Genomic DNA, 144,179 nt, shown 5'->3' on the forward strand with positions numbered 1-144,179 from the left:
GTGGAGCACGCAGAAAATGTAGCCCCGTACTGGTTTTTACACCTGGAGCCTATTTCTGTAAGACATTTCAGGTGGACATTTTTGATCAAGAAGCCAGAGTGAAAAAATTGACAGCAGGTCTCTCTGGGAAAGAAAAAGCAGCAAGGCGTCGTGTGCCATTTAAATGCTGCTATAAGAAGGGCGTACTTTAGCAGCATCTCTCTTGACACTTCTATCTGTGTAATCTCTAGCTGCTTGGACACAGCGACACTGAAAATAATTGTACTGCAAATACCAAGTTACACAGGGAAAAAGGGTAGGTCAGCAAATGCCTTCTGTCCTGGCACATCTCTCAGTCAGAACTCCAGCTGAAAAATTTTGCTCTAATGATAGACTTTGCCACTTGGAGAGAATTTATATAGTTGGGAAGAAGCATTCGAAGCCCTAGTGCATTTTGTCTATTTTACGGACTGCAAAGGCACTCTAAAGGCCAGCACTAGCTTTTTGTTGGACTTTTTCTTTTTGAGTAGCTGCTGGACGTTTTGAAGCGGTTTGGGATCTGCTAGAGTGCAAGGTAATACATAGAGTTTGAGGAAAGTGATATACACATTTTATATCTCCAGGGAGGTGGATGCAGTTCAGTGTGTGCGAGTTACATGTTGAGCAGCTGATCACACAGAAAAGAAGAGGCTGCGCTGCAATTGCCTTTTCATTTGCAGCTTATAAACTGCACAGCCCACAATGAAACAATTCCACTTCCTTCTGTGCTACATACAGGATCACATTCTCTCAGTCTCTAAGAGCCAGGACCCCCAGCGGAGCTCTTCCTTGCGCTGCTCCTACACCAATGAGGCCGGAGCCGCAAACAGCTTGGCTTTTTCCCTGGCACCGTCTGCCAGCGCTCATCAAAATAACCACACGATGGCGCTGTCGACTAACAAAAGAAGGAAACGCACCGAGGCCAGCTCCAAAGGACAGAGCCGAGTTGGAAACGTCCCTGCTCTCAAATTAACTGTGCCAGGAAAAAAAGACTTTGCTGATCTTCCCCCTCCAAGTGTGCAAACACTTTTGCACCACACTCAAAGGGCAACACGAAATCCTCTGCCCTAACAAACATTTTCACTCTCGCAGAGTCCGTTAACAAACTCAAAGACATCCGCTCAACAAATGTGCCAGCGGAGAGAGAAAGTTCTTTGCTGCCTACAATTTCAACTTCACCCATCAAACAATGAACACACACCCTGCTATTGGCACTTTTCTTTTCAGCTCTACGCTCCTAAGCTTTCAGTCTCAGAGTCAAGATCCAAGCAGCATGGCAACAGGGACTACTCACACACTAAAGCTACAAGGACAAAAAGCTCAACAACTTGCTGTCTAGATTCCCACTGTCAGTTCAACAGCTCTAACCCACAGGGAAACCTCTTGGGAAAAACCTTTACATTCACTGAGACCACCCAAAGTGCCCATCCAAACTTAATTTCTTTGCCAAAGAGAAGAACAAGAAGCTCATTTCAAGAGAAATGGCATCCCCTCCTCCAAAATCCAAAACATCCAGTGACTGATCCCATACAATGGTGTCAGAACACTCTTACTAGAGGCGGACAGCCTTCCAAAGATGGATACTGACTCAATGACAGTACAAATTGAGGGAGTGCTTCCAAATATGCCGGCACAAGAAGCTGCTGTCGTCCTTGAGCTGCGTGACACAGCTTCTTATCTGCACCTCCAACTCTGGGGCTACGTGCTTTCCTTCCCATGAGAAAGCATTGCCATTCTCCTTCAGGAACTTACCAAGCCAAACTGTATGCCATGTCCTGTACTATGTCCAACAATGGCTCCTGCACAGAAGGGTCTACGACATAAATATCTTGCTGGACTACACCTCCTCATGGTACCTTTAACGCCTGCCCTATTACATTGACACTATATCTTTTACTTGCCAAGGAAAAGCACTCAGAGTCACTTGGCCTTGCCTTGCCTTTGATGCTGTGGCTAGTCTACTCTTGTTTTGCTTGCTTGCTTATGTGTGCCTTGCCTGGCAAGACCTAGAAAGACCTTCCTTGCTTTGCTTTGCCTTGCCTACCGCTCTTTGCAATGCAAACCAAGTGTAGGCGCAATTGTAGGCAAGTCAAGGGAGAAGCTGACAAGGCTGGAGCCATGAGGGGCAAGCAAATGGAGTGGTAGGTGAGAGAAGGCCCAGAACTTCTAGGCAAGGATGGGCATAGGAAGGCCAGGCAGAAACAGGAAGGCCTAGGCAAGGCTAGGTTTCCCTGGAGGAAAGTAGTAGGCAGGTCAAGTGTGGGTGTAGGCACTGGAGGGAGTGCAAGGCTAGGGAGGCAAGGCAGGGCAAGGCAAGGAAACTTTGGGGTCACCAAGGCAAGACAAATGAGAGGTACATTCAAAGACTGCTGGTACACAAAAGGGGCTAGGACAGACTTCTCTGGCTGGCCTTGATCTCACATGGGCCATCTCTAATCTGCACCTAAAACACTTGGATTACCTGCTTTCCTTGGTATACAAAAGAACTGTCATTCTGGTCCTGAAGCGCAAAGGTGAAATGTGAATTTTATGTCCAAAATTCAAGACATGTAAGGATAGGTGCCAGAAGCAAGCTGCCAGGACAGATGGGTGTGTTTGCTCGTGACCTCTTTTGGGCTTCCTCTCACATGCTCCTGAAACGCTGGAGGTACGTGAAAGCCTTGAGAGTCCTAGGAGAAGCAGGCAGGGCAAGGCAAGATGAAGAAATGCCGCAAAAAGAGGGGTATTGAATTCCAGGTGGGGGACGAGTGAGCAAGGGAATGCAAGGCAAGGGAGAGGAGAGGTTCAAAGGTAACGCCAAGAAAAGTGGTGGCTTTGCCAGGCAAGACAAAGGAGAGGCAAGCAAGGCAATGAGAGTCCTAGAAGGAGAAGGAAATGAAAGATTGGAGTTGGACAAAGGGGAAGGGAAACTGGACAAAGTGGCAAGGGGGATGGGTGGTGCAAGGCACTGGACTGGTAGGAAGGGCAAGGGAAAGACATGGATGGGTCAGGAAGGAAGAGGAAAACAATGGCCAGGAATGACAAAGAAATGCAAGGTTGGATAGGAAAGGAAAGGAAAGGCAATGTAGGGAAGGGGTAGGCCAGACAATGGGTGTCTTAAGAGAAAAAGTATGCATAGCAAGGCCAAGAGAAAAGCGGTAAAGAAGTTAGCGTGGGGGATAGGTGAGTGTAGCTGAGAAAGAAAGAAAGAAAGTGCCTCATTCCAGTTTGTATGTATGTATGTGTGTGTGAAGTTTGCAGGATGTAAAGCAGAGACTTGATGGTGGAGTGAAAGGATGCTCTTGAATACACGTGGCAAGGTCCAAGCAAACTATTTGTCTTGGCACATCTGTGTCCCATAAACTTCTTAGTTTAGATTCAGACTGTAAGCGGGACAGAGAACACCCCTAAAATTACAGCTGAGCAAGAAAGCAGGTCGCATCAGCATGTTTTAAAGGAAGCAGTTTTTTTGTGTGAGAAGAAAACTGACATATGAGACTCCAGCAGTATCGACGTTCTGCTTAGAAGCAAAGTGCAATGATTCCGTACAAACTCTGAAAATGAAGCGCAGCAATAAAAAGGCAATGGGACATGTCAGCGAAAGCTTTGTGGCCAAGCAGGGTGAGATGTTTGAAGCAGAACCACAGTTTGGTTTCACTAAGGATCCATCATGGTGGATTGCAAACATGTGCCAAGACAACACATATTCTGCAGCTGTTGCAGCTCTCCGCAGGAACACTAGCGCTTTCCCTTAGGCTCTAAAATGCAGAGAAATGGCCTGCGCAGCGCAGAAGCTATTTGTGCTGCTTGTACACCTCTTCCAACCCTTCAGTGGAAACTATTGCGCCTGCCTTTAGACTCTGAGATCCAGAGAACACAATGGTAGAGGCAGTGGTGGAGAATGGAAGGAGAGAGTGAAGTTTGATGAGTGAGTTTGATGTGACTTATGTGGAGCACGCAGAAAATGTAGCCCCGTACTGGTTTTTACACCTGGAGCCTATTTCTGTAAGACATTTCAGGTGGACATTTTTGATCAAGAAGCCAGAGTGAAAAAATTGACAGCAGGTCTCTCTGGGAAAGAAAAAGCAGCAAGGCGTCGTGTGCCATTTAAATGCTGCTATAAGAAGGGCGTACTTTAGCAGCATCTCTCTTGACACTTCTATCTGTGTAATCTCTAGCTGCTTGGACACAGCGACACTGAAAATAATTGTACTGCAAATACCAAGTTACACAGGGAAAAAGGGTAGGTCAGCAAATGCCTTCTGTCCTGGCACATCTCTCAGTCAGAACTCCAGCTGAAAAATTTTGCTGTAATGATGGACTTTGCCACTTGGAGAGAATTTATATAGTTGGGAAGAAGCATTCAAAGCCCTAGTGCATTTTGTCTATTTTACGGACTGCAAAGGCACTCTAAAGGCCAGCACTAGCTTTTTGTTGGACTTTTTCTTTTTGAGTAGCTGCTGGACGTTTTGAAGCGGTTTGGGATCTGCTAGAGTGCAAGGTAATACATAGAGTTTGAGGAAAGTGATATACACATTTTATATCTCCAGGGAGGTGGATGCAGTTCAGTGTGTGCGAGTTACATGTTGAGCAGCTGATCACACAGAAAAGAAGAGGCTGCGCTGCAATTGCCTTTTCATTTGCAGCTTATAAACTGCACAGCCCACAATGAAACAATTCCACTTCCTTCTGTGCTACATACAGGATCACATTCTCTCAGTCTCTAAGAGACAGGACCCCCAGCGGAGCTCTTCCCTGCGCTGCTCCTACACCAATGAGGCCGGAGCCGCAAACAGCTTGGCTTTTTCCCTGGCACCGTCTGCCAGCGCTCATCAAAATAACCACACGATGGCGCTGTCGACTAACAAAAGAAGGAAACGCACCGAGGCCAGCTCCAAAGGACAGAGCCGAGTTGGAAACGTCCCTGCTCTCAAATTAACTGTGCCAGGAAAAAAAGACTTTGCTGATCTTCCCCCTCCAAGTGTGCAAACACTTTTGCACCACACTCAAAGGGCAACACGAAATCCTCTGCCCTAACAAACATTTTCACTCTCGCAGAGTCCGTTAACAAACTCAAAGACATCCGCTCAACAAATGTGCCAGCGGAGAGAGAAAGTTCTTTGCTGCCTACAATTTCAACTTCACCCATCAAACAATGAACACACACCCTGCTATTGGCACTTTTCTTTTCAGCTCTACGCTCCTAAGCTTTCAGTCTCAGAGTCAAGATCCAAGCAGCATGGCAACAGGGACTACTCACACACTAAAGCTACAAGGACAAAAAGCTCAACAACTTGGTGTCTAGATTCCCACTGTCAGTTCAACAGCTCTAACCCACAGGGAAACCTCTTGGGAAAAACCTTTACATTCACTGAGACCACCCAAAGTGCCCATCCAAACTTAATTTCTTTGCCAAAGAGAAGAACAAGAAGCTCATTTCAAGAGAAATGGCATCCCCTCCTCCAAAATCCAAAACATCCAGTGACTGATCCCATACAATGGTGTCAGAACACTCTTACTAGAGGCGGACAGCCTTCCAAAGATGGATACTGACTCAATGACAGTACAAATTGAGGGAGTGCTTCCAAATATGCCGGCACAAGAAGCTGCTGTCGTCCTTGAGCTGCGTGACACAGCTTCTTATCTGCACCTCCAACTCTGGGGCTACGTGCTTTCCTTCCCATGAGAAAGCATTGCCATTCTCCTTCAGGAACTTACCAAGCCAAACTGTATGCCATGTCCTGTACTATGTCCAACAATGGCTCTTGCACAGAAGGGTCTACGACATAAATATCTTGCTGGACTATACCTCCTCATGGTACCTTTAACGCCTGCCCTATTACATTGACACTATATCTTTTACTTGCCAAGGAAAAGCACTCAGAGTCACTTGGCCTTGCCTTGCCTTTGATGCTGTGGCTAGTCTACTCTTGTTTTGCTTGCTTGCTTATGTGTGCCTTGCCTGGCAAGACCTAGAAAGACCTTCCTTGCTTTGCTTTGCCTTGCCTACCGCTCTTTGCAATGCAAACCAAGTGTAGGCGCAATTGTAGGCAAGTCAAGGGAGAAGCTGACAAGGCTGGAGCCATGAGGGGCAAGCAAATGGAGGCGTAGGTGAGAGAAGGCCCAGAACTTCTAGGCAAGGATGGGCATAGGAAGGCCAGGCAGAAACAGGAGGGGCTAGGCAAGGCTAGGTTTCCCTGGAGGAAAGCAGTAGGCAGGTCAAGTGTGGGCGTAGGCACTGGAGGGAGTGCAAGGCTAGGGAGGCAAGGCAGGGCAAGGCAAGGAAACTTTTGGGTCACCAAGGCAAGACAAATGAGAGGTACATTCAAAGACTGCTGGTACACAAAAGGGGCTAGGACAGACTTCTCTGGCTGGCCTTGATCTCACATGGGCCATCTCTAATCTGCACCTAAAACACTTGGATTACCTGCTTTTCTTGGTATACAAAAGAACTGTCATTCTGGTCCTGAAGCACAAAGGTGAAATGTGAATTTTATGTCCAAAATTCAAGACATGTAAGGATAGGTGCCAAAAGCAAGCTGCCAGGACAGATGGGTGTGCTTGCACGTGACCTCTTTTGGGCTTCCTCTCACATGCTCCTGAAACGCTGGAGGTACGTGAAAGCCTTGAGAGTCCTAGGAGAAGCAGGCAGGGCAAGGCAAGATGAAGAAATGCCGCAAAAAGAGGGGTATTGAATTCCAGGTGGGGGACGAGTGAGCAAGGGAATGCAAGGCAAGGGAGAGGAGAGGTTCAAAGGTAACGCCAAGAAAAGTGGTGGCTTTGCCAGGCAAGACAAAGGAGAGGCAAGCAAGGCAATGAGAGTCCTAGAAGGAGAAGGAAATGAAAGATTGGAGTTGGACAAAGGGGAAGGGAAACTGGACAAAGTGGCAAGGGGGATGGGTGGTGCAAGGCACTGGACTGGTAGGAAGGGCAAGGGAAAGACATGGATGGGTCAGGAAGGAAGAGGAAAACAATGGCCAGGAATGACAAAGAAATGCAAGGTTGGATAGGAAAGGAAAGGCAAGGCAATGTAGGGAAGGGGTAGGCCAGACAATGGGTGTCTTAAGAGGAAAAGTATGCATAGCAAGGCCAAGAGAAAAGCGGTAAAGAAGTTAGCGTGGGGGATAGGTGAGTGTAGCTGAGAAAGAAAGAAAGAAAGAAAGAAAGAAAGAAAGAAAGAAAGAAAGAAAGAAAGAAAGAAAGAAAGAAAGAAAGAAAGAAAGAAAGAAAGAAAGAAAGAAAGAAAGAAAGAAAGAAAGAAAGAAAGAAAGAAAGAAAGAAAGAAAGAAAGAAAGAAAGAAAGAAAGAAAGAAAGAAAGAAAGAAAGAAAGAAAGAAAGAAAGAAAGAAAGAAAGAAAGAAAGAAAGAAAGAAAGAAAGAAAGAAAGAAAGAATGAGCCTCATTCCAGTATATATGTATGTATGTGTGTGTGATGTTTGCAGGATGTAGAGCAGAGACTTGATGGTGGAGTGAAAGGATGCTCTTGAATACACGTGGCAAGGTCCAAGCAAACTATTTGTCTTGGCACATCTGTGTCCCATAAACTTCTTAGTTTAGATTCAGACTGTAAGCGGGACAGAGAACACCCCTAAAATTACAGCTGAGCAAGAAAGCAGGTCGCATCAGCATGTTTTAAAGGAAGCAGTTTTTTTGTGTGAGAAGAAAATGGACATATGAGACTCCAGCAGTATCGACGTTCAGCTTAGAAGCAAAGTGCAATGATTCCGTACAAACTCTGAAAATGAAACGCGGCAATAAAAAGGCAATGGGACATGTCAGCGAAAGCTTTGTGGCCAAGCAGGGTGAGATGTTTGAAGCAGAACCACAGTTTGGTTTCACTAAGGATCCATCATGGTGGATTGCAAACATGTGCCAAGACAACACATATTCTGCAGCTGTTGCAGCTCTCCGCAGGAACACTAGCGCTTTCCCTTAGGCTCTAAAATGCAGAGAAATGGCCTGCGCAGCGCAGAAGCTATTTGTGCTGCTTGTACACCTCTTCCAACCCCTCAGTGGAAACTATTGCGCCTGCCTTTAGACTCTGAGATCCAGAGAACACAATGGTAGAGGCAGTGGTGGAGAATGGAAGGAGAGAGTGAAGTTTGATGAGTGAGTTTGATGTGACTTATGTGGAGCACGCAGAAAATGTAGCCCCGTACTGGTTTTTACACCTGGAGCCTATTTCTGTAAGACATTTCAGGTGGACATTTTTGATCAAGAAGCCAGAGTGAAAAAATTGACAGCAGGTCTCTCTGGGAAAGAAAAAGCAGCAAGGCGTCGTGTGCCATTTAAATGCTGCTATAAGAAGGGCGTACTTTAGCAGCATCTCTCTTGACACTTCTATCTGTGTAATCTCTAGCTGCTTGGACACAGCGACACTGAAAATAATTGTACTGCAAATACCAAGTTACACAGGGAAAAAGGGTAGGTCAGCAAATGCCTTCTGTCCTGGCACATCTCTCAGTCAGAACTCCAGCTGAAAAATTTTGCTGTAATGATGGACTTTGCCACTTGGAGAGAATTTATATAGTTGGGAAGAAACATTCAAAGCCCTAGTGCATTTCGTCTATTTTACGGACTGCAAAGGCACTCTAAATGCCAGCACTAGCTTTTTGTTGGACTTTTTCTTTTTGAGTAGCTGCTGGACGTTTTGAAGCCATTTGGGATCTGCTAGAGTGCAAGGTAATACATAGAGTTTGAGGAAAGTGATATACACATTTTATATCTCCAGGGAGGTGGATGCAGTTCAGTGTGTGCGAGTTACATGTTGAGCAGCTGATCACACAGAAAAGAAGAGGCTGCGCTGCAATTGCCTTTTCATTTGCAGCTTATAAACTGCACAGCCCACAATGAAACAATTCCACTTCCTTCTGTGCTACATACAGGATCACATTCTCTCAGTCTCTAAGAGCCAGGACCCCCAGCGGAGCTCTTCCCTGCACTGCTCCTACACCAATGAGGCCGGAGCCGCAAACAGCTTGGCTTTTTCCCTGGCACCGTCTGCCAGCGCTCATCAAAATAACCACACGATGGCGCTGTCGACTAAGAAAAGAAGGAAACGCACCGAGGCCAGCTCCAAAGGACAGAGCCGAGTTGGAAACGTCCCTGCTCTCAAATTAACTGTGCCAGGAAAAAAAGACTTTGCTGATCTTCCCCTTCCAAGTGTGCAAACACTTTTGCACCACACTCAAAGGGCAACACGAAATCCTCTGCCCTAACAAACATTTTCACTCTCGCAGAGTCCGGTAACAAACTCAAAGACATCCGCTCAACAAATGTGCCAGCGGAGAGAGAAAGTTCTTTGCTGCCTACAATTTCAACTTCACCCATCAAACAATGAACACACACCCTGCTATTGACACTTTTCAGCTCTACGCTCCTAAGCTTTCAGTCTCAGAGTCAAGATCCAAGCAGCATGGCAACAGGGACTACTCACACACTAAAGCTACAAGGACAAAAAGCTCAACAACTTGCTGTCTAGATTCCCACTGTCAGTTCAACAGCTCTAACCCACAGGGAAACCTCTTGGGAAAAACCTTTACATTCACTGAGACCACCCAAAGTGCCCATCCAAACTTAATTTCTTTGCCAAAGAGAAGAACAAGAAGCTCATTTCAAGAGAAATGGCATCCCCTCCTCCAAAATCCAAAACATCCAGTGACTGATCCCATACAATGGTGTCAGAACACTCTTACTAGAGGCAGACAGCCTTCCAAAGATGGATACTGACTCAATGACTGTACAAATTGAGGGAGTGCTTCCAAATATGCCGGCACAAGAAGCTGCTGTCGTCCTTGAGCTGCGCGACACAGCTTCTTATCTGCACCTCCAACTCCGGGGCTACGTGCTTTCCTTCCCATGAGAAAGCATTGCCATTCTCCTTCAGGAACTTACCAAGCCAAACTGTATGCCATGTCCTGTACTATGTCCAACAATGGCTCCTGCACAGAAGGGTCTATGACATAAATATCTTGCTGGACTATACCTCCTCATGGTACCTTTAACGCCTGCCCTATTACATTGTCACTATATCTTTTACTTGCCAAGGAAAGGCACTCAGAGTCACTTGGCCTTGCCTTGCCTTTGATGCTGTGGCTAGTCTACTCTTGTTTTGCTTGCTTGCTTATGTGTGCCTTGCCTGGCAAGACCTAGAAAGACCTTCCTTGCTTTGCTTTGCCTTGCCTACCGCTCTTTGCAATGCAAACCAAGTGTAGGCGCAATTGTAGGCAAGTCAAGGGAGAAGCTGACAAGGCTGGAGCCATGAGGGGCAAGCAAATGGAGTGGTAGGTGAGAGAAGGCCCAGAACTTCTAGGCAAGGATGGGCATAGGAAGGCCAGGCAGAAACAGGAAGGCCTAGGCAAGGCTAGGTTTCCCCGGAGGAAAGCAGTAGGCAGGTCAAGTGTGGGCGTAGGCACTGGAGGGAGTGCAAGGCTAGGGAGGCAAGGCAGGGCAAGGCAAGGAAACTTTGGGGTCACCAAGGCAAGACAAATGAGAGGTACATTCAAAGACTGCTGGTACACAAAAGGGGCTAGGACAGACTTCTCTGGCTGGCCTTGATCTCACATGGGCCATCTCTAATCTGCACCTAAAACACTTGGATTACCTGCTTTCCTTGGTATACAAAAGAACTGTCATTCTGGTCCTGAAGCGCAAAGGTGAAATGTGAATTTTATGTCCAAAATTCAAGACATGTAAGGATAGGTGCCAGAAGCAAGCTGCCAGGACAGATGGGTGTGCTTGCACGTGACCTCTTTTGGGCTTCCTCTCACATGCTCCTGAAACGCTGGAGGTACGTGAAAGCCTTGAGAGTCCTAGGAGAAGCAGGCAGGGCAAGGCAAGATGAAAAAATTCCGCAAAAAGAGGGGTATTGAATTCCAGGTGGGGGATGAGTAAGCAAGGGAATGCAAGGCAAGGGAGAGGAGAGGTTCAAAGGTAACGCCAAGTGTTGTAGTTAAGGCCTTGCGCTGCGGAAGAACTCGGGATGTAACGAGAAAGTTAGAAACCCACCCCTCTCCATTAGGATAGCAGGGCCCCCCTGCAATTAGCCAATAGCACCTAACTGTAAGGTAAGCAGATGGGAGTAACACAGTGAACCCAGGCTATAAAATGTCAAGTTTCCCTGCAATAAACCGCCATATTCTTCATCCATCACATTGATGTCGTGAGATGTGGACCGCGCGGCTGGGATAGCCGCCTGTGCTGTAGGTGATCGGGGTGCTCTTCTTGCTCGAAACCCAACATCTGGTGCCGAAAACCCGGGAGGAAGAAATCCAAAAAGCAAGAATATCCTGAATCGGCTGGCAGCGGCCAAGATAGCTGGACTGTTCTTGGCGTGAGGATCCTGGGCCCAGAGGAAAATGGATTCACGTATAAAGGTCGTATCTGAATTATATAAGCAGTGGGAAGTAGATTGTAAATCTAAGGATTTTTTGCTTGCTGTCACACAGCTTTTACAGATGGGTGTTATAGAGCAGCCAGTGGATATTCTTTACCCTGAGGTGTGGGAGAAATGTACCAGAGCCCTGGCTAATGAAACTGTAGATTCTGGTAATATGAAATATTTTAAGTCATGGGGTAAAGTTCTTAAGGCTTTGAAAAAAGTTAGACAAAAGCAAGAAGCCTGGACGACAGCAAAAAGCTGTCTGTTGGTTAGCCCAAAACTACAAATGAGTGCTACAACACCAACTTTAGAGCCTCCAAAAGAGAGCAACTCGGCTGAGCACAAGGGGACACAGGAGGGCGACATGCCTCCAAAAACCCCAAATCCTGAGCTGCCCTCCGAGGCACAACAGAAAGCAAGAGATTTTTGGAAAAATTTAACAGAAGAAGCTAAAAATGTAGCAAAGATAGTGAGAGGGAAAACATCCCCTGAGAGGCTTAAAGATGGCGCAGAGAAAAAAGTTATAGAGCGGGAAAAGTATGCCTCTAACAAAGAAAAAAAGCTGGCCTTGGAGGATGAGCATGGCTGGGGGGATGGGAAAGATAAGAAATGTGTGAAGGACAGCGGGGGATGGGTGAAGAATGAATGGAATGCAAATGGAGGGGAAGAAGCCAGGAGCAGAGAGCAGAGCGAAGTCCGGAGTGGGGGGCAGGATGGAAGGCGGAGTGGAGGGAGGAACGAAAGGCGTGGAGAGCCAAGGGGGAGGGAACAGCCCACCCACAGGGGCGGTAGGAGGGGCCGGAGCCTAAGAAAAAGGCACGGCAAAGAGGAAGCAGCCAGCCAGTCGAGTTCCGGCTCTGATCGGGATACGAGTGACAAAGAGTCAGAACCCGACTCCTCTGAAGAGGAAACAATAAAGATAAACAAGAACACTCCCCCCCCACATTAAAAAAGAACTGAGAGAGGACACCCCTCTCACAGACTGGGGACAAATAAGAGCAGAATGTGCCACCTGGGTTGCCCCAGATGCATTAGTATTCCCAGTCAGGGTGTCTGAGGGGGGGCAAAGGGTTTATTCACCAATAAATCCTAAAGAAGTTAAAACGCTTGTTAAAGCAGTTTCAGAAAAAGGGCTTAATTCAGCCATGGTCACCTCCCTTATTGATGGTCTTTTTGGAGGTGATGACCTGCTCCCTTTTGATATAAAGCACACTTGCAGAATGTTTTTTGATGGAGCAGGAATGATTGTTTTTAAACAAGAATGGGAAGACAATTGTGCCAGATACCTAGCCCAAGTGAATGGGGCAGATCATCCACTACACGGTTCCAGCCTGCCACGGTTAATGGGCACAGACCCAGCCATGGCTACCCCTCAGGCACAAGCCCAGGGTATGCGGGCCCATGAAGTTATGATAACCACTCGTGCGGCCAGAGAAGCTATTCGCACGGCCTCTAGAGTTATTGCCAAGCCATCACCGTGGGCTACCATAAAGCAAAAAGAGAGTGAGAGCTTTACACAATTTGTAGACCGCCTTCAGGCAGCTGTTGACTCCTCTTCCCTGCCCCCAGAGGCAAAAGGCCCAGTCATGGCAGACTGCTTGCGTCAGCAATGCAATTCAACAACCAAGGAAATCCTTCGATCACTACCGGCAGGGGCAAATATTGCAGAGATGATTAAACATGTGGCAAGAGAGGAACAGGCAGTTCCGATTCAAACTGCAATCTGTACAGCAGTTGCTAATGTGATGGCATGTTTCAAGTGTGGTCAGGCAGGTCATGTTGCTGTAAATTGCAGAAAAGGGGGAGCCTTGGCAGGGCCCACCTTACAGCAGAACCAGTCTAAAGGACCATGCTGGGCTTGTGGAAGAAGGGGGCACCTCGCTAGAGAATGCAGAACCAAGGTTCAGGGAAACGGGAGGGGGAGAGGACAGCAGGGCCGCATCCAGTTCTCTCCCACTTGGGATGCAAGGCGGCCCAGCTATGCCAGTCCAGCAAGAACCGAGCTGCTCCCGAATCCATTACCCCCCCGAGAGGCAACCACTTTCATAACTCAGCCTGTTGCTCAGCCAGCCCAGCCGTATCCGCCTCAGGGACAGCAGGGATCACACCTGGGGGACAGGACCCCAGGGTGGCCCTGGCAGTAAGGTGTGACAACCCGCCGGTCGTATGGGGGATCTGCACTCTTTATGACACCTCAGGTGATCAAAGTATCCCCTCCGGGTCCATCAGTGTTCCTTTTCTAATTGATACTGGGGCGGATGTCACAGTCATACCAGAAACAAATTGGCCTCCTCTCTGGAAATTAGAGGAAGCCCCCATGGTGGGCGGGGTTGGAGGGCTGTCACGAGCTCGGAGAAGCGCACAGCTAATAGCCATTACACTCCAAACAGAAAAAGGGCCAGAGAAAACTATTGCCCTCTTCCCGTATGTCATGACAGGAATCCCAGCATTGCTGGGGAGGGACGCCCTAGCCTTGCTAAAAGCCAGGGTGACAAATTTACCCTAAGGGCCGCTGCTGTGCACCCACTGCCACCAATCAAGCTTTCTTGGAAATCATCAGACCCGGTGTGGGTCGAGCAGTGGCCCTTGTCCAAGCCTCGATTGGATGCCCTCCTTGAGTTAGTTAACCGTGAATTACAACAAGGTCACATAGAGCCATCTACTAGCCCGTGGAATACTCCTGTTTTCGTAATCCCTAAGCGATCCAGAGAAGGGTTTCGCCTCCTCCATGATTTACGTGAAGTGAATAAGAAAATCCAACCCATGGGACCTGTTCAAACATTGTTACCTATGAACTCTATGGTGCCAGAGGGCCAACCCTGTGCTGTTCTTGATATCAAAGACTGTTTCTTTTCTATACCCTTACATGAAGAAGACAGGGAGCGGTTTGCTTTTTCAGTAGTGTTCCCAAACAGCCAACGCCCCAACCTACGCTTCCAGTGGAAAGTGCTGCCTCAGGGGATGGTCAACTCACCTACAATCTGCCAAATTACAGTCGATCGAGCGCTAGCACCGATCCGTCATAGCAACTCGACTGCGACCATCAGCCAGTACATGGACGACATCCTGATTGCCGCACCCTCGGGAGGTCAGGTAGACCAGTTAGTGTCAACAATCACAGAGACTCTAAAAGCAAATGGCTTTGAAATCGCGAGTGCTAAAATAAAAAAGGGGCCATGTGTAACCTTTTTGGGGGTGGGGATCACAGACTCTTACATATCCCCTCCCCAGATAAAGATCCGTCGGGACATCAAAACGCTCCATGACGTGCAGCAGCTGGTGGGATCCCTGCAATGGCTCCGCAACATCGTCCTAATCCCACCCGAGAAGATGACCCCCCTGTATGATCTCCTGAGAGGGAAAAATCCATGGGAACACAAAGCCCTGACAGCAGAAGCAAGGGACTCTCTTGACTTTATCGAACAGCAGGTATCTTTAAGTTCCCTCGCCAGGTGGAAACCCCAGGTACCACTCGATCTGTATGTGCACTTCACAAAGGGAGGGGGGGTAGGAGCACTGGCTCAAGGCCCCCCAGAAAAAGCTCACCCAATACAGTGGATAGTCCTGGGAAGACAGACACGTGCATTTTCCCCAGGAGCTGAATATATCAGCAGCCTCATTATGAAAGGCAGAAAGCTCGCCCTGAAATATCTTGGCATTGAACCAGCCAAAATATTTCTGTCTTTTCGCAAGCAACTCTCTACACAGTCAACAGTGATGTCAGAATACCTGGCGACAGCCCTGGTCGGATTCGGCGGAGAGATTCAGTATTCTGCAAAGCCCCCTTGGACTCAGATGCTAGCTGTTGTCAACATGGACCTACCACAAAAGGTCATGGATCGGCCTCAGCCAGGACCGACAGTCTTCACAGATGCATCCTCGACAACCTCCACTGCGGCTGCAGTGTGGCAATCAGAGGACGAGTGGCACTGTGTCAAAGCGACTGATCGTACACTCTCAGTCCAGCAACTGGAAGTAGCAGCTGTGGTACTGGCATGTGGACTGTTCCAAACAGAGCATCTTAACATTGTAACTGACTCAATGTTTGTAGCCAAGCTTTGCCTGGCTATGTCAGGACCCGGCATATCAACATCTACAGCAGCTCTGATGCTAGAAGAAGCGCTCTCCTCCCGAAAAGGTACCATATCAGTCATCCATGTTAACAGCCACAATCTGATCAAAGGGTTCTTCCAAGTTGGCAACGATAAAGCAGATGCCGCCGCGAAAGGATTGTGGACTCTACAAGAAGCTCGTCAGCTACACGAAACCCTGCACATCGGAGCCAAAGCACTAGCAAAGAGATGTGAAATCTCAGTTGCTGATGCAAAACATGTAGTAGCTTCCTGCCCCCACTGCCAAAAAGCACCGCTGTGGTCCTGTGGAATCAACCCCAGAGGCCTAAAAGCCTCAGAGATATGGCAAACAGACTTTACACTGTGCCAGCTGTTGAAACCCCGAGCATGGCTTGCAGTAACAGTAGACACGTACAGCGGAATGATTGTAGCCACGCAACACCTGAAAACCAACTCCAAAGCAACTATCCAACACTGGCTAACAGCTATGGCTTGGCTTGGCATTCCCAAGCAAATCAAAACGGACAATGGTACAAATTTTATCTCAAAGCCGAGCCAGGAATTTGCCTCCAAATGGGGTATCACGCTAGTGCAAGGCATCCCGTACAATAGCACAGGACAAGCCATCGTTGAGCGAGCAAACCAAACCTTGAAAGCCAAGCTAGAAGTGCTAGCAAAATCAGAAAGCTTTACCAATTCCATTCCCCAGGCAGACCAGGCACGCTTGCTAGCAACTGCATTGTTAGCACTGAACCAATTCCCTAGGGGAGATGAAATAAACAGTCCCTCCCAAAAACACTGGGCCGCTCGAGCTCTAGAAGAGGGCCCACAGGTCATAATCAGAAATGAGTTAGGGGAGTGGGAGCAAGGTTGGAGATTAGTACTCTCAGGGAGAGGGTACGCTGCAGTGAAAAGAGATGGTAAAGTAAAGTGGTGTCCACTTAAGTCAATAAAACCAGATCTTAAAAATGAAACTGACAAGAACTCTGAAGTTTTGTTTGCAGGACCTGATCATTGGGCGCCCGTGTGATGTATATGCTCCACTGCCAGAAGGAGGCGATGAACTACCAGACAACCCGAAGGCGCCCAAAACTCCTGAGCCTGTGAAACCCAAGCGACAACAACTTTTGTGTGTAATCTTGCTTTTAGCACTTGTTAACAGCGAGCAGGTCGGCGCAGAATATAACCCCCATCAACCATTCAGGTGGATCTTACGCCGTGCCTCAAATGAAGTGATCAAAGAGTTAGTCACAGCAGGTACCCCAAGGTTCTCTGTGCTCATCCGAGACATTTTCCCTGGTATAGTGACTCATAACATCCACCCTCGCTTCGAGCTGTACCAGTCATACTGGTGCCCAGCCACCAACCCAGGCAAAGACTACTGCCACCAACCAGGGTATTGGTTCTGTGGCTACTGGGGCTGCGAGACAATAGTCCTGAGTAACAGATGGGCACCACCTAAAGCAGATGAGTTTCTGCAAGTAACCTGGGGTCCGGCAGGCTGTATGCGTCCTAGTTTCAACTCTATAGGGCAAGTGTTCTATGGCTTTCATGATGACCCATCTAAAGTTTGTCATCAAATGATCATGCAGGTTCTGCAGCCAGCAGATGTGGGTTGGACCACCGGGAGAATGTGGTCAGTATTCTTGCACAAGCCTGGTAAAAATCCCGGTGAAGTAGTACAAATTATCCGGCTCCCAGTTATAATGCCTGAAGCAGTTGGCCCCAACCTTGTAGTACAGGCTGAGAACCCACGATCTAGTAGTCTGTACCCGCTGCATAAGCAAGAAGCTTCTCCCCAAAGATCTGAAGCCGCTGCTTTCGATTCGCTCTATCGAATGTTAGATGCCACTTTCCTACCCCTGAATCAATCCAACCCTAATGCCACAGAATCCTGCTGGCTGTGTTATGACACACAGCCCCCTTACTATGAGGCTGTGGCCCTTAATAACCGGCCACTGTGGGTCAATGCAGAAGCCCCAGTCCAGTGCCGCAGTGAGTCACCTTCTCGCAGAATCACCATCAGCCACATGACAGGGCAAGGGTTTTGTGTGGGCGAAGCCACTGTTGTGGATAAAAAAGTCTGTGCGACCACCGTGCGAGTGGACCGGTCCAAGAGATGGGCAATTGCCCCTCTGTCTGGCACGTGGGTTTGCAACCGCAGTGGGCTAAGCCCTTGCATTTACACCCAAAGCTTTAATTCCTCTGTTGACTTTTGTGTGTTAGCCATTATCATCCCCAGAGTCCTATACCACTCCAAAGAAGAAGTGAACCAGTACCTTGAGCGAGCAGGCCGCCTTCAGAAAAGAGAGCTGTTGACAGGACTGTCAATAGCAATGCTGCTCGGCTTGGGAGCAACTGGAGCAGCCACGGGTGTCTCCGCTCTGGTAACTCAGAGTCAGAGTCTCTCTCAGCTACAGATGACTGTAGATGAAGATCTACAGAGAATTGAGAAATCCATATCCTTTCTAGAAAAATCAGTCTCTTCACTCTCTGAAGTTGTTTTACAGAACAGGCGAGGTCTCGACCTTCTATTCATGCAGCAAGGACGCCTCTGCATCGCCCTGAACGAAGAATGCTGCTCCTACGCAGACCACACCGGAATAGTGAGAGACACGATGGCAGAACTACGAGACAGGCTGTCTCAACGAAAAGCAGAGAGAGAAGCTCAGCAAAACTGGTTCCAGTCCTGGTTTGACCAATCCCCGTGGCTGACCACCCTGGTGTCTACCCTGATTGGACCAGTTGTGATGATTTTACTTGTGTTAATCTTCGGGCCATGTATTTTGAATAGGCTCGTGTCCTTTGTTAAAAGCCGATTAGAAAAAGTTAACATCTTGTTTATAGAAAGGCAACAGATGCTTTAAAGCATATTTAGTTATTGCATGTGTTTTATATTTACCAATGGAAGTTGTAGTATCTATTTTGTAAGCTTTTAGTTTTTAGCTAAGTATAATGTATCCTATATTTTACTCAATTTTATATTACTCATTTTTTAAAAAAACTTTTATAATATAGATAAGTTAGATGAAGTGTTAAAAATACGTATATAACAAATAACATTAGAATTTTTGAGACTAATATACCTTATGTTTTAGCAAATTAGTTATTCATAGAGAGAGGGGATATGTTGTAGTTAAGGCCTTGCGCTGCGGAAGAACTCGGGATGTAACGAGAAAGTTAGAAACCCACCCCTCTCTATTAGGATAGCAAGGCCCCCCTGCAATTAGCCAATAGCACCTAACTGTAAGGTAAGCAGATGGAAGTAACACAGTGAACCCAGGCTATAAAATGTCAAGTTTCCCTGCAATAAACCGCCATATTCTTCATCCATCACATTGATGTCGTGAGATGTGGACCGCGCGGCTGGGATAGCCGCCTGTGCTGTAGCTGATCGGGGTGCTCTTCTTGCTCGAAACCCAACAGCCAAGAAAAGTGGTGGCTTTGCCAGGCAAGACAAAGGAGAGGCAAGCAAGGCAATGAGAGTCCTAGAAGGAGAAGGAAATGAAAGATTGGAGCTGGACAAAGGGGAAGGGAAACTGGACAAAGTGGCAAGGGGGATGGGTGGTGCAAGGCACTGGACTGGTAGGAAGGGCAAGGGAAAGACATGGATGGGTCAGGAAGGAAGAGGAAAACAATGGCCAGGAATGACAAAGAAATGCAAGGTTGGATAGGAAAGGAAAGGCAAGGCAATGTAGGGAAGGGGTAGGCCAGACAATGGGTGTCTTAAGAGGAAAAGTATGCATAGCAAGGCCAAGAGAAAAGCGGTAAAGAAGTTAGCGTGGGGAATAGGTGAGTGTAGCTGAGAAAGAAAGAAAGAAAGAAAGTGCCTCATTCCAGTATGTATGTATGTATGTGTGTGTGAAGTTTGCAGGATGTAAAGCAGAAGAAAGCAGAGACTTGATGGCGGAGTGAAAGGATGCTTTTGAATACACGTGGCAAGGTCCAAGCAAACTATTTGTCTTGGCACATCTGTGTCCCATAAACTTCTTAGTTTAGATTCAGACTGTAAGCGGGACAGAGAACACCCCTAAAATTACAGCTGAGCAAGAAAGCAGGTCGCATCAGCATGTTTTAAAGGAAGCAGTTTTTTTGTGTGAGAAGAAAATGGACATATGAGACTCCAGCAGTATCGACGTTCAGCTTAGAAGCAAAGTGCAATGATTCCGTACAAACTCTGAAAATGAAACGCGGCAATAAAAAGGCAATGGGACATGTCAGCGAAAGCTTTGTGGCCAAGCAGGGTGAGATGTTTGAAGCAGAACCACAGTTTGGTTTCACTAAGGATCCATCATGGTGGATTGCAAACATGTGCCAAGACAACACATATTCTGCAGCTGTTGCAGCTCTCCACAGGAACACTAGCGCTTTCCCTTAGGCTCTAAAATGCAGAGAAATGGCCTGCGCAGCGCAGAAGCTATTTGTGCTGCTTGTACACCTCTTCCAACCCCTCAGTGGAAACTATTGCGCCTGCCTTTAGACTCTGAGATCCAGAGAACACAATGGTAGAGGCAGTGGTGGAGAATGGAAGGAGAGAGTGATGTTTGATGAGTGAGTTTGATGTGACTTATGTGGAGCACGCAGAAAATGTAGCCCCGTACTGGTTTTTACACCTGGAGCCTATTTCTGTAAGACATTTCAGGTGGACATTTTTGATCAAGAAGCCAGAGTGAAAAAATTGACAGCAGGTGTCTGTGGGAAAGAAAAAGCAGCAAGGCGTCGTGTGCCATTTAAATGCTGCTATAAGAAGGGCGTACTTTAGCAGCATCTCTCTTGACACTTCTATCTGTGTAATCTCTAGCTGCTTGGACACAGCGACACTGAAAATAATTGTACTGCAAATACCAAGTTACACAGGGAAAAAGGGTAGGTCAGCAAATGCCTTCTGTCCTGGCACATCTCTCAGTCAGAACTCCAGCTGAAAAATTTTGCTGTAATGATGGACTTTGCCACTTGGAGAGAATTTATATAGTTGGGAAGAAGCATTCAAAGCCCTAGTGCATTTCGTCTATTTTACGGACTGCAAAGGCACTCTAAAGACCAGCACTAGCTTTTTGTTGGACTTTTTCTTTTTGAGTAGCTGCTGGACGTTTTGAAGCGGTTTGGGATCTGCTAGAGTGCAAGGTAATACATAGAGTTTGAGGAAAGTGATATACACATTTTATATCTCCAGGGAGGTGGATGCAGTTCAGTGTGTGCGAGTTACATGTTGAGCAGCGGATCACACAGAAAAGAAGAGGCTGCGCTGCAATTGCCTTTTCATTTGCAGCTTATAAACTGCACAGCCCACAATGAAACAATTCCACTTCCTTCTGTGCTACATACAGGATCACATTCTCTCAGTCTCTAAGAGCCAGGACCCCCAGCGGAGCTTTTCCCTGCGCTGCTCCTACACCAATGAGGCCGGAGCCGCAAACAGCTTGGCTTTTTCCCTGGCACCGTCTGCCAGCGCTCATCAAAATAACCACACGATGGCGCTGTCGACTAACAAAAGAAGGAAACGCACCGAGGCCAGCTCCAAAAGACAGAGCCGAGTTGGAAACGTCCCTGCTCTCAAATTAACTGTGCCAGGAAAAAAAGACTTTGCTGATCTTCCCCCTCCAAGTGTGCAAACACTTTTGCACCACACTCAAAGGGCAACACGAAATCCTCTGCCCTAACAAACATTTTCACTCTCGCAGAGTCCGGTAACAAACTCAAAGACATCCGCTCAACAAATGTGCCAGCTGAGAGAGAAAGTTCTTTGCTGCCTACAATTTCAACTTCACCCATCAAACAATGAACACACACCCTGCTATTGGCACTTTTCTTTTCAGCTCTACGCTCCTAAGCTTTCAGTCTCAGAGTCAAGATCCAAGCAGCATGGCAACAGGGACTACTCACACACTAAAGCTACAAGGACAAAAAGCTCAACAACTTGCTGTCTAGATTCCCACTGTCAGTTCAACAGCTCTAACCCACAGGGAAACCTCTTGGGAAAAACCTTTAAATTCATTGAGACCACCCAAAGTGCCCATCCAAACTTAATTTCTTTGCCAAAGAGAAGAACAAGAAGCTCATTTCAAGAGAAAGGGCATCCCCTCCTCCAAAATCCAAAACATCCAGTGACTGATCCCATACAATGGTGTCAGAACACTCTTACTAGAGGCAGACAGCCTTCCAAAGATGGATACTGACTCAATGACTGTACAAATTGAGGGAGTGCTTCCAAATATGCCGGCACAAGAAGCTGCTGTCGTCCTTGAGCTGCGTGACACAGCTTCTTATCTGCACCTCCAACTCTGGGGCTACGTGCTTTCCTTCCCATGAGAAAGCATTGCCATTCTCCTTCAGGAACTTACCAAGCCAAACTGTATGCCATGTCCTGTACTATGTCCAACAATGGCTCCTGCACAGAAGGGTCTACGACATAAATATCTTGCTGGACTATACCTCCTCATGGTACCTTTAACGCCTGCCCTATTACATTGTCACTATATCTTTTACTTGCCAAGGAAAGGCACTCAGAGTCACTTGGCCTTGCCTTGCCTTTGATGCTGTGGCTAGTCTACTCTTGTTTTGCTTGCTTGCTTATGTGTGCCTTGCCTGGCAAGACCTAGAAAGACCTTCCTTGCTTTGCTTTGCCTTGCCTACCGCTCTTTGCAATGCAAACCAAGTGTAGGCGCAATTGTAGGCAAGTCAAGGGAGAAGCTGACAAGGCTGGAGCCATGAGGGGCAAGCAAATGGAGTGGTAGGTGAGAGAAGGCCCAGAACTTCTAGGCAAGGATGGGCACAGGAAGGCCAGACAGAAAGAGGAAGGCCTAGGCAAGGCTAGGTTTCCCTGGATGAAAGCAGTAGGCAGGTCAAGTGTGGGCGTAGGCACTGGAGGGAGTGCAAGGCTAGGGAGGCAAGGCAGGGCAAGGCAAGGAAACTTTGGGGTCACCAAGGCAAGACAAATGAGAGGTACATTCAAAGACTGCTGGTACACAAAAGGGGCTAGGACAGACTTCTCTGGCTGGCCTTGATCTCACATGGGCCATCTCTAATCTGCACCTAAAACACTTGGATTACCTGCTTTCCTTGGTATACAAAAGAACTGTCATTCTGGTCCTGAAGCGCAAAGGTGAAATGTGAATTTTATGTCCAAAATTCAAGACATGTAAGGATAGGTGCCAGAAGCAAGCTGCCAGGACAGATGGGTGTGCTTGCACGTGACCTCTTTTGGGCTTCCTCTCACATGCTCCTGAAACGCTGGAGGTACGTGAAAGCCTTGAGAGTCCTAGGAGAAGCAGGCAGGGCAAGGCAAGATGAAGAAATTCCGCAAAAAGAGGGGTATTGAATTCCAGGTGGGGGACGAGTGAGCAAGGGAATGCAAGGCAAGGGAGAGGAGAGGTTCAAAGGTAACGCCAAGAAAAGTGGTGGCTTTGCCAGGCAAGACAAAGGAGAGGCAAGCAAGGCAATGAGAGTCCTAGAAGGAGAAGGAAATGAAAGATTGGAGCTGGACAAAGGGGAAGGGAAACTGGACAAAGTGGCAAGGGGGATGGGTGGTGCAAGGCACTGGACTGGTAGGAAGGGCAAGGGAAAGACATGGATGGGTCAGGAAGGAAGAGGAAAACAATGGCCAGGAATGACAAAGAAATGCAAGGTTGGATAGGAAAGGAAAGGCAAGGCAATGTAGGGAAGGGGTAAGCCAGACAATGGGTGTCTTAAGAGGAAAAGTATGCATAGCAAGGCCAAGAGAAAAGCGGTAAAGAAGTTAGCGTGGGGGATAGGTGAGTGTAGCTGAGAAAGAAAGAATGAAAGAAAGAAAGTGCCTCATTCCAGTATGTATGTATGTATGTGTGTGTGAAGTTTGCAGGATGTAAAGCAGAGACTTGATGGTGGAGTGAAAGGATGCTTTTGAATACACGTGGCAAGGTCCAAGCAAACTATTTGTCTTGGCACATCTGTGTCCCATAAACTTCTTAGTTTAGATTCAGACTGTAAGCGGGACAGAGAACACCCCTAAAATTACAGCTGAGCAAGAAAGCAGGTCGCATCAGCATGTTTTAAAGGAAGCAGTTTTTTTGTGTGAGAAGAAAATGGACATATGAGACTCCAGCAGTATCGACGTTCAGCTTAGAAGCAAAGTGCAATGATTCCGTACAAACTCTGAAAATGAAACGCAGCAATAAAAAGGCAATGGGACATGTCAGCGAAAGCTTTGTGGCCAAGCAGGGTGAGATGTTTGAAGCAGAACCACAGTTTGGTTTCACTAAGGATCCATCATGGTGGATTGCAAACATGTGCCAAGACAACACATATTCTGCAGCTGTTGCAGCTCTCCGCAGGAACACTAGCGCTTTCCCTTAGACTCTAAAATGCAGAGAAATGGCCTGCGCAGCGCAGAAGCTATTTGTGCTGCTTGTACACCTCTTCCAACCCCTCAGTGGAAACTATTGCGCCTGCCTTTAGACTCTGAGATCCAGAGAACACAATGGTAGAGGCAGTGGTGGAGAATGGAAGGAGAGAGTGAAGTTTGATGAGTGAGTTTGATGTGACTTATGTGGAGCACGCAGAAAATGTAGCCCCGTACTGGTTTTTACACCTGGAGCCTATTTCTGTAAGACATTTCAGGTGGACATTTTTGATCAAGAAGCCAGAGTGAAAAAATTGACAGCAGGTCTCTCTGGGAAAGAAAAAGCAGCAAGGCGTCGTGTGCCATTTAAATGCTGCTATAAGAAGGGCGTACTTTAGCAGCATCTCTCTTGACACTTCTATCTGTGTAATCTCTAGCTGCTTGGACACAGCGACACTGAAAATAATTGTACTGCAAATACCAAGTTACACAGGGAAAAAGGGTAGGTCAGCAAATGCCTTCTGTCCTGGCACATCTCTCAGTCAGAACTCCAGCTGAAAAATTTTGCTGTAATGATGGACTTTGCCACTTGGAGAGAATTTATATAGTTGGGAAGAAGCATTCAAAGCCCTAGTGCATTTTGTCTATTTTACGGACTGCAAAGGCACACTAAAGGCCAGCACTAGCTTTTTGTTGGACTTTTTCTTTTTGAGTAGCTGCTGGGCGTTTTGAAGCGGTTTGGGATCTGCTAGAGTGCAAGGTAATACATAGAGTTTGAGGAAAGTGATATACACATTTTATATCTCCAGGGAGGTGGATGCAGTTCAGTGTGTGCGAGTTACATGTTGAGCAGCTGATCACACAGAAAAGAAGAGGCTGTGCTGCAATTGCCTTTTCATTTGCAGCTTATAAACTGCACAGCCCACAATGAAACAATTCCACTTCCTTCTGTGCTACATACAGGATCACATTCTCTCAGTCTCTAAGAGCCTGGACCCCCAGCGGAGCTCTTCCCTGCGCTGTTCCTACACCAATGAGGCTGGAGCCGCAAACAGCTTGGCTTTTTCCCTGGCACCGTCTGCCAGCGCTCATCAAAAAAACCACACGATGGCGCTGTCGACTAACAAAAGAAGGAAACGCACCGAGGCCAGCTCCAAAGGACAGAGCCCAGTTGGAAACGTCCCTGCTCTCAAATTAACTGTGCCAGGAAAAAAAGACTTTGCTGATCTTCCCCCTCCAAGTGTGCAAACACTTTTGCACCACACTCAAAGGGCAACACGAAATCCTCTGCCCTAACAAACATTTTCACTCTCGCAGAGTCCGGTAACAAACTCAAAGACATCCACTCAACAAATGTGCCAGCAGAGAGAGAAAGTTCTTTGCTGCCTACAATTTCAGCTTCACCCATCAAACAATGAACACACACCCTGCTATTGGCACTTTTCTTTTCAGCTCTGCGCTCTTAAGCTTTCAGTCTCAGAGTCAAGATCCAAGCAGCACGGCAACAGGGACTACTCACACACTAAAGCTACAAGGACAAAAAGTTCAACCACTTGGTGTCTAGATTCCCACTGTCAGTTCAACAGCTCTAACCCACAGGGAAACCTCTTGGGAAAAACCTTTAAATTCACTGAGACCACCCAAAGTGCCCATCCAAACTTAATTTCTTTGCCAAAGAGAAGAACAAGAAGCTCATTTCAAGAGAAATGGCATCCCCTCCTCCAAAATCCAAAACATCCAGTGACTGATCCCATACAATGGTGTCAGAACACTCTTACTAGAGGCAGACAGCCTTCCAAAGATGGATACTGACTCAATGACTGTACAAATTGAGGGAGTGCTTCCAAATATGCTGGCACAAGAAGCTGCTGTCGTCCTTGAGCTGCGCGACACAGCTTCTTATCTGCACCTCCAACTCTGGGGCTACGTGCTTTCCTTCCCATGAGAAAGCATTGCCATTCTCCTTCAGGAACTTACCAAGCCAAACTGTATGCCATGTCCTGTACTATGTCCAACAATGGCTCCTGCACAGAAGGGTCTACGACATAAATATCTTGCTGGACTATACCTCCTCATGGTACCTTTAACGCCCGCCCTATTACATTGTCACTATATCTTTTACTTGCCAAGGAAAGGCACTCAGAGTCACTTGGCCTTGCCTTGCCTTTGATGCTGTGGCTAGTCTACTCTTGTTTTGCTTGCTTGCTTATGTGTGCCTTGCCTGGCAAGACCTAGAAAGACCTTCCTTGCTTTGCTTTGCCTTGCCTACCGCTCTTTGCAATGCAAACCAAGTGTAGGCGCAATTGTAGGCAAGTCAAGGGAGAAGCTGACAAGGCTGGAGCCATGAGGGGCAAGCAAATGGAGTGGTAGGTGAGAGAAGGCCCAGAACTTCTAGGCAAGGATGGGCATAGGAAGGCCAGGCAGAAACAGGAAGGGCTAGGCAAGGCTAGGTTTCCCTGGAGGAAAGCAGTAGGCAGGTCAAGTGTGGGCGTAGGCACTGGAGGGAGTGCAAGGCTAGGGAGGCAAGGCAGGGCAAGGCAAGGAAACTTTTGGGTCACCAAGGCAAGACAAATGAGAGGTACATTCAAAGACTGCTGGTACACAAAAGGGGCTAGGACAGACTTCTCTGGCTGGCCTTGATCTCACATGGGCCATCTCTAATCTGCACCTAAAACACTTGGATTACCTGCTTTCCTTGGTATACAAAAGAACTGTCATTCTGGTCCTGAAGCGCAAAGGTGAAATGTGAATTTTATGTCCAAAATTCAAGACATGTAAGGATAGGTGCCAGAAGCAAGCTGCCAGGACAGATGGGTGTGCTTGCACGTGACCTTTTTTGGGCTTCCTCTCACATGCTCCTGAAACGCTGGAGGTACGTGAAAGCCTTGAGAGTCCTAGGAGAAGCAGGCAGGGCAAGGCAAGATGAAGAAATGCCGCAAAAAGAGGGGTATTGAATTCCAGGTGGGGGACGAGTGAGCAAGGTAATGCAAGGCAAGGGAGAGGAGAGGTTCAAAGGTAACGCCAAGAAAAGTGGTGGCTTTGCCAGGCAAGACAAAGGAGAGGCAAGCAAGGCAATGAGAGTCTTAGAAGGAGAAGGAAATGAAAGATTGGAGCTGGACAAAGGGGAAGGGAAACCGGACAAAGTGGCAAGGGGGATGGGTGGTGCAAGGCACTGGACTGGTAGGAAGGGCAAGGGAAAGACATGGATGGGTCAGGAAGGAAGAGGAAAACAATGGCCAGGAATGACAAAGAAATGCAAGGTTGGATAGGAAAGGAAAGGCAAGGCAATGTAGGGAAGGGGTAGGCCAGACAATGGGTGTCTTAAGAGGAAAAGTATGCATAGCAAGGCCAAGAGAAAAGCGGTAAAGAAGTTAGCGTGGGGGATAGGTGAGTGTAGCTGAGAAAGAAAGAAAGAAAGAAAGAAAGTGCCTCATTCCAGTATGTATGTATGTATGTGTGTGTGAAGTTTGCAGGATGTAAAGCAGAGACTTGATGGTGGAGTGAAAGGATGCTTTTGAATACACGTGGCAAGGTCCAAGCAAAGTATTTGTCTTGGCACATCTGTGTCCCATAAACTTCTTAGTTTAGATTCAGACTGTAAGCGGGACAGAGAACACCCCTAAAATTACAGCTGAGCAAGAAAGCAGGTCGCATCAGCATGTTTTAAAGGAAGCAGTTTTTTTGTGTGAGAAGAAAATGGACATATGAGACTCCAGCAGTATCGACGTTCAGCTTAGAAGCAAAGTGCAATGATTCCGTACAAACTCTGAAAATGAAACGCAGCAATAAAGAGGCAATGGGACATGTCAGCGAAAGCTTTGTGGCCAAGCAGGGTGAGATGTTTGAAGCAGAACCACAGTTTGGTTTCACTAAGGATCCATCATGGTGGATTGCAAACATGTGCCAAGACAACACATATTCTGCAGCTGTTGCAGCTCTCCGCAGGAACACTAGCACTTTCCCTTAGACTCTAAAATGCAGAGAAATGGCCTGTGCAGCGCAGAAGCTATTTGTGCTGCTTGTACACCTCTTCCAACCCCTCAGTGGAAACTATTGCGCCTGCCTTTAGACTCTGAGATCCAGAGAACACAATGGTAGAGGCAGTGGAGAATGGAAGAAGAGAGTGAAGTTTGATGAGTGAGTTTGATGTGACTTATGTGGAGCACGCAGAAAATGTAGCCCCGTACTGGTTTTTACACCTGGAGCTTATTTCTGTAAGACACTTCAGGTGGACATTTTTGATCAAGAATCCAGAGTGAAATAATTGACAGCAGGTCTCTCTGGGAAAGAAAAAGCAGCAAGGCGTCGTGTGCCATTTAAATGCTGCTATAAGAAGGGCGTACTTTAGCAGCATCTCTCTTGACACTTCTATCTGTGTAATCTCTAGCTGCTTGGACACAGCGACACTGAAAATAATTGTACTGCAAATACCAAGTGACACAGGGAAAAAGGGTAGGTCAGCAAATGCCTTCTGTCCTGGCACATCTCTCAGTCAGAACTCCAGCTGAAAAATTTTGCTGTAATGATGGACTTTGCCACTTGGAGAGAATTTATATAGTTGGGAAGAAGCATTCAAAGCCCTAGTGCATTTCGTCTATTTTACGGACTGCAAAGGCACTCTAAAGGCCAGCACTAGCTTTTTGTTGGACTTTTTCTTTTTGAGTAGCTGCTGGACGTTTTGAAGCGGTTTGGGATCTGCTAGAGTGCAAGGTAATACATAGAGTTTGAGGAAAGTGATATACACATTTTATATCTCCAGGGAGGTGGATGCAGTTCAGTGTGTGCGAGTTACATGTTGAGCAGCTGATCACACAGAAAAGAAGAGGCTGCGCTGCAATTGCCTTTTCATTTGCAGCTTATAAACTGCACAGCCCACAATGAAACAATTCCACTTCCTTCTGTGCTACATACAGGATCACATTCTCTCCGTCTCTAAGAGCCAGGACCCCCAGCGGAGCTCTTCCCTGCGCTGTTCCTACACCAATGAGGCTGGAGCCGCAAACAGCTTGGCTTTTTCCCTGGCACCGTCTGCCAGCGCTCATCAAAAAAACCACACGATGGCGCTGTCGACTAACAAAAGAAGGAAACGCACCGAGGCCAGCTCCAAAGGACAGAGCCGAGTTGGAAACGTCCCTGCTCTCAAATTAACTGTGCCAGGAAAAAAAGACTTTGCTGATCTTCCCCCTCCAAGTGTGCAAACACTTTTGCACCACACTCAAAGGGCAACACGAAATCCTCTGCCCTAACAAACATTTTCACTCTCGCAGAGTCCGGTAACAAACTCAAAGACATCCACTCAACAAATGTGCCAGCGGAGAGAGAAAGTTCTTTGCTGCCTACAATTTCAGCTTCACCCATCAAACAATGAACACACACCCTGCTATTAGCACTTTTCCTTTCAGCTCTGCGCTCTTAAGCTTTCAGTCTCAGAGTCAAGATCCAAGCAGCATGGCAACAGGGACTACTCACACACTAAAGCTACAAGGACAAAAAGTTCAACCACTTGGTGTCTAGATTCCCACTGTCAGTTCAACAGCTCTAACCCACAGGGAAACCTCTTGGGAAAAACCTTTAAATTCACTGAGACCACCCAAAGTGCCCATCCAAACTTAATTTCTTTGCCAAAGAGAAGAACAAGAAGCTCATTTCAAGAGAAATGGCATCCCCTCCTCCAAAATCCAAAACATCCAGTGACTGATCCCATACAATGGTGTCAGAACACTCTTACTAGAGGCAGACAGCCTTCCAAAGATGGATACTGACTCAATGACTGTACAAATTGAGGGAGTGCTTCCAAATATGCCGGCACAAGAAGCTGCTGTCGTCCTTGAGCTGCGCAACACAGCTTCTTATCTGCACCTCCAACTCTGGGGCTACGTGCTTTCCTTCCCATGAGAAAGCATTGCCATTCTCCTTCAGGAACTTACCAAGCCAAACTGTATGCCATGTCCTGTACTATGTCCAACAATGGCTCCTGCACAGAAGGGTCTACGACATAAATATCTTGCTGGACTATACCTCCTCATGGTACCTTTAACGCCCGCCCTATTACATTGTCACTATATCTTTTACTTGCCAAGGAAAGGCACTCAGAGTCACTTGGCCCTGCCTTGCCTTTGATGCTGTGGCTAGTCTACTCTTGTTTTGCTTGCTTGCTTATGTGTGCCTTGCCTGGCAAGACCTTGAAAGACCTTCCTTGCTTTGCTTTGCCTTGCCTACCGCTCTTTGCAATGCAAACCAAGTGTAGGCGCAATTGTAGGCAAGTCAAGGGAGAAGCTGACAAGGCTGGAGCCATGAGGGGCAAGCAAATGGAGTGGTAGGTGAGAGAAGGCCCAGAACTTCTAGGCAAGGATGGGCATAGGAAGGCCAGGCAGAAACAGCAGGGGCTAGGCAAGGCTAGGTTTCCCTGGAGGAAAGCAGTAGGCAGGTCAAGTGTGGGCGTAGGCACTGGAGGGAGTGCAAGGCTAGGGAGGCAAGGCAGGGCAAGGCAAGGAAACTTTTGGGTCACCAAGGCAAGACAAATGAGAGGTACATTCAAAGACTGCTGGTACACAAAAGGGGCTAGGACAGACTTCTCTGGCTGGCCTTGATCTCACATGGGCCATCTCTAATCTGCACCTAATACACTTGGATTACCTGCTTTCCTTGGTATACAAAAGAACTGTCATTCTGGTCCTGAAGCGCAAAGGTGAAATGTGAATTTTATGTCCAAAATTCAAGACATGTAAGGATAGGTGCCAGAAGCAAGCTGCCAGGACAGATGGGTGTGCTTGCACGTGACCTCTTTTGGGCTTCCTCTCACATGCTCCTGAAACGCTGGAGGTACGTGAAAGCCTTGAGAGTCCTAGGAGAAGCAGGCAGGGCAAGGCAAGATGAAGAAATTCCGCAAAAAGAGGGGTATTGAATTCCAGGTGGGGGACGAGTGAGCAAGGTAATGCAAGGCAAGGGAGAGGAGAGGTTCAAAGGTAACGCCAAGAAAAGTGGTGGCTTTGCCAGGCAAGACAAAGGAGAGGCAAGCAAGGCAATGAGAGTCCTAGAAGGAGAAGGAAATGAAAGATTGGAGCTGGACAAAGGTGAAGGGAAACCGGACAAAGTGGCAAGGGGGATGGGTGGTGCAAGGCACTGGACTGGTAGGAAGGGCAAGGGAAAGACATGGATGGGTCAGGAAGGAAGAGGAAAACAATGGCCAGGAATGACAAAGAAATGCAAGGTTGGATAGGAAAGGAAAGGCAAGGCAATGTAGGGAAGGGGTAGGCCAGACAATGGGTGTCTTAAGAGGAAAAGTATGCATAGCAAGGCCAAGAGAAAAGCGGTAAAGAAGTTAGCGTGGGGGATAGGTGAGTGTAGCTGAGAAAGAAAGAAAGAAAGAAAGAAAGTGCCTCATTCCAGTATGTATGTATGTATGTGTGTGTGAAGTTTGCAGGATGTAAAGCAGAGACTTGATGGTGGAGTGAAAGGATGCTTTTGAATACACGTGGCAAGGTCCAAGCAAAGTATTTGTCTTGGCACATCTGTGTCCCATAAACTTCTTAGTTTAGATTCAGACTGTAAGCGGGACAGAGAACACCCCTAAAATTACAGCTGAGCAAGAAAGCAGGTCGCATCAGCATGTTTTAAAGGAAGCAGTTTTTTTGTGTGAGAAGAAAATGGACATATGAGACTCCAGCAGTATCGACGTTCAGCTTAGAAGCAAAGTGCAATGATTCCGTACAAACTCTGAAAATGAAACGCAGCAATAAAAAGGCAATGGGACATGTCAGCGAAAGCTTTGTGGCCAAGCAGGGTGAGATGTTTGAAGCAGAACCACAGTTTGGTTTCACTAAGGATCCATCATGGTGGATTGCAAACATGTGCCAAGACAACACATATTCTGCAGCTGTTGCAGCTCTCCGCAGGAACACTAGCGCTTTCCCTTAGACTCTAAAATGCAGAGAAATGGCCTGCGCAGCGCAGAAGCTATTTGTGCTGCTTGTACACCTCTTCCAACCCCTCAGTGGAAACTATTGTGCCTGCCTTTAGACTCTGAGATCCAGAGAACACAATGGTAGAGGCAGTGGAGAATGGAAGGAGAGAGTGAAGTTTGATGAGTGAGTTTGATGTGACTTATGTGGAGCACGCAGAAAATGTAGCCCCGTACTGGTTTTTACACCTGGAGCCTATTTCTGTAAGACATTTCAGATGGACATTTTTGATCAAGAAGCCAGAGTGAAAAAATTGACAGCAGGTCTCTCTGGGAAAGAAAAAGCAGCAAGGAGTCGTGTGCCATTTAAATGCTGCTATAAGAAGGGCGTACTTTAGCAGCATCTCTCTTGACACTTCTATCTGTGTAATCTCTAGCTGCTTGGACACAGCGACACTGAAAATAATTGTACTGCAAATACCAAGTTACACAGGGAAAAAGGGTAGGTCAGCAAATGCCTTCTGTCCTGGCACATCTCTCAGTCAGAACTCCAGCTGAAAAATTTTGCTGTAATGATGGACTTTGCCACTTGGAGAGAATTTATATAGTTGGGAAGAAGCATTCAAAGCCCTAGTGCATTTCGTCTATTTTACGGACTGCAAAGGCACACTAAAGGCCAGCACTAGCTTTTTGTTGGACTTTTTCTTTTTGAGTAGCTGCTGGGCGTTTTGAAGCGGTTTGGGATCTGCTAGAGTGCAAGGTAATACATAGAGTTTGAGGAAAGTGATATACACATTTTATATCTCCAGGGAGGTGGATGCAGTTCAGTGTGTGCGAGTTACATGTTGAGCAGCTGATCACACAGAAAAGAAGAGGCTGTGCTGCAATTGCCTTTTCATTTGCAGCTTATAAACTGCACAGCCCACAATGAAACAATTCCACTTCCTTCTGTGCTACATACAGGATCACATTCTCTCCGTCTCTAAGAGCCTGGACCCCCAGCGGAGCTCTTCCCTGCGCTGTTCCTACACCAATGAGGCCGGAGCCGCAAACAGCTTGGCTTTTTCCCTGGCACCGTCTGCCAGCGCTCATCAAAAAAACCACACGATGGCGCTGTCGACTAACAAAAGAAGGAAACGCACCGAGGCCAGCTCCAAAGGACAGAGCCGAGTTGGAAACGTCCCTGCTCTCAAATTAACTGTGCCAGGAAAAAAAGACTTTGCTGATCTTCCCCCTCCAAGTGTGCAAACACTTTTGCACCACACTCAAAGGGCAACACAAAATCCTCTGCCCTAACAAACATTTTCACTCTCGCAGAGTCCGGTAACAAACTCAAAGACATCCACTCAACAAATGTGCCAGCAGAGAGAGAAAGTTCTTTGCTGCCTACAATTTCAGCTTCACCCATCAAACAATGAACACACACCCTGCTATTGGCACTTTTCTTTTCAGCTCTGCGCTCTTAAGCTTTCAGTCTCAGAGTCAAGATCCAAGCAGCACGGCAACAGGGACTACTCACACACTAAAGCTACAAGGACAAAAAGTTCAACCACTTGGTGTCTAGATTCCCACTGTCAGTTCAACAGCTCTAACCCACAGGGAAACCTCTTGGGAAAAACCTTTAAATTCACTGAGACCACCCAAAGTGCCCATCCAAACTTAATTTCTTTGCCAAAGAGAAGAACAAGAAGCTCATTTCAAGAGAAATGGCATCCCCTCCTCCAAAATCCAAAACATCCAGTGACTGATCCCATACAATGGTGTCAGAACACTCTTACTAGAGGCAGACAGCCTTCCAAAGATGGATACTGACTCAATGACTGTACAAATTGAGGGAGTGCTTCCAAATATGCTGGCACAAGAAGCTGCTGTCGTCCTTGAGCTGCGCGACACAGCTTCTTATCTGCACCTCCAACTCTGGGGCTACGTGCTTTCCTTCCCATGAGAAAGCATTGCCATTCTCCTTCAGGAACTTACCAAGCCAAACTGTATGCCATGTCCTGTACTATGTCCAACAATGGCTCCTGCACAGAAGGGTCTACGACATAAATATCTTGCTGGACTATACCTCCTCATGGTACCTTTAACGCCTGCCCTATTACATTGTCACTATATCTTTTACTTGCCAAGGAAAGGCACTCAGAGTCACTTGGCCTTGCCTTGCCTTTGATGCTGTGGCTAGTCTACTCTTGTTTTGCTTGCTTGCTTATGTGTGCCTTGCCTGGCAAGACCTTGAAAGACCTTCCTTGCTTTGCTTTGCCTTGCCTACCGCTCTTTGCAATGCAAACCAAGTGTAGGCGCAATTGTAGGCAAGTCAAGGGAGAAGCTGACAAGGCTGGAGCCATGAGGGGCAAGCAAATGGAGTGGTAGGTGAGAGAAGGCCCAGAACTTCTAGGCAAGGATGGGCATAGGAAGGCCAGGCAGAAACAGGAAGGGCTAGGCAAGGCTAGGTTTCCCTGGAGGAAAGCAGTAGGCAGGTCAAGTGTGGGTGTAGGCACTGGAGGGAGTGCAAGGCTAGGGAGGCAAGGCAGGGCAAGGCAAGGAAACTTTTGGGTCACCAAGGCAAGACAAATGAGAGGTACATTCAAAGACTGCTGGTACACAAAAGGGGCTAGGACAGACTTCTCTGGCTGGCCTTGATCTCACATGGGCCATCTCTAATCTGCACCTAAAACACTTGGATTACCTGCTTTCCTTGGTATACAAAAGAACTGTCATTCTGGTCCTGAAGCGCAAAGGTGAAATGTGAATTTTATGTCCAAAATTCAAGACATGTAAGGATAGGTGCCAGAAGCAAGCTGCCAGGACAGATGGGTGTGCTTGCACGTGACCTTTTTTGGGCTTCCTCTCACATGCTCCTGAAACGCTGGAGGTACGTGAAAGCCTTGAGAGTCCTAGGAGAAGCAGGCAGGGCAAGGCAAGATGAAGAAATGCCGCAAAAAGAGGGGTATTGAATTCCAGGTGGGGGACGAGTGAGCAAGGGAATGCAAGGCAAGGGAGAGGAGAGGTTCAAAGGTAACGCCAAGAAAAGTGGTGGCTTTGCCAGGCAAGACAAAGGAGAGGCAAGCAAGGCAATGAGAGTCCTAGAAGGAGAAGGAAATGAAAGATTGGAGCTGGACAAAGGGGAAGGGAAACTGGACAAAGTGGCAAGGGGGATGGGTGGTGCAAGGCACTGGACTGGTAGGAAGGGCAAGGGAAAGACATGGATGGGTCAGGAAGGAAGAGGAAAACAATGGCCAGGAATGACAAAGAAATGCAAGGTTGGATAGGAAAGGAAAGGCAAGGCAATGTAGGGAAGGGGTAGGCCAGACAATGGGTGTCTTAAGAGGAAAAGTATGCATAGCAAGGCCAAGAGAAAAGCGGTAAAGAAGTTAGCGTGGGGGATAGGTGAGTGTAGCTGAGAAAGAAAGAAAGAAAGAAAGAAAGTGCCTCATTCCAGTATGTATGTATGTATGTGTGTGTGAAGTTTGCAGGATGTAAAGCAGAGACTTGATGGTGGAGTGAAAGGATGCTTTTGAATACACGTGGCAAGGTCCAAGCAAAGTATTTGTCTTGGCACATCTGTGTCCCATAAACTTCTTAGTTTAGATTCAGACTGTAAGCGGGACAGAGAACACCCCTAAAATTACAGCTGAGCAAGAAAGCAGGTCGCATCAGCATGTTTTAAAGGAAGCAGTTTTTTTGTGTGAGAAGAAAATGGACATATGAGACTCCAGCAGTATCGACGTTCAGCTTAGAAGCAAAGTGCAATGATTCCGTACAAACTCTGAAAATGAAACGCAGCAATAAAGAGGCAATGGGACATGTCAGCGAAAGCTTTGTGGCCAAGCAGGGTGAGATGTTTGAAGCAGAACCACAGTTTGGTTTCACTAAGGATCCATCATGGTGGATTGCAAACATGTGCCAAGACAACACATATTCTGCAGCTGTTGCAGCTCTCCGCAGGAACACTAGCACTTTCCCTTAGACTCTAAAATGCAGAGAAATGGCCTGTGCAGCGCAGAAGCTATTTGTGCTGCTTGTACACCTCTTCCAACCCCTCAGTGGAAACTATTGCGCCTGCCTTTAGACTCTGAGATCCAGAGAACACAATGGTAGAGGCAGTGGAGAATGGAAGAAGAGAGTGAAGTTTGATGAGTGAGTTTGATGTGACTTATGTGGAGCACGCAGAAAATGTAGCCCCGTACTGGTTTTTACACCTGGAGCTTATTTCTGTAAGACACTTCAGGTGGACATTTTTGATCAAGAATCCAGAGTGAAATAATTGACAGCAGGTCTCTCTGGGAAAGAAAAAGCAGCAAGGCGTCGTGTGCCATTTAAATGCTGCTATAAGAAGGGCGTACTTTAGCAGCATCTCTCTTGACACTTCTATCTGTGTAATCTCTAGCTGCTTGGACACAGCGACACTGAAAATAATTGTACTGCAAATACCAAGTTACACAGGGAAAAAGGGTAGGTCAGCAAATGCCTTCTGTCCTGGCACATCTCTCAGTCAGAACTCCAGCTGAAAAATTTTGCTGTAATGATGGACTTTGCCACTTGGAGAGAATTTATATAGTTGGGAAGAAGCATTCAAAGCCCTAGTGCATTTCGTCTATTTTACGGACTGCAAAGGCACTCTAAAGGCCAGCACTAGCTTTTTGTTGGACTTTTTCTTTTTGAGTAGCTGCTGGACGTTTTGAAGCGGTTTGGGATCTGCTAGAGTGCAAGGTAATACATAGAGTTTGAGGAAAGTGATATACACATTTTATATCTCCAGGGAGGTGGATGCAGTTCAGTGTGTGCGAGTTACATGTTGAGCAGCTGATCACACAGAAAAGAAGAGGCTGCGCTGCAATTGCCTTTTCATTTGCAGCTTATAAACTGCACAGCCCACAATGAAACAATTCCACTTCCTTCTGTGCTACATACAGGATCACATTCTCCCCGTCTCTAAGAGCCAGGACCCCCAGCGGAGCTCTTCCCTGCGCTGTTCCTACACCAATGAGGCTGGAGCCGCAAACAGCTTGGCTTTTTCCCTGGCACCGTCTGCCAGCGCTCATCAAAAAAACCACACGATGGCGCTGTCGAATAACAAAAGAAGGAAACGCACCGAGGCCAGCTCCAAAGGACAGAGCCCAGTTGGAAACGTCCCTGCTCTCAAATTAACTGTGCCAGGAAAAAAAGACTTTGCTGATCTTCCCCCTCCAAGTGTGCAAACACTTTTGCACCACACTCAAAGGGCAACACGAAATCCTCTGCCCTAACAAACATTTTCACTCTCGCAGAGTCCGGTAACAAACTCAAAGACATCCACTCAACAAATGTGCCAGCGGAGAGAGAAAGTTCTTTGCTGCCTACAATTTCAGCTTCACCCATCAAACAATGAACACACACCCTGCTATTAGCACTTTTCCTTTCAGCTCTGCGCTCTTAAGCTTTCAGTCTCAGAGTCAAGATCCAAGCAGCATGGCAACAGGGACTACTCACACACTAAAGCTACAAGGACAAAAAGTTCAACCACTTGGTGTCTAGATTCCCACTGTCAGTTCAACAGCTCTAACCCACAGGGAAACCTCTTGGGAAAAACCTTTAAATTCGCTGAGACCACCCAAAGTGCCCATCCAAACTTAATTTCTTTGCCAAAGAGAAGAACAAGAAGCTCATTTCAAGAGAAATGGCATCCCCTCCTCCAAAATCCAAAACATCCAGTGACTGATCCCATACAATGGTGTCAGAACACTCTTACTAGAGGCAGACAGCCTTCCAAAGATGGATACTGACTCAATGACTGTACAAATTGAGGGAGTGCTTCCAAATATGCCGGCACAAGAAGCTGCTGTCGTCCTTGAGCTGCGCGACACAGCTTCTTATCTGCACCTCCAACTCTGGGGCTACGTGCTTTCCTTCCCATGAGAAAGCATTGCCATTCTCCTTCAGGAACTTACCAAGCCAAACTGTATGCCATGTCCTGTACTATGTCCAACAATGGCTCCTGCACAGAAGGGTCTACGACATAAATATCTTGCTGGACTATACCTCCTCATGGTACCTTTAACGCCCGCCCTATTACATTGTCACTATATCTTTTACTTGCCAAGGAAAGGCACTCAGAGTCACTTGGCCTTGCCTTGCCTTTGATGCTGTGGCTAGTCTACTCTTGTTTTGCTTGCTTGCTTATGTGTGCCTTGCCTGGCAAGACCTTGAAAGACCTTCCTTGCTTTGCTTTGCCTTGCCTACCGCTCTTTGCAATGCAAACCAAGTGTAGGCGCAATTGTAGGCAAGTCAAGGGAGAAGCTGACAAGGCTGGAGCCATGAGGGGCAAGCAAATGGAGTGGTAGGTGAGAGAAGGCCCAGAACTTCTAGGCAAGGATGGGCATAGGAAGGCCAGGCAGAAACAGCAGGGGCTAGGCAAGGCTAGGTTTCCCTGGAGGAAAGCAGTAGGCAGGTCAAGTGTGGGCGTAGGCACTGGAGGGAGTGCAAGGCTAGGGAGGCAAGGCAGGGCAAGGCAAGGAAACTTTTGGGTCACCAAGGCAAGACAAATGAGAGGTACATTCAAAGACTGCTGGTACACAAAAGGGGCTAGGACAGACTTCTCTGTCTGGCCTTGATCTCACATGGGCCATCTCTAATCTGCACCTAATACACTTGGATTACCTGCTTTCCTTGGTATACAAAAGAACTGTCATTCTGGTCCTGAAGCGCAAAGGTGAAATGTGAATTTTATGTCCAAAATTCAAGACATGTAAGGATAGGTGCCAGAAGCAAGCTGCCAGGACAGATGGGTGTGCTTGCACGTGACCTCTTTTGGGCTTCCTCTCACATGCTCCTGAAACGCTGGAGGTACGTGAAAGCCTTGAGAGTCCTAGGAGAAGCAGGCAGGGCAAGGCAAGATGAAGAAATGCCGCAAAAAGAGGGGTATTGAATTCCAGGTGGGGGACGAGTGAGCAAGGGAATGCAAGGCAAGGGAGAGGAGAGGTTCAAAGGTAACGCCAAGAAAAGTGGTGGCTTTGCCAGGCAAGACAAAGGAGAGGCAAGCAAGGCAATGAGAGTCCTAGAAGGAGAAGGAAATGAAAGATTGGAGCTGGACAAAGGGGAAGGGAAACTGGACAAAGTGGCAAGGGGGATGGGTGGTGCAAGGCACTGGACTGGTAGGAAGGGCAAGGGAAAGACATGGATGGGTCAGGAAGGAAGAGGAAAACAATGGCCAGGAATGACAAAGAAATGCAAGGTTGGATAGGAAAGGAAAGGCAAGGCAATGTAGGGAAGGGGTAGGCCAGACAATGGGTGTCTTAAGAGGAAAAGTATGCATAGCAAGGCCAAGAGAAAAGCGGTAAAGAAGTTAGCGTGGGGGATAGGTGAGTGTAGCTGAGAAAGAAAGAAAGAAAGAAAGAAAGTGCCTCATTCCAGTATGTATGTATGTATGTGTGTGTGAAGTTTGCAGGATGTAAAGCAGAGACTTGATGGTGGAGTGAAAGGATGCTTTTGAATACACGTGGCAAGGTCCAAGCAAAGTATTTGTCTTGGCACATCTGTGTCCCATAAACTTCTTAGTTTAGATTCAGACTGTAAGCGGGACAGAGAACACCCCTAAAATTACAGCTGAGCAAGAAAGCAGGTCGCATCAGCATGTTTTAAAGGAAGCAGTTTTTTTGTGTGAGAAGAAAATGGACATATGAGACTCCAGCAGTATCGACGTTCAGCTTAGAAGCAAAGTGCAATGATTCCGTACAAACTCTGAAAATGAAACGCAGCAATAAAGAGGCAATGGGACATGTCAGCGAAAGCTTTGTGGCCAAGCAGGGTGAGATGTTTGAAGCAGAACCACAGTTTGGTTTCACTAAGGATCCATCATGGTGGATTGCAAACATGTGCCAAGACAACACATATTCTGCAGCTGTTGCAGCTCTCCGCAGGAACACTAGCACTTTCCCTTAGACTCTAAAATGCAGAGAAATGGCCTGTGCAGCGCAGAAGCTATTTGTGCTGCTTGTACACCTCTTCCAACCCCTCAGTGGAAACTATTGCGCCTGCCTTTAGACTCTGAGATCCAGAGAACACAATGGTAGAGGCAGTGGAGAATGGAAGAAGAGAGTGAAGTTTGATGAGTGAGTTTGATGTGACTTATGTGGAGCACGCAGAAAATGTAGCCCCGTACTGGTTTTTACACCTGGAGCTTATTTCTGTAAGACACTTCAGGTGGACATTTTTGATCAAGAATCCAGAGTGAAATAATTGACAGCAGGTCTCTCTGGGAAAGAAAAAGCAGCAAGGCGTCGTGTGCCATTTAAATGCTGCTATAAGAAGGGCGTACTTTAGCAGCATCTCTCTTGACACTTCTATCTGTGTAATCTCTAGCTGCTTGGACACAGCGACACTGAAAATAATTGTACTGCAAATACCAAGTTACACAGGGAAAAAGGGTAGGTCAGCAAATGCCTTCTGTCCTGGCACATCTCTCAGTCAGAACTCCAGCTGAAAAATTTTGCTGTAATGATGGACTTTGCCACTTGGAGAGAATTTATATAGTTGGGAAGAAGCATTCAAAGCCCTAGTGCATTTCGTCTATTTTACGGACTGCAAAGGCACTCTAAAGGCCAGCACTAGCTTTTTGTTGGACTTTTTCTTTTTGAGTAGCTGCTGGACGTTTTGAAGCGGTTTGGGATCTGCTAGAGTGCAAGGTAATACATAGAGTTTGAGGAAAGTGATATACACATTTTATATCTCCAGGGAGGTGGATGCAGTTCAGTGTGTGCGAGTTACATGTTGAGCAGCTGATCACACAGAAAAGAAGAGGCTGCGCTGCAATTGCCTTTTCATTTGCAGCTTATAAACTGCACAGCCCACAATGAAACAATTCCACTTCCTTCTGTGCTACATACAGGATCACATTCTCCCCGTCTCTAAGAGCCAGGACCCCCAGCGGAGCTCTTCCCTGCGCTGTTCCTACACCAATGAGGCTGGAGCCGCAAACAGCTTGGCTTTTTCCCTGGCACCGTCTGCCAGCGCTCATCAAAAAAACCACACGATGGCGCTGTCGAATAACAAAAGAAGGAAACGCACCGAGGCCAGCTCCAAAGGACAGAGCCCAGTTGGAAACGTCCCTGCTCTCAAATTAACTGTGCCAGGAAAAAAAGACTTTGCTGATCTTCCCCCTCCAAGTGTGCAAACACTTTTGCACCACACTCAAAGGGCAACACGAAATCCTCTGCCCTAACAAACATTTTCACTCTCGCAGAGTCCGGTAACAAACTCAAAGACATCCACTCAACAAATGTGCCAGCGGAGAGAGAAAGTTCTTTGCTGCCTACAATTTCAGCTTCACCCATCAAACAATGAACACACACCCTGCTATTAGCACTTTTCCTTTCAGCTCTGCGCTCTTAAGCTTTCAGTCTCAGAGTCAAGATCCAAGCAGCATGGCAACAGGGACTACTCACACACTAAAGCTACAAGGACAAAAAGTTCAACCACTTGGTGTCTAGATTCCCACTGTCAGTTCAACAGCTCTAACCCACAGGGAAACCTCTTGGGAAAAACCTTTAAATTCGCTGAGACCACCCAAAGTGCCCATCCAAACTTAATTTCTTTGCCAAAGAGAAGAACAAGAAGCTCATTTCAAGAGAAATGGCATCCCCTCCTCCAAAATCCAAAACATCCAGTGACTGATCCCATACAATGGTGTCAGAACACTCTTACTAGAGGCAGACAGCCTTCCAAAGATGGATACTGACTCAATGACTGTACAAATTGAGGGAGTGCTTCCAAATATGCCGGCACAAGAAGCTGCTGTCGTCCTTGAGCTGCGCGACACAGCTTCTTATCTGCACCTCCAACTCTGGGGCTACGTGCTTTCCTTCCCATGAGAAAGCATTGCCATTCTCCTTCAGGAACTTACCAAGCCAAACTGTATGCCATGTCCTGTACTATGTCCAACAATGGCTCCTGCACAGAAGGGTCTACGACATAAATATCTTGCTGGACTATACCTCCTCATGGTACCTTTAACGCCCGCCCTATTACATTGTCACTATATCTTTTACTTGCCAAGGAAAGGCACTCAGAGTCACTTGGCCTTGCCTTGCCTTTGATGCTGTGGCTAGTCTACTCTTGTTTTGCTTGCTTGCTTATGTGTGCCTTGCCTGGCAAGACCTTGAAAGACCTTCCTTGCTTTGCTTTGCCTTGCCTACCGCTCTTTGCAATGCAAACCAAGTGTAGGCGCAATTGTAGGCAAGTCAAGGGAGAAGCTGACAAGGCTGGAGCCATGAGGGGCAAGCAAATGGAGTGGTAGGTGAGAGAAGGCCCAGAACTTCTAGGCAAGGATGGGCATAGGAAGGCCAGGCAGAAACAGCAGGGGCTAGGCAAGGCTAGGTTTCCCTGGAGGAAAGCAGTAGGCAGGTCAAGTGTGGGCGTAGGCACTGGAGGGAGTGCAAGGCTAGGGAGGCAAGGCAGGGCAAGGCAAGGAAACTTTTGGGTCACCAAGGCAAGACAAATGAGAGGTACATTCAAAGACTGCTGGTACACAAAAGGGGCTAGGACAGACTTCTCTGTCTGGCCTTGATCTCACATGGGCCATCTCTAATCTGCACCTAATACACTTGGATTACCTGCTTTCCTTGGTATACAAAAGAACTGTCATTCTGGTCCTGAAGCGCAAAGGTGAAATGTGAATTTTATGTCCAAAATTCAAGACATGTAAGGATAGGTGCCAGAAGCAAGCTGCCAGGACAGATGGGTGTGCTTGCACGTGACCTCTTTTGGGCTTCCTCTCACATGCTCCTGAAACGCTGGAGGTACGTGAAAGCCTTGAGAGTCCTAGGAGAAGCAGGCAGGGCAAGGCAAGATGAAGAAATGCCGCAAAAAGAGGGGTATTGAATTCCAGGTGGGGGACGAGTGAGCAAGGGAATGCAAGGCAAGGGAGAGGAGAGGTTCAAAGGTAACGCCAAGAAAAGTGGTGGCTTTGCCAGGCAAGACAAAGGAGAGGCAAGCAAGGCAATGAGAGTCCTAGAAGGAGAAGGAAATGAAAGATTGGAGCTGGACAAAGGGGAAGGGAAACTGGACAAAGTGGCAAGGGGGATGGGTGGTGCAAGGCACTGGACTGGTAGGAAGGGCAAGGGAAAGACATGGATGGGTCAGGAAGGAAGAGGAAAACAATGGCCAGGAATGACAAAGAAATGCAAGGTTGGATAGGAAAGGAAAGGCAAGGCAATGTAGGGAAGGGGTAGGCCAGACAATGGGTGTCTTAAGAGGAAAAGTATGCATAGCAAGGCCAAGAGAAAAGCGGTAAAGAAGTTAGCGTGGGGGATAGGTGAGTGTAGCTGAGAAAGAAAGAAAGAAAGAAAGAAAGTGCCTCATTCCAGTATGTATGTATGTATGTGTGTGTGAAGTTTGCAGGATGTAAAGCAGAGACTTGATGGTGGAGTGAAAGGATGCTTTTGAATACACGTGGCAAGGTCCAAGCAAAGTATTTGTCTTGGCACATCTGTGTCCCATAAACTTCTTAGTTTAGATTCAGACTGTAAGCGGGACAGAGAACACCCCTAAAATTACAGCTGAGCAAGAAAGCAGGTCGCATCAGCATGTTTTAAAGGAAGCAGTTTTTTTGTGTGAGAAGAAAATGGACATATGAGACTCCAGCAGTATCGACGTTCAGCTTAGAAGCAAAGTGCAATGATTCCGTACAAACTCTGAAAATGAAACGCAGCAATAAAAAGGCAATGGGACATGTCAGCGAAAGCTTTGTGGCCAAGCAGGGTGAGATGTTTGAAGCAGAACCACAGTTTGGTTTCACTAAGGATCCATCATGGTGGATTGCAAACATGTGCCAAGACAACACATATTCTGCAGCTGTTGCAGCTCTCCGCAGGAACACTAGCGCTTTCCCTTAGACTCTAAAATGCAGAGAAATGGCCTGCGCAGCGCAGAAGCTATTTGTGCTGCTTGTACACCTCTTCCAACCCCTCAGTGGAAACTATTGTGCTTTAATTTTAGGTTTGTCGGTGCAATTGAGGCAGGAACCGGCCCCCCAGGGCCGCTAAACCATAGAGCGGGGCGCCCCCCGGAAGTGCCGATCCGTCCTACAGATTGCATCCAAGTCACGGCACCAAATTGTTATAAATTCACTCGAGAGAGTGTTAAAGTTTAATAAAGGGAAGTTTTATTAATTATAGCAAGCAAGCAATAAGCAAAAGACAGCACTGGACAGCCGGGAAGCGATCCTGCTTTTCCGCGGCCGTGCTTTCGTTTTTTGTGTGTCTCCTTTTAATCAGTCCAGCTCTCCAGGCTCTCCTGTGAGGTGTCCTTCCTCGGGTCTTTCTACGCATGCGCCTTCATCGGTCTAGGGGTCCGATTGTTCGGTCTTTACCTTATCTTCTTTTAACCTTTCTTCACTGTTCTCTGTAAAGGCTTAGCTCAGTAATTTTTTGGAATGTAAGGAATCTTAGCAAGGACATGATAAACGTCAGTAGCTAAACAAGCATCAGTTACTATGCATACGTAAGTAACTATCGTAAGTAAGTAAGGGGTAAATAAAAATCTTGATTTTACAGAACATAACATTACAGGATATCCTATCTGCATGTTTAGTCGAACAAAAGGGTCTCTGTTTATCACAATCCCCCCTTTTTCTATTCCCTACTTTTTTTCGCTAAATCTTTGCAATTCTTTTTTTACTTAGTTCTAAATAATCTTTGGTTTTTGCCTCATTTAAGGTTTCATAAGGTGAGCTACTTCTAACTTGCTTTTTACAATGTTAATAACTTTATTAAGAGTGCAAGGGCTAAAAGTAAGACTTAAAATTAGTAAAATTAGTGGTCCTGCTGTAGTAGATAGTAAAGTTGTTTGCTAGGGAGAATAATTAAACTAGGATTCGTACCAACTCTGTTGCATTTGTTCTTTCTTTCTCTTTTTCAGTTCTTTTTGTGATTTGGCCATGGTTTCTCTTACTATCTCGCTTTTATTTCCATATACACAACACTCTTCTTTAAGTGTAGTACACAGGCCCCCTTGTTGTAAAAATAATAAGTTTAATCCTCTTCTATTTTGCAAGACTACTTCAACTAGTGAGTCTAGGGAGTCTGTGAGGTCTTTTATGGATTTATCAATTCTTCTTAAATTTTCATCTACTGAAATTTTAAGCTCTTTAAGCCCCTGGTGTTGATTAACTAAGGATGCTACACCTGTTCCTAATCCAGCTCCTCTTATGCTTAGTAATACGGATATTGTTAATACTGTGAGGGGTTCTCGTTTCACCAAATGGTGTTCTGAGTTTTGGTATTGTGTATACATATATTCTTCAGAATGATAAATAATTCGGGGAACTATTATAACTTGTATATAAAATTCATAGGTTTCATTAAAGGCTGTTACAGAGACACATGGGGTTACTCCTAAAGTGTTACAAACCCATTTAGTATTAGGTGCTGGAATCAGCTACTGAGCTGGCTTGCAAGGGTCATTAATCTGTATTTTTGTCTGACATAAGTGTTTCTTATCTGGGGGCACATTTCCCACACATTTCCCTTTTCCAGTGACTCTAGATAATGTTATTCCTGGAGTGTTTTTCCTTCCCAATTTCCATAAACAGGCAGCAGGATTAGTGCCATTTACTCTTTTTGGTTCTGCTATGGAGCCTATGGCCTCATAAAAGGGTGGGTTAATGTTATAGCATAACCAACATTCTCTAGTTAAATTTGGGTGTGTATCATTTAATACTTTAAAGGTAGCTTGCAATATTTTCCAAAGAACTTAATTTCCATATTCTTGGGGTGTTTCTACTGTAGTTGTTACTTGTGTGCTATTTTCTAATTTTTCTGAATAGTTACTCTGATCTCTTACTTTGGGATCTATTACTCCCCACACCACTGGATTTGGTCCAACAGATCCCGAATCATGTGGAACCATTTCTTTCTTTATAAGAATGTGCACTCCCCGATCTTTTCCGGGTTTCCATACTCTGAGACTCCAGGTTCGTCTCAGTAACCACCCAGGGATTTGGGACTGTGTAATATTGATGTAATGAAATTTACAAGTCCCAGTATATGTTACTTCCCCTGAGGGGCCTATCCAGGGCTTTATACATCTATGTGGACCTTGTTCAACCTTTAGATACTTATCTGGGTTTTGTACTTTCCACCCCATGGAAATTGTTTCACAGTTCTAATATCTACAGTAAAATTCCCCAGGATAATTACAATATCCTCTGCTTGGATTAGAAGCTGGGTACATATATAGTACTCGCCCGAGCGGGATATTGCTAGTACTCTTCCATTTAATAAGAGAATCTAGTGTAACTTGAAAGCTAGGGTCTCCAGAAGTGATCTGTGATTGGATAATAGCTTGGTCTTCCCATCGAATTATAGACCAATTAAAGGGTTCGTGAGTCTTACCTATACAAATGTCAAATGTGCTAATTAAGATTGTAAATGTTATTAACTTCTTTAATGAGCATTAGCTTCCCCTGCTATAATAGAGGCTTTTCTTTTGTATAGTGTTAGTTTTGATTTTCCAAAAATTATTTCGCTGGGTTGTATCATTTCCATTCTTGTGGCATTTCCAGGTCTATGACCTTTTGGCCCCATATATATTGGAGTGTTTCCTTCCACAGTTTATTACTCCTCTGCCTCTCCCATCGTCGACCTGGTTGCTACGGGACACGGGGTGTACCATCTTCTCGGCAGCAAGAGTATTCTTCGGGAGGGAAATTACTCCTTCTCTTATTAATTATTTTTATGTATTTTTCTCAACTTTTATGCTTTACTAAAGGGGTATTACACCTCAATTCCTGGAGACACTGTCTGCACAACCCAGCTACTATATTTACTATAAAAGGTGCAGGTTCGTTTGGATGGTAATAATACAAGGGGTTAACTCCTCTGGCATAAATAGTCCACCACTCCTCTGATTTTGTCTCAAAAATTTTTTTTTTTTTGCTCTTATTTTAGTTATTAAGGGCGAATCCGTGAGTTTTCTCTGGGCAGTGTAGCAGGATCTACACACCTTTCTTAGTGGGTAGCCTCTATGACAGTGGGTCTACTAATGTTCTTTACATATTATACATTTAAAACAAACAAAAAGATAACAATTCTGACATAAAGTACAGCTTATTTTAACACTTCTATTATATATTTCTTTACTACTAGATGGGGGTATTTTATATTCTATATAAAAATCTTTATGAAATTTACTATTTATAAGTTTTTAAGCCGGTTAATAGTCCTTGGATGTTACTTTGTTCGGGATACCTTAAGTCTCAGGTTCCCAGCCGGGCTAACCACTTCTCAGTTATTAGTCTTTTGTGGGTTCACAGGTCTCTTTATATGACTGGCATGTGTCCACTCCTTTTCAGCTGTTCGAACTACAGAGTCAGTTGTTAATAACACTTGGTACGGCTTTTTTCACTTCGGTGTTAGGGATTTTCTTTCTAGTTTCTTATCAGCGCTTACTCTCCAGGTTGTACTTGAGAGTGTAGGGCAGTTGAAGATAACTCCATTCTCGGTCACTATTAAAAACTCAGAAATCTCAGTTAGAATAAAACAGTATTTCTTGTCACTTGAGGGACGAAGAGGGTTGAAACCAGAAATAGATAGATTGTTAAATAAGGGACTATTAGAACCATGTGTCACTTTTTAACACACTCATACTGCTAGTAAAGAAGCCAGATGGGACTTATCGTTTGGTACAAGATTTAAGAGAAATTAATAAGAATTTAATAAACGTACAGTGGCACGGTTCCCTGTAATAGCAAATTCGTATACATCATTAAGCAAATTGGGACCTGACAGTCTATAGTACAGTGTTATAGATTTAAAGGATACATTTTGGGCCTTGGTCTCATCTCTTGATGAGACTAGTCGAAATTATTTTACATTTGAATGGGAAGATCCAGACACAGAGAGGAGACAACAATTGAGATGGACACTATTGCCCCAGGGATTTACAAAACCTCTCAACTTGCCTGGACAAGCACTAGAACAGATTCTACAGGATTATCAGACAGACCCAGGAGTGACTCTGATACAATACGTGGATGGTTTGCTTTTAGCTGGAAAGAGGAGGAAGATGTAAGGAGAGAGAGTATTAAATCGTTAAATTTCCTGGGTTTAAAAGGATTGCAAGTATCTAAGGCAAAGCTCCAATTTGTGGAAAAGAAGTAAAATATTTAGGCCATTACTTTAGAAAAGGGGAGAAAAAATAGACTCTGAAAAAAATACAAGGAATTTTGTCACTACTAATTCCTAAAAATAAAAGACAGATACGTCAAATCTTGGGATTAACAGGGTATCGTAGACAGTGGATTGAAAACTATAGTAGTAAAGTATAATTTTTATATCAAAAATTGACACAGGAGGGAGTAATAAAATGGAGTTTAGAAGATACAGAAAAATTCCGGGAACTACAAGAAAGTTTAATTCATGCTCCTGTCTTGAGTCTCTCAGATTTAAAGAGACCCTTTTACTTGTTTGTAAATGTAGAAAATAGGGTCGCCTCTGGAGTCCTAACTCAGGAGTGGGCAGGGAGGAAGAAGCTAATAGGGTATTTATCAAAGATCTTAGACCTTGTGAGTAAAAGCTGGCTAGCCTGTTTACAAGTAGTAGCAGGATGTACCTTACTGGTAGAAGAAGCTAGCAAAATCACCTTTAATAGCAATTTGAAGATAATGTCCCCTCATAACATTCGGGGTGTGCTACAACAAAAAGCGGAAAAATGGATTTCAGATGCTAGACTTTTAAAACATGAAGGAATTCCAACTGAAGCCCTAAACTTAATATTAAAAACCACAACTGTACAAAACCCGGCTGCCTTTTGTATGGAGAACCTGAAAGTAAATCTTTGACACATGACTGTATAACTACAATTGAGGAACAAACCAAAATTAGACCTGATCTGGAAGAAGAGGTATTAGAAAGCGGAGAAAAGCTGTTTGTGGATGGGTCCTCCAGAGTGATAGAAGGAAAGAGGAAAACAGGCTATGCTATAATAAGAGGACCTGATATTCAAGTTTTAGAATCAGGTCCATTAGACAAATCTTGGTCAGCCCAAGCCTGTGAATTGTATGCAGCATTAAGGGCATTGAAATCACTAGAAGGAAAGGAGGGGACAATATATACAGATTCCAGATATAGTTATGGGGTGGTGCATATGTTTGGTAAACTGTGGGAAGAAAGAGGTTTAATAAACTCTCAAGGGAAAGATTTGGTTCATCAAAAACTTATAATTGCAGTATTAAAGGCCCTGAGAAGGCCCAAGAGGTTAGCAGTGTTTTATTTGAAAGGACACCAGAAGGGAATAGACTTGAGGAGTAGAGGAAATAATGCTGCTGATTAGGAGGCAAAACAGGCGGCATTACAAACAATGGTCTTAAAAGAAAAAAAAAGGGAGGGACAGGAAGAAACTTTAGAACATAAGAATAGTGACTTAAGAAGTAGACTTACTGAGGAAGAAAAGCCAAAACTCTCAGAGACAGGAGCAATAGAAAACTCAGAGGGGAGATAGCCTCTCTCAGATGGCCGGGAAGTACTACCAAAAGCCATAGCTCAAAGAATATTAGAAAAATACATCAAAGAACACATTGGGGAGCACAAGGGTTAATAGATTATTTTGCAGCAAAGTATATGAGCACAGGTATTCGAAACTTAGCTAAGCAAATTACTAGAAGCTGCCTCCTATGTTTAAAAACAAATAGGAAAAATCTCTGAAAATTACCTTATGGAGGGAGACCCTTAGCAAAAGACCCTTTGCAAATATTCAAATTGACTTCACAGAACTACCAAAGGTAGGAAGATTTAAATACTTCTTGGTCCTAGTGGATCTTAGTAGATCAAAATCCTAGTGGATTTTCTACTCAGGTCTTTGCATAAGCATTTCCTCTGGGTTAAAGGGGATCCTTTGTTCCCAGGAATTTAATTTTTGTTTAACCCACTCTTCGGTTGATCCAAATATAGGCCAAAATACATTCTTTGAAATTTCTTTTCCTCTCTATATTACTACACAATAATTACTACACAAAATCATTTTTGCCCTATCTTTATTTTCTGTCCCCGGGAAATGTTTCCAATTATCTAGTATAAAACTCAACGGACTATCTTTAGGTATCGGTGGGAGTTTAACAGGTACAGGAGGCTTGCTCTTCCCCTGTCCCATTCTTCCAGAGTGCCTTCAATCACACAATTCCTTTCGCCTCCCCTCGTTCGTACCGCTCTCGCTCGGGGAATCCAGCTGCCGGTTCCCTTCTCAGACACACACTCACCACACTCCGGGATCCCGACCCCGCCCAGACGGATCCCCGTTATACTCACGCGTCCCACGTCCCGTGTCTTCGTCCGGACTCTGTGCACAGAATTTAAGGGGTCGACCGGTCTCCCTTATGCTTATTGCTTTAATTTTAGGTTTGTCGGTGCAATTGAGGCAGGAACCGGCCCCCCAGGGCCGCTAAACCATAGAGCGGGGCGCCCCCCGGAAGTGCCGATCCGTCCTACAGATTGCATCCAAGTCACGGCACCAAATTGTTATAAATTCACTCGAGAGAGTGTTAAAGTTTAATAAAGGGAAGTTTTATTAATTATAGCAAGCAAGCAATAAGCAAAAGACAGCGCTGGACAGCCGGGAAGCGATCCCGCTTTTCCGCGGCCGTGCTTTCATTTTTCGTGTGTCTCCTTTTAATCAGTCCAGCTCTCCGGGCTCTCCTGTGAGGTGTCCTTCCTCGGGTCTTTCTACGCATGCGCCTTCATCGGTCTAGGGGTCCGATCGTGCGGTCTTTACCTAATCTTCTTTTAACCTTTCTTCACTGTTCTCTGTAAAGGCTTAGCTCAGTAATTTTTTGGAATGCACGGAATCTTAGCAAGGACATGATAAACGTCAGTAGCTATACAAGCATCAGTTACTATGCATACGTAAGTAACTATCGTAAGTAAGTAAGGGGTAAATAAAAATCTTGATTTTACAGAACATAACATTACAGGATATCCTATTTGCATGTTTAGTCGAACAAAAGGGTCTCTGTTTATCACACTTTCCCTTAGACTCTAAAATGCAGAGAAATGGCCTGCGCAGCGCAGAAGCTATTTGTGCTGCTTGTACACCTCTTCCAACCCCTCAGTGGAAACTATTGCGCCTGCCTTTAGACTCTGAGATCCAGAGAACACAATGGTAGAGGCAGTGGAGAATGGAAGGAGAGAGTGAAGTTTGATGAGTGAGTTTGATGTGACTTATGTGGAGCACGCAGAAAATGTAGCCCCGTACTGGATTTTACACCTGGAGCCTATTTCTGTAAGACATTTCAAGTGGACATTTTTGATCAAGAAGCCAGAGTGAAAAAATTGACAGCAAGTGTCTGTGGGAAAGAAAAAGCAGCAAGGCGTCGTGTGCCATTTAAATGCTGCTATAAGAAGGGCGTACTTTAGCAGCATCTCTCTTGACACTTCTATCTGTGTAATCTCTAGCTGCTTGGACACAGCGACACTGAAAATAATTGTACTGCAAATACCAAGTTACACAGGGAAAAAGGGTAGGTCAGCAAATGCCTTCTGTCCTGGCACATCTCTCAGTCAGAACTCCAGCTGAAAAATTTTGCTGTAATGATGGACTTTGCCACTTGGAGAGAATTTATATAGTTGGGAAGACGCATTCAAAGCCCTAGTGCATTTCGTCTATTTTACGGACTGCAAAGGCACTCTAAAGGCCAGCACTAGCTTTTTGTTGGACTTTTTCTTTTTGAGTAGCTGCTGGACGTTTTGAAGTGGTTTGGGATCTGCTAGAGTGCAAGGTAATACATAGAGTTTGAGGAAAGTGATATACACATTTTATATCTCCAGGGAGGTGGATGCAGTTCAGTGTGTGCGAGTTACATGTTGAGCAGCTGATCACACAGAAAAGAAGAGGCTGCGCTGCAATTGCCTTTTCATTTGCAGCTTATAAACTGCACAGCCCACAATAAAACAATTCCACTTCCTTCTGTGCTACATACAGGATCACATTCTCTCAGTCTCTAAGAGCCAGGACCCCCAGCGGAGCTCTTCCCTGCGCTGCTCCTACACCAATGAGGCCGGAGCCGCAAACAGCTTGGCTTTTACCCTGGCACCGTCTGCCAGCGCTCATCAAAATAACCACACGATGGCGCTGTCGACTAACAAAGGAAGGAAACGCACCGAGGCCAGCTCCAAAGGACAGAGCCGAGTTGGAAACGTCCCTGCTCTCAAATTAACTGTGCCAGGAAAAAAAGGACTTTGCTGATCTTCCCCCTCCAAGTGTGCAAACACTTTTGCACCACACTCAAAGGGCAACACGAAATCCTCTGCCCTAACAAACATTTTCACTCTCGCAGAGTCCGGTAACAAACTCAAAGACATCCGCTCAACAAATGTGCCAACGGAGAGAGAAAGTTCTTTGCTGCCTACAATTTCAGCTTCACCCATCAAACAATGAACACACACCCTGCTATTGGCACTTTTCTTTTCAGCTCTACGCTCCTAAGCTTTCAGTCTCAGAGTCAAGATCCAAGCAGCACTGCAACAGGGACTACTCACACACTAAAGCTACAAGGACAAAAAGCTCAACAACTTGGTGTCTAGATTCCCACTGTCAGTTCAACAGCTCTAACCCACAGGGAAACCTCTTGGGAAAAACCTTTAAATTCGCTGAGACCACCCAAAGGGCCCATCCAAACTTAATTTCTTTGCCAAAGAGAAGAACAAGAAGCTCATTTCAAGAGAAATGGCATCCCCTCCTCCAAAATCCAAAACATCCAGTGACTGATCCCATACAATGGTGTCAGAACACTCTTACTAGAGGCAGACAGCCTTCCAAAGATGGATACTGACTCAATGACTGTACAAATTGAGGGAGTGCTTCCAAATATGCCGGCACAAGAAGCTGCTGTCGTCCTTGAGCTGCGCGACACAGCTTCTTATCTGCACCTCCAACTCTGGGGCTACGTGCTTTCCTTCCCATGAGAAAGCATTGCCATTCTCCTTCAGGAACTTACCAAGCCAAACTGTATGCCATGTCCTGTACTATGTCCAACAATGGCTCCTGCACAGAAGGGTCTACGACATAAATATCTCTCTGGACTATACCTCCTCATGGTACCTTTAACGCCTGCCCTATTACATTGTCACTATATCTTTTACTTGCCAAGGAAAGGCACTCAGAGTCACTTGGCCTTGCCTTGCCTTTGATGCTGTGGCTAGTCTACTCTTGTTTTGCTTGCTTGCTTATGTGTGCCTTGCCTGGCAAGACCTAGAAAGACCTTCCTTGCTTTGCTTTGCCTTGCCTACCGCTCTTTGCAATGCAAACCAAGTGTAGGCGCAATTGTAGGCAAGTCAAGGGAGAAGCTGACAAGGCTGGAGCCATGAGGGGCAAGCAAATGGAGTGGTAGGTGAGAGAAGGCCCAGAACTTCTAGGCAAGGATGGGCATAGGAAGGCCAGGCAGAAACAGCAGGGGCTAGGCAAGGCTAGGTTTCCCTGGAGGAAAGCAGTCAAGTGTGGGCAGGTCAAGTGTGGGCGTAGGCACTGGAGGGAGTGCAAGGCTAGGGAGGCAAGGCAGGGCAAGGCAAGGAAACTTTTGGGTCACCAAGGCAAGACAAATGAGAGGTACATTCAAAGACTGCTGGTACACAAAAGGGGCTAGGACAGACTTCTCTGGCTGGCCTTGATCTCACATGGGCCATCTCTAATCTGCACCTAAAACACTTGGATTACCTGCTTTCCTTGGTATACAAAAGAACTGTCATTCTGGTCCTGAAGCGCAAAGGTGAAATGTGAATTTTATGTCCAAAATTCAAGACATGTAAGGATAGGTGCCAGAAGCAAGCTGCCAGGACAGATGGGTGTGCTTGCACGTGACCTCTTTTGGGCTTCCTCTCACATGCTCCTGAAACGCTGGAGGTACGTGAAAGCCTTGAGAGTCCTAGGAGAAGCAGGCAGGGCAAGGCAAGATGAAGAAATTCCGCAAAAAGAGGGGTATTGAATTCCAGGTGGGGGACGAGTGAGCAAGGGAATGCAAGGCAAGGGAGAGGAGAGGTTCAAAGGTAACGCCAAGAAAAGTGGTGGCTTTGCCAGGCAAGACAAAGGAGAGGCAAGCAAGGCATTGAGAGTCCTAGAAGGAGAAGGAAATGAAAGATTGGAGCTGGACAAAGGGGAAGGGAAACTGGACAAAGTGGCAAGGGGGATGGGTGGTGCAAGGCACTGGACTGGTAGGAAGGGCAAGGGAAAGACATGGATGGGTCAGGGAGGAAGAGGAAAACAATGGCCAGGAATGAAAAAGAAATGCAAGGTTGGATAGGAAAGGAAAGGCAAGGCAATGTAGGGAAGGGGTAGGCCAGACAATGGGTGTCTTAAGAGGAAAAGTATGCATAGCAAGGCCAAGAGAAAAGCGGTAAAGAAGTTAGCGTGGGGGATAGGTGAGTGTAGCTGAGAAAGAAAGAAAGAAAGAAAGTGCCTCATTCCAGTATGTATGTATGTATGTGTGTGTGAAGTTTGCAGGATGTAAAGCAGAGACTTGATGGTGGAGTGAAAGGATGCTTTTGAATACACGTGGCAAGGTCCAAGCAAACTATTTGTCTTGGCACATCTGTGTCCCATAAACTTCTTAGTTTAGATTCAGACTGTAAGCGGGACAGAGAACACCCCTAAAATTACAGCTGAGCAAGAAAGCAGGTCGCATCAGCATGTTTTAAAGGAAGCAGTTTTTTTGTGTGAGAAGAAAATGGACATATGAGACTCCAGCAGTATCGACGTTCAGCTTAGAAGCAAAGTGCAATGATTCCGTACAAACTCTGAAAATGAAACGCAGCAATAAAAAGGCAATGGGACATGTCAGCGAAAGCTTTGTGGCCAAGCAGGGTGAGATGTTTGAAGCAGAACCACAGTTTGGTTTCACTAAGGATCCATCATGGTGGATTGCAAACATGTGCCAAGACAACACATATTCTGCAGCTGTTGCAGCTCTCCGCAGGAACACTAGCGCTTTCCCTTAGACTCTAAAATGCAGAGAAATGGCCTGCGCAGCGCAGAAGCTATTTGTGCTGCTTGTACACCTCTTCCAACCCCTCAGTGGAAACTATTGCGCCTGCCTTTAGACTCTGAGATCCAGAGAACACAATGGTAGAGGCAGTGGAGAATGGAAGGAGAGAGTGAAGTTTGATGAGTGAGTTTGATGTGACTTATGTGGAGCACGCAGAAAATGTAGCCCCGTACTGGTTTTTACACCTGGAGTCTATTTCTGTAAGACATTTCAGGTGGACATTTTTGATCAAGAAGCCAGAGTGAAAAAATTGACAGCAGGTGTCTCTGGGAAAGAAAAAGCAGCAAGGCGTCGTGTGCCATTTAAATGCTGCTATAAGAAGGGCGTACTTTAGCAGCATCTCTCTTGACACTTCTATCTGTGTAATCTCTAGCTGCTTGGACACAGCGACACTGAAAATAATTGTACTGCAAATACCAAGTTACACAGGGAAAAAGGGTAGGTCAGCAAATGCCTTCTGTCCTGGCACATCTCTCAGTCAGAACTCCAGCTGAAAAATTTTGCTGTAATGATGGACTTTGCCACTTGGAGAGAATTTATATAGTTGGGAAGAAGCATTCAAAGCCCTAGTGCATTTTGTCTATTTTACGGACTGCAAAGGCACTCTAAAGGCCAGCACTAGCTTTTTGTTGGACTTTTTCTTTTTGAGTAGCTGCTGGACGTTTTGAAGCGGTTTGGGATCTGCTAGAGTGCAAGGTAATACATAGAGTTTGAGGAAAGTGATATACACATTTTATATCTCCAGGGAGGTGGATGCAGTTCAGTGTGTGCGAGTTACATGTTGAGCAGCTGATCACACAGAAAAGAAGAGGCTGCGCTGCAATTGCCTTTTCATTTGCAGCTTATAAACTGCACAGCCCACAATGAAACAATTCCACTTCCTTCTGTGCTACATACAGGATCACATTCTCTGAGTCTCTAAGAGCCAGGACCCCCAGCGGAGCTCTTCCCTGCGCTGCTCCTACACCAATGAGGCCGGAGCCGCAAACAGCTTGGCTTTTTCCCTGGCACCGTCTGCCAGCGCTCATCAAAATAACCACACGATGGCGCTGTCGACTAACAAAAGAAGGAAACGCACCGAGGCTAGCTCCAAAGGACAGAGCCGTGGTGGAAACGTCCCTGCTCTCAAATTAACTGTGCCAGGAAAAAAAGACTTTGCTGATCTTCCCCCTCCAAGTGTGCAAACACTTTTGCACCACACTCAAAGGGCAACACGAAATCCTCTGCCCTAATAAACATTTTCACTCTCGCAGAGTCCGGTAACAAACTCAAAGACATCCGCTCAACAAATGTGCCAGCGGAGAGAGAAAGTTCTTTGCTGCCTACAATTTCAGCTTCACCCATCAAACAATGAACACACACCCTGCTATTGGCACTTTTCTTTTCAGCTCTACGCTCCTAAGCTTTCAGTCTCAGAGTCAAGATCCAAGCAGCACTGCAACAGGGACTACTCACACACTAAAGCTACAAGGACAAAAAGCTCAACAACTTGGTGTCTAGATTCCCACTGTCAGTTCAACAGCTCTAACCCACAGGGAAACCTCTTGGGAAAAACCTTTAAATTCGCTGAGACCACCCAAAGGGCCCATCCAAACTTAATTTCTTTGCCAAAGATAAGAACAAGAAGCTCATTTCAAGAGAAATGGCATCCCCTCCTCCAAAATCCAAAACATCCAGTGACTGATCCCATACAATGGTGTCAGAACACTCTTACTAGAGGCAGACAGCCTTCCAAAGATGGATACTGACTCAATGACTGTACAAATTGAGGGAGTGCTTCCAAATATGCCGGCACAAGAAGCTGCTGTCGTCCTTGAGCTGCGCGACACAGCTTCTTATCTGCACCTCCAACTCTGGGGCTACGTGCTTTCCTTCCCATGAGAAAGCATTGCCATTCTCTTTCAGGAACTTACCAAGCCAAACTGTATGCCATGTCCTGTACTATGTCCAACAATGGCTCCTGCACAGAAGGGTCTACGACATAAATATCTTGCTGGACTATACCTCCTCATGGTACCTTTAACGCCTGCCCTATTACATTGTCACTATATCTTTTACTTGCCAAGGAAAGGCACTCAGAGTCACTTGGCCTTGCCTTGCCTTTGATGCTGTGGCTAGTCTACTCTTGTTTTGCTTGCTTGCTTATGTGTGCCTTGCCTGGCAAGACCTAGAAAGACCTTCCTTGCTTTGCTTTGCCTTGCCTACCGCTCTTTGCAATGCAAACCAAGTGTAGGCGCAATTGTAGGCAAGTCAAGGGAGAAGCTGACAAGGCTGGAGCCATGAGGGGCAAGCAAATGGAGTGGTAGGTGAGAGAAGGCCCAGAACTTCTAGGCAAGGATGGGCATAGGAAGGCCAGGCAGAAACAGCAGGGGCTAGGCAAGGCTAGGTTTCCCTGGAGGAAAGCAGTAGGCAGGTCAAGTGTGGGCGTAGGCACTGGAGGGAGTGCAAGGCTAGGGAGGCAAGGCAGGGCAAGGCAAGGAAACTTTTGGTCACCAAGGCAAGACAAATGAGAGGTACATTCAAAGACTGCTGGTACACAAAAGGGGCTAGGACAGACTTCTCTGGCTGGCCTTGATCTCACATGGGCCATCTCTAATCTGCACCTAAAACACTTGGATTACCTGCTTTCCTTGGTATACAAAAGAACTGTCATTCTGGTCCTGAAGCGCAAAGGTGAAATGTGAATTTTATGTCCAAAATTCAAGACATGTAAGGATAGGTGCCAGAAGCAAGCTGCCAGGACAGATGGGTGTGCTTGCACGTGACCTCTTTTGGGCTTCCTCTCACATGCTCCTGAAATGCTGGAGGTACGTGAAAGCCTTGAGAGTCCTAGGAGAAGCAGGCAGGGCAAGGCAAGATGAAGAAATTCCGCAAAAAGAGGGGTATTGAATTCCAGGTGGGGGACGAGTGAGCAAGGGAATGCAAGGCAAGGGAGAGGAGAGGAGAGGTTCAAAGGTAACGCCAAGAAAAGTGGTGGCTTTGCCAGGCAAGACAAAGGAGAGGCAAGCAAGGCATTGAGAGTCCTAGAAGGAGAAGGAAATGAAAGATTGGAGCTGGACAAAAGGGAAGGGAAACTGGACAAAGTGGCAAGGGGGATGGGTGGTGCAAGGCACTGGACTGGTAGGAAGGGCAAGGGAAAGACATGGATGGGTCAGGGAGGAAGAGGAAAACAATGGCCAGGAATGACAAAGAAATGCAAGGTTGGATAGGAAAGGAAAGGCAAGGCAATGTAGGGAAGGGGTAGGCCAGACAATGGGTGTCTTAAGAGGAAAAGTATGCATAGCAAGGCCAAGAGAAAAGCGGTAAAGAAGTTAGCGTGGGGGATAGGTGAGTGTAGCTGAGAAAGAAAGAAAGAAAGAAAGTGCCTCATTCCAGTTTGTATGTATGTATGTGTGTGTGAAGTTTGCAGGATGTAAAGCAGAGACTTGATGGTGGAGTGAAAGGATGCTTTTGAATACACGTGGCAAGGTCCAAGCAAACTATTTGTCTTGGCACATCTGTGTCCCATAAACTTCTTAGTTTAGATTCAGACTGTAAGCGGGACAGAGAACACCCCTAAAATTACAGCTGAGCAAGAAAGCAGGTCGCATCAGCATGTTTTAAAGGAAGCAGTTTTTTTGTGTGAGAAGAAAATGGACATATGAGACTCCAGCAGTATCGACGTTCAGCTTAGAAGCAAAGTGCAATGATTCCGTACAAACTCTGAAAATGAAACGCAGCAATAAAAAGGCAATGGGACATGTCAGCGAAAGCTTTGTGGCCAAGCAGGGTGAGATGTTTGAAGCAGAACCACAGTTTGGTTTCACTAAGGATCCATCGTGGTGGATTGCAAACATGTGCCAAGACAACACATATTCTGCAGCTGTTGCAGCTCTCCGCAGGAACACTAGCGCTTTCCCTTAGACTCTAAAATGCAGAGAAATGGCCTGCGCAGCGCAGAAGCTATTTGTGCTGCTTGTACACCTCTTCCAACCCCTCAGTGGAAACTATTGCGCCTGCCTTTAGACTCTGAGATCCAGAGAACACAATGGTAGAGGCAGTGGAGAATGGAAGGAGAGAGTGAAGTTTGATGAGTGAGTTTGATGTGACTTATGTGGAGCACGCAGAAAATGTAGCCCCGTACTGGTTTTTACACCTGGAGCCTATTTCTGTAAGACATTTCAGGTGGACATTTTTGATCAAGAATCCAGAGTGAAAAAATTGACAGCAGGTCTCTCTGGGAAAGAAAAAGCAGCAAGGCGTCGTGTGCCATTTAAATGCTGCTATAAGAAGGGCGTACTTTAGCAGCATCTCTCTTGACACTTCTATCTGTGTAATCTCTAGCTGCTTGGACACAGCGACACTGAAAATAATTGTACTGCAAATACCAAGTTACACAGGGAAAAAGGGTAGGTCAGCAAATGCCTTCTGTCCTGGCACATCTCTCAGTCAGAACTCCAGCTGAAAAATTTTGCTGTAATGATGGACTTTGCCACTTGGAGAGAATTTATATAGTTGGGAAGAAGCATTCAAAGCCCTAGTGCGTTTCGTCTATTTTACGGACTGCAAAGGCACTCTAAAGGCCAGCACTAGCTTTTTGTTGGACTTTTTCTTTTTGAGTAGCTGCTGGACGTTTTGAAGCGGTTTGGGATCTGCTAGAGTGCAAGGTAATACATAGAGTTTGAGGAAAGTGATATACACATTTTATATCTCCAGGGAGGTGGATGCAGTTCAGTGTGTGCGAGTTACATGTTGAGCAGCTGATCACACAGAAAAGAAGAGGCTGCGCTGCAATTGCCTTTTCATTTGCAGCTTATAAACTGCACAGCCCACAATGAAACAATTCCACTTCCTTCTGTGCTACATACAGGATCACATTCTCTCAGTCTCTAAGAGCCAGGACCCCCAGCGGAGCTCTTCCCTGCGCTGCTCCTACACCAATGAGGCCGGAGCCGCAAACAGCTTGGCTTTTTCCCTGGCACCGTCTGCCAGCGCTCATCAAAATAACCACACGATGGCGCTGTCCACTAACAAAAGAAGGAAACGCACCGAGGCCAGCTCCAAAGGACAGAGCCGAGGTGGAAACGTCCCTGCTCTCAAATTAACTGTGCCAGGAAAAAAAGACTTTGCTGATCTTCCCCCTCCAAGTGTGCAAACACTTTTGCACCACACTCAAAGGGCAACACGAAATCCTCTGCCCTAATAAACATTTTCACTCTCACAGAGTCCGGTAACAAACTCAAAGACATCCGCTCAACAAATGTGCCAGCGGAGAGAGAAAGTTCTTTGCTGCCTACAATTTCAGCTTCACCCATCAAACAATGAACACACACCCTGCTATTGGCACTTTTCTTTTCAGCTCTACGCTCCTAAGCTTTCAGTCTCAGAGTCAAGATCCAAGCAGCACTGCAACAGGGACTACTCACACACTAAAGCTACAAGGACAAAAAGCTCAACAATTTGGTGTCTAGATTCCCACTGTCAGTTCAACAGCTCTAACCCACAGGGAAACCTCTTGGGAAAAACCTTTAAATTCGCTGAGACCACCCAAAGGGCCCATCCAAACTTAATTTCTTTGCCAAAGAGAAGAACAAGAAGCTCATTTCAAGAGAAATGGCATCCCCTCCTCCAAAATCCAAAACATCCAGTGACTGATCCCATACAATGGTGTCAGAACACTCTTACTAGAGGCAGACAGCCTTCTAAAGATGGATACTGACTCAATGACTGTACAAATTGAGGGAGTGCTTCCAAATATGCCGGCACAAGAAGCTGCTGTCGTCCTTGAGCTGCGCGACACAGCTTCTTATCTGCACCTCCAACTCTGGGGCTACGTGCTTTCCTTCCCATGAGAAAGCATTGCCATTCTCCTTCAGGAACTTACCAAGCCAAGCTGTATGCCATGTCCTGTACTATGTCCAACAATGGCTCCTGCACAGAAGGGTCTACGACATAAATATCTTGCTGGACTATACCTCCTCATGGTACCTTTAACGCCTGCCCTATTACATTGTCACTATATCTTTTACTTGCCAAGGAAAGGCACTCAGAGTCACTTGGCCTTGCCTTGCCTTTGATGCTGTGGCTAGTCTACTCTTGTTTTGCTTGCTTGCTTATGTGTGCCTTGCCTGGCAAGACCTAGAAAGACCTTCCTTGCTTTGCTTTGCCTTGCCTACCGCTCTTTGCAATGCAAACCAAGTGTAGGCGCAATTGTAGGCAAGTCAAGGGAGAAGCTGACAAGGCTGGAGCCATGAGGGGCAAGCAAATGGAGTGGTAGGTGAGAGAAGGCCCAGAACTTCTAGGCAAGGATGGGCATAGGAAGGCCAGGCAGAAACAGCAGGGGCTAGGCAAGGCTAGGTTTCCCTGGAGGAAAGCAGTAGGCAGGTCAAGTGTGGGCGTAGGCACTGGAGGGAGTGCAAGGCTAGGGAGGCAAGGCAGGGCAAGGCAAGGAAACTTTTGGGTCACCAAGGCAAGACAAATGAGAGGTACATTCAAAGACTGCTGGTACACAAAAGGGGCTAGGACAGACTTCTCTGGCTGGCCTTGATCTCACATGGGCCATCTCTAATCTGCACCTAAACCACTTGGATTACCTGCTTTCCTTGGTATACAAAAGAACTGTCATTCTGGTCCTGAAGCGCAAAGGTGAAATGTGAATTTTATGTCCAAAATTCAAGACATGTAAGGATAGGTGCCAGAAGCAAGCTGCCAGGACAGATGGGTGTGCTTGCACGTGACCTCTTTTGGGCTTCCTCTCACATGCTCCTGAAATGCTGGAGGTACGTGAAAGCCTTGAGAGTCCTAGGAGAAGCAGGCAGGGCAAGGCAAGATGAAGAAATTCCGCAAAAAGAGGGGTATTGAATTCCAGGTGGGGGACGAGTGAGCAAGGGAATGCAAGGCAAGGGAGAGGAGAGGTTCAAAGGTAATGCCAAGAAAAGTGGTGGCTTTGCCAGGCAAGACAAAAAAGAGGTAAGCAAGGCAATGAGAGTCCTAGAAGGAGAAGGAAATGAAAGATTGGAGCTGGACAAAGGGGAAGGGAAACTGGACAAAGTGGCAAGGGGGATGGGTGGTGCAAGGCACTGGACTGGTAGGAAGGGCAAGGGAAAGACATGGATGGGTCAGGGAGGAAGAGGAAAACAATGGCCAGGAATGACAAAGAAATGCAAGGTTGGATAGGAAAGGAAAGGCAAGGCAATGTAGGGAAGGGGTAGGCCAGACAATGGGTGTCTTAAGAGGAAAAGTATGCATAGCAAGGCCAAGAGAAAAGCGGTAAAGAAGTTAGCGTGGGGCATAGGTGAGTGTAGCTGAGAAAGAAAGAAAGAAAGAAAGTGCCTCATTCCAGTATGTATGTATGTATGTGTGTGTGAAGTTTGCAGGATGTAAAGCAGAGACTTGATGGTGGAGTGAAAGGATGCTTTTGAATACACGTGGCAAGGTCCAAGCAAACTATTTGTCTTGGCACATCTGTGTCCCATAAACTTCTTAGTTTAGATTCAGACTGTAAGCGGGACAGAGAACACCCCTAAAATTACAGCTGAGCAAGAAAGCAGGTCGCATCAGCATGTTTTAAAGGAAGCAGTTTTTTTGTGTGAGAAGAAAATGGACATATGAGACTCCAGCAGTATCGACGTTCAGCTTAGAAGCAAAGTGCAATGATTCCGTACAAACTCTGAAAATGAAACGCAGCAATAAAAAGGCAATGGGACATGTCAGCGAAAGCTTTGTGGCCAAGCAGGGTGAGATGTTTGAAGCAGAACCACAGTTTGGTTTCACTAAGGATCCATCATGGTGGATTGCAAACATGTGCCAAGACAACACATATTCTGCAGCTGTTGCAGCTCTCCGCAGGAACACTAGCGCTTTCCCTTAGACTCTAAAATGCAGAGAAATGGCCTGCGCAGCGCAGAAGCTATTTGTGCTGCTTGTACACCTCTTCCAACCCCTCAGTGGAAACTATTGCGCCTGCCTTTAGACTCTGAGATCCAGAGAACACAATGGTAGAGGCAGTGGAGAATGGAAGGAGAGAGTGAAGTTTGATGAGTGAGTTTGATGTGACTTATGTGGAGCACGCAGAAAATGTAGCCCCGTACTGGTTTTTACACCTGGAGCCTATTTCTGTAAGACATTTCAGGTGGACATTTTTGATCAAGAAGCCAGAGTGAAAAAATTGACAGCAGGTCTCTCTGGGAAAGAAAAAGCAGCAAGGCGTCGTGTGCCATTTAAATGCTGCTATAAGAAGGGCGTACTTTAGCAGCATCTCTCTTGACACTTCTATCTGTGTAATCTCTAGCTGCTTGGACACAGCGACACTGAAAATAATTGTACTGCAAATACCAAGTTACACAGGGAAAAAGGGTAGGTCAGCAAATGCCTTCTGTCCTGGCACATCTCTCAGTCAGAACTCCAGCTGAAAAATTTTGCTGTAATGATGGACTTTGCCACTTGGAGAGAATTTATATAGTTGGGAAGAAGCATTCAAAGCCCTAGTGCATTTCGTCTATTTTACGGACTGCAAGGGCACTATAAAGGCCAGCACTAGCTTTTTGTTGGACTTTTTCTTTTTGAGTAGCTGCTGGACGTTTTGAAGCGGTTTGGGATCTGCTAGAGTGCAAGGTAATACATAGAGTTTGAGGAAAGTGATATACACATTTTATATCTCCAGGGAGGTGGATGCAGTTCAGTGTGTGCGAGTTACATGTTGAGCAGCTGATCACACAGAAAAGAAGAGGCTGCGCTGCAATTGCCTTTTCATTTGCAGCTTATAAACTGCACAGCCCACAATGAAACAATTCCACTTCCTTCTGTGCTACATACAGGATCACATTCTCTCAGTCTCTAAGAGCCAGGACCCCCAGCGGAGCTCTTCCCTGCGCTGCTCCTACACCAATGAGGCCGGAGCCGCAAACAGCTTGGCTTTTTCCCTGGCACCGTCTGCCAGCGCTCATCAAAATAACCACACGATGGCGCTGTCCACTAACAAAAGAAGGAAACGCACCGAGGCCAGCTCCAAAGGACAGAGCCGAGGTGGAAACGTCCCTGCTCTCAAATTAACTGTGCCAGGAAAAAAAGACTTTGCTGATCTTCCCCCTCCAAGTGTGCAAACACTTTTGCACCACACTCAAAGGGCAACACGAAATCCTCTGCCCTAATAAACATTTTCACTCTCACAGAGTCCGGTAACAAACTCAAAGACATCCGCTCAACAAATGTGCCAGCGGAGAGAGAAAGTTCTTTGCTGCCTACAATTTCAGCTTCACCCATCAAACAATGAACACACACCCTGCTATTGGCACTTTTCTTTTCAGCTCTACGCTCCTAAGCTTTCAGTCTCAGAGTCAAGATCCAAGCAGCACTGCAACAGGGACTACTCACACACTAAAGCTACAAGGACAAAAAGCTCAACAATTTGGTGTCTAGATTCCCACTGTCAGTTCAACAGCTCTAACCCACAGGGAAACCTCTTGGGAAAAACCTTTAAATTCGCTGAGACCACCCAAAGGGCCCATCCAAACTTAATTTCTTTGCCAAAGAGAAGAACAAGAAGCTCATTTCAAGAGAAATGGCATCCCCTCCTCCAAAATCCAAAACATCCAGTGACTGATCCCATACAATGGTGTCAGAACACTCTTACTAGAGGCAGACAGCCTTCTAAAGATGGATACTGACTCAATGACTGTACAAATTGAGGGAGTGCTTCCAAATATGCCGGCACAAGAAGCTGCTGTCGTCCTTGAGCTGCGCGACACAGCTTCTTATCTGCACCTCCAACTCTGGGGCTACGTGCTTTCCTTCCCATGAGAAAGCATTGCCATTCTCCTTCAGGAACTTACCAAGCCAAGCTGTATGCCATGTCCTGTACTATGTCCAACAATGGCTCCTGCACAGAAGGGTCTACGACATAAATATCTTGCTGGACTATACCTCCTCATGGTACCTTTAACGCCTGCCCTATTACATTGTCACTATATCTTTTACTTGCCAAGGAAAGGCACTCAGAGTCACTTGGCCTTGCCTTGCCTTTGATGCTGTGGCTAGTCTACTCTTGTTTTGCTTGCTTGCTTATGTGTGCCTTGCCTGGCAAGACCTAGAAAGACCTTCCTTGCTTTGCTTTGCCTTGCCTACCGCTCTTTGCAATGCAAACCAAGTGTAGGCGCAATTGTAGGCAAGTCAAGGGAGAAGCTGACAAGGCTGGAGCCATGAGGGGCAAGCAAATGGAGGCGTAGGTGAGAGAAGGCCCAGAACTTCTAGGCAAGGATGGGCATAGGAAGGCCAGGCAGAAACAGCAGGGGCCAGGCAAGGCTAGGTTTCCCTGGAGGAAAGCAGTCAAGTGTGGGCAGGTCAAGTGTGGGCGTAGGCACTGGAGGGAGTGCAAGGCTAGGGAGGCAAGGCAGGGCAAGGCAAGGAAACTTTTGGGTCACCAAGGCAAGACAAATGAGAGGTACATTCAAAGACTGCTGGTACACAAAAGGGGCTAGGACAGACTTCTCTGGCTGGCCTTGATCTCACATGGGCCATCTCTAATCTGCACCTAAAACACTTGGATTACCTGCTTTCCTTGGTATACAAAAGAACTGTCATTCTGGTCCTGAAGCGCAAAGGTGAAATGTGAATTTTATGTCCAAAATTCAAGACATGTAAGGATAGGTGCCAGAAGCAAGCTGCCAGGACAGATGGGTGTGCTTGCACGTGACCTCTTTTGGGCTTCCTCTCACATGCTCCTGAAACGCTGGAGGTACGTGAAAGCCTTGAGAGTCCTAGGAGAAGCAGGCAGGGCAAGGCAAGATGAAGAAATTCCGCAAAAAGAGGGGTATTGAATTCCAGGTGGGGGACGAGTGAGCAAGGGAATGCAAGGCAAGGGAGAGGAGAGGTTCAAAGGTAATGCCAAGAAAAGTGGTGGCTTTGCCAGGCAAGACAAAAAAGAGGTAAGCAAGGCAATGAGAGTCCTAGAAGGAGAAGGAAATGAAAGATTGGAGCTGGACAAAGGGGAAGGGAAACTGGACAAAGTGGCAAGGGGGATGGGTGGTGCAAGGCACTGGACTGGTAGGAAGGGCAAGGGAAAGACATGGATGGGTCAGGGAGGAAGAGGAAAACAATGGCCAGGAATGACAAAGAAATGCAAGGTTGGATAGGAAAGGAAAGGCAAGGCAATGTAGGGAAGGGGTAGGCCAGACAATGGGTGTCTTAAGAGGAAAAGTATGCATAGCAAGGCCAAGAGAAAAGCGGTAAAGAAGTTAGCGTGGGGCATAGGTGAGTGTAGCTGAGAAAGAAAGAAAGAAAGAAAGTGCCTCATTCCAGTATGTATGTATGTATGTGTGTGTGAAGTTTGCAGGATGTAAAGCAGAGACTTGATGGTGGAGTGAAAGGATGCTTTTGAATACACGTGGCAAGGTCCAAGCAAACTATTTGTCTTGGCACATCTGTGTCCCATAAACTTCTTAGTTTAGATTCAGACTGTAAGCGGGACAGAGAACACCCCTAAAATTACAGCTGAGCAAGAAAGCAGGTCGCATCAGCATGTTTTAAAGGAAGCAGTTTTTTTGTGTGAGAAGAAAATGGACATATGAGACTCCAGCAGTATCGACGTTCAGCTTAGAAGCAAAGTGCAATGATTCCGTACAAACTCTGAAAATGAAACGCAGCAATAAAAAGGCAATGGGACATGTCAGCGAAAGCTTTGTGGCCAAGCAGGGTGAGATGTTTGAAGCAGAACCACAGTTTGGTTTCACTAAGGATCCATCATGGTGGATTGCAAACATGTGCCAAGACAACACATATTCTGCAGCTGTTGCAGCTCTCCGCAGGAACACTAGCGCTTTCCCTTAGACTCTAAAATGCAGAGAAATGGCCTGCGCAGCGCAGAAGCTATTTGTGCTGCTTGTACACCTCTTCCAACCCCTCAGTGGAAACTATTGCGCCTGCCTTTAGACTCTGAGATCCAGAGAACACAATGGTAGAGGCAGTGGAGAATGGAAGGAGAGAGTGAAGTTTGATGAGTGAGTTTGATGTGACTTATGTGGAGCACGCAGAAAATGTAGCCCCGTACTGGTTTTTACACCTGGAGCCTATTTCTGTAAGACATTTCAGGTGGACATTTTTGATCAAGAAGCCAGAGTGAAAAAATTGACAGCAGGTCTCTCTGGGAAAGAAAAAGCAGCAAGGCGTCGTGTGCCATTTAAATGCTGCTATAAGAAGGGCGTACTTTAGCAGCATCTCTCTTGACACTTCTATCTGTGTAATCTCTAGCTGCTTGGACACAGCGACACTGAAAATAATTGTACTGCAAATACCAAGTTACACAGGGAAAAAGGGTAGGTCAGCAAATGCCTTCTGTCCTGGCACATCTCTCAGTCAGAACTCCAGCTGAAAAATTTTGCTGTAATGATGGACTTTGCCACTTGGAGAGAATTTATATAGTTGGGAAGAAGCATTCAAAGCCCTAGTGCATTTCGTCTATTTTACGGACTGCAAGGGCACTATAAAGGCCAGCACTAGCTTTTTGTTGGACTTTTTCTTTTTGAGTAGCTGCTGGACGTTTTGAAGCGGTTTGGGATCTGCTAGAGTGCAAGGTAATACATAGAGTTTGAGGAAAGTGATATACACATTTTATATCTCCAGGGAGGTGGATGCAGTTCAGTGTGTGCGAGTTACATGTTGAGCAGCTGATCACACAGAAAAGAAGAGGCTGCGCTGCAATTGCCTTTTCATTTGCAGCTTATAAACTGCACAGCCCACAATGAAACAATTCCACTTCCTTCTGTGCTACATACAGGATCACATTCTCTGAGTCTCTAAGAGCCAGGACCCCCAGCGGAGCTCTTCCCTGCGCTGCTCCTACACCAATGAGGCCGGAGCCGCAAACAGCTTGGCTTTTTCCCTGGCACCGTCTGCCAGCGCTCATCAAAATAACCACACGATGGCGCTGTCGACTAACAAAAGAAGGAAATGCACCGAGGCCAGCTCCAAAGGACAGAGCCGAGTTGGAAACGTCCCTGCTCTCAAATTAACTGTGCCAGGAAAAAAAGACTATGCTGATCTTCCCCCTCCAAGTGTGCAAACACTTTTGCACCACACTCAAAGGGCAACACGAAATCCTCTGCCCTAATAAACATTTTCACTCTCGCAGAGTCCGGTAACAAACTCAAAGACATCCGCTCAACAAATGTGCCAGCGGAGAGAGAAAGTTCTTTGCTGCCTACAATTTCAGCTTCACCCATCAAACAATGAACACACACCCTGCTATTGGCACTTTTCTTTTCAGCTCTACGCTCCTAAGCTTTCAGTCTCAGAGTCAAGATCCAAGCAGCACTGCAACAGGGACTACTCACACACTAAAGCTACAAGGACAAAAAGCTCAACAACTTGGTGTCTAGATTCCCACTGTCAGTTCAACAGCTCTAACCCACAGGGAAACCTCTTGGGAAAAACCTTTAAATTCGCTGAGACCACCCAAAGGGCCCATCCAAACTTAATGTCTTTGCCAAAGAGAAGAACAAGAAGCTCATTTCAAGAGAAATGGCATCCCCTCCTCCAAAATCCAAAACATCCAGTGACTGATCCCATACAATGGTGTCAGAACACTCTTACTAGAGGCAGACAGCCTTCCAAAGATGGATACTGACTCAATGACTGTACAAATTGAGGGAGTGCTTCCAAATATGCCGGCACAAGAAGCTGCTGTCGTCCTTGAGCTGCGCGACACAGCTTCTTATCTGCACCTCCAACTCTGGGGCTACGTGCTTTCCTTCCCATGAGAAAGAATTGCCATTCTTCTTCAGGAACTTACCAAGCCAAACTGTATGCCATGTCCTGTACTATGTCCAACAATGGCACCTGCACAGAAGGGTCTACGACATAAATATCTTGCTGGACTATACCTCCTCATGGTACCTTTAACGCCTGCCCTATTACATTGTCACTATATCTTTTACTTGCCAAGGAAAGGCACTCAGAGTCACTTGGCCTTGCCTTGCCTTTGATGCTGTGGCTAGTCTACTCTTGTTTTGCTTGCTTGCTTATGTGTGCCTTGCCTGGCAAGACCTAGAAAGACCTTCCTTGCTTTGCTTTGCCTTGCCTACCGCTCTTTGCAATGCAAACCAAGTGTAGGCGCAATTGTAGGCAAGTCAAGGGAGAAGCTGACAAGGCTGGAGCCATGAGGGGCAAGCAAATGGAGGCGTAGGTGAGAGAAGGCCCAGAACTTCTAGGCAAGGATGGGCATAGGAAGGCCAGGCAGAAACAGCAGGGGCCAGGCAAGGCTAGGTTTCCCTGGAGGAAAGCAGTCAAGTGTGGGCAGGTCAAGTGTGGGCGTAGGCACTGGAGGGAGTGCAAGGCTAGGGAGGCAAGGCAGGGCAAGGCAAGGAAACTTTTGGGTCACCAAGGCAAGACAAATGAGAGGTACATTCAAAGACTGCTGGTACACAAAAGGGGCTAGGACAGACTTCTCTGGCTGGCCTTGATCTCACATGGGCCATCTCTAATCTGCACCTAAAACACTTGGATTACCTGCTTTCCTTGGTATACAAAAGAACTGTCATTCTGGTCCTGAAGCGCAAAGGTGAAATGTGAATTTTATGTCCAAAATTCAAGACATGTAAGGATAGGTGCCAGAAGCAAGCTGCCAGGACAGATGGGTGTGCTTGCACGTGACCTCTTTTGGGCTTCCTCTCACATGCTCCTGAAACGCTGGAGGTACGTGAAAGCCTTGAGAGTCCTAGGAGAAGCAGGCAGGGCAAGGCAAGATGAAGAAATTCCGCAAAAAGAGGGGTATTGAATTCCAGGTGGGGGACGAGTGAGCAAGGGAATGCAAGGCAAGGGAGAGGAGAGGTTCAAAGGTAATGCCAAGAAAAGTGGTGGCTTTGCCAGGCAAGACAAAAAAGAGGTAAGCAAGGCAATGAGAGTCCTAGAAGGAGAAGGAAATGAAAGATTGGAGCTGGACAAAGGGGAAGGGAAACTGGACAAAGTGGCAAGGGGGATGGGTGGTGCAAGGCACTGGACTGGTAGGAAGGGCAAGGGAAAGACATGGATGGGTCAGGGAGGAAGAGGAAAACAATGGCCAGGAATGACAAAGAAATGCAAGGTTGGATAGGAAAGGAAAGGCAAGGCAATGTAGGGAAGGGGTAGGCCAGACAATGGGTGTCTTAAGAGGAAAAGTATGCATAGCAAGGCCAAGAGAAAAGCGGTAAAGAAGTTAGCGTGGGGCATAGGTGAGTGTAGCTGAGAAAGAAAGAAAGAAAGAAAGTGCCTCATTCCAGTATGTATGTATGTATGTGTGTGTGAAGTTTGCAGGATGTAAAGCAGAGACTTGATGGTGGAGTGAAAGGATGCTTTTGAATACACGTGGCAAGGTCCAAGCAAACTATTTGTCTTGGCACATCTGTGTCCCATAAACTTCTTAGTTTAGATTCAGACTGTAAGCGGGACAGAGAACACCCCTAAAATTACAGCTGAGCAAGAAAGCAGGTCGCATCAGCATGTTTTAAAGGAAGCAGTTTTTTTGTGTGAGAAGAAAATGGACATATGAGACTCCAGCAGTATCGACGTTCAGCTTAGAAGCAAAGTGCAATGATTCCGTACAAACTCTGAAAATGAAACGCAGCAATAAAAAGGCAATGGGACATGTCAGCGAAAGCTTTGTGGCCAAGCAGGGTGAGATGTTTGAAGCAGAACCACAGTTTGGTTTCACTAAGGATCCATCATGGTGGATTGCAAACATGTGCCAAGACAACACATATTCTGCAGCTGTTGCAGCTCTCCGCAGGAACACTAGCGCTTTCCCTTAGACTCTAAAATGCAGAGAAATGGCCTGCGCAGCGCAGAAGCTATTTGTGCTGCTTGTACACCTCTTCCAACCCCTCAGTGGAAACTATTGCGCCTGCCTTTAGACTCTGAGATCCAGAGAACACAATGGTAGAGGCAGTGGAGAATGGAAGGAGAGAGTGAAGTTTGATGAGTGAGTTTGATGTGACTTATGTGGAGCACGCAGAAAATGTAGCCCCGTACTGGTTTTTACACCTGGAGCCTATTTCTGTAAGACATTTCAGGTGGACATTTTTGATCAAGAAGCCAGAGTGAAAAAATTGACAGCAGGTCTCTCTGGGAAAGAAAAAGCAGCAAGGCGTCGTGTGCCATTTAAATGCTGCTATAAGAAGGGCGTACTTTAGCAGCATCTCTCTTGACACTTCTATCTGTGTAATCTCTAGCTGCTTGGACACAGCGACACTGAAAATAATTGTACTGCAAATACCAAGTTACACAGGGAAAAAGGGTAGGTCAGCAAATGCCTTCTGTCCTGGCACATCTCTCAGTCAGAACTCCAGCTGAAAAATTTTGCTGTAATGATGGACTTTGCCACTTGGAGAGAATTTATATAGTTGGGAAGAAGCATTCAAAGCCCTAGTGCATTTCGTCTATTTTACGGACTGCAAGGGCACTATAAAGGCCAGCACTAGCTTTTTGTTGGACTTTTTCTTTTTGAGTAGCTGCTGGACGTTTTGAAGCGGTTTGGGATCTGCTAGAGTGCAAGGTAATACATAGAGTTTGAGGAAAGTGATATACACATTTTATATCTCCAGGGAGGTGGATGCAGTTCAGTGTGTGCGAGTTACATGTTGAGCAGCTGATCACACAGAAAAGAAGAGGCTGCGCTGCAATTGCCTTTTCATTTGCAGCTTATAAACTGCACAGCCCACAATGAAACAATTCCACTTCCTTCTGTGCTACATACAGGATCACATTCTCTGAGTCTCTAAGAGCCAGGACCCCCAGCGGAGCTCTTCCCTGCGCTGCTCCTACACCAATGAGGCCGGAGCCGCAAACAGCTTGGCTTTTTCCCTGGCACCGTCTGCCAGCGCTCATCAAAATAACCACACGATGGCGCTGTCGACTAACAAAAGAAGGAAATGCACCGAGGCCAGCTCCAAAGGACAGAGCCGAGTTGGAAACGTCCCTGCTCTCAAATTAACTGTGCCAGGAAAAAAAGACTATGCTGATCTTCCCCCTCCAAGTGTGCAAACACTTTTGCACCACACTCAAAGGGCAACACGAAATCCTCTGCCCTAATAAACATTTTCACTCTCGCAGAGTCCGGTAACAAACTCAAAGACATCCGCTCAACAAATGTGCCAGCGGAGAGAGAAAGTTCTTTGCTGCCTACAATTTCAGCTTCACCCATCAAACAATGAACACACACCCTGCTATTGGCACTTTTCTTTTCAGCTCTACGCTCCTAAGCTTTCAGTCTCAGAGTCAAGATCCAAGCAGCACTGCAACAGGGACTACTCACACACTAAAGCTACAAGGACAAAAAGCTCAACAACTTGGTGTCTAGATTCCCACTGTCATTTCAACAGCTCTAACCCACAGGGAAACCTCTTGGGAAAAACCTTTAAATTCGCTGAGACCACCCAAAGGGCCCATCCAAACTTAATGTCTTTGCCAAAGAGAAGAACAAGAAGCTCATTTCAAGAGAAATGGCATCCCCTCCTCCAAAATCCAAAACATCCAGTGACTGGTCCCATACAATGGTGTCAGAACACTCTTACTAGAGGCAGACAGCCTTCCAAAGATGGATACTGACTCAATGACTGTACAAATTGAGGGAGTGCTTCCAAATATACCAGCACAAGAAGCTGCTGTCGTCCTTGAGCTGCGCGACACAGCTTCTTATCTGCACCTCCAACTCTGGGGCTACGTGCTTTCCTTCCCATGAGAAAGCATTGCCATTCTCCTTCAGGAACTTACCAAGCCAAGCTGTATGCCATGTCCTGTACTATGTCCAACAATGGCTCCTGCACAGAAGGGTCTACGACATAAATATCTTGCTGGACTATACCTCCTCATGGTACCTTTAACGCCTGCCCTATTACATTGTCACTATATCTTTTACTTGCCAAGGAAAGGCACTCAGAGTCACTTGGCCTTGCCTTGCCTTTGATGCTGTGGCTAGTCTACTCTTGTTTTGCTTGCTTGCTTATGTGTGCCTTGCCTGGCAAGACCTAGAAAGACCTTCCTTGCTTTGCTTTGCCTTGCCTACCGCTCTTTGCAATGCAAACCAAGTGTAGGCGCAATTGTAGGCAAGTCAAGGGAGAAGCTGACAAGGCTGGAGCCATGAGGGGCAAGCAAATGGAGGCGTAGGTGAGAGAAGGCCCAGAACTTCTAGGCAAGGATGGGCATAGGAAGGCCAGGCAGAAACAGCAGGGGCCAGGCAAGGCTAGGTTTCCCTGGAGGAAAGCAGTCAAGTGTGGGCAGGTCAAGTGTGGGCGTAGGCACTGGAGGGAGTGCAAGGCTAGGGAGGCAAGGCAGGGCAAGGCAAGGAAACTTTGGGGTCACCAAGGCAAGACAAATGAGAGGTACATTCAAAGACTGCTGGTACACAAAAGGGGCTAGGACAGACTTCTCTGGCTGGCCTTGATCTCACATGGGCCATCTCTAATCTGCACCTAAAACACTTGGATTACCTGCTTTCCTTGGTATACAAAAGAACTGTCATTCTGGTCCTGAAGCGCAAAGGTGAAATGTGAATTTTATGTCCAAAATTCAAGACATGTAAGGATAGGTGCCAGAAGCAAGCTGCCAGGACAGATGGGTGTGCTTGCACGTGACCTCTTTTGGGCTTCCTCTCACATGCTCCTGAAACGCTGGAGGTACGTGAAAGCCTTGAGAGTCCTAGGAGAAGCAGGCAGGGCAAGGCAAGATGAAGAAATTCCGCAAAAAGAGGGGTATTGAATTCCAGGTGGGGGACGAGTGAGCAAGGGAATGCAAGGCAAGGGAGAGGAGAGGTTCAAAGGTAATGCCAAGAAAAGTGGTGGCTTTGCCAGGCAAGACAAAAAAGAGGTAAGCAAGGCAATGAGAGTCCTAGAAGGAGAAGGAAATGAAAGATTGGAGCTGGACAAAGGGGAAGGGAAACTGGACAAAGTGGCAAGGGGGATGGGTGGTGCAAGGCACTGGACTGGTAGGAAGGGCAAGGGAAAGACATGGATGGGTCAGGGAGGAAGAGGAAAACAATGGCCAGGAATGACAAAGAAATGCAAGGTTGGATAGGAAAGGAAAGGCAAGGCAATGTAGGGAAGGGGTAGGCCAGACAATGGGTGTCTTAAGAGGAAAAGTATGCATAGCAAGGCCAAGAGAAAAGCGGTAAAGAAGTTAGCGTGGGGGATAGGTGAGTGTAGCTGAGAAAGAAAGAAAGAAAGAAAGAAAGTGCCTCATTCCAGTATGTATGTATGTATGTATGTGTGTGTGAAGTTTGCAGGATGTAAAGCAGAGACTTGATGGTGGAGTGAAAGGATGCTTTTGAATACACGTGGCAAGGTCCAAGCAAACTATTTGTCTTGGCACATCTGTGTCCCATAAACTTCTTAGTTTAGATTCAGACTGTAAGCGGGACAGAGAACACCCCTAAAATTACAGCTGAGCAAGAAAGCAGGTCGCATCAGCATGTTTTAAAGGAAGCAGTTTTTTTGTGTGAGAAGAAAATGGACATATGAGACTCCAGCAGTATCGACGTTCAGCTTAGAAGCAAAGTGCAATGATTCCGTACAAACTCTGAAAATGAAACGCAGCAATAAAAAGGCAATGGGACATGTCAGCGAAAGCTTTGTGGCCAAGCAGGGTGAGGTGTTTGAAGCAGAACCACAGTTTGGTTTCATTAAGGATCCATCATGGTGGATTGCAAACATGTGCCAAGACAACACATATTCTGCAGCTGTTGCAGCTCTCCGCAGGAACACTAGCGCTTTCCCTTAGACTCTAAAATGCAGAGAAATGGCCTGCGCAGCGCAGAAGCTATTTGTGCTGCTTGTACACCTCTTCCAACCCCTCAGTGGAAACTATTGCGCCTGCCTTTAGACTCTGAGATCCAGAGAACACAAGGGTAGAGGCAGTGGAGAATGGAAGGAGAGAGTGAAGTTTGATGAGTGAGTTTGATGTGACTTATGTGGAGCACGCAGAAAATGTAGCCCCGTACTGGTTTTTACACCTGGAGCCTATTTCTGTAAGACATTTCAGGTGGACATTTTTGATCAAGAAGCCAGAGTGAAAAAATTGACAGCAAGTGTCTGTGGGAAAGAAAAAACAGCAAGGCGTCGTGTGCCATTTAAATGCTGCTATAAGAAGGGCGTACTTTAGCAGCATCTCTCTTGACACTTCTATCTGTGTAATCTCTAGCTGCTTGGACACAGCGACACTGAAAATAATTGTACTGCAAATACCAAGTTACACAGGGAAAAAGGGTAGGTCAGCAAATGCCTTCTGTCCTGGCACATCTCTCAGTCAGAACTCCAGCTGAAAAATTTTGCTGTAATGATGGACTTTGCCACTTGGAGAGAATTTATATAGTTGGGAAGAAGCATTCAAAGCCCTAGTGCATTTCGTCTATTTTATGGACTGCAAAGGCACTCTAAAGGCCAGCACTAGCTTTTTGTTGGACTTTTTCTTTTTGAGTAGCTGCTGGACGTTTTGAAGCGGTTTGGGATCTGCTAGAGTGCAAGGTAATACATAGAGTTTGAGGAAAGTGATATACACATTTTATATCTCCAGGGAGGTGGATGCAGTTCAGTGTGTGCGAGTTACATGTTGAGCAGCTGATCACACAGAAAAGAAGAGGCTGCGCTGCAATTGCCTTTTCATTTGCAGCTTATAAACTGCACAGCCCACAATAAAACAATTCCACTTCCTTCTGTGCTACATACAGGATCACATTCTCTGAGTCTCTAAGAGCCAGGACCCCCAGCGGAGCTCTTCCCTGCGCTGCTCCTACACCAATGAGGCCGGAGCCGCAAACAGCTTGGCTTTTTCCCTGGCACCGTCTGCCAGCGCTCATCAAAATAACCACACGATGGCGCTGTCGACTAACAAAAGAAGGAAACGCACCGAGGCCAGCTCCAAAGGACAGAGCCGAGTTGGAAACGTCCCTGCTCTCAAATTAACTGTGCCAGGAAAAAAAGACTTTGCTGATCTTCCCCCTCCAAGTGTGCAAACACTTTTGCACCACACTCAAAGGGCAACACGAAATCCTCTGCCCTAACAAACATTTTCACTCTCGCAGAGTCCGGTAACAAACTCAAAGACATCCGCTCAACAAATGTGCCAGCGGAGAGAGAAAGTTCTTTGCTGCCTACAATTTCAGCTTCACCCATCAAACAATGAACACACACCCTGCTATTGGCACTTTTCTTTTCAGCTCTACGCTCCTAAGCTTTCAGTCTCAGAGTCAAGATCCAAGCAGCACTGCAACAGGGACTACTCACACACTAAAGCTACAAGGACAAAAAGCTCAACAACTTGGTGTCTAGATTCCCACTGTCATTTCAACAGCTCTAACCCACAGGGAAACCTCTTGGGAAAAACCTTTAAATTCGCTGAGACCACCCAAAGGGCCCATCCAAACTTAATGTCTTTGCCAAAGAGAAGAACAAGAAGCTCATTTCAAGAGAAATGGCATCCCCTCCTCCAAAATCCAAAACATCCAGTGACTGGTCCCATACAATGGTGTCAGAACACTCTTACTAGAGGCAGACAGCCTTCCAAAGATGGATACTGACTCAATGACTGTACAAATTGAGGGAGTGCTTCCAAATATACCAGCACAAGAAGCTGCTGTCGTCCTTGAGCTGCGCGACACAGCTTCTTATCTGCACCTCCAACTCTGGGGCTACGTGCTTTCCTTCCCATGAGAAAGCATTGCCATTCTCCTTCAGGAACTTACCAAGCCAAGCTGTATGCCATGTCCTGTACTATGTCCAACAATGGCTCCTGCACAGAAGGGTCTACGACATAAATATCTTGCTGGACTATACCTCCTCATGGTACCTTTAACGCCTGCCCTATTACATTGTCACTATATCTTTTACTTGCCAAGGAAAGGCACTCAGAGTCACTTGGCCTTGCCTTGCCTTTGATGCTGTGGCTAGTCTACTCTTGTTTTGCTTGCTTGCTTATGTGTGCCTTGCCTGGCAAGACCTAGAAAGACCTTCCTTGCTTTGCTTTGCCTTGCCTACCGCTCTTTGCAATGCAAACCAAGTGTAGGCGCAATTGTAGGCAAGTCAAGGGAGAAGCTGACAAGGCTGGAGCCATGAGGGGCAAGCAAATGGAGGCGTAGGTGAGAGAAGGCCCAGAACTTCTAGGCAAGGATGGGCATAGGAAGGCCAGGCAGAAACAGGAGGGGCTAGGCAAGGCTAGGTTTCCCTGGAGGAAAGCAGTAGGCAGGTCAAGTGTAAGCATAGGCACTGGAGGGAGTGCAAGGCTAGGGAGGCAAGGCAGGGCAAGGCAAGGAAACTTTTGGGTCACCAAGGCAAGACAAATGAGAGGTACATTCAAAGACTGCTGGTACACAAAAGGGGCTAGGACAGACTTCTCTGGCTGGCCTTGATCTCACATGGGCCATCTCTAATCTGCACCTAAAACACTTGGATTACCTGCTTTCCTTGGTATACAAAAGAACTGTCATTCTGGTCCTGAAGCGCAAAGGTGAAATGTGAATTTTATGTCCAAAATTCAAGACATGTAAGGATAGGTGCCAGAAGCAAGCTGCCAGGACAGATGGGTGTGCTTGCACGTGACCTCTTTTGGGCTTCCTCTCACATGCTCCTGAAACGCTGGAGGTACGTGAAAGCCTTGAGAGTCCTAGGAGAAGCAGGCAGGGCAAGGCAAGATGAAGAAATTCCGCAAAAAGAGGGGTATTGAATTCCAGGTGGGGGACGAGTGAGCAAGGGAATGCAAGGCAAGGGAGAGGAGAGGTTCAAAGGTAACGCCAAGAAAAGTGGTGGCTTTGCCAGGCAAGACAAAGGAGAGGCAAGCAAGGCAATGAGAGTCCTAGAAGGAGAAGGAAATGAAAGATTGGAGCTGGACAAAGGGGAAGGGAAACTGGACAAAGTGGCAAGGGGGATGGGTGGTGCAAGGCACTGGACTGGTAGGAAGGGCAAGGGAAAGACATGGATGGGTCAGGGAGGAAGAGGAAAACAATGGCCAGGAATGACAAAGAAATGCAAGGTTGGATAGGAAAGGAAAGGCAAGGCAATGTAGGGAAGGGGTAGGCCAGACAATGGGTGTCTTAAGAGGAAAAGTATGCATAGCAAGGCCAAGAGAAAAGGGGTAAAGAAGTTAGCGTGGGGGATTGGTGAGTGTAGCTGAGAAAGAAAGAAAGAAAGTGCCTCATTCCAGTATGTATGTATGTATGTATGTGTGTGTGAAGTTTGCAGGATGTAAAGCAGAGACTTGATGGTGGAGTGAAAGGATGCTTTTGAATACACGTGGCAAGGTCCAAGCAAACTATTTGTCTTGGCACATCTGTGTCCCATAAACTTCTTAGTTTAGATTCAGACTGTAAGCGGGACAGAGAACACCCCTAAAATTACAGCTGAGCAAGAAAGCAGGTCGCATCAGCATGTTTTAAAGGAAGCAGTTTTTTTGTGTGAGAAGAAAATGGACATATGAGACTCCAGCAGTATCGACGTTCAGCTTAGAAGCAAAGTGCAATGATTCCGTACAAACTCTGAAAATGAAACGCAGCAATAAAAAGGCAATGGGACATGTCAGCGAAAGCTTTGTGGCCAAGCAGGGTGAGAGGTTTGAAGCAGAACCACAGTTTGGTTTCACTAAGGATCCATCATGGTGGATTGCAAACATGTGCCAAGACAACACATATTCTGCAGCTGTTGCAGCTCTCCGCAGGAACACTAGCGCTTTCCCTTAGACTCTAAAATGCAGAGAAATGGCCTGCGCAGCGCAGAAGCTATTTGTGCTGCTTGTACACCTCTTCCAACCCCTCAGTGGAAACTATTGCGCCTGCCTTTAGACTCTGAGATCCAGAGAACACAATGGTAGAGGCAGTGGAGAATGGAAGGAGAGAGTGAAGTTTGATGAGTGAGTTTGATGTGACTTATGTGGAGCACGCAGAAAATGTAGCCCCGTACTGGTTTTTACACCTGGAGTCTATTTCTGTAAGACATTTCAGGTGGACATTTTTGATCAAGAAGCCAGAGTGAAAAAATTGACAGCAAGTGTCTGTGGGAAAGAAAAAACAGCAAGGCGTCGTGTGCCATTTAAATGCTGCTATAAGAAGGGCGTACTTTAGCAGCATCTCTCTTGACACTTCTATCTGTGTAATCTCTAGCTGCTTGGACACAGCGACACTGAAAATAATTGTACTGCAAATACCAAGTTACACAGGGAAAAAGGGTAGGTCAGCAAATGCCTTCTGTCCTGGCACATCTCTCAGTCAGAACTCCAGCTGAAAAATTTTGCTGTAATGATGGACTTTGCCACTTGGAGAGAATTTATATAGTTGGGAAGAAGCATTCAAAGCCCTAGTGCATTTCGTCTATTTTATGGACTGCAAAGGCACTCTAAAGGCCAGCACTAGCTTTTTGTTGGACTTTTTCTTTTTGAGTAGCTGCTGGACGTTTTGAAGTGGTTTGGGATCTGCTAGAGTGCAAGGTAATACATAGAGTTTGAGGAAAGTGATATACACATTTTATATCTCCAGGGAGGTGGATGCAGTTCAGTGTGTGCGAGTTACATGTTGAGCAGCTGATCACACAGAAAAGAAGAGGCTGCGCTGCAATTGCCTTTTCATTTGCAGCTTATAAACTGCACAGCCCACAATAAAACAATTCCACTTCCTTCTGTGCTACATACAGGATCACATTCTCTGAGTCTCTAAGAGCCAGGACCCCCAGCGGAGCTCTTCCCTGCGCTGCTCCTACACCAATGAGGCCGGAGCCGCAAACAGCTTGGCTTTTTCCCTGGCACCGTCTGCCAGCGCTCATCAAAATAACCACACGATGGCGCTGTCGACTAACAAAAGAAGGAAACGCACCGAGGCCAGCTCCAAAGGACAGAGCCGAGTTGGAAACGTCCCTGCTCTCAAATTAACTGTGCCAGGAAAAAAAGACTTTGCTGATCTTCCCCCTCCAAGTGTGCAAACTCTTTTGCACCACACTCAAAGGGCAACACGAAATCCTCTGCCCTAACAAACATTTTCACTCTCGCAGAGTCCGGTAACAAACTCAAAGACATCCGCTCAACAAATGTGCCAGCGGAGAGAGAAAGTTCTTTGCTGCCTACAATTTCAGCTTCATCCATCAAACAATGAACACACACCCTGCTATTGGCACTTTTCTTTTCAGCTCTACGCTCCTAAGCTTTCAGTCTCAGAGTCAAGATCCAAGCAGCATGGCAACAGGGACTACTCACACACTAAAGCTACAAGGACAAAAAGCTCAACAACTTGGTGTCTAGATTCCCACTGTCATTTCAACAGCTCTAACCCACAGGGAAACCTCTTGGGAAAAACCTTTACATTCACTGAGACCACCCAAAGTGCCCATCCAAACTTAATTTCTTTGCCAAAGAGAAGAACAAGAAGCTCATTTCAAGAGAAATGGCATCCCCTCCTCCAAAATCCAAAACATCCAGTGACTGGTCCCATACAATGGTGTCAGAACACTCTTACTAGAGTCAGACAGCCTTCCAAAGATGGATACTGACTCAATGACTGTACAAATTGAGGGAGTGCTTCCAAATATACCAGCACAAGAAGCTGCTGTCGTCCTTGAGCTGCGCGACACAGCTTCTTATCTGCACCTCCAACTCTGGGGCTACGTGCTTTCCTTCCCATGAGAAAGCATTGCCATTCTCCTTCAGGAACTTACCAAGCCTAGCTGTATGCCATGTCCTGTACTATGTCCAACAATGGCTCCTGCACAGAAGGGTCTACGACATAAATATCTTGCTGGACTATACCTCCTCATGGTACCTTTAACGCCTGCCCTATTACATTGTCACTATATCTTTTACTTGCCAAGGAAAGGCACTCAGAGTCACTTGGCCTTGCCTTGCCTTTGATGCTGTGGCTAGTCTACTCTTGTTTTGCTTGCTTGCTTATGTGTGCCTTGCCTGGCAAGACCTAGAAAGACCTTCCTTGCTTTGCTTTGCCTTGCCTACCGCTCTTTGCAATGCAAACCAAGTGTAGGCGCAATTGTAGGCAAGTCAAGGGAGAAGCTGACAAGGCTGGAGCCATGAGGGGCAAGCAAATGGAGGCGTAGGTGAGAGAAGGCCCAGAACTTCTAGGCAAGGATGGGCATAGGAAGGCCAGGCAGAAACAGGAGGGGCTAGGCAAGGCTAGGTTTCCCTGGAGGAAAGCAGTAGGCAGGTCAAGTGTAAGCATAGGCACTGGAGGGAGTGCAAGGCTAGGGAGGCAAGGCAGGGCAAGGCAAGGAAACTTTTGGGTCACCAAGGCAAGACAAATGAGAGGTACATTCAAAGACTGCTGGTACACAAAAGGGGCTAGGACAGACTTCTCTGGCTGGCCTTGATCTCACATGGGCCATCTCTAATCTGCACCTAAAACACTTGGATTACCTGCTTTCCTTGGTATACAAAAGAACTGTCATTCTGGTCCTGAAGCGCAAAGGTGAAATGTGAATTTTATGTCCAAAATTCAAGACATGTAAGGATAGGTGCCAGAAGCAAGCTGCCAGGACAGATGGGTGTGCTTGCACGTGACCTCTTTTGGGCTTCTTCTCACATGCTCCTGAAATGCTGGAGGTACGTGAAAGCCTTGAGAGTCCTAGGAGAAGCAGGCAGGGCAAGGCAAGATGAAGAAATTCTGCAAAAAGAGGGGTATTGAATTCCAGGTGGGGGACGAGTGAGCAAGGGAATGCAAGGCAAGGGAGAGGAGAGGTTCAAAGGTAACGCCAAGAAAAGTGGTGGCTTTGCCAGGCAAGACAAAGGAGAGGCAAGCAAGGCAATGAGAGTCCTAGAAGGAGAAGGAAATGAAAGATTGGAGCTGGACAAAGTGGCAAGGGGGTTGGGTGGTGCAAGGCACTGGACTGGTAGGAAGGGCAAGGGAAAGACATGGATGGGTCAGGAAGGAAGAGGAAAACAATGGCCAGGAATGACAAAGAAATGCAAGGTTGGATAGGAAAGGAAAGGAAAGGCAATGTAGGGAAGGGGTAGGCCAGACAATGGGTGTCTTAAGAGGAAAAGTATGCATAGCAAGGCCAAGAGAAAAGCGGTAAAGAAGTTAGCGTGGGGGATAGGTGAGTGTAGCTGAGAAAGAAAGAAAGAAAGAAAGAAAGTGCCTCATTCCAGTATGTATGTATGTATGTATGTGTGTGTGAAGTTTGCAGGTTGTAAAGCAGAGACTTGATGGTGGAGTGAAAGGATGCTTTTGAATACACGTGGCAAGGTCCAAGCAAACTATTTGTCTTGGCACATCTGTGTCCCATAAACTTCTTAGTTTAGATTCAGACTGTAAGCGGGACAGAGAACACCCCTAAAATTACAGCTGAGCAAGAAAGCAGGTCGCATCAGCATGTTTTAAAGGAAGCAGTTTTTTTGTGTGAGAAGAAAATGGACATATGAGACTCCAGCAGTATCGACGTTCAGCTTAGAAGCAAAGTGCAATGATTCCGTACAAACTCTGAAAATGAAACGCAGCAATAAAAAGGCAATGGGACATGTCAGCGAAAGCTTTGTGGCCAAGCAGGGTGAGAGGTTTGAAGCAGAACCACAGTTTGGTTTCACTAAGGATCCATCATGGTGGATTGCAAACATGTGCCAAGACAACACATATTCTGCAGCTGTTGCAGCTCTCCGCAGGAACACTAGCGCTTTCCCTTAGACTCTAAAATGCAGAGAAATGGCCTGCGCAGCGCAGAAGCTATTTGTGCTGCTTGTACACCTCTTCCAACCCCTCAGTGGAAACTATTGCGCCTGCCTTTAGACTCTGAGATCCAGAGAACACAATGGTAGAGGCAGTGGAGAATGGAAGGAGAGAGTGAAGTTTGATGAGTGAGTTTGATGTGACTTATGTGGAGCACGCAGAAAATGTAGCCCCGTACTGGTTTTTACACCTGGAGCCTATTTCTGTAAGACATTTCAGGTGGACATTTTTGATCAAGAAGCCAGAGTGAAAAAATTGACAGCAAGTGTCTGTGGGAAAGAAAAAGCAGCAAGGCGTCGTGTGCCATTTAAATGCTGCTATAAGAAGGGCGTACTTTAGCAGCATCTCTCTTGACACTTCTATCTGTGTAATCTCTAGCTGCTTGGACACAGCGACACTGAAAATAATTGTACTGCAAATACCAAGTTACACAGGGAAAAAGGGTAGGTCAGCAAATGCCTTCTGTCCTGGCACATCTCTCAGTCAGAACTCCAGCTGAAAAATTTTGCTGTAATGATGGACTTTGCCACCTGGAGAGAATTTATATAGTTGGGAAGAAGCATTCAAAGCCCTAGTGCATTTCGTCTATTTTACGGACTGCAAGGGCACTATAAAGGCCAGCACTAGCTTTTTGTTGGACTTTTTCTTTTTGAGTAGCTGCTGGACGTTTTGAAGCGGTTTGGGATCTGCTAGAGTGCAAGGTAATACATAGAGCTTGAGGAAAGTGATATACACATTTTATATCTCCAGGGAGGTGGATGCAGTTCAGTGTGTGCGAGTTACATGTTGAGCAGCTGATCACACAGAAAAGAAGAGGCTGCGCTGCAATTGCCTTTTCATTTGCAGCTTATAAACTGCACAGCCCACAATGAAACAATTCCACTTCCTTCTGTGCTACATACAGGATCACATTCTCTCAGTCTCTAAGAGCCAGGACCCCCAGCGGAGCTCTTCCCTGCGCTGCTCCTACACCAATGAGGCCGGAGCCGCAAACAGCTTGGCTTTTTCCCTGGCACCGTCTGCCAGCGCTCATCAAAATAACCACACGATGGCGCTGTCGACTAACAAAAGAAGGAAACGCACCGAGGCCAGCTCCAAAGGACAGAGCCGAGTTGGAAACGTCCCTGCTCTCAAATTAACTGTGCCAGGAAAAAAAGACTTTGCTGATCTTCCCCCTCCAAGTGTGCAAACACTTTTGCACCACACTCAAAGGGCAACACGAAATCCTCTGCCCTAACAAACATTTTCACTCTCGCAGAGTCCGGTAACAAACTCAAAGACATCCGCTCAACAAATGTGCCAGCGGAGAGAGAAAGTTCTTTGCTGCCTACAATTTCAGCTTCACCCATCAAACAATGAACACACACCCTGCTATTGGCACTTTTCTTTTCAGCTCTACGCTCCTAAGCTTTCAGTCTCAGAGTCAAGATCCAAGCAGCATGGCAACAGGGACTACTCACACACTAAAGCTACAAGGACAAAAAGCTCAACAACTTGGTGTCTAGATTCCCACTGTCAGTTCAACAGCTCTAACCCACAGGGAAACCTCTTGGGAAAAACCTTTAAATTCGCTGAGACCACCCAAAGGGCCCATCCAAACTTAATTTCTTTGCCAAAGAGAAGAACAAGAAGCTCATTTCAAGAGAAAGAGCATCCCCTCCTCCAAAATCCAAAACATCCAGTGACTGATCCCATACAATGGTGTCAGAACACTCTTACTAGAGGCAGACAGCCTTCCAAAGATGGATACTGACTCAATGACTGTACAAATTGAGGGAGTGCTTCCAAATATGCCGGCACAAGAAGCTGCTGTCGTCCTTGAGCTGCGCGACACAGCTTCTTATCTGCACCTCCAACTCTGGGGCTACGTGCTTTCCTTCCCATGAGAAAGCATTGCCATTCTCCTTCAGGAACTTACCAAGCCAAACTGTATGCCATGTCCTGTACTATGTCCAACAATGGCTCCTGCACAGAAGGGTCTACGACATAAATATCTCTCTGGACTATACCTCCTCATGGTACCTTTAACGCCTGCCCTATTACATTGTCGCTGTATCTTTTACTTGCCAAGGAAAGGCACTCAGAGTCACTTGGCCTTGCCTTGCCTTTGATGCTGTGGCTAGTCTACTCTTGTTTTGCTTGCTTGCTTATGTGTGCCTTGCCTGGCAAGACCTAGAAAGACCTTCCTTGCTTTGCTTTGCCTTGCCTACCGCTCTTTGCAATGCAAACCAAGTGTAGGAGCAATTGTAGGCAAGTCAAGGGAGAAGCTGACAAGGCTGGAGCCATGAGGGGCAAGCAAATGGAGTGGTAGGTGAGAGAAGGCCCAGAACTTCTAGGCAAGGATGGGCATAGGAAGGCCAGGCAGAAACAGGAAGGCCTAGGCAAGGCTAGGTTTCCCTGGAGGAAAGCAGTCAAGTGTGGGCAGGTCAAGTGTGGGCGTAGGCACTGGAGGGAGTGCAAGGCTAGGGAGGCAAGGCAGGGCAAGGCAAGGAAACTTTTGGGTCACCAAGGCAAGACAAATGAGAGGTACATTCAAAGACTGCTGGTACACAAAAGGGGCTAGGACAGACTTCTCTGTCTGGCCTTGATCTCACATGGGCCATCTCTAATCTGCACCTAAAACACTTGGATTACCTGCTTTCCTTGGTATACAAAAGAACTGTCATTCTGGTCCTGAAGCGCAAAGGTGAAATGTGAATTTTATGTCCAAAATTCAAGACATGTAAGGATAGGTGCCAGAAGCAAGCTGCCAGGACAGATGGGTGTGCTTGCACGTGACCTCTTTTGGGCTTCCTCTCACATGCTCCTGAAACGCTGGAGGTACGTGAAAGCCTTGAGAGTCCTAGGAGAAGCAGGCAGGGCAAGGCAAGATGAAGAAATTCCGCAAAAAGAGGGGTATTGAATTCCAGGTGGGGGACGAGTGAGCAAGGGAATGCAAGGCAAGGGAGAGGAGAGGTTCAAAGGTAACGCCAAGAAAAGTGGTGGCTTTGCCAGGCAAGACAAAGGAGAGGCAAGCAAGGCAATGAGAGTCCTAGAAGGAGAAGGAAATGAAAGATTGGAGCTGGACAAAGGGGAAGGGAAACTGGACAAAGTGGCAAGGGGGATGGGTGGTGCAAGGCACTGGACTGGTAGGAAGGGCAAGGGAAAGACATGGATGGGTCAGGAAGGAAGAGGAAAACAATGGCCAGGAATGACAAAGAAATGCAAGGTTGGATAGGAAAGGAAAGGCAAGGCAATGTAGGGAAGGGGTAGGCCAGACAATGGGTGTCTTAAGAGGAAAAGTATGCATAGCAAGACCAAGAGAAAAGCGGTAAAGAAGTTAGCGTGGGGGATAGGTGAGTGTAGCTGAGAAAGAAAGAAAGAAAGAAAGTGCCTCATTCCAGTTTGTATGTATGTATGTGTGTGTGAAGTTTGCAGGATGTAAAGCAGAGTCTTGATGGTGGAGTGAAAGGATGCTTTTGAATACACGTGGCAAGGTCCAAGCAAACTATTTGTCTTGGCACATCTGTGTCCCATAAACTTCTTAGTTTAGATTCAGACTGTAAGCGGGACAGAGAACACCCCTAAAATTACAGCTGAGCAAGAAAGCAGGTCGCATCAGCATGTTTTAAAGGAAGCAGTTTTTTTGTGTGAGAAGAAAATGGACATATGAGACTCCAGCAGTATCGACGTTCAGCTTAGAAGCAAAGTGCAATGATTCCGTACAAACTCTGAAAATGAAACGCAGCAATAAAAAGGCAATGGGACATGTCAGCGAAAGCTTTGTGGCCAAGCAGGGTGAGATGTTTGAAGCAGAACCACAGTTTGGTTTCACTAAGGATCCATCATGGTGGATTGCAAACATGTGCCAAGACAACACATATTCTGCAGCTGTTGCAGCTCTCCGCAGGAACACTAGCGCTTTCCCTTAGACTCTAAAATGCAGAGAAATGGCCTGCGCAGCGCAGAAGCTATTTGTGCTGCTTGTACACCTCTTCCAACCCCTCAGTGGAAACTATTGCGCCTGCCTTTAGACTCTGAGATCCAGAGAACACAATGGTAGAGGCAGTGGAGAATGGAAGGAGAGAGTGAAGTTTGATGAGTGAGTTTGATGTGACTTATGTGGAGCACGCAGAAAATGTAGCCCCGTACTGGTTTTTACACCTGGAGTCTATTTCTGTAAGACATTTCAGGTGGACATTTTTGATCAAGAAGCCAGAGTGAAAAAATTGACAGCGGGTCTCTCTGGGAAAGAAAAAGCAGCAAGGCGTCGTGTGCCATTTAAATGCTGCTATAAGAAGGGCGTACTTTAGCAGCATCTCTCTTGACACTTCTATCTGTGTAATCTCTAGCTGCTTGGACACAGCGACACTGAAAATAATTGTACTGCAAATACCAAGTTACACAGGGAAAAAGGGTAGGTCAGCAAATGCCTTCTGTCCTGGCACATCTCTCAGTCAGAACTCCAGCTGAAAAATTTTGCTGTAATGATGGACTTTGCCACCTGGAGAGAATTTATATAGTTGGGAAGAAGCATTCAAAGCCCTAGTGCATTTCGTCTATTTTACGGACTGCAAGGGCACTATAAAGGCCAGCACTAGCTTTTTGTTGGACTTTTTCTTTTTGAGTAGCTGCTGGACGTTTTGAAGCGGTTTGGGATCTGCTAGAGTGCAAGGTAATACATAGAGCTTGAGGAAAGTGATATACACATTTTATATCTCCAGGGAGGTGGATGCAGTTCAGTGTGTGCGAGTTACATGTTGAGCAGCTGATCACACAGAAAAGAAGAGGCTGCGCTGCAATTGCCTTTTCATTTGCAGCTTATAAACTGCACAGCCCACAATGAAACAATTCCACTTCCTTCTGTGCTACATACAGGATCACATTCTCTCAGTCTCTAAGAGCCAGGACCCCCAGCGGAGCTCTTCCCTGCGCTGCTCCTACACCAATGAGGCCGGAGCCGCAAACAGCTTGGCTTTTTCCCTGGCACCGTCTGCCAGCGCTCATCAAAATAACCACACGATGGCGCTGTCGACTAACAAAAGAAGGAAACGCACCGAGGCCAGCTCCAAAGGACAGAGCCCAGTTGGAAACGTCCCTGCTCTCAAATTATCTGTGCCAGGAAAAAAAGACTTTGCTGATCTTCCCCCTCCAAGTGTGCAAACACTTTTGCACCACACTCAAAGGGCAACACGAAATCTTCTGCCCTAACAAACATTTTCACTCTCGCAGAGTCCGGTAACAAACTCAAAGACATCCGCTCAACAAATGTGCCAGCAGAGAGAGAAAGTTCTTTGCTGCCTACAATTTCAACTTCACCCATCAAACAATGAACACACACCCTGCTATTGGCACTTTTCTTTTCAGCTCTACGCTCCTAAGCTTTCAGTCTCAGAGTCAAGATCCAAGCAGCATGGCAACAGGGACTACTCACACACTAAAGCTACAAGGACAAAAAGCTCAACAACTTGGTGTCTAGATTCCCACTGTCAGTTCAACAGCTCTAACCCACAGGGAAACCTCTTGGGAAAAACCTTTAAATTCACTGAGACCACCCAAAGTGCCCATCCAAACTTAATTTCTTTGCCAAAGAGAAGAACAAGAAGCTCATTTCAAGAGAAAGGGCATCCCCTCCTCCAAAATCCAAAACATCCAGTGACTGATCCCATACAATGGTGTCAGAACACTCTTACTAGAGGCAGACAGCCTTCCAAAGATGGATACTGACTCAATGACTGTACAAATTGAGGGAGTGCTTCCAAATATGCCGGCACAAGAAGCTGCTGTCGTCCTTGAGCTGCGCGACACAGCTTCTTATCTGCACCTCCAACTCTGGGGCTACGTGCTTTCCTTCCCATGAGAAAGCATTGCCATTCTCCTTCAGGAACTTACCAAGCCAAACTGTATGCCATGTCCTGTACTATGTCCAACAATGGCTCCTGCACAGAAGGGTCTACGACATAAATATCTCTCTGGACTATACCTCCTCATGGTACCTTTAACGCCTGCCCTATTACATTGTCGCTGTATCTTTTACTTGCCAAGGAAAGGCACTCAGAGTCACTTGGCCTTGCCTTGCCTTTGATGCTGTGGCTAGTCTACTCTTGTTTTGCTTGCTTGCTTATGTGTGCCTTGCCTGGCAAGACCTAGAAAGACCTTCCTTGCTTTGCTTTGCCTTGCCTACCGCTCTTTGCAATGCAAACCAAGTGTAGGCGCAATTGTAGGCAAGTCAAGGGAGAAGTTGACAAGGCTGGAGCCATGAGGGGCAAGCAAATGGAGTGGTAGGTGAGAGAAGGCCCAGAACTTCTAGGCAAGGATGGGCATAGGAAGGCCAGGCAGAAACAGGAAGGCCTAGGCAAGGCTAGGTTTCCCTGGAGGAAAGCAGTCAAGTGTGGGCAGGTCAAGTGTGGACGTAGGCACTGGAGGGAGTGCAAGGCTAGGGAGGCAAGGCAGGGCAAGGCAAGGAAACTTTTGGGTCACCAAGGCAAGACAAATGAGAGGTACATTCAAAGACTGCTGGTACACAAAAGGGGCTAGGACAGACTTCTCTGGCTGGCCTTGATCTCACATGGGCCATCTCTAATCTGCACCTAAAACACTTGGATTACCTGCTTTCCTTGGTATACAAAAGAACTGTCATTCTGGTCCTGAAGCGCAAAGGTGAAATGTGAATTTTATGTCCAAAATTCAAGACATGTAAGGATAGGTGCCAGAAGCAAGCTGCCAGGACAGATGGGTGTGCTTGCACGTGACCTCTTTTGGGCTTCCTCTCACATGCTCCTGAAACGCTGGAGGTACGTGAAAGCCTTGAGAGTCCTAGGAGAAGCAGGCAGGGCAAGGCAAGATGAAGAAATTCCGCAAAAAGAGGGGTATTGAATTCCAGGTGGGGGACGAGTGAGCAAGGGAATGCAAGGCAAGGGAGAGGAGAGGTTCAAAGGTAACGCCAAGAAAAGTGGTGGCTTTGCCAGGCAAGACAAAGGAGAGGCAAGCAAGGCAATGAGAGTCCTAGAAGGAGAAGGAAATGAAAGATTGGAGCTGGACAAAGGGGAAGGGAAACTGGACAAAGTGGCAAGGGGGATGGGTGGTGCAAGGCACTGGACTGGTAGGAAGGGCAAGGGAAAGACATGGATGGGTCAGGAAGGAAGAGGAAAACAATGGCCAGGAATGACAAAGAAATGCAAGGTTGGATAGGAAAGGAAAGGCAAGGCAATGTAGGGAAGGGGTAGGCCAGACAATGGGTGTCTTAAGAGGAAAAGTATGCATAGCAAGACCAAGAGAAAAGCGGTAAAGAAGTTAGCGTGGGGCATAGGTGAGTGTAGCTGAGAAAGAAAGAAAGAAAGAAAGTGCCTCATTCCAGTTTGTATGTATGTATGTGTGTGTGAAGTTTGCAGGATGTAAAGCAGAGACTTGATGGTGGAGTGAAAGGATGCTTTTGAATACACGTGGCAAGGTCCAAGCAAACTATTTGTCTTGGCACATCTGTGTCCCATAAACTTCTTAGTTTAGATTCAGACTGTAAGCGGGACAGAGAACACCCCTAAAATTACAGCTGAGCAAGAAAGCAGGTCGCATCAGCATGTTTTAAAGGAAGCAGTTTTTTTGTGTGAGAAGAAAATGGACATATGAGACTCCAGCAGTATCGACGTTCAGCTTAGAAGCAAAGTGCAATGATTCCGTACAAACTCTGAAAATGAAACGCAGCAATAAAAAGGCAATGGGACATGTCAGCGAAAGCTTTGTGGCCAAGCAGGGTGAGATGTTTGAAGCAGAACCACAGTTTGGTTTCACTAAGGATCCATCATGGTGGATTGCAAACATGTGCCAAGACAACACATATTCTGCAGCTGTTGCAGCTCTCCGCAGGAACACTAGCGCTTTCCCTTAGGCTCTAAAATGCAGAGAAATGGCCTGCGCAGCGCAGAAGCTATTTGTGCTGCTTGTACACCTCTTCCAACCCCTCAGTGGAAACTATTGCGCCTGCCTTTAGACTCTGAGATCCAGAGAACACAATGGTAGAGGCAGTGGAGAATGGAAGGAGAGAGTGAAGTTTGATGAGTGAGTTTGATGTGACTTATGTGGAGCACGCAGAAAATGTAGCCCCGTACTGGTTTTTACACCTGGAGCCTATTTCTGTAAGACATTTCAGGTGGACATTTTTGATCAAGAAGCCAGAGTGAAAAAATTGACAGCGGGTCTCTCTGGGAAAGAAAAAGCAGCAAGGCGTCGTGTGCCATTTAAATGCTGCTATAAGAAGGGCGTACTTTAGCAGCATCTCTCTTGACACTTCTATCTGTGTAATCTCTAGCTGCTTGGACACAGCGACACTGAAAATAATTGTACTGCAAATACCAAGTTACACAGGGAAAAAGGGTAGGTCAGCAAATGCCTTCTGTCCTGGCACATCTCTCAGTCAGAACTCCAGCTGAAAAATTTTGCTGTAATGATGGACTTTGCCACCTGGAGAGAATTTATATAGTTGGGAAGAAGCATTCAAAGCCCTAGTGCATTTCGTCTATTTTACGGACTGCAAGGGCACTCTAAAGGCCAGCACTAGCTTTTTGTTGGACTTTTTCTTTTTGAGTAGCTGCTGGACGTTTTGAAGCGGTTTGGGATCTGCTAGAGTGCAAGGTAATACATAGAGCTTGAGGAAAGTGATATACACATTTTATATCTCCAGGGAGGTGGATGCAGTTCAGTGTGTGCGAGTTACATGTTGAGCAGCTGATCACACAGAAAAGAAGAGGCTGCGCTGCAATTGCCTTTTCATTTGCAGCTTATAAACTGCACAGCCCACAATGAAACAATTCCACTTCCTTCTGTGCTACATACAGGATCACATTCTCTCAGTCTCTAAGAGCCAGGACCCCCAGCGGAGCTCTTCCCTGCGCTGCTCCTACACCAATGAGGCCGGAGCCGCAAACAGCTTGGCTTTTTCCCTGGCACCGTCTGCCAGCGCTCATCAAAATAACCACACGATGGCGCTGTCGACTAACAAAAGAAGGAAACGCACCGAGGCCAGCTCCAAAGGACAGAGCCCAGTTGGAAACGTCCCTGCTCTCAAATTAACTGTGCCAGGAAAAAAAGACTTTGCTGATCTTCCCCCTCCAAGTGTGCAAACACTTTTGCACCACACTCAAAGGGCAACACGAAATCCTCTGCCCTAACAAACATTTTCACTCTCGCAGAGTCCGGTAACAAACTCAAAGACATCCGCTCAACAAATGTGCCAGCGGAGAGAGAAAGTTCTTTGCTGCCTACAATTTCAACTTCACCCATCAAACAATGAACACACACCCTGCTATTGGCACTTTTCTTTTCAGCTCTACGCTCCTAAGCTTTCAGTCTCAGAGTCAAGATCCAAGCAGCATGGCAACAGGGACTACTCACACACTAAAGCTACAAGGACAAAAAGCTCAACAACTTGGTGTCTAGATTCCCACTGTCAGTTCAACAGCTCTAACCCACAGGGAAACCTCTTGGGAAAAACCTTTAAATTCACTGAGACCACCCAAAGTGCCCATCCAAACTTAATTTCTTTGCCAAAGAGAAGAACAAGAAGCTCATTTCAAGAGAAAGGGCATCCCCTCCTCCAAAATCCAAAACATCCAGTGACTGATCCCATACAATGGTGTCAGAACACTCTTACTAGAGGCAGACAGCCTTCCAAAGATGGATACTGACTCAATGACTGTACAAATTGAGGGAGTGCTTCCAAATATGCCGGCACAAGAAGCTGCTGTCGTCCTTGAGCTGCGCGACACAGCTTCTTATCTGCACCTCCAACTCTGGGGCTACGTGCTTTCCTTCCCATGAGAAAGCATTGCCATTCTCCTTCAGGAACTTACCAAGCCAAACTGTATGCCATGTCCTGTACTATGTCCAACAATGGCTCCTGCACAGAAGGGTCTACGACATAAATATCTCTCTGGACTATACCTCCTCATGGTACCTTTAACGCCTGCCCTATTACATTGTCGCTGTATCTTTTACTTGCCAAGGAAAGGCACTCAGAGTCACTTGGCCTTGCCTTGCCTTTGATGCTGTGGCTAGTCTACTCTTGTTTTGCTTGCTTGCTTATGTGTGCCTTGCCTGGCAAGACCTAGAAAGACCTTCCTTGCTTTGCTTTGCCTTGCCTACCGCTCTTTGCAATGCAAACCAAGTGTAGGCGCAATTGTAGGCAAGTCAAGGGAGAAGTTGACAAGGCTGGAGCCATGAGGGGCAAGCAAATGGAGTGGTAGGTGAGAGAAGGCCCAGAACTTCTAGGCAAGGATGGGCATAGGAAGGCCAGGCAGAAACAGGAAGGCCTAGGCAAGGCTAGGTTTCCCTGGAGGAAAGCAGTCAAGTGTGGGCAGGTCAAGTGTGGACGTAGGCACTGGAGGGAGTGCAAGGCTAGGGAGGCAAGGCAGGGCAAGGCAAGGAAACTTTGGGGTCACCAAGGCAAGACAAATGAGAGGTACATTCAAAGACTGCTGGTACACAAAAGGGGCTAGGACAGACTTCTCTGGCTGGCCTTGATCTCACATGGGCCATCTCTAATCTGCACCTAAAACACTTGGATTACCTGCTTTCCTTGGTATACAAAAGAACTGTCATTCTGGTCCTGAAGCGCAAAGGTGAAATGTGAATTTTATGTCCAAAATTCAAGACATGTAAGGATAGGTGCCAGAAGCAAGCTGCCAGGACAGATGGGTGTGCTTGCACGTGACCTCTTTTGGGCTTCCTCTCACATGCTCCTGAAACGCTGGAGGTACGTGAAAGCCTTGAGAGTCCTAGGAGAAGCAGGCAGGGCAAGGCAAGATGAAGAAATTCCGCAAAAAGAGGGGTATTGAATTCCAGGTGGGGGACGAGTGAGCAAGGGAATGCAAGGCAAGGGAGAGGAGAGGTTCAAAGGTAACGCCAAGAAAAGTGGTGGCTTTGCCAGGCAAGACAAAGGAGAGGCAAGCAAGGCAATGAGAGTCCTAGAAGGAGAAGGAAATGAAAGATTGGAGCTGGACAAAGGGGAAGGGAAACTGGACAAAGTGGCAAGGGGGATGGGTGGTGCAAGGCACTGGACTGGTAGGAAGGGCAAGGGAAAGACATGGATGGGTCAGGAAGGAAGAGGAAAACAATGGCCAGGAATGACAAAGAAATGCAAGGTTGGATAGGAAAGGAAAGGCAAGGCAATGTAGGGAAGGGGTAGGCCAGACAATGGGTGTCTTAAGAGGAAAAGTATGCATAGCAAGACCAAGAGAAAAGCGGTAAAGAAGTTAGCGTGGGGCATAGGTGAGTGTAGCTGAGAAAGAAAGAAAGAAAGAAAGTGCCTCATTCCAGTTTGTATGTATGTATGTGTGTGTGAAGTTTGCAGGATGTAAAGCAGAGACTTGATGGTGGAGTGAAAGGATGCTTTTGAATACACGTGGCAAGGTCCAAGCAAACTATTTGTCTTGGCACATCTGTGTCCCATAAACTTCTTAGTTTAGATTCAGACTGTAAGCGGGACAGAGAACACCCCTAAAATTACAGCTGAGCAAGAAAGCAGGTCGCATCAGCATGTTTTAAAGGAAGCAGTTTTTTTGTGTGAGAAGAAAATGGACATATGAGACTCCAGCAGTATCGACGTTCAGCTTAGAAGCAAAGTGCAATGATTCCGTACAAACTCTGAAAATGAAACGCAGCAATAAAAAGGCAATGGGACATGTCAGCGAAAGCTTTGTGGCCAAGCAGGGTGAGATGTTTGAAGCAGAACCACAGTTTGGTTTCACTAAGGATCCATCATGGTGGATTGCAAACATGTGCCAAGACAACACATATTCTGCAGCTGTTGCAGCTCTCCGCAGGAACACTAGCGCTTTCCCTTAGGCTCTAAAATGCAGAGAAATGGCCTGCGCAGCGCAGAAGCTATTTGTGCTGCTTGTACACCTCTTCCAACCCCTCAGTGGAAACTATTGCGCCTGCCTTTAGACTCTGAGATCCAGAGAACACAATGGTAGAGGCAGTGGAGAATGGAAGGAGAGAGTGAAGTTTGATGAGTGAGTTTGATGTGACTTATGTGGAGCACGCAGAAAATGTAGCCCCGTACTGGTTTTTACACCTGGAGCCTATTTCTGTAAGACATTTCAGGTGGACATTTTTGATCAAGAAGCCAGAGTGAAAAAATTGACAGCGGGTCTCTCTGGGAAAGAAAAAGCAGCAAGGCGTCGTGTGCCATTTAAATGCTGCTATAAGAAGGGCGTACTTTAGCAGCATCTCTCTTGACACTTCTATCTGTGTAATCTCTAGCTGCTTGGACACAGCGACACTGAAAATAATTGTACTGCAAATACCAAGTTACACAGGGAAAAAGGGTAGGTCAGCAAATGCCTTCTGTCCTGGCACATCTCTCAGTCAGAACTCCAGCTGAAAAATTTTGCTGTAATGATGGACTTTGCCACCTGGAGAGAATTTATATAGTTGGGAAGAAGCATTCAAAGCCCTAGTGCATTTCGTCTATTTTACGGACTGCAAGGGCACTCTAAAGGCCAGCACTAGCTTTTTGTTGGACTTTTTCTTTTTGAGTAGCTGCTGGACGTTTTGAAGCGGTTTGGGATCTGCTAGAGTGCAAGGTAATACATAGAGCTTGAGGAAAGTGATATACACATTTTATATCTCCAGGGAGGTGGATGCAGTTCAGTGTGTGCGAGTTACATGTTGAGCAGCTGATCACACAGAAAAGAAGAGGCTGCGCTGCAATTGCCTTTTCATTTGCAGCTTATAAACTGCACAGCCCACAATGAAACAATTCCACTTCCTTCTGTGCTACATACAGGATCACATTCTCTCAGTCTCTAAGAGCCAGGACCCCCAGCGGAGCTCTTCCCTGCGCTGCTCCTACACCAATGAGGCCGGAGCCGCAAACAGCTTGGCTTTTTCCCTGGCACCGTCTGCCAGCGCTCATCAAAATAACCACACGATGGCGCTGTCGACTAACAAAAGAAGGAAACGCACCGAGGCCAGCTCCAAAGGACAGAGCCCAGTTGGAAACGTCCCTGCTCTCAAATTAACTGTGCCAGGAAAAAAAGACTTTGCTGATCTTCCCCCTCCAACTGTGCAAACACTTTTGCACCACACTCAAAGGGCAACACGAAATCCTCTGCCCTAACAAACATTTTCACTCTCGCAGAGTCCGGTAACAAACTCAAAGACATCCGCTCAACAAATGTGCCAGCGGAGAGAGAAAGTTCTTTGCTGCCTACAATTTCAACTTCACCCATCAAACAATGAACACACACCCTGCTATTGGCACTTTTCTTTTCAGCTCTACGCTCCTAAGCTTTCAGTCTCAGAGTCAAGATCCAAGCAGCATGGCAACAGGGACTACTCACACACTAAAGCTACAAGGACAAAAAGCTCAACAACTTGGTGTCTAGATTCCCACTGTCAGTTCAACAGCTCTAACCCACAGGGAAACCTCTTGGGAAAAACCTTTAAATTCACTGAGACCACCCAAAGTGCCCATCCAAACTTAATTTCTTTGCCAAAGAGAAGAACAAGAAGCTCATTTCAAGAGAAAGGGCATCCCCTCCTCCAAAATCCAAAACATCCAGTGACTGATCCCATACAATGGTGTCAGAACACTCTTACTAGAGGCAGACAGCCTTCCAAAGATGGATACTGACTCAATGACTGTACAAATTGAGGGAGTGCTTCCAAATATGCCGGCACAAGAAGCTGCTGTCGTCCTTGAGCTGCGCGACACAGCTTCTTATCTGCACCTCCAACTCTGGGGCTACGTGCTTTCCTTCCCATGAGAAAGCATTGCCATTCTCCTTCAGGAACTTACCAAGCCAAACTGTATGCCATGTCCTGTACTATGTCCAACAATGGCTCCTGCACAGAAGGGTCTACGACATAAATATCTCTCTGGACTATACCTCCTCATGGTACCTTTAACGCCTGCCCTATTACATTGTCGCTGTATCTTTTACTTGCCAAGGAAAGGCACTCAGAGTCACTTGGCCTTGCCTTGCCTTTGATGCTGTGGCTAGTCTACTCTTGTTTTGCTTGCTTGCTTATGTGTGCCTTGCCTGGCAAGACCTAGAAAGACCTTCCTTGCTTTGCTTTGCCTTGCCTACCGCTCTTTGCAATGCAAACCAAGTGTAGGCGCAATTGTAGGCAAGTCAAGGGAGAAGTTGACAAGGCTGGAGCCATGAGGGGCAAGCAAATGGAGTGGTAGGTGAGAGAAGGCCCAGAACTTCTAGGCAAGGATGGGCATAGGAAGGCCAGGCAGAAACAGGAAGGCCTAGGCAAGGCTAGGTTTCCCTGGAGGAAAGCAGTCAAGTGTGGGCAGGTCAAGTGTGGGCGTAGGCACTGGAGGGAGTGCAAGGCTAGGGAGGCAAGGCAGGGCAAGGCAAGGAAACTTTGGGGTCACCAAGGCAAGACAAATGAGAGGTACATTCAAAGACTGCTGGTACACAAAAGGGGCTAGGACAGACTTCTCTGGCTGGCCTTGATCTCACATGGGCCATCTCTAATCTGCACCTAAAACACTTGGATTACCTGCTTTCCTTGGTATACAAAAGAACTGTCATTCTGGTCCTGAAGCGCAAAGGTGAAATGTGAATTTTATGTCCAAAATGCAAGACATGTAAGGATAGGTGCCAGAAGCAAGCTGCCAGGACAGATGGGTGTGCTTGCACGTGACCTCTTTTGGGCTTCCTCTCACATGCTCCTGAAACGCTGGAGGTACGTGAAAGCCTTGAGAGTCCTAGGAGAAGCAGGCAGGGCAAGGCAAGATGAAGAAATTCCGCAAAAAGAGGGGTATTGAATTCCAGGTGGGGGACGAGTGAGCAAGGGAATGCAAGGCAAGGGAGAGGAGAGGTTCAAAGGTAACGCCAAGAAAAGTGGTGGCTTTGCCAGGCAAGACAAAGGAGAGGCAAGCAAGGCAATGAGAGTCCTAGAAGGAGAAGGAAATGAAAGATTGGAGCTGGACAAAGGGGAAGGGAAACTGGACAAAGTGGCAAGGGGGATGGGTGGTGCAAGGCACTGGACTGGTAGGAAGGGCAAGGGAAAGACATGGATGGGTCAGGGAGGAAGAGGAAAACAATGGCCAGGAATGACAAAGAAATGCAAGGTTGGATAGGAAAGGAAAGGCAAGGCAATGTAGGGAAGGGGTAGGCCAGACAATGGGTGTCTTAAGAGGAAAAGTATGCATAGCAAGATCAAGAGAAAAGCGGTAAAGAAGTTAGCGTGGGGGATAGGTGAGTGTAGCTGAGAAAGAAAGAAAGAAAGAAAGTGCCTCATTCCAGTTTGTATGTATGTATGTGTGTGTGAAGTTTGCAGGATGTAAAGCAGAGACTTGATGGTGGAGTGAAAGGATGCTTTTGAATACACGTGGCAAGGTCCAAGCAAACTATTTGTCTTGGCACATCTGTGTCCCATAAACTTCTTAGTTTAGATTCAGACTGTAAGCGGGACAGAGAACACCCCTAAAATTACAGCTGAGCAAGAAAGCAGGTCGCATCAGCATGTTTTAAAGGAAGCAGTTTTTTTGTGTGAGAAGAAAATGGACATATGAGACTCCAGCAGTATCGACGTTCAGCTTAGAAGCAAAGTGCAATGATTCCATACAAACTCTGAAAATGAAACGCAGCAATAAAAAGGCAATGGGACATGTCAGCGAAAGCTTTGTGGCCAAGCAGGGTGAGATGTTTGAAGCAGAACCACAGTTTGGTTTCACTAAGGATCCATCATGGTGGATTGCAAACATGTGCCAAGACAACACATATTCTGCAGCTGTTGCAGCTCTCCGCAGAAACACTAGCGCTTTCCCTTAGACTCTAAAATGCAGAGAAATGGCCTGCGCAGCGCAGAAGCTATTTGTGCTGCTTGTACACCTCTTCCAACCCCTCAGTGGAAACTATTGCGCTTGCCTTTAGACTCTGAGATCCAGAGAACACAATGGTAGAGGCAGTGGAGAATGGAAGGAGAGAGTGAAGTTTGATGAGTGAGTTTGATGTGACTTATGTGGAGCACGCAGAAAATGTAGCCCCGTACTGGTTTTTACACCTGGAGCCTATTTCTGTAAGACATTTCAGGTGGACATTTTTGATCAAGAAGCCAGAGTGAAAAAATTGACAGCGGGTCTCTCTGGGAAAGAAAAAGCAGCAAGGCGTCGTGTGCCATTTAAATGCTGCTATAAGAAGGGCGTACTTTAGCAGCATCTCTCTTGACACTTCTATCTGTGTAATCTCTAGCTGCTTGGACACAGCGACACTGAAAATAATTGTACTGCAAATACCAAGTTACACAGGGAAAAAGGGTAGGTCAGCAAATGCCTTCTGTCCTGGCACATCTCTCAGTCAGAACTCCAGCTGAAAAATTTTGCTGTAATGATGGACTTTGCCACCTGGAGAGAATTTATATAGTTGGGAAGAAGCATTCAAAGCCCTAGTGCATTTCGTCTATTTTACGGACTGCAAGGGCACTATAAAGGCCAGCACTAGCTTTTTGTTGGACTTTTTCTTTTTGAGTAGCTGCTGGACGTTTTGAAGCGGTTTGGGATCTGCTAGAGTGCAAGGTAATACATAGAGCTTGAGGAAAGTGATATACACATTTTATATCTCCAGGGAGGTGGATGCAGTTCAGTGTGTGCGAGTTACATGTTGAGCAGCTGATCACACAGAAAAGAAGAGGCTGCGCTGCAATTGCCTTTTCATTTGCATCTTATAAACTGCACAGCCCACAATGAAACAATTCCACTTCCTTCTGTGCTACATACAGGATCACATCCTCTCAGTCTCTAAGAGCCAGGACCCCCAGCGGAGCTCTTCCCTGCGCTGCTCCTACACCAATGAGGCCGGAGCCGCAAACAGCTTGGCTTTTTCCCTGGCACCGTCTGCCAGCGCTCATCAAAATAACCACACGATGGCGCTGTCGACTAACAAAAGAAGGAAACGCACCGAGGCCAGCTCCAAAGGACAGAGCCCAGTTGGAAACGTCCCTGCTCTCAAATTATCTGTGCCAGGAAAAAAAGACTTTGCTGATCTTCCCCCTCCAAGTGTGCAAACACTTTTGCACCACACTCAAAGGGCAACACGAAATCTTCTGCCCTAACAAACATTTTCACTCTCGCAGAGTCCGGTAACAAACTCAAAGACATCCGCTCAACAAATGTGCCAGCGGAGAGAGAAAGTTCTTTGCTGCCTACAATTTCAACTTCACCCATCAAACAATGAACACACACCCTGCTATTGGCACTTTTCTTTTCAGCTCTACGCTCCTAAGCTTTCAGTCTCAGAGTCAAGATCCAAGCAGCATGGCAACAGGGACTACTCACACACTAAAGCTACAAGGACAAAAAGCTCAACAACTTGGTGTCTAGATTCCCACTGTCAGTTCAACAGCTCTAACCCACAGGGAAACCTCTTGGGAAAAACCTTTAAATTCACTGAGACCACCCAAAGTGCCCATCCAAACTTAATTTCTTTGCCAAAGAGAAGAACAAGAAGCTCATTTCAAGAGAAAGGGCATCCCCTCCTCCAAAATCCAAAACATCCAGTGACTGATCCCATACAATGGTGTCAGAACACTCTTACTAGAGGCAGACAGCCTTCCAAAGATGGATACTGACTCAATGACTGTACAAATTGAGGGAGTGCTTCCAAATATGCCGGCACAAGAAGCTTATGTCGTCCTTGAGCTGCGCGACACAGCTTCTTATCTGCACCTCCAACTCTGGGGCTACGTGCTTTCCTTCCCATGAGAAAGCATTGCCATTCTCCTTCAGGAACTTACCAAGCCAAACTGTATGCCATGTCCTGTACTATGTCCAACAATGGCTCCTGCACAGAAGGGTCTACGACATAAATATCTCTCTGGACTATACCTCCTCATGGTACCTTTAACGCCTGCCCTATTACATTGTCACTATATCTTTTACTTGCCAAGGAAAGGCACTCAGAGTCACTTGGCCTTGCCTTGCCTTTGATGCTGTGGCTAGTCTACTCTTGTTTTGCTTGCTTGCTTATGTGTGCCTTGCCTGGCAAGACCTAGAAAGACCTTCCTTGCTTTGCTTTGCCTTGCCTACCGCTCTTTGCAATGCAAACCAAGTGTAGGCGCAATTGTAGGCAAGTCAAGGGAGAAGTTGACAAGGCTGGAGCCATGAGGGGCAAGCAAATGGAGTGGTAGGTGAGAGAAGGCCCAGAACTTCTAGGCAAGGATGGGCATACGAAGGCCAGGCAGAAACAGGAAGGCCTAGGCAAGGCTAGGTTTCCCTGGAGGAAAGCAGTCAAGTGTGGGCAGGTCAAGTGTGGGCGTAGGCACTGGAGGGAGTGCAAGGCTAGGGAGGCAAGGCAGGGCAAGGCAAGGAAACTTTGGGGTCACCAAGGCAAGACAAATGAGAGGTACATTCAAAGACTGCTGGTACACAAAAGGGGCTAGGACAGACTTCTCTGGCTGGCCTTGATCTCACATGGGCCATCTCTAATCTGCACCTAAAACACTTGGATTACCTGCTTTCCTTGGTATACAAAAGAACTGTCATTCTGGTCCTGAAGCGCAAAGGTGAAATGTGAATTTTATGTCCAAAATGCAAGACATGTAAGGATAGGTGCCAGAAGCAAGCTGCCAGGACAGATGGGTGTGCTTGCACGTGACCTCTTTTGGGCTTCCTCTCACATGCTCCTGAAACGCTGGAGGTACGTGAAAGCCTTGAGAGTCCTAGGAGAAGCAGGCAGGGCAAGGCAAGATGAAGAAATTCCGCAAAAAGAGGGGTATTGAATTCCAGGTGGGGGACGAGTGAGCAAGGGAATGCAAGGCAAGGGAGAGGAGAGGTTCAAAGGTAACGCCAAGAAAAGTGGTGGCTTTGCCAGGCAAGACAAAGGAGAGGCAAGCAAGGCAATGAGAGTCCTAGAAGGAGAAGGAAATGAAAGATTGGAGCTGGACAAAGGGGAAGGGAAACTGGACAAAGTGGCAAGGGGGATGGGTGGTGCAAGGCACTGGACTGGTAGGAAGGGCAAGGGAAAGACATGGATGGGTCAGGGAGGAAGAGGAAAACAATGGCCAGGAATGACAAAGAAATGCAAGGTTGGATAGGAAAGGAAAGGCAAGGCAATGTAGGGAAGGGGTAGGCCAGACAATGGGTGTCTTAAGAGGAAAAGTATGCATAGCAAGACCAAGAGAAAAGCGGTAAAGAAGTTAGCGTGGGGCATAGGTGAGTGTAGCTGAGAAAGAAAGAAAGAAAGAAAGTGCCTCATTCCAGTTTGTATGTATGTATGTGTGTGTGAAGTTTGCAGGATGTAAAGCAGAGACTTGATGGTGGAGTGAAAGGATGCTTTTGAATACATGTGGCAAGGTCCAAGCAAACTATTTGTCTTGGCACATCTGTGTCCCATAAACTTCTTAGTTTAGATTCAGACTGTAAGCGGGACAGAGAACACCCCTAAAATTACAGCTGAGCAAGAAAGCAGGTCGCATCAGCATGTTTTAAAGGAAGCAGTTTTTTTGTGTGAGAAGAAAATGGACATATGAGACTCCAGCAGTATCGACGTTCAGCTTAGAAGCAAAGTGCAATGATTCCATACAAACTCTGAAAATGAAACGCAGCAATAAAAAGGCAATGGGACATGTCAGCGAAAGCTTTGTGGCCAAGCAGGGTGAGATGTTTGAAGCAGAACCACAGTTTGGTTTCACTAAGGATCCATCATGGTGGATTGCAAACATGTGCCAAGACAACACATATTCTGCAGCTGTTGCAGCTCTCCGCAGAAACACTAGCGCTTTCCCTTAGACTCTAAAATGCAGAGAAATGGCCTGCGCAGCGCAGAAGCTATTTGTGCTGCTTGTACACCTCTTCCAACCCCTCAGTGGAAACTATTGCGCTTGCCTTTAGACTCTGAGATCCAGAGAACACAATGGTAGAGGCAGTGGAGAATGGAAGGAGAGAGTGAAGTTTGATGAGTGAGTTTGATGTGACTTATGTGGAGCACGCAGAAAATGTAGCCCCGTACTGGTTTTTACACCTGGAGCCTATTTCTGTAAGACATTTCAGGTGGACATTTTTGATCAAGAAGCCAGAGTGAAAAAATTGACAGCGGGTCTCTCTGGGAAAGAAAAAGCAGCAAGGCATCGTGTGCCATTTAAATGCTGCTATAAGAAGGGCGTACTTTAGCAGCATCTCTCTTGACACTTCTATCTGTGTAATCTCTAGCTGCTTGGACACAGCGACACTGAAAATAATTGTACTGCAAATACCAAGTTACACAGGGAAAAAGGGTAGGTCAGCAAATGCCTTCTGTCCTGGCACATCTCTCAGTCAGAACTCCAGCTGAAAAATTTTGCTGTAATGATGGACTTTGCCACCTGGAGAGAATTTATATAGTTGGGAAGAAGCATTCAAAGCCCTAGTGCATTTCGTCTATTTTACGGACTGCAAGGGCACTATAAAGGCCAGCACTAGCTTTTTGTTGGACTTTTTCTTTTTGAGTAGCTGCTGGACGTTTTGAAGCGGTTTGGGATCTGCTAGAGTGCAAGGTAATACATAGAGCTTGAGGAAAGTGATATACACATTTTATATCTCCAGGGAGGTGGATGCAGTTCAGTGTGTGCGAGTTACATGTTGAGCAGCTGATCACACAGAAAAGAAGAGGCTGCGCTGCAATTGCCTTTTCATTTGCAGCTTATAAACTGCACAGCCCACAATGAAACAATTCCACTTCCTTCTGTGCTACATACAGGATCACATTCTCTCAGTCTCTAAGAGCCAGGACCCCCAGCGGAGCTCTTCCCTGCGCTGCTCCTACACCAATGAGGCCGGAGCCGCAAACAGCTTGGCTTTTTCCCTGGCACCGTCTGCCAGCGCTCATCAAAATAACCACACGATGGCGCTGTCGACTAACAAAAGAAGGAAACGCACCGAGGCCAGCTCCAAAGGACAGAGCCGAGTTGGAAACGTCCCTGCTCTCAAATTAACTGTGCCAGGAAAAAAAGACTTTGCTGATCTTCCCCCTCCAAGTGTGCAAACACTTTTGCACCACACTCAAAGGGCAACACGAAATCCTCTGCCCTAACAAACATTTTCACTCTCGCAGAGTCCGGTAACAAACTCAAAGACATCCGCTCAACAAATGTGCCAGCGGAGAGAGAAAGTTCTTTGCTGCCTACAATTTCAGCTTCACCCATCAAACAATGAACACACACCCTGCTATTGGCACTTTTCTTTTCAGCTCTACGCTCCTAAGCTTTCAGTCTCAGAGTCAAGATCCAAGCAGCATGGCAACAGGGACTACTCACACACTAAAGCTACAAGGACAAAAAGCTCAACAACTTGGTGTCTAGATTCCCACTGTCAGTTCAACAGCTCTAACCCACAGGGAAACCTCTTGGGAAAAACCTTTAAATTTGCTGAGACCACCCAAAGGGCCCATCCAAACTTAATTTCTTTGCCAAAGAGAAGAACAAGAAGCTCATTTCAAGAGAAAGGGCATCCCCTCCTCCAAAATCCAAAACATCCAGTGACTGATCCCATACAATGGTGTCAGAACACTCTTACTAGAGGCAGACAGCCTTCCAAAGATGGATACTGACTCAATGACTGTACAAATTGAGGGAGTGCTTCCAAATATGCCGGCACAAGAAGCTGCTGTCGTCCTTGAGCTGCGCGACACAGCTTCTTATCTGCACCTCCAACTCTGGGGCTACGTGCTTTCCTTCCCATGAGAAAGCATTGCCATTCTCCTTCAGGAACTTACCAAGCCAAACTGTATGCCATGTCCTGTACTATGTCCAACAATGGCTCCTGCACAGAAGGGTCTACGACATAAATATCTCTCTGGACTATACCTCCTCATGGTACCTTTAACGCCTGCCCTATTACATTGTCACTGTATCTTTTACTTGCCAAGGAAAGGCACTCAGAGTCACTTGGCCTTGCCTTGCCTTTGATGCTGTGGCTAGTCTACTCTTGTTTTGCTTGCTTGCTTATGTGTGCCTTGCCTGGCAAGACCTAGAAAGACCTTCCTTGCTTTGCTTTGCCTTGCCTACCGCTCTTTGCAATGCAAACCAAGTGTAGGAGCAATTGTAGGCAAGTCAAGGGAGAAGCTGACAAGGCTGGAGCCATGAGGGGCAAGCAAATGGAGTGGTAGGTGAGAGAAGGCCCAGAACTTCTAGGCAAGGATGGGCATAGGAAGGCCAGGCAGAAACAGGAAGGCCTAGGCAAGGCTAGGTTTCCCTGGAGGAAAGCAGTCAAGTGTGGGCAGGTCAAGTGTGGGCGTAGGCACTGGAGGGAGTGCAAGGCTAGGGAGGCAAGGCAGGGCAAGGCAAGGAAACTTTTGGGTCACCAAGGCAAGACAAATGAGAGGTACATTCAAAGACTGCTGGTACACAAAAGGGGCTAGGACAGACTTCTCTGTCTGGCCTTGATCTCACATGGGCCATCTCTAATCTGCACCTAAAACACTTGGATTACCTGCTTTCGTTGGTATACAAAAGAACTGTCATTCTGGTCCTGAAGCGCAAAGGTGAAATGTGAATTTTATGTCCAAAATTCAAGACATGTAAGGATAGGTGCCAGAAGCAAGCTGCCAGGACAGATGGGTGTGCTTGCACGTGACCTCTTTTGGGCTTCCTCTCACATGCTCCTGAAACGCTGGAGGTACGTGAAAGCCTTGAGAGTCCTAGGAGAAGCAGGCAGGGCAAGGCAAGATGAAGAAATTCCGCAAAAAGAGGGGTATTGAATTCCAGGTGGGGGACGAGTGAGCAAGGGAATGCAAGGCAAGGGAGAGGAGAGGTTCAAAGGTAACGCCAAGAAAAGTGGTGGCTTTGCCAGGCAAGACAAAGGAGAGGCAAGCAAGGCAATGAGAGTCCTAGAAGGAGAAGGAAATGAAAGATTGGAGCTGGACAAAGGGGAAGGGAAACTGGACAAAGTGGCAAGGGGGATGGGTGGTGCAAGGCACTGGACTGGTAGGAAGGGCAAGGGAAAGACATGGATGGGTCAGGAAGGAAGAGGAAAACAATGGCCAGGAATGACAAAGAAATGCAAGGTTGGATAGGAAAGGAAAGGCAAGGCAATGTAGGGAAGGGGTAGGCCAGACAATGGGTGTCTTAAGAGGAAAAGTATGCATAGCAAGACCAAGAGAAAAGCGGTAAAGAAGTTAGCGTGGGGGATAGGTGAGTGTAGCTGAGAAAGAAAGAAAGAAAGAAAGTGCCTCATTCCAGTTTGTATGTATGTATGTGTGTGTGAAGTTTGCAGGATGTAAAGCAGAGTCTTGATGGTGGAGTGAAAGGATGCTTTTGAATACACGTGGCAAGGTCCAAGCAAACTATTTGTCTTGGCACATCTGTGTCCCATAAACTTCTTAGTTTAGATTCAGACTGTAAGCGGGACAGAGAACACCCCTAAAATTACAGCTGAGCAAGAAAGCAGGTCGCATCAGCATGTTTTAAAGGAAGCAGTTTTTTTGTGTGAGAAGAAAATGGACATATGAGACTCCAGCAGTATCGACGTTCAGCTTAGAAGCAAAGTGCAATGATTCCGTACAAACTCTGAAAATGAAACGCAGCAATAAAAAGGCAATGGGACATGTCAGCGAAAGCTTTGTGGCCAAGCAGGGTGAGATGTTTGAAGCAGAACCACAGTTTGGTTTCACTAAGGATCCATCATGGTGGATTGCAAACATGTGCCAAGACAACACATATTCTGCAGCTGTTGCAGCTCTCCGCAGGAACACTAGCGCTTTCCCTTAGACTCTAAAATGCAGAGAAATGGCCTGCGCAGCGCAGAAGCTATTTGTGCTGCTTGTACACCTCTTCCAACCCCTCAGTGGAAACTATTGCGCCTGCCTTTAGACTCTGAGATCCAGAGAACACAATGGTAGAGGCAGTGGAGAATGGAAGGAGAGAGTGAAGTTTGATGAGTGAGTTTGATGTGACTTATGTGGAGCACGCAGAAAATGTAGCCCCGTACTGGTTTTTACACCTGGAGTCTATTTCTGTAAGACATTTCAGGTGGACATTTTTGATCAAGAAGCCAGAGTGAAAAAATTGACAGCAGGTGTCTCTGGGAAAGAAAAAGCAGCAAGGCGTCGTGTGCCATTTAAATGCTGCTATAAGAAGGGCGTACTTTAGCAGCATCTCTCTTGACACTTCTATCTGTGTAATCTCTAGCTGCTTGGACACAGCGACACTGAAAATAATTGTACTGCAAATACCAAGTTACACAGGGAAAAAGGGTAGGTCAGCAAATGCCTTCTGTCCTGGCACATCTCTCAGTCAGAACTCCAGCTGAAAAATTTTGCTGTAATGATGGACTTTGCCACCTGGAGAGAATTTATATAGTTGGGAAGAAGCATTCAAAGCCCTAGTGCATTTCGTTTATTTTACGGACTGCAAGGGCACTATAAAGGCCAGCACTAGCTTTTTGTTGGACTTTTTCTTTTTGAGTAGCTGCTGGACGTTTTGAAGCGGTTTGGGATCTGCTAGAGTGCAAGGTAATACATAGAGCTTGAGGAAAGTGATATACACATTTTATATCTCCAGGGAGGTGGATGCAGTTCAGTGTGTGCGAGTTACATGTTGAGCAGCTGATCACACAGAAAAGAAGAGGCTGCGCTGCAATTGCCTTTTCATTTGCAGCTTATAAACTGCACAGCCCACAATGAAACAATTCCACTTCCTTCTGTGCTACATACAGGATCACATTCTCTCAGTCTCTAAGAGCCAGGACCCCCAGCGGAGCTCTTCCCTGCGCTGCTCCTACACCAATGAGGCCGGAGCCGCAAACAGCTTGGCTTTTTCCCTGGCACCGTCTGCCAGCGCTCATCAAAATAACCACACGATGGCGCTGTCGACTAACAAAAGAAGGAAACGCACCGAGGCCAGCTCCAAAGGACAGAGCCGAGTTGGAAACGTCCCTGCTCTCAAATTAACTGTGCCAGGAAAAAAAGACTTTGCTGATCTTCCCCCTCCAAGTGTGCAAACACTTTTGCACCACACTCAAAGGGCAACACGAAATCCTCTGCCCTAACAAACATTTTCACTCTCGCAGAGTCCGGTAACAAACTCAAAGACATCCGCTCAACAAATGTGCCAGCGGAGAGAGAAAGTTCTTTGCTGCCTACAATTTCAGCTTCACCCATCAAACAATGAACACACACCCTGCTATTGGCACTTTTCTTTTCAGCTCTACGCTCCTAAGCTTTCAGTCTCAGAGTCAAGATCCAAGCAGCATGGCAACAGGGACTACTCACACACTAAAGCTACAAGGACAAAAAGCTCAACAACTTGGTGTCTAGATTCCCACTGTCAGTTCAACAGCTCTAACCCACAGGGAAACCTCTTGGGAAAAACCTTTAAATTTGCTGAGACCACCCAAAGGGCCCATCCAAACTTAATTTCTTTGCCAAAGAGAAGAACAAGAAGCTCATTTCAAGAGAAAGGGCATCCCCTCCTCCAAAATCCAAAACATCCAGTGACTGATCCCATACAATGGTGTCAGAACACTCTTACTAGAGGCAGACAGCCTTCCAAAGATGGATACTGACTCAATGACTGTACAAATTGAGGGAGTGCTTCCAAATATGCCGGCACAAGAAGCTGCTGTCGTCCTTGAGCTGCGCGACACAGCTTCTTATCTGCACCTCCAACTCTGGGGCTACGTGCTTTCCTTCCCATGAGAAAGCATTGCCATTCTCCTTCAGGAACTTACCAAGCCAAACTGTATGCCATGTCCTGTACTATGTCCAACAATGGCTCCTGCACAGAAGGGTCTACGACATAAATATCTCTCTGGACTATACCTCCTCATGGTACCTTTAACGCCTGCCCTATTACATTGTCACTGTATCTTTTACTTGCCAAGGAAAGGCACTCAGAGTCACTTGGCCTTGCCTTGCCTTTGATGCTGTGGCTAGTCTACTCTTGTTTTGCTTGCTTGCTTATGTGTGCCTTGCCTGGCAAGACCTAGAAAGACCTTCCTTGCTTTGCTTTGCCTTGCCTACCGCTCTTTGCAATGCAAACCAAGTGTAGGAGCAATTGTAGGCAAGTCAAGGGAGAAGCTGACAAGGCTGGAGCCATGAGGGGCAAGCAAATGGAGTGGTAGGTGAGAGAAGGCCCAGAACTTCTAGGCAAGGATGGGCATAGGAAGGCCAGGCAGAAACAGGAAGGCCTAGGCAAGGCTAGGTTTCCCTGGAGGAAAGCAGTCAAGTGTGGGCAGGTCAAGTGTGGGCGTAGGCACTGGAGGGAGTGCAAGGCTAGGGAGGCAAGGCAGGGCAAGGCAAGGAAACTTTGGGGTCACCAAGGCAAGACAAATGAGAGGTACATTCAAAGACTGCTGGTACACAAAAGGGGCTAGGACAGACTTCTCTGGCTGGCCTTGATCTCACATGGGCCATCTCTAATCTGCACCTAAAACACTTGGATTACCTGCTTTCCTTGGTATACAAAAGAACTGTCATTCTGGTCCTGAAGCGCAAAGGTGAAATGTGAATTTTATGTCCAAAATTCAAGACATGTAAGGATAGGTGCCAGAAGCAAGCTGCCAGGACAGATGGGTGTGCTTGCACGTGACCTCTTTTGGGCTTCCTCTCACATGCTCCTGAAACGCTGGAGGTACGTGAAAGCCTTGAGAGTCCTAGGAGAAGCAGGCAGGGCAAGGCAAGATGAAGAAATTCCGCAAAAAGAGGGGTATTGAATTCCAGGTGGGGGACGAGTGAGCAAGGGAATGCAAGGCAAGGGAGAGGAGAGGTTCAAAGGTAACGCCAAGAAAAGTGGTGGCTTTGCCAGGCAAGACAAAGGAGAGGCAAGCAAGGCAATGAGAGTCCTAGAAGGAGAAGGAAATGAAAGATTGGAGCTGGACAAAGGGGAAGGGAAACTGGACAAAGTGGCAAGGGGGATGGGTGGTGCAAGGCACTGGACTGGTAGGAAGGGCAAGGGAAAGACATGGATGGGTCAGGAAGGAAGAGGAAAACAATGGCCAGGAATGACAAAGAAATGCAAGGTTGGATAGGAAAGGAAAGGCAAGGCAATGTAGGGAAGGGGTAGGCCAGACAATGGGTGTCTTAAGAGGAAAAGTATGCATAGCAAGACCAAGAGAAAAGCGGTAAAGAAGTTAGCGTGGGGGATAGGTGAGTGTAGCTGAGAAAGAAAGAAAGAAAGAAAGTGCCTCATTCCAGTTTGTATGTATGTATGTGTGTGTGAAGTTTGCAGGATGTAAAGCAGAGTCTTGATGGTGGAGTGAAAGGATGCTTTTGAATACACGTGGCAAGGTCCAAGCAAACTATTTGTCTTGGCACATCTGTGTCCCATAAACTTCTTAGTTTAGATTCAGACTGTAAGCGGGACAGAGAACACCCCTAAAATTACAGCTGAGCAAGAAAGCAGGTCGCATCAGCATGTTTTAAAGGAAGCAGTTTTTTTGTGTGAGAAGAAAATGGACATATGAGACTCCAGCAGTATCGACGTTCAGCTTAGAAGCAAAGTGCAATGATTCCGTACAAACTCTGAAAATGAAACGCAGCAATAAAAAGGCAATGGGACATGTCAGCGAAAGCTTTGTGGCCAAGCAGGGTGAGATGTTTGAAGCAGAACCACAGTTTGGTTTCACTAAGGATCCATCATGGTGGATTGCAAACATGTGCCAAGACAACACATATTCTGCAGCTGTTGCAGCTCTCCGCAGGAACACTAGCGCTTTCCCTTAGACTCTAAAATGCAGAGAAATGGCCTGCGCAGCGCAGAAGCTATTTGTGCTGCTTGTACACCTCTTCCAACCCCTCAGTGGAAACTATTGCGCCTGCCTTTAGACTCTGAGATCCAGAGAACACAATGGTAGAGGCAGTGGAGAATGGAAGGAGAGAGTGAAGTTTGATGAGTGAGTTTGATGTGACTTATGTGGAGCACGCAGAAAATGTAGCCCCGTACTGGTTTTTACACCTGGAGTCTATTTCTGTAAGACATTTCAGGTGGACATTTTTGATCAAGAAGCCAGAGTGAAAAAATTGACAGCAGGTGTCTCTGGGAAAGAAAAAGCAGCAAGGCGTCGTGTGCCATTTAAATGCTGCTATAAGAAGGGCGTACTTTAGCAGCATCTCTCTTGACACTTCTATCTGTGTAATCTCTAGCTGCTTGGACACAGCGACACTGAAAATAATTGTACTGCAAATACCAAGTTACACAGGGAAAAAGGGTAGGTCAGCAAATGCCTTCTGTCCTGGCACATCTCTCAGTCAGAACTCCAGCTGAAAAATTTTGCTGTAATGATGGACTTTGCCACCTGGAGAGAATTTATATAGTTGGGAAGAAGCATTCAAAGCCCTAGTGCATTTCGTTTATTTTACGGACTGCAAGGGCACTATAAAGGCCAGCACTAGCTTTTTGTTGGACTTTTTCTTTTTGAGTAGCTGCTGGACGTTTTGAAGCGGTTTGGGATCTGCTAGAGTGCAAGGTAATACATAGAGCTTGAGGAAAGTGATATACACATTTTATATCTCCAGGGAGGTGGATGCAGTTCAGTGTGTGCGAGTTACATGTTGAGCAGCTGATCACACAGAAAAGAAGAGGCTGCGCTGCAATTGCCTTTTCATTTGCAGCTTATAAACTGCACAGCCCACAATGAAACAATTCCACTTCCTTCTGTGCTACATACAGGATCACATTCTCTCAGTCTCTAAGAGCCAGGACCCCCAGCGGAGCTCTTCCCTGCGCTGCTCCTACACCAATGAGGCCGGAGCCGCAAACAGCTTGGCTTTTTCCCTGGCACCGTCTGCCAGCGCTCATCAAAATAACCACACGATGGCGCTGTCGACTAACAAAAGAAGGAAACGCACCGAGGCCAGCTCCAAAGGACAGAGCCGAGTTGGAAACGTCCCTGCTCTCAAATTAACTGTGCCAGGAAAAAAAGACTTTGCTGATCTTCCCCCTCCAAGTGTGCAAACACTTTTGCACCACACTCAAAGGGCAACACGAAATCTTCTGCCCTAACAAACATTTTCACTCTCGCAGAGTCCGGTAACAAACTCAAAGACATCCGCTCAACAAATGTGCCAGCGGAGAGAGAAAGTTCTTTGCTGCCTACAATTTCAACTTCACCCATCAAACAATGAACACACACCCTGCTATTGGCACTTTTCTTTTCAGCTCTACACTCCTAAGCTTTCAGTCTCAGAGTCAAGATCCAAGCAGCATGGCAACAGGGACAACTCACACACTAAAGCTACAAGGACAAAAAGCTCAACAACTTGGTGTCTAGATTCCCACTGTCAGTTCAACAGCTCTAACCCACAGGGAAACCTCTTGGGAAAAACCTTTAAATTCACTGAGACCACCCAAAGTGCCCATCCAAACTTAATTTCTTTGCCAAAGAGAAGAACAAGAAGCTCATTTCAAGAGAAAGGGCATCCCCTCCTCCAAAATCCAAAACATCCAGTGACTGATCCCATACAATGGTGTCAGAACACTCTTACTAGAGGCAGACAGCCTTCCAAAGATGGATACTGACTCAATGACTGTACAAATTGAGGGAGTGCTTCCAAATATGCCGGCACAAGAAGCTGCTGTCGTCCTTGAGCTGCGCGACACAGCTTCTTATCTGCACCTCCAACTCTGGGGCTACGTGCTTTCCTTCCCATGAGAAAGCATTGCCATTCTCCTTCAGGAACTTACCAAGCCAAGCTGTATGCCATGTCCTGTACTATGTCCAACAATGGCTCCTGCACAGAAGGGTCTACGACATAAATATCTCTCTGGACTATACCTCCTCATGGTACCTTTAACGCCTGCCCTATTACATTGTCACTATATCTTTTACTTGCCAAGGAAAGGCACTCAGAGTCACTTGGCCTTGCCTTGCCTTTGATGCTGTGGCTAGTCTACTCTTGTTTTGCTTGCTTGCTTATGTGTGCCTTGCCTGGCAAGACCTAGAAAGACCTTCCTTGCTTTGCTTTGCCTTGCCTACCGCTCTTTGCAATGCAAACCAAGTGTAGGCGCAATTGTAGGCAAGTCAAGGGAGAAGCTGACAAGGCTGGAGCCATGAGGGGCAAGCAAATGGAGGCGTAGGTGAGAGAAGGCCCAGAACTTCTAGGCAAGGATGGGCATACGAAGGCCAGGCAGAAACAGGAAGGCCTAGGCAAGGCTAGGTTTCCCTGGAGGAAAGCAGTCAAGTGTGGGCAGGTCAAGTGTGGGCGTAGGCACTGGAGGGAGTGCAAGGCTAGGGAGGCAAGGCAGGGCAAGGCAAGGAAACTTTGGGGTCACCAAGGCAAGACAAATGAGAGGTACATTCAAAGACTGCTGGTACACAAAAGGGGCTAGGACAGACTTCTCTGGCTGGCCTTGATCTCACATGGGCCATCTCTAATCTGCACCTAAAACACTTGGATTACCTGCTTTCCTTGGTATACAAAAGAACTGTCATTCTGGTCCTGAAGCGCAAAGGTGAAATGTGAATTTTATGTCCAAAATTCAAGACATGTAAGGATAGGTGCCAGAAGCAAGCTGCCAGGACAGATGGGTGTGCTTGCACGTGACCTCTTTTGGGCTTCCTCTCACATGCTCCTGAAACGCTGGAGGTACGTGAAAGCCTTGAGAGTCCTAGGAGAAGCAGGCAGGGCAAGGCAAGATGAAGAAATTCCGCAAAAAGAGGGGTATTGAATTCCAGGTGGGGGACGAGTGAGCAAGGGAATGCAAGGCAAGGGAGAGGAGAGGTTCAAAGGTAACGCCAAGAAAAGTGGTGGCTTTGCCAGGCAAGACAAAGGAGAGGCAAGCAAGGCAATGAGAGTCCTAGAAGGAGAAGGAAATGAAAGATTGGAGCTGGACAAAGGGGAAGGGAAACTGGACAAAGTGGCAAGGGGGATGGGTGGTGCAAGGCACTGGACTGGTAGGAAGGGCAAGGGAAAGACATGGATGGGTCAGGGAGGAAGAGGAAAACAATGGCCAGGAATGACAAAGAAATGCAAGGTTGGATAGGAAAGGAAAGGCAAGGCAATGTAGGGAAGGGGTAGGCCAGACAATGGGTGTCTTAAGAGGAAAAGTATGCATAGCAAGACCAAGAGAAAAGCGGTAAAGAAGTTAGCGTGGGGGATAGGTGAGTGTAGCTGAGAAAGAAAGAAAGAAAGAAAGTGCCTCATTCCAGTTTGTATGTATGTATGTGTGTGTGAAGTTTGCAGGATGTAAAGCAGAGACTTGATGGTGGAGTGAAAGGATGCTTTTGAATACACGTGGCAAGGTCCAAGCAAACTATTTGTCTTGGCACATCTGTGTCCCATAAACTTCTTAGTTTAGATTCAGACTGTAAGCGGGACAGAGAACACCCCTAAAATTACAGCTGAGCAAGAAAGCAGGTCGCATCAGCATGTTTTAAAGGAAGCAGTTTTTTTGTGTGAGAAGAAAATGGACATATGAGACTCCGGCAGTATCGACGTTCAGCTTAGAAGCAAAGTGCAATGATTCCGTACAAACTCTGAAAATGAAACGCAGCAATAAAAAGGCAATGGGACATGTCAGCGAAAGCTTTGTGGCCAAGCAGGGTGAGATGTTTGAAGCAGAACCACAGTTTGGTTTCACTAAGGATCCATCATGGTGGATTGCAAACATGTGCCAAGACAACACATATTCTGCAGCTGTTGCAGCTCTCCGCAGGAACACTAGCGCTTTCCCTTAGACTCTAAAATGCAGAGAAATGGCCTGCGCAGCGCAGAAGCTATTTGTGCTGCTTGTACACCTCTTCCAACCCCTCAGTGGAAACTATTGCGCCTGCCTTTAGACTCTGAGATCCAGAGAACACAATGGTAGAGGCAGTGGAGAATGGAAGGAGAGAGTGAAGTTTGATGAGTGAGTTTGATGTGACTTATGTGGAGCACGCAGAAAATGTAGCCCCGTACTGGTTTTTACACCTGGAGCCTATTTCTGTAAGACATTTCAGGTGGACATTTTTGATCAAGAAGCCAGAGTGAAAAAATTGACAGCGGGTCTCTCTGGGAAAGAAAAAGCAGCAAGGCGTCGTGTGCCATTTAAATGCTGCTATAAGAAGGGCGTACTTTAGCAGCATCTCTCTTGACACTTCTATCTGTGTAATCTCTAGCTGCTGGGACACAGCGACACTGAAAATAATTGTACTGCAAATACCAAGTTACACAGGGAAAAAGGGTAGGTCAGCAAATGCCTTCTGTCCTGGCACATCTCTCAGTCAGAACTCCAGCTGAAAAATTTTGCTGTAATGATGGACTTTGCCACCTGGAGAGAATTTATATAGTTGGGAAGAAGCATTCAAAGCCCTAGTGCATTTCGTCTATTTTACGGACTGCAAGGGCACTATAAAGGCCAGCACTAGCTTTTTGTTGGACTTTTTCTTTTTGAGTAGCTGCTGGACGTTTTGAAGCGGTTTGGGATCTGCTAGAGTGCAAGGTAATACATAGAGCTTGAGGAAAGTGATATACACATTTTATATCTCCAGGGAGGTGGATGCAGTTCAGTGTGTGCGAGTTACATGTTGAGCAGCTGATCACACAGAAAAGAAGAGGCTGCGCTGCAATTGCCTTTTCATTTGCAGCTTATAAACTGCACAGCCCACAATGAAACAATTCCACTTCCTTCTGTGCTACATACAGGATCACATTCTCTCAGTCTCTAAGAGCCAGGACCCCCAGCGGAGCTCTTCCCTGCGCTGCTCCTACACCAATGAGGCCGGAGCCGCAAACAGCTTGGCTTTTTCCCTGGCACCGTCTGCCAGCGCTCATCAAAATAACCACACGATGGCGCTGTCGACTAACAAAAGAAGGAAACGCACCGAGGCCAGCTCCAAAGGACAGAGCCGAGTTGGAAACGTCCCTGCTCTCAAATTAACTGTGCCAGGAAAAAAAGACTTTGCTGATCTTCCCCCTCCAAGTGTGCAAACACTTTTGCACCACACTCAAAGGGCAACACGAAATCCTCTGCCCTAACAAACATTTTCACTCTCGCAGAGTCCGGTAACAAACTCAAAGACATCCGCTCAACAAATGTGCCAGCGGAGAGAGAAAGTTCTTTGCTGCCTACAATTTCAACTTCACCCATCAAACAATGAACACACACCCTGCTATTGGCACTTTTCTTTTCAGCTCTACGCTCCTAAGCTTTCAGTCTCAGAGTCAAGATCCAAGCAGCATGGCAACAGGGACTACTCACACACTAAAGCTACAAGGACAAAAAGCTCAACAACTTGGTGTCTAGATTCCCACTGTCAGTTCAACAGCTCTAACCCACAGGGAAACCTCTTGGGAAAAACCTTTAAATTCACTGAGACCACCCAAAGTGCCCATCCAAACTTAATTTCTTTGCCAAAGAGAAGAACAAGAAGCTCATTTCAAGAGAAAGGGCATCCCCTCCTCCAAAATCCAAAACATCCAGTGACTGATCCCATACAATGGTGTCAGAACACTCTTACTAGAGGCAGACAGCCTTCCAAAGATGGATACTGACTCAATGACTGTACAAATTGAGGGAGTGCTTCCAAATATGCCGGCACAAGAAGCTGCTGTCGTCCTTGAGCTGCGCGACACAGCTTCTTATCTGCACCTCCAACTCTGGGGCTACGTGCTTTCCTTCCCATGAGAAAGCATTGCCATTCTCCTTCAGGAACTTACCAAGCCAAACTGTATGCCATGTCCTGTACTATGTCCAACAATGGCTCCTGCACAGAAGGGTCTACGACATAAATATCTCTCTGGACTATACCTCCTCATGGTACCTTTAACGCCTGCCCTATTACATTGTCACTATATCTTTTACTTGCCAAGGAAAGGCACTCAGAGTCACTTGGCCTTGCCTTGCCTTTGATGCTGTGGCTAGTCTACTCTTGTTTTGCTTGCTTGCTTATGTGTGCCTTGCCTGGCAAGACCTAGAAAGACCTTCCTTGCTTTGCTTTGCCTTGCCTACCGCTCTTTGCAATGCAAACCAAGTGTAGGAGCAATTGTAGGCAAGTCAAGGGAGAAGCTGACAAGGCTGGAGCCATGAGGGGCAAGCAAATGGAGTGGTAGGTGAGAGAAGGCCCAGAACTTCTAGGCAAGGATGGGCATAGGAAGGCCAGGCAGAAAAAGGAAGGCCTAGGCAAGGCTAGGTTTCCCTGGAGGAAAGCAGTCAAGTGTGGGCAGGTCAAGTGTGGACGTAGGCACTGGAGGGAGTGCAAGGCTAGGGAGGCAAGGCAGGGCAAGGCAAGGAAACTTTTGGGTCACCAAGGCAAGACAAATGAGAGGTACATTCAAAGACTGCTGGTACACAAAAGGGGCTAGGACAGACTTCTCTGTCTGGCCTTGATCTCACATGGGCCATCTCTAATCTGCACCTAAAACGCTTGGATTACCTGCTTTCCTTGGTATACAAAAGAACTGTCATTCTGGTCCTGAAGCGCAAAGGTGAAATGTGAATTTTATGTCCAAAATGCAAGACATGTAAGGATAGGTGCCAGAAGCAAGCTGCCAGGACAGATGGGTGTGCTTGCACGTGACCTCTTTTGGGCTTCCTCTCACATGCTCCTGAAACGCTGGAGGTACGTGAAAGCCTTGAGAGTCCTAGGAGAAGCAGGCAGGGCAAGGCAAGATGAAGAAATTCCGCAAAAAGAGGGGTATTGAATTCCAGGTGGGGGACGAGTGAGCAAGGGAATGCAAGGCAAGGGAGAGGAGAGGTTCAAAGGTAACGCCAAGAAAAGTGGTGGCTTTGCCAGGCAAGACAAAGGAGAGGCAAGCAAGGCAATGAGAGTCCTAGAAGGAGAAGGAAATGAAAGATTGGAGCTGGACAAAGGGGAAGGGAAACTGGACAAAGTGGCAAGGGGGATGGGTGGTGCAAGGCACTGGACTGGTAGGAAGGGCAAGGGAAAGACATGGATGGGTCAGGGAGGAAGAGGAAAACAATGGCCAGGAATGACAAAGAAATGCAAGGTTGGATAGGAAAGGAAAGGCAAGGCAATGTAGGGAAGGGGTAGGCCAGACAATGGGTGTCTTAAGAGGAAAAGTATGCATAGCAAGGCCAAGAGAAAAGCGGTAAAGAAGTTAGCGTGGGGCATAGGTGAGTGTAGCTGAGAAAGAAAGAAAGAAAGAAAGTGCCTCATTCCAGTATGTATGTATGTATGTGTGTGTGAAGTTTGCAGGATGTAAAGCAGAGACTTGATGGTGGAGTGAAAGGATGCTTTTGAATACACGTGGCAAGGTCCAAGCAAACTATTTGTCTTGGCACATCTGTGTCCCATAAACTTCTTAGTTTAGATTCAGACTGTAAGCGGGACAGAGAACACCCCTAAAATTACAGCTGAGCAAGAAAGCAGGTCGCATCAGCATGTTTTAAAGGAAGCAGTTTTTTTGTGTGAGAAGAAAATGGACATATGAGACTCCAGCAGTATCGACGTTCAGCTTAGAAGCAAAGTGCAATGATTCCGTACAAACTCTGAAAATGAAACGCAGCAATAAAAAGGCAATGGGACATGTCAGCGAAAGCTTTGTGGCCAAGCAGGGTGAGATGTTTGAAGCAGAACCACAGTTTGGTTTCACTAAGGATCCATCATGGTGGATTGCAAACATGTGCCAAGACAACACATATTCTGCAGCTGTTGCAGCTCTCCGCAGGAACACTAGCGCTTTCCCTTAGACTCTAAAATGCAGAGAAATGGCCTGCGCAGCGCAGAAGCTATTTGTGCTGCTTGTACACCTCTTCCAACCCCTCAGTGGAAACTATTGCGCCTGCCTTTAGACTCTGAGATCCAGAGAACACAATGGTAGAGGCAGTGGAGAATGGAAGGAGAGAGTGAAGTTTGATGAGTGAGTTTGATGTGACTTATGTGGAGCACGCAGAAAATGTAGCCCCGTACTGGTTTTTACACCTGGAGCCTATTTCTGTAAGACATTTCAGGTGGACATTTTTGATCAAGAAGCCAGAGTGAAAAAATTGACAGCGGGTCTCTCTAGGAAAGAAAAAGCGGCAAGGCGTCGTGTGCCATTTAAATGCTGCTATAAGAAGGGCGTACTTTAGCAGCATCTCTCTTGACACTTCTATCTGTGTAATCTCTAGCTGCTTGGACACAGCGACACTGAAAATAATTGTACTGCAAATACCAAGTTACACAGGGAAAAAGGGTAGGTCAGCAAATGCCTTCTGTCCTGGCACATCTCTCAGTCAGAACTCCAGCTGAAAAATTTTGCCGTAATGATGGACTTTGCCACTTGGAGAGAATTTATATAGTTGGGAAGAAGCATTCAAAGCCCTAGTGCATTTCGTCTATTTTACGGACTGCAAGGGCACTATAAAGGCCAGCACTAGCTTTTTGTTGGACTTTTTCTTTTTGAGTAGCTGCTGGACGTTTTGAAGCGGTTTGGGATCTGCTAGAGTGCAAGGTAATACATAGAGCTTGAGGAAAGTGATATACACATTTTATATCTCCAGGGAGGTGGATGCAGTTCAGTGTGTGCGAGTTACATGTTGAGCAGCTGATCACACAGAAAAGAAGAGGCTGCGCTGCAATTGCCTTTTCATTTGCAGCTTATAAACTGCACAGCCCACAATGAAACAATTCCACTTCCTTCTGTGCTACATACAGGATCACATTCTCTCAGTCTCTAAGAGCCAGGACCCCCAGCGGAGCTCTTCTCTGCGCTGCTCCTACACCAATGAGGCCGGAGCCGCAAACAGCTTGGCTTTTTCCCTGGCACCGTCTGCCAGCGCTCATCAAAATAACCACACGATGGCGCTGTCGACTAACAAAAGAAGGAAACGCACCGAGGCCAGCTCCAAAGGACAGAGCCCAGTTGGAAACGTCCCTGCTCTCAAATTAACTGTGCCAGGAAAAAAAGACTTTGCTGATCTTCCCCCTCCAAGTGTGCAAACACTTTTGCACCACACTCAAAGGGCAACACGAAATCCTCTGCCCTAACAAACATTTTCACTCTCGCAGAGTCCGGTAACAAACTCAAAGACATCCGCTCAACAAATGTGCCAGCGGAGAGAGAAAGTTCTTTGCTGCCTACAATTTCAGCTTCACCCATCAAACAATGAACACACACCCTGCTATTGGCACTTTTCTTTTCAGCTCTACGCTCCTAAGCTTTCAGTCTCAGAGTCAAGATCCAAGCAGCATGGCAACAGGGACTACTCACACACTAAAGCTACAAGGACAAAAAGCTCAACAACTTGGTGTCTAGATTCCCACTGTCAGTTCAACAGCTCTAACCCACAGGGAAACCTCTTGGGAAAAACCTTTAAATTCACTGAGACCACCCAAAGTGCCCATCCAAACTTAATTTCTTTGCCAAAGAGAAGAACAAGAAGCTCATTTCAAGAGAAAGGGCATCCCCTCCTCCAAAATCCAAAACATCCAGTGACTGATCCCATACAATGGTGTCAGAACACTCTTACTAGAGGCAGACAGCCTTCCAAAGATGGATACTGACTCAATGACTGTACAAATTGAGGGAGTGCTTCCAAATATGCCGGCACAAGAAGCTGCTGTCGTCCTTGAGCTGCGCGACACAGCTTCTTATCTGCACCTCCAACTCTGGGGCTACGTGCTTTCCTTCCCATGAGAAAGCATTGCCATTCTCCTTCAGGAACTTACCAAGCCAAGCTGTATGCCATGCCCTGTACTATGTCCAACAATGGCTCCTGCACAGAAGGGTCTACGACATAAATATCTTGCTGGACTATACCTCCTCATGGTACCTTTAACGCCTGCCCTATTACATTGTCACTATATCTTTTACTTGCCAAGGAAAGGCACTCAGAGTCACTTGGCCTTGCCTTGCCTTTGATGCTGTGGCTAGTCTACTCTTGTTTTGCTTGCTTGCTTATGTGTGCCTTGCCTGGCAAGACCTAGAAAGACCTTCCTTGCTTTGCTTTGCCTTGACTACCGCTCTTTGCAATGCAAACCAAGTGTAGGCGAAATTGTAGGCAAGTCAAGGGAGAAGCTGACAAGGCTGGAGCCATGAGGGGCAAGCAAATGGAGTGGTAGGTGAGAGAAGGCCCAGAACTTCTAGGCAAGGATGGGCATAGGAAGGCCAGGCAGAAACAGGAAGGCCTAGGCAAGGCTAGGTTTCCCTGGAGGAAAGCAGTCATGTGTGGGCAGGTCAAGGGTGGACGTAGGCACTGGAGGGAGTGCAAGGCTAGGGAGGCAAGGCAGGGCAAGGCAAGGAAACTTTTGGGTCACCAAGGCAAGACAAATGAGAGGTACATTCAAAGACTGCTGGTACACAAAAGGGGCTAGGACAGACTTCTCTGTCTGGCCTTGATCTCACATGGGCCATCTCTAATCTGCACCTAAAACACTTGGATTACCTGCTTTCCTTGGTATACAAAAGAACTGTCATTCTGGTCCTGAAGCGCAAAGGTGAAATGTGAATTTTATGTCCAAAATGCAAGACATGTAAGGATAGGTGCCAGAAGCAAGCTGCCAGGACAGATGGGTGTGCTTGCACGTGACCTCTTTTGGGCTTCCTCTCACATGCTCCTGAAACGCTGGAGGTACGTGAAAGCCTTGAGAGTCCTAGGAGAAGCAGGCAGGGCAAGGCAAGATGAAGAAATTCCGCAAAAAGAGGGGTATTGAATTCCAGGTGGGGGACGAGTGAGCAAGGGAATGCAAGGCAAGGGAGAGGAGAGGTTCAAAGGTAACGCCAAGAAAAGTGGTGGCTTTGCCAGGCAAGACAAAGGAGAGGCAAGCAAGGCAATGAGAGTCCTAGAAGGAGAAGGAAATGAAAGATTGGAGCTGGACAAAGGGGAAGGGAAACTGGACAAAGTGGCAAGGGGGATGGGTGGTGCAAGGCACTGGACTGGTAGGAAGGGCAAGGGAAAGACATGGATGGGTCAGGAAGGAAGAGGAAAACAATGGCCAGGAATGACAAAGAAATGCAAGGTTGGATAGGAAAGGAAAGGCAAGGCAATGTAGGGAAGGGGTAGGCCAGACAATGGGTGTCTTAAGAGGAAAAGTATGCATAGCAAGGCCAAGAGAAAAGCGGTAAAGAAGTTAGCGTGGGGCATAGGTGAGTGTAGCTGAGAAAGAAAGAAAGAAAGAAAGAAAGTGCCTCATTCCAGTATGTATGTATGTATGTGTGTGTGAAGTTTGCAGGATGTAAAGCAGAGACTTGATGGTGGAGTGAAAGGATGCTTTTGAATACACGTGGCAAGGTCCAAGCAAACTATTTGTCTTGGCACATCTGTGTCCCATAAACTTCTTAGTTTAGATTCAGACTGTAAGCGGGACAGAGAACACCCCTAAAATTACAGCTGAGCAAGAAAGCAGGTCGCATCAGCATGTTTTAAAGGAAGCAGTTTTTTTGTGTGAGAAGAAAATGGACATATGAGACTCCAGCAGTATCGACGTTCAGCTTAGAAGCAAAGTGCAATGATTCCGTACAAACTCTGAAAATGAAACGCAGCAATAAAAAGGCAATGGGACATGTCAGCGAAAGCTTTGTGGCCAAGCAGGGTGAGATGTTTGAAGCAGAACCACAGTTTGGTTTCACTAAGGATCCATCATGGTGGATTGCAAACATGTGCCAAGACAACACATATTCTGCAGCTGTTGCAGCTCTCCGCAGGAACACTAGCGCTTTCCCTTAGACTCTAAAATGCAGAGAAATGGCCTGCGCAGCGCAGAAGCTATTTGTGCTGCTTGTACACCTCTTCCAACCCCTCAGTGGAAACTATTGCGCCTGCCTTTAGACTCTGAGATCCAGAGAACACAATGGTAGAGGCAGTGGAGAATGGAAGGAGAGAGTGAAGTTTGATGAGTGAGTTTGATGTGACTTATGTGGAGCACGCAGAAAATGTAGCCCCGTACTGGTTTTTACACCTGGAGCCTATTTCTGTAAGACATTTCAGGTGGACATTTTTGATCAAGAAGCCAGAGTGAAAAAATTGACAGCGGGTCTCTCTAGGAAAGAAAAAGCGGCAAGGCGTCGTGTGCCATTTAAATGCTGCTATAAGAAGGGCGTACTTTAGCAGCATCTCTCTTGACACTTCTATCTGTGTAATCTCTAGCTGCTTGGACACAGCGACACTGAAAATAATTGTACTGCAAATACCAAGTTACACAGGGAAAAAGGGTAGGTCAGCAAATGCCTTCTGTCCTGGCACATCTCTCAGTCAGAACTCCAGCTGAAAAATTTTGCTGTAATGATGGACTTTGCCACCTGGAGAGAATTTATATAGTTGGGAAGAAGCATTCAAAGCCCTAGTGCATTTCGTCTATTTTACGGACTGCAAGGGCACTATAAAGGCCAGCACTAGCTTTTTGTTGGACTTTTTCTTTTTGAGTAGCTGCTGGACGTTTTGAAGCGGTTTGGGATCTGCTAGAGTGCAAGGTAATACATAGAGCTTGAGGAAAGTGATATACACATTTTATATCTCCAGGGAGGTGGATGCAGTTCAGTGTGTGCGAGTTACATGTTGAGCAGCTGATCACACAGAAAAGAAGAGGCTGCGCTGCAATTGCCTTTTCATTTGCAGCTTATAAACTGCACAGCCCACAATGAAACAATTCCACTTCCTTCTGTGCTACATACAGGATCACATTCTCTCAGTCTCTAAGAGCCAGGACCCCCAGCGGAGCTCTTCCCTGCGCTGCTCCTACACCAATGAGGCCGGAGCCGCAAACAGCTTGGCTTTTTCCCTGGCACCGTCTGCCAGCGCTCATCAAAATAACCACACGATGGCGCTGTCGACTAACAAAAGAAGGAAACGCACCGAGGCCAGCTCCAAAGGACAGAGCCCAGTTGGAAACGTCCCTGCTCTCAAATTAACTGTGCCAGGAAAAAAAGACTTTGCTGATCTTCCCCCTCCAAGTGTGCAAACACTTTTGCACCACACTCAAAGGGCAACACGAAATCCTCTGCCCTAACAAACATTTTCACTCTCGCAGAGTCCGGTAACAAACTCAAAGACATCCGCTCAACAAATGTGCCAGCGGAGAGAGAAAGTTCTTTGCTGCCTGCAATTTCAGCTTCACCCATCAAACAATGAACACACACCCTGCTATTGGCACTTTTCAGCTCTACGCTCCTAAGCTTTCAGTCTCAGAGTCAAGATCCAAGCAGCATGGCAACAGGGACTACTCACACACTAAAGCTACAAGGACAAAAAGCTCAACAACTTGGTGTCTAGATTCCCACTGTCAGTTCAACAGCTCTAACCCACAGGGAAACCTCTTGGGAAAAACCTTTAAATTCACTGAGACCACCCAAAGTGCCCATCCAAACTTAATTTCTTTGCCAAAGAGAACAAGAAGCTCATTTCAAGAGAAATGGCATCCCCTCCTCCAAAATCCAAAACATCCAGTGACTGATCCCATTCAATGGTGTCAGAACACTCTTACTAGAGGCAGACAGCCTTCCAAAGATGGATACTGACTCAATGACTGTACAAATTGAGGGAGTGCTTCCAAATATGCCGGCACAAGAAGCTGCTGTCGTCCTTGAGCTGCGCGACACAGCTTCTTATCTGCACCTCCAACTCTGGGGCTACGTGCTTTCCTTCCCATGAGAAAGCATTGCCATTCTCCTTCAGGAACTTACCAAGCCAAGCTGTATGCCATGCCCTGTACTATGTCCAACAATGGCTCCTGCACAGAAGGGTCTACGACATAAATATCTTGCTGGACTATACCTCCTCATGGTACCTTTAACGCCTGCCCTATTACATTGTCACTATATCTTTTACTTGCCAAGGAAAGGCACTCAGAGTCACTTGGCCTTGCCTTGCCTTTGATGCTGTGGCTAGTCTACTCTTGTTTTGCTTGCTTGCTTATGTGTGCCTTGCCTGGCAAGACCTAGAAAGACCTTCCTTGCTTTGCTTTGCCTTGCCTACTGCTCTTTGCAATGCAAACCAAGTGTAGGCGAAATTGTAGGCAAGTCAAGGGAGAAGCTGACAAGGCTGGAGCCATGAGGGGCAAGCAAATGGAGTGGTAGGTGAGAGAAGGCCCAGAACTTCTAGGCAAGGATGGGCATAGGAAGGCCAGGCAGAAACAGGAAGGCCTAGGCAAGGCTAGGTTTCCCTGGAGGAAAGCAGTCAAGTGTGGGCAGGTCAAGTGTGGGCGTAGGCACTGGAGGGAGTGCAAGGCTAGGGAGGCAAGGCAGGGCAAGGCAAGGAAACTTTTGGGTCACCAAGGCAAGACAAATGAGAGGTACATTCAAAGACTGCTGGTACACAAAAGGGGCTAGGACAGACTTCTCTGGCTGGCCTTGATCTCACATGGGCCATCTCTAATCTGCACCTAAAACACTTGGATTACCTGCTTTCCTTGGTATACAAAAGAACTGTCATTCTGGTCCTGAAGCGCAAAGGTGAAATGTGAATTTTATGTCCAAAATTCAAGACATGTAAGGATAGGTGCCAGAAGCAAGCTGCCAGGACAGATGGGTGTGCTTGCACGTGACCTCTTTTGGGCTTCCTCTCACATGCTCCTGAAATGCTGGAGGTACGTGAAAGCCTTGAGAGTCCTAGGAGAAGCAGGCAGGGCAAGGCAAGATGAAGAAATTCCGCAAAAAGAGGGGTATTGAATTCCAGGTGGGGGACGAGTGAGCAAGGGAATGCAAGGCAAGGGAGAGGAGAGGTTCAAAGGTAACGCCAAGAAAAGTGGTGGCTTTGCCAGGCAAGACAAAGGAGAGGCAAGCAAGGCAATGAGAGTCCTAGAAGGAGAAGGAAATGAAAGATTGGAGCTGGACAAAGGGGAAGGGAAACTGGACAAAGTGGCAAGGGGGATGGGTGGTGCAAGGCCCTGGACTGGTAGGAAGGGCAAGGGAAAGACATGGATGGGTCAGGAAGGAAGAGGAAAACAATGGCCAGGAATGACAAAGAAATGCAAGGTTGGATAGGAAAGGAAAGGCAAGGCAATGTAGGGAAGGGGTAGGCCAGACAATGGGTGTCTTAAGAGGAAAAGTATGCATAGCAAGGCCAAGAGAAAAGCGGTAAAGAAGTTAGCGTGGGGGATAGGTGAGTGTAGCTGAGAAAGAAAGAAAGAAAGAAAGTGCCTCATTCCAGTTTGTATGTATGTATGTGTGTGTGAAGTTTGCAGGATGTAAAGCAGAGACTTGATGGTGGAGTGAAAGGATGCTTTTGAATACACGTGGCAAGGTCCAAGCAAACTATTTGTCTTGGCACATCTGTGTCCCATAAACTTCTTAGTTTAGATTCAGACTGTAAGCGGGACAGAGAACACCCCTAAAATTACAGCTGAGCAAGAAAGCAGGTCGCATCAGCATGTTTTAAAGGAAGCAGTTTATTTGTGTGAGAAGAAAATGGACATATGAGACTCCAGCAGTATCGACGTTCAGCTTAGAAGCAAAGTGCAATGATTCCGTACAAACTCTGAAAATGAAACGCAGCAATAAAAAGGCAATGGGACATGTCAGCGAAAGCTTTGTGGCCAAGCAGGGTGAGATGTTTGAAGCAGAACCACAGTTTGGTTTCACTAAGGATCCATCATGGTGGATTGCAAACATGTGCCAAGACAACACATATTCTGCAGCTGTTGCAGCTCTCCGCAGGAACACTAGCGCTTTCCCTTAGACTCTAAAATGCAGAGAAATGGCCTGCGCAGCGCAGAAGCTATTTGTGCTGCTTGTACACCTCTTCCAACCCCTCAGTGGAAACTATTGCGCCTGCCTTTAGACTCTGAGATCCAGAGAACACAATGGTAGAGGCAGTGGAGAATGGAAGGAGAGAGTGAAGTTTGATGAGTGAGTTTGATGTGACTTATGTGGAGCACGCAGAAAATGTAGCCCCGTACTGGTTTTTACACCTGGAGCCTATTTCTGTAAGACATTTCAGGTGGACATTTTTGATCAAGAAGCCAGAGTGAAAAAATTGACAGCGGGTCTCTCTAGGAAAGAAAAAGCGGCAAGGCGTCGTGTGCCATTTAAATGCTGCTATAAGAAGGGCGTACTTTAGCAGCATCTCTCTTGACACTTCTATCTGTGTAATCTCTAGCTGCTTGGACACAGCGACACTGAAAATAATTGTACTGCAAATACCAAGTTACACAGGGAAAAAGGGTAGGTCAGCAAATGCCTTCTGTCCTGGCACATCTCTCAGTCAGAACTCCAGCTGAAAAATTTTGCTGTAATGATGGACTTTGCCACCTGGAGAGAATTTATATAGTTGGGAAGAAGCATTCAAAGCCCTAGTGCATTTCGTCTATTTTACGGACTGCAAGGGCACTATAAAGGCCAGCACTAGCTTTTTGTTGGACTTTTTCTTTTTGAGTAGCTGCTGGACGTTTTGAAGCGGTTTGGGATCTGCTAGAGTGCAAGGTAATACATAGAGCTTGAGGAAAGTGATATACACATTTTATATCTCCAGGGAGGTGGATGCAGTTCAGTGTGTGCGAGTTACATGTTGAGCAGCTGATCACACAGAAAAGAAGAGGCTGCGCTGCAATTGCCTTTTCATTTGCAGCTTATAAACTGCACAGCCCACAATGAAACAATTCCACTTCCTTCTGTGCTACATACAGGATCACATTCTCTCAGTCTCTAAGAGCCAGGACCCCCAGCGGAGCTCTTCCCTGCGCTGCTCCTACACCAATGAGGCCGGAGCCGCAAACAGCTTGGCTTTTTCCCTGGCACCGTCTGCCAGCGCTCATCAAAATAACCACACGATGGCGCTGTCGACTAACAAAAGAAGGAAACGCACCGAGGCCAGCTCCAAAGGACAGAGCCGAGTTGGAAACGTCCCTGCTCTCAAATTAACTGTGCCAGGAAAAAAAGACTTTGCTGATCTTCCCCCTCCAAGTGTGCAAACACTTTTGCACCACACTCAAAGGGCAACACGAAATCCTCTGCCCTAACAAACATTTTCACTCTCGCAGAGTCCGGTAACAAACTCAAAGACATCCGCTCAACAAATGTGCCAGCGGAGAGAGAAAGTTCTTTGCTGCCAGCAATTTCAGCTTCACCCATCAAACAATGAACACACACCCTGCTCTTGGCACTTTTCAGCTCTACGCTCCTAAGCTTTCAGTCTCAGAGTCAAGATCCAAGCAGCATGGCAACAGGGACTACTCACACACTAAAGCTACAAGGACAAAAAGCTCAACAACTTGGTGTCTAGATTCCCACTGTCAGTTCAACAGCTCTAACCCACAGGGAAACCTCTTGGGAAAAACCTTTAAATTCACTGAGACCACCCAAAGTGCCCATCCAAACTTAATTTCTTTGCCAAAGAGAACAAGAAGCTCATTTCAAGAGAAATGGCATCCCCTCCTCCAAAATCCAAAACATCCAGTGACTGATCCCATTCAATGGTGTCAGAACACTCTTACTAGAGGCAGACAGCCTTCCAAAGATGGATACTGACTCAATGACTGTACAAATTGAGGGAGTGCTTCCAAATATGCCGGCACAAGAAGCTGCTGTCGTCCTTGAGCTGCGCGACACAGCTTCTTATCTGCACCTCCAACTCTGGGGCTACGTGCTTTCCTTCCCATGAGAAAGCATTGCCATTCTCCTTCAGGAACTTACCAAGCCAAACTGTATGCCATGTCCTGTACTATGTCCAACAATGGCTCCTGCACAGAAGGGTCTATGACATAAATATCTCTCTGGACTATACCTCCTCATGGTACCTTTAACGCCTGCCCTATTACATTGTCACTATATCTTTTACTTGCCAAGGAAAGGCACTCAGAGTCACTTGGCCTTGCCTTGCCTTTGATGCTGTGGCTAGTCTACTCTTGTTTTGCTTGCTTGCTTATGTGTGCCTTGCCTGGCAAGACCTAGAAAGACCTTCCTTGCTTTGCTTTGCCTTGCCTACCGCTCTTTGCAATGCAAACCAAGTGTAGGCGCAATTGTAGGCAAGTCAAGGGAGAAGCTGACAAGGCTGGAGCCATGAGGGGCAAGCAAATGGAGTGGTAGGTGAGAGAAGGCCCAGAACTTCTAGGCAAGGATGGGCATAGGAAGGCCAGGCAGAAACAGGAAGGCCTAGGCAAGGCTAGGTTTCCCTGGAGGAAAGCAGTCAAGTGTGGGCAGGTCAAGTGTGGACGTAGGCACTGGAGGGAGTGCAAGGCTAGGGAGGCAAGGCAGGGCAAGGCAAGGAAACTTTTGGGTCACCAAGGCAAGACAAATGAGAGGTACATTCAAAGACTGCTGCTACACAAAAGGGGCTAGGACAGACTTCTCTGGCTGGCCTTGATCTCACATGGGCCATCTCTAATCTGCACCTAAAACACTTGGATTGCCTGCTTTCCTTGGTATACAAAAGAACTGTCATTCTGGTCCTGAAGCGCAAAGGTGAAATGTGAATTTTATGTCCAAAATTCAAGACATGTAAGGATAGGTGCCAGAAGCAAGCTGCCAGGACAGATGGGTGTGCTTGCATGTGACCTCTTTTGGGCTTCCTCTCACATGCTCCTGAAACGCTGGAGGTACGTGAAAGCCTTGAGAGTCCTAGGAGAAGCAGGCAGGGCAAGGCAAGATGAAGAAATTCCGCAAAAAGAGGGGTATTGAATTCCAGGTGGGGGACGAGTGAGCAAGGGAATGCAAGGCAAGGGAGAGGAGAGGTTCAAAGGTAACGCCAAGAAAAGTGGTGGCTTTGCCAGGCAAGACAAAGGAGAGGCAAGCAAGGCAATGAGAGTCCTAGAAGGAGAAGGAAATGAAAGATTGGAGCTGGACAAAGGGGAAGGGAAACTGGACAAAGTGGCAAGGGGGATGGGTGGTGCAAGGCACTGGACTGGTAGGAAGGGCAAGGGAAAGACATGGATGGGTCAGGAAGGAAGAGGAAAACAATGGCCAGGAATGACAAAGAAATGCAAGGTTGGATAGGAAAGGAAAGGCAAGGCAATGTAGGGAAGGGGTAGGCCAGACAATGGGTGTCTTAAAAGGAAAAGTATGCATAGCAAGGCCAAGAGAAAAGCGGTAAAGAAGTTAGCGTGGGGGATAGGTGAGTGTAGCTGAGAAAGAAAGAAAGAAAGAAAGTGCCTCATTCCAGTTTGTATGTATGTATGTGTGTGTGAAGTTTGCAGGATGTAAAGCAGAGACTTGATGGTGGAGTGAAAGGATGCTTTTGAATACACGTGGCAAGGTCCAAGCAAACTATTTGTCTTGGCACATCTGTGTCCCATAAACTTCTTAGTTTAGATTCAGACTGTAAGCGGGACAGAGAACACCCCTAAAATTACAGCTGAGCAAGAAAGCAGGTCGCATCAGCATGTTTTAAAGGAAGCAGTTTTTTTGTGTGAGAAGAAAATGGACATATGAGACTCCGGCAGTATCGACGTTCAGCTTAGAAGCAAAGTGCAATGATTCCGTACAAACTCTGAAAATGAAACGCAGCAATAAAAAGGCAATGGGACATGTCAGCGAAAGCTTTGTGGCCAAGCAGGGTGAGATGTTTGAAGCAGAACCACAGTTTGGTTTCACTAAGGATCCATCATGGTGGATTGCAAACATGTGCCAAGACAACACATATTCTGCAGCTGTTGCAGCTCTCCGCAGGAACACTAGCGCTTTCCCTTAGACTCTAAAATGCAGAGAAATGGCCTGCGCAGCGCAGAAGCTATTTGTGCTGCTTGTACACCTCTTCCAACCCCTCAGTGGAAACTATTGCGCCTGCCTTTAGACTCTGAGATCCAGAGAACACAATGGTAGAGGCAGTGGAGAATGGAAGGAGAGAGTGAAGTTTGATGAGTGAGTTTGATGTGACTTATGTGGAGCACGCAGAAAATGTAGCCCCGTACTGGTTTTTACACCTGGAGCCTATTTCTGTAAGACATTTCAGGTGGACATTTTTGATCAAGAAGCCAGAGTGAAAAAATTGACAGCGGGTCTCTCTAGGAAAGTAAAAGCAGCAAGGAGTCGTGTGCCATTTAAATGCTGCTATAAGAAGGGCATACTTTAGCAGCATCTCTCTTGACACTTCTATCTGTGTAATCTCTAGCTGCTTGGACACAGCCACACTGAAAATAATTGTACTGCAAATACCAAGTTACACAGGGAAAAAGGGTAGGTCAGCAAATGCCTTCTGTCCTGGCACATCTCTCAGTCAGAACTCCAGCTGAAAAATTTTGCTGTAATGATGGACTTTGCCACCTGGAGAGAATTTATATAGTTGGGAAGAAGCATTCAAAGCCCTAGTGCATTTCGTCTATTTTACGGACTGCAAGGGCACTATAAAGGCCAGCACTAGCTTTTTGTTGGACTTTTTCTTTTTGAGTAGCTGCTGGACGTTTTGAAGCGGTTTGGGATCTGCTAGAGTGCAAGGTAATACATAGAGCTTGAGGAAAGTGATATACACATTTTATATCTCCAGGGAGGTGGATGCAGTTCAGTGTGTGCGAGTTACATGTTGAGCAGCTGATCACACAGAAAAGAAGAGGCTGCGCTGCAATTGCCTTTTCATTTGCAGCTTATAAACTGCACAGCCCACAATGAAACAATTCCACTTCCTTCTGTGCTACATACAGGATCACATTCTCTCAGTCTCTAAGAGCCAGGACCCCCAGCGGAGCTCTTCCCTGCGCTGCTCCTACACCAATGAGGCCGGAGCCGCAAACAGCTTGGCTTTTTCCCTGGCACCGTCTGCCAGCGCTCATCAAAATAACCACACGATGGCGCTGTCGACTAACAAAAGAAGGAAACGCACCGAGGCCAGCTCCAAAGGACAGAGCCCAGTTGGAAACGTCCCTGCTCTCAAATTAACTGTGCCAGGAAAAAAAGACTTTGCTGATCTTCCCCCTCCAAGTGTGCAAACACTTTTGCACCACACTCAAAGGGCAACACGAAATCCTCTGCCCTAACAAACATTTTCACTCTCGCAGAGTCCGGTAACAAACTCAAAGACATCCGCTCAACAAATGTGCCAGCGGAGAGAGAAAGTTCTTTGCTGCCAGCAATTTCAGCTTCACCCATCAAACAATGAACACACACCCTGCTATTGGCACTTTTCTTTTCAGCTCTACGCTCCTAAGCTTTCAGTCTCAGAGTCAAGATCCAAGCAGCATGGCAACAGGGACTACTCACACACTAAAGCTACAAGGACAAAAAGCTCAACAACTTGGTGTCTAGATTCCCACTGTCAGTTCAACAGCTCTAACCCACAGGGAAACCTCTTGGGAAAAACCTTTAAATTCACTGAGACCACCCAAAGTGCCCATCCAAACTTAATTTCTTTGCCAAAGAGAAGAACAAGAAGCTCATTTCAAGAGAAAGGGCATCCCCTCCTCCAAAATCCAAAACATCCAGTGACTGATCCCATACAATGGTGTCAGAACACTCTTACTAGAGGCAGACAGCCTTCCAAAGATGGATACTGACTCAATGACTGTACAAATTGAGGGAGTGCTTCCAAATATGCCGGCACAAGAAGCTGCTGTCGTCCTTGAGCTGCGCGACACAGCTTCTTATCTGCACCTCCAACTCTGGGGCTACGTGCTTTCCTTCCCATGAGAAAGCATTGCCATTCTCCTTCAGGAACTTACCAAGCCAAACTGTATGCCATGTCCTGTACTATGTCCAACAATGGCTCCTGCACAGAAGGGTCTACGACATAAATATCTCTCTGGACTATACCTCCTCATGGTACCTTTAACGCCTGCCCTATTACATTGTCACTATATCTTTTACTTGCCAAGGAAAGGCACTCAGAGTCACTTGGCCTTGCCTTGCCTTTGATGCTGTGGCTAGTCTACTCTTGTTTTGCTTGCTTGCTTATGTGTGCCTTGCCTGGCAAGACCTAGGAAGACCTTCCTTGCTTTGCTTTGCCTTGCCTACTGCTCTTTGCAATGCAAACCAAGTGTAGGAGCAATTGTAGGCAAGTCAAGGGAGAAGCTGACAAGGCTGGAGCCATGAGGGGCAAGCAAATGGAGTGGTAGGTGAGAGAAGGCCCAGAACTTCTAGGCAAGGATGGGCATAGGAAGGCCAGGCAGAAACAGGAAGGCCTAGGCAAGGCTAGGTTTCCCTGGAGGAAAGCAGTCAAGTGTGGGCAGGTCAAGTGTGGGCGTAGGCACTGGAGGGAGTGCAAGGCTAGGGAGGCAAGGCAGGGCAAGGCAAGGAAACTTTTGGGTCACCAAGGCAAGACAAATGAGAGGTACATTCAAAGACTGCTGGTACACAAAAGGGGCTAGGACAGACTTCTCTGGCTGGCCTTGATCTCACATGGGCCATCTCTAATCTGCACCTAAAACACTTGGATTACCTGCTTTCCTTGGTATACAAAAGAACTGTCATTCTGGTCCTGAAGCGCAAAGGTGAAATGTGAATTTTATGTCCAAAATTCAAGACATGTAAGGATAGGTGCCAGAAGCAAGCTGCCAGGACAGATGGGTGTGCTTGCACGTGACCTCTTTTGGGCTTCCTCTCACATGCTCCTGAAACGCTGGAGGTACGTGAAAGCCTTGAGAGTCCTAGGAGAAGCAGGCAGGGCAAGGCAAGATGAAGAAATTCCGCAAAAAGAGGGGTATTGAATTCCAGGTGGGGGACGAGTGAGCAAGGGAATGCAAGGCAAGGGAGAGGAGAGGTTCAAAGGTAACGCCAAGAAAAGTGGTGGCTTTGCCAGGCAAGACAAAGGAGAGGCAAGCAAGGCAATGAGAGTCCTAGAAGGAGAAGGAAATGAAAGATTGGAGCTGGACAAAGGGGAAGGGAAACTGGACAAAGTGGCAAGGGGGATGGGTGGTGCAAGGCACTGGACTGGTAGGAAGGGCAAGGGAAAGACATGGATGGGTCAGGAAGGAAGAGGAAAACAATGGCCAGGAATGACAAAGAAATGCAAGGTTGGATAGGAAAGGAAAGGCAAGGCAATGTAGGGAAGGGGTAGGCCAGACAATGGGTGTCTTAAAAGGAAAAGTATGCATAGCAAGGCCAAGAGAAAAGCGGTAAAGAAGTTAGCGTGGGGGATAGGTGAGTGTAGCTGAGAAAGAAAGAAAGAAAGAAAGTGCCTCATTCCAGTTTTTATGTATGTATGTGTGTGTGAAGTTTGCAGGATGTAAAGCAGAGACTTGATGGTGGAGTGAAAGGATGCTTTTGAATACACGTGGCAAGGTCCAAGCAAACTATTTGTCTTGGCACATCTGTGTCCCATAAACTTCTTAGTTTAGATTCAGACTGTAAGCGGGACAGAGAACACCCCTAAAATTACAGCTGAGCAAGAAAGCAGGTCGCATCAGCATGTTTTAAAGGAAGCAGTTTTTTTGTGTGAGAAGAAAATGGACATATGAGACTCCGGCAGTATCGACGTTCAGCTTAGAAGCAAAGTGCAATGATTCCGTACAAACTCTGAAAATGAAACGCAGCAATAAAAAGGCAATGGGACATGTCAGCGAAAGCTTTGTGGCCAAGCAGGGTGAGATGTTTGAAGCAGAACCACAGTTTGGTTTCACTAAGGATCCATCATGGTGGATTGCAAACATGTGCCAAGACAACACATATTCTGCAGCTGTTGCAGCTCTCCGCAGAAACACTAGCGCTTTCCCTTAGACTCTAAAATGCAGAGAAATGGCCTGCGCAGCGCAGAAGCTATTTGTGCTGCTTGTACACCTCTTCCAACCCCTCAGTGGAAACTATTGCGCCTGCCTTTAGACTCTGAGATCCAGAGAACACAATGGTAGAGGCAGTGGAGAATGGAAGGAGAGAGTGAAGTTTGATGAGTGAGTTTGATGTGACTTATGTGGAGCACGCAGAAAATGTAGCCCCGTACTGGTTTTTACACCTGGAGCCTATTTCTGTAAGACATTTCAGGTGGACATTTTTGATCAAGAAGTCAGAGTGAAAAAATTGACAGCGGGTCTCTCTAGGAAAGAACAAGCAGCAAGGCGTCGTGTGCCATTTAAATGCTGCTATAAGAAGGGCGTACTTTAGCAGCATCTCTCTTGACACTTCTATCTGTGTAATCTCTAGCTGCTGGGACACAGCCACACTGAAAATAATTGTACTGCAAATACCAAGTTACACAGGGAAAAAGGGTAGGTCAGCAAATGCCTTCTGTCCTGGCACATCTCTCAGTCAGAACTCCAGCTGAAAAATTTTGCTGTAATGATGGACTTTGCCACCTGGAGAGAATTTATATAGTTGGGAAGAAGCATTCAAAGCCCTAGTGCATTTCGTCTATTTTACGGACTGCAAGGGCACTCTAAAGGCCAGCACTAGCTTTTTGTTGGACTTTTTGAGTAGCTGCTGGACGTTTTGAAGCGGTTTGGGATCTGCTAGAGTGCAAGGTAATACATAGAGCTTGAGGAAAGTGATATACACATTTTATATCTCCAGGGAGGTGGATGCAGTTCAGTGTGTGCGAGTTACATGTTGAGCAGCTGATCACACAGAAAAGAAGAGGCTGCGCTGCAATTGCCTTTTCATTTGCAGCTTATAAACTGCACAGCCCACAATGAAACAATTCCACTTCCTTCTGTGCTACATACAGGATCACATTCTCTCAGTCTCTAAGAGCCAGGACCCCCAGCGGAGCTCTTCCCTGCGCTGCTCCTACACCAATGAGGCCGGAGCCGCAAACAGCTTGGCTTTTTCCCTGGCACCGTCTGCCAGCGCTCATCAAAATAACCACACGATGGCGCTGTCGACTAACAAAAGAAGGAAACACATTGAGGCCAGCTCCAAAGGACAGAGCCGAGTTGGAAACGTCCCTGCTCTCAAATTAACTGTGCCAGGAAAAAAAGACTTTGCTGATCTTCCCCCTCCAAGTGTGCAAACACTTTTGCACCACACTCAAAGGGCAACACGAAATCCTCTGCCCTAACAAACATTTTCACTCTCGCAGAGTCCGGTAACAAACTCAAAGACATCCGCTCAACAAATGTGCCAGCGGAGAGAGAAAGTTCTTTGCTGCCTACAATTTCAACTTCACCCATCAAACAATGAACACACACCCTGCTATTGGCACTTTTCTTTTCAGCTCTACTCTCCTAAGCTTTCAGTCTCATTGTCAAGATCCAAGCAGCATGGCAACAGGGACTACTCACACACTAAAGCTACAAGGACAAAAAGCTCAACAACTTGGTGTCTAGATTCCCACTGTCAGTTCAACAGCTCTAACCCACAGGGAAACCTCTTGGGAAAAACCTTTAAATTCACTGAGACCACCCAAAGTGCCCATCCAAACTTAATTTCTTTGCCAAAGAGAAGAACAAGAAGCTTATTTCAAGAGAAATGGCATCCCCTCCTCCAAAATCCAAAACATCCAGTGACTGATCCCATACAATGGTGACAGAACACTCTTACTAGAGGCAGACAGCCTTCCAAAGATGGATACTGACTCAATGACTGTACAAATTGAGGGAGTGCTTCCAAATATGCCGGCACAAGAAGCTGCTGTCGTCCTTGAGCTGCGCGACACAGCTTCTTATCTGCACCTCCAACTCTGGGGCTACGTGCTTTCCTTCCCATGAGAAAGCATTGCCATTCTCCTTCAGGAACTTACCAAGCCAAACTGTATGCCATGTCCTGTACTATGTCCAACAATGGCTCCTGCACAGAAGGGTCTACGACATAAATATCTTGCTGGACTATACCTCCTCATGGTACCTTTAACGCCTGCCCTATTACATTGTCACTATATCTTTTACTTGCCAAGGAAAGGCACTCAGAGTCACTTGGCCTTGCCTTGCCTTTGATGCTGTGGCTAGTCTACTCTTGTTTTGCTTGCTTGCTTATGTGTGCCTTGCCTGGCAAGACCTAGGAAGACCTTCCTTGCTTTGCTTTGCCTTGCCTACCGCTCTTTGCAATGCAAACCAAGTGTAGGCGCAATTGTAGGCAAGTCAAGGGAGAAGCTGACAAGGCTGGAGCCATGAGGGGCAAGCAAATGGAGTGGTAGGTGAGAGAAGGCCCAGAACTTCTAGGCAAGGATGGGCATAGGAAGGCCAGGCAGAAACAGGAAGGCCTAGGCAAGGCTAGGTTTCCCTGGAGGAAAGCAGTCAAGTGTGGGCAGGTCAAGTGTGGGCGTAGGCACTGGAGGGAGTGCAAGGCTAGGGAGGCAAGGCAGGGCAAGGCAAGGAAACTTTTGGGTCGCCAAGGCAAGACAAATGAGAGGTACATTCAAAGACTGCTGGTACACAAAAGGGGCTAGGACACACTTCTCTGGCTGGCCTTGATCTCACATGGGCCATCTCTAATCTGCACCTAAAACACTTGGATTACCTGCTTTCCTTGGTATACAAAAGAACTGTCATTCTGGTCCTGAAGCGCAAAGGTGAAATGTGAATTTTATGTCCAAAATTCAAGACATGTAAGGATAGGTGCCAGAAGCAAGCTGCCAGGACAGATGGGTGTGCTTGCACGTGACCTCTTTTGGGCTTCCTCTCACATGCTCCTGAAACGCTGGAGGTACGTGAAAGCCTTGAGAGTCCTAGGAGAAGCAGGCAGGGCAAGGCAAGATGAAGAAATTCCGCAAAAAGAGGGGTATTGAATTCCAGGTGGGGGACGAGTGAGCAAGGGAATGCAAGGCAAAGGAGAGGAGAGGTTCAAAGGTAACGCCAAGAAAAGTGGTGGCTTTGCCAGGCAAGACAAAGGAGAGGCAAGCAAGGCAATGAGAGTCCTAGAAGGAGAAGGAAATGAAAGATTGGAGCTGGACAAAGGGGAAGGGAAACTGGACAAAGTGGCAAGGGGGATGGGTGGTGCAAGGCACTGGACTGGTAGGAAGGGCAAGGGAAAGACATGGATGGGTCAGGAAGGAAAACAATGGCCAGGAAAGACAAAGAAATGCAAGGTTGGATAGGAAAGGAAAGGCAAGGCAATGTAGGGAAGGGGTAGGCCAGACAATGGGTGTCTTAAGAGGAAAAGTATGCATAGCAAGGCAAAGAGAAAAGCGGTAAAGAAGTTAGCGTGGGGGATAGGTGAGTGTAGCTGAGAAAGAAAGAAAGAAAGTGCCTCATTCCAGTTTGTATGTATGTATGTGTGTGTGAAGTTTGCAGGATGTAAAGCAGAGACTTGATGGTGGAGTGAAAGGATACTTTTGAATACACGTGGCAAGGTCCAAGCAAACTATTTGTCTTGGCACATCTGTGTCCCATAAACTTCTTAGTTTAGATTCAAACTGTAAGCGGGACAGAGAACACCCCTAAAATTACAGCTGAGCAAGAAAGCAGGTCGCATCAGCATGTTTTAAAGGAAGCAGTTTTTTTGTGTGAGAAGAAAATGGACATATGAGACTCCAGCAGTATCGACGTTCAGCTTAGAAGCAAAGTGCAATGATTCCGTACAAACTCTGAAAATGAAACGCAGCAATAAAAAGGCAATGGGACATGTCAGCGAAAGCTTTGTGGCCAAGCAGGGTGAGATGTTTGAAGCAGAACCACAGTTTGGTTTCACTAAGGATCCATCATGGTGGATTGCAAACATGTGCCAAGACAACACATATTCTGCAGCTGTTGCAGCTCTCCGCAGGAACACTAGCGCTTTCCCTTAGACTCTAAAATGCAGAGAAATGGCCTGCGCAGCGCAGAAGCTATTTGTGCTGCTTGTACACCTCTTCCAACCCCTCAGTGGAAACTATTGCGCCTGCCTTTAGACTCTGAGATCCAGAGAACACAATGGTAGAGGCAGTGGAGAATGGAAGGAGAGAGTGAAGTTTGATGAGTGAGTTTGATGTGACTTATGTGGAGCACGCAGAAAATGTAGCCCCGTACTGGTTTTTACACCTGGAGCCTATTTCTGTAAGACATTTCAGGTGGACATTTTTGATCAAGAAGCCAGAGTGAAAAAATTGACAGCGGGTCTCTCTGGGAAAGAAAAAGCAGCAAGGCGTCGTGTGCCATTTAAATGCTGCTATAAGAAGGGCGTACTTTAGCAGCATCTCTCTTGACACTTCTATCTGTGTAATCTCTAGCTGCTTGGACACAGCGACACTGAAAATAATTGTACTGCAAATACCAAGTTACACAGGGAAAAAGGGTAGGTCAGCAAATGCCTTCTGTCCTGGCACATCTCTCAGTCAGAACTCCAGCTGAAAAATTTTGCTGTAATGATGGACTTTGCCACCTGGAGAGAATTTATATAGTTGGGAAGAAGCATTCAAAGCCCTAGTGCATTTCGTCTATTTTACGGACTGCAAGGGCACTATAAAGGCCAGCACTAGCTTTTTGTTGGACTTTTTCTTTTTGAGTAGCTGCTGGACGTTTTGAAGCGGTTTGGGATCTGCTAGAGTGCAAGGTAATACATAGAGCTTGAGGAAAGTGATATACACATTTTATATCTCCAGGGAGGTGGATGCAGTTCAGTGTGTGCGAGTTACATGTTGAGCAGCTGATCACACAGAAAAGAAGAGGCTGCGCTGCAATTGCCTTTTCATTTGCAGCTTATAAACTGCACAGCCCACAATGAAACAATTCCACTTCCTTCTGTGCTACATACAGGATCACATTCTCTCAGTCTCTAAGAGCCAGGACCCCCAGCGGAGCTCTTCCCTGCGCTGCTCCTACACCAATGAGGCCGGAGCCGCAAACAGCTTGGCTTTTTCCCTGGCACCGGCTGCCAGCGCTCATCAAAATAACCACACGATGGCGCTGTCGACTAACAAAAGAAGGAAACGCACCGAGGCCAGCTCCAAAGGACAGAGCCCAGTTGGAAACGTCCCTGCTCTCAAATTAACTGTGCCAGGAAAAAAAGACTTTGCTGATCTTCCCCCTCCAAGTGTGCAAACACTTTTGCACCACACTCAAAGGGCAACACGAAATCCTCTGCCCTAACAAACATTTTCACTCTCGCAGAGTCTGGTAACAAACTCAAAGACATCCGCTCAACAAATGTGCCAGCGGAGAGAGAAAGTTCTTTGCTGCCTGCAATTTCAGCTTCACCCATCAAACAATGAACACACACCCTGCTATTGGCACTTTTCTTTTCAGCTCTACGCTCCTAAGCTTTCAGTCTCAGAGTCAAGATCCAAGCAGCATGGCAACAGGGACTACTCACACACTAAAGCTACAAGGACAAAAAGCTCAACAACTTGGTGTCTAGATTCCCACTGTCAGTTCAACAGCTCTAACCCACAGGGAAACCTCTTGGGAAAAACCTTTAAATTCACTGAGACCACCCAAAGTGCCCATCCAAACTTAATTTCTTTGCCAAAGAGAAGAACAAGAAGCTCATTTCAAGAGAAAGGGCATCCCCTCCTCCAAAATCCAAAACATCCAGTGACTGATCCCATACAATGGTGTCAGAACACTCTTACTAGAGGCAGACAGCCTTCCAAAGATGGATACTGACTCAATGACTGTACAAATTGAGGGAGTGCTTCCAAATATGCCGGCACAAGAAGCTGCTGTCGTCCTTGAGCTGCGCGACACAGCTTCTTATCTGCACCTCCAACTCTGGGGCTACGTGCTTTCCTTCCCATGAGAAAGCATTGCCATTCTCCTTCAGGAACTTACCAAGCCAAACTGTATGCCATGTCCTGTACTATGTCCAACAATGGCTCCTGCACAGAAGGGTCTACGACATAAATATCTCTCTGGACTATACCTCCTCATGGTACCTTTAACGCCTGCCCTATTACATTGTCACTATATCTTTTACTTGCCAAGGAAAGGCACTCAGAGTCACTTGGCCTTGCCTTGCCTTTGATGCTGTGGCTAGTCTACTCTTGTTTTGCTTGCTTGCTTATGTGTGCCTTGCCTGGCAAGACCTAGAAAGACCTTCCTTGCTTTGCTTTGCCTTGCCTACCGCTCTTTGCAATGCAAACCAAGTGTAGGTGCAATTGTAGGCAAGTCAAGGGAGAAGCTGACAAGGCTGGAGCCATGAGGGGCAAGCAAATGGAGTGGTAGGTGAGAGAAGGCCCAGAACTTCTAGGCAAGGATGGACATAGGAAGGCCAGGCAGAAACAGGAAGGCCTAGGCAAGGCTAGGTTTCCCTGGAGGAAAGCAGTCAAGTGTGGGCAGGTCAAGTGTGGGCGTAGGCACTGGAGGGAGTGCAAGGCTAGGGAGGCAAGGCAGGGCAAGGCAAGGAAACTTTTGGGTCACCAAGGCAAGACAAATGAGAGGTACATTCAAAGACTGCTGGTACACAAAAGGGGCTAGGACAGACTTCTCTGGCTGGCCTTGATCTCACATGGGCCATCTCTAATCTGCACCTAAAACACTTGCATTACCTGCTTTCCTTGGTATACAAAAGAACTGTCATTCTGGTCCTGAAGCGCAAAGGTGAAATGTGAATTTTATGTCCAAAATTCAAGACATGTAAGGATAGGTGCCAGAAGCAAGCTGCCAGGACAGATGGGTGTGCTTGCACGTGACCTCTTTTGGGCTTCCTCTCACATGCTCCTGAAACGCTGGAGGTACGTGAAAGCCTTGAGAGTCCTAGGAGAAGCAGGCAGGGCAAGGCAAGATGAAGAAATGCCGCAAAAAGAGGGGTATTGAATTCCAGGTGGGGGACGAGTGAGCAAGGGAATGCAAGGCAAGGGAGAGGAGAGGTTCAAAGGTAACGCCAAGAAAAGTGGTGGCTTTGCCAGGCAAGACAAAGGAGAGGCAAGCAAGGCAATGAGAGTCCTAGAAGGAGAAGGAAATGAAAGATTGGAGCTGGACAAAGGGGAAGGGAAACTGGACAAAGTGGCAAGGGGGATGGGTGGTGCAAGGCACTGGACTGGTAGGAAGGGCAAGGGAAAGACATGGATGGGTCAGGAAGGAAGAGGAAAACAATGGCCAGGAATGACAAAGAAATGCAAGGTTGGATAGGAAAGGAAAGGCAAGGCAATGTAGGGAAGGGGTAGGCCAGACAATGGGTGTCTTAAGAGGAAAAGTATGCATAGCAAGGCCAAGAGAAAAGCGGTAAAGAAGTTAGCGTGGGGGATAGGTGAGTGTAGCTGAGAAAGAAAGAAAGAAAGAAAGTGCCTCATTCCAGTTTGTATGTATGTATGTGTGTGTGAAGTTTGCAGGATGTAAAGCAGAGACTTGATGGTGGAGTGAAAGGATGCTTTTGAATACACGTGGCAAGGTCCAAGCAAACTATTTGTCTTGGCACATCTGTGTCCCATAAACTTCTTAGTTTAGATTCAGACAGTAAGCGGGACAGAGAACACCCCTAAAACTACAGCTGAGCAAGAAAGCAGGTCGCATCAGCATGTTTTAAAGGAAGCAGTTTTTTTGTGTGAGAAGAAAATGGACATATGAGACTCCAGCAGTATCGACGTTCAGCTTAGAAGCAAAGTGCAATGATTCCGTACAAACTCTGAAAATGAAACGCAGCAATAAAAAGGCAATGGGACATGTCAGCGAAAGCTTTGTGGCCAAGCAGGGTGAGATGTTTGAAGCAGAACCACAGTTTGGTTTCACTAAGGATCCATCATGGTGGATTGCAAACATGTGCCAAGACAACACATATTCTGCAGCTGTTGCAGCTCTCCACAGGAACACTAGCGCTTTCCCTTAGACTCTAAAATGCAGAGAAATGGCCTGCGCAGCGCAGAAGCTATTTGTGCTGCTTGTACACCTCTTCCAACCCCTCAGTGGAAACTATTGCGCCTGCCTTTAGACTCTGAGATCCAGAGAACACAATGGTAGAGGCAGTGGAGAATGGAAGGAGAGAGTGAAGTTTGATGAGTGAGTTTGATGTGACTTATGTGGAGCACGCAGAAAATGTAGCCCCGTACTGGTTTTTACACCTGGAGCCTATTTCTGTAAGACATTTCAGGCGGACATTTTTGATCAAGAAGCCAGAGTGAAAAAATTGACAGCGGGTCTCTCTAGGAAAGAAAAAGCAGCAAGGCGTCGTGTGCCATTTAAATGCTGCTATAAGAAGGGCGTACTTTAGCAGCATCTCTCTTGACACTTCTATCTGTGTAATCTCTAGCTGCTGGGACACCGCGACACTGAAAATAATTGTACTGCAAATACCAAGTTACACAGGGAAAAAGGGTAGGTCAGCAAATGCCTTCTGTCCTGGCACATCTCTCAGTCAGAACTCCAGCTGAAAAATTTTGCTGTAATGATGGACTTTGCCACCTGGAGAGAATTTATATAGTTGGGAAGAAGCATTCAAAGCCCTAGTGCATTTCGTCTATTTTACGGACTGCAAGGGCACTATAAAGGCCAGCACTAGCTTTTTGTTGGACTTTTTCTTTTTGAGTAGCTGCTGGACGTTTTGAAGCGGTTTGGGATCTGCTAGAGTGCAAGGTAATACATAGAGCTTGAGGAAAGTGATATACACATTTTATATCTCCAAGGAGGTGGATGCAGTTCAGTGTGTGCGAGTTACATGTTGAGCAGCTGATCACACAGAAAAGAAGAGGCTGCGCTGCAATTGCCTTTTCATTTGCAGCTTATAAACTGCACAGCCCACAATGAAACAATTCCACTTCCTTCTGTGCTACATACAGGATCACATTCTCTCAGTCTCTAAGAGCCAGGACCCCCAGCGGAGCTCTTCCCTGCGCTGCTCCTACACCAATGAGGCCGGAGCCGCAAACAGCTTGGCTTTTTCCCTGGCACCGGCTGCCAGCGCTCATCAAAATAACCACACGATGGCGCTGTCGACTAACAAAAGAAGGAAAGGCACCGAGGCCAGCTCCAAAGGACAGAGCCGAGTTGGAAACGTCCCTGCTCTCAAATTAACTGTGCCAGGAAAAAAAGACTTTGCTGATCTTCCCCCTCCAAGTGTGCAAACACTTTTGCACCACACTCAAAGGGCAACACGAAATCCTCTGCCCTAACAAACATTTTCACTCTCGCAGAGTCCGGTAACAAACTCAAAGACATCCGCTCAACAAATGTGCCAGCGGAGAGAGAAAGTTCTTTGCTGCCTACAATTTCAGCTTCACCCATCAAACAATGAACACACACCCTGCTATTAGCACTTTTCTTTTCAGCTCTACGCTCCTAAGCTTTCAGTCTCAGAGTCAAGATCCAAGCAGCATGGCAACAGGGACTACTCACACACTAAAGCTACAAGGACAAAAAGCTCAACAACTTGGTGTCTAGATTCCCACTGTCAGTTCAACAGCTCTAACCCACAGGGAAACCTCTTGGGAAAAACCTTTAAATTCACTGAGACCACCCAAAGTGCCCATCCAAACTTAATTTCTTTGCCAAAGAGAAGAACAAGAAGCTCATTTCAAGAGAAATGGCATCCCCTCCTCCAAAATCCAAAACATCCAGTGACTGATCCCATACAATGGTGTCAGAACACTCTTACTAGAGGCAGACAGCCTTCCAAAGATGGATACTGACTCAATGACTGTACAAATTGAGGGAGTGCTTCCAAATATGCCGGCACAAGAAGCTGCTGTCGTCCTTGAGCTGCGCGACACAGCTTCTTATCTGCACCTCCAACTCTGGGGCTACGTGCTTTCCTTCCCATGAGAAAGCATTGCCATTCTCCTTCAGGAACTTACCAAGCCAAGCTGTATGCCATGTCCTGTACTATGTCCAACAATGGCTCCTGCACAGAAGGGTCTACGACATAAATATCTCTCTGGACTATACCTCCTCATGGTACCTTTAACGCCTGCCCTATTACATTGTCACTATATCTTTTACTTGCCAAGGAAAGGCACTCAGAGTCACTTGGCCTTGCCTTGCCTTTGATGCTGTGGCTAGTCTACTCTTGTTTTGCTTGCTTGCTTATGTGTGCCTTGCCTGGCAAGACCTAGAAAGACCTTCCTTGCTTTGCTTTGCCTTGCCTACCGCTCTTTGCAATGCAAACCAAGTGTAGGCGCAATTGTAGGCAAGTCAAGGGAGAAGCTGACAAGGCTGGAGCCATGAGGGGCAAGCAAATGGAGTGGTAGGTGAGAGAAGGCCCAGAACTTCTAGGCAAGGATGGACATAGGAAGGCCAGGCAGAAACAGGAAGGCCTAGGCAAGGCTAGGTTTCCCTGGAGGAAAGCAGTCAAGTGTGGGCAGGTCAAGTGTGGGCGTAGGCACTGGAGGGAGTGCAAGGCTAGGGAGGCAAGGCAGGGCAAGGCAAGGAAACTTTTGGGTCACCAAGGCAAGACAAATGAGAGGTACATTCAAAGACTGCTGGTACACAAAAGGGGCTACGACAGACTTCTCTGGCTGGCCTTGATCTCACATGGGCCATCTCTAA

The sequence above is a fragment of the Poecile atricapillus genome, chromosome W (assembly GCF_030490865.1).
Source record: "Poecile atricapillus isolate bPoeAtr1 chromosome W, bPoeAtr1.hap1, whole genome shotgun sequence".
In the NCBI taxonomy this organism is placed as follows: Eukaryota; Metazoa; Chordata; class Aves; order Passeriformes; family Paridae; genus Poecile; species Poecile atricapillus.